The following is a 144,179-nucleotide window of genomic DNA, read 5'->3' as shown; positions in this document are numbered from 1 at the left end:
GGTCACACGGGAGCTGGGCACTGGGAGCAGGGCTTGCCAGGGAACCCCAGAACCAGAGCAGAGCCTGGCAGCCACATCCCAGCTCCTCTGAGATCTGGTGGGAGCTGCTCTGTCTCTGGTGGGGTGGATTTTAGTCACAGGCTTAGCTATTCCCTCCAGCTAAGGGTTAGCAGCCCACAGGGGAGATGGGTGTGCCCCTATCTGAAAGAAACAGCCTTGGAGGCAAGGGGCAGAGCCCAGGGGTGGCACTGACACACATCAAAACAACATTCCTCCTAGTTACTTTCCTTGTCAAGAACATGCTGAAATGAACTTGTCAAAATTATTAAATTTGAGAGGCAAGCGTAATCCAAAATTTGATAGCTACAAACAAGTGATATCAGCAGGAGTGTACACTTGGTGGGACTACACTAGACATTTGCATTTTACTGGTGAAATAAACATCCACCTCTGCAAATCACTGTAGTACTTGCTGTAATTTGACTTGCCAGGAGCCACTGAGTTTAAGGCAGAAGTCTGCCTGCAGAGTCAGGTTTGCTCCAGCCTCAGCAGCACTGGTCCTGTGAGGGCTTGGGAAAGGGTCTTCAGTCTCCTTTGCTCTCCACCCCGTATCCATGGCAAGACAAGAAAATTTTATTTTAGATTTGCAAAATATTCACTGTTTGTGATCTACTATGGTGAGCTGTCACTGTCTGGGTGTGACTCAGAACATGGATTAAAGTAAAATAGTTGCCAGAGGAACAGAGGTAGGTGCTGTGAGACAGTCCACAGGTATGCCCTGGCAGTGGCATCCTTGCAGGATGCTCCATGCTGATATCAGAGGCTCCCAGGCCAGGGAATGCACAGGGGTCAGTTGGTGTCATGACTTTGGACAAAGCCATGGCTGCTGCACACAGGCAAGGTGCAGAGTGATGCAGAAGGACCCTGTTGTGCACTCCAGCAGCAGCAGCCATGCTGAGAAGCCCCTGAGCCTCTTTGCCACCACGTGGGGCTTTCATCCCCAGCAAGTGAGGGACAGCTGTGCACGGCCTGCTCACTTCAACACACATCTAACCTGTAAGCACCTGGTGACCTTCCAGCCAGCTCTTCATATGTAACAGCTACAACGCAACAAACTATGAGCACAGTGACTGAAAAGTCCTTCTTTTTCCCCCTTTCCTTCTGTGTTTATGTTTCCCCAAACATGCAGTGCAGCCATTTCCACTGAACTGCATTTCAGACATTATTTGAGTTCCAGAGCAGTAGCTCAGCTTGCTTGAGTCACTAATGCAACCTCAGGTGTGGAGATTAAGCCAGAGGCCATTTTTATCACATTCTTGAAAGAAAAGACTGCTCTTTCTGCACTGCAAAACAACGTCAGGGTCTGCACTGTGTTCTTGATTTGCAACAGCAATGTGCAGGCTGCATCGCTGGATGGATCCTTCAGACAGGGTGCTTTCATCCTGACTTGGGCACAACCCCAGTGAGGCAGATCCAGCTTCTTACTCATCCAGAGGGACAAAATGCACAACCACCAGTGGCAAAAGCTGCTCTCCTCAGCAGCTCCTGCCTGGAATCCTCCTGTTGAAGGGAAAGCTCCTCTCCAGGAGGAAGCCCCGGGGTGGAGGTCTGACCTTGGACCCTCGATCATAACACTCCAGGTTATTCCAAGCCAGCCCCCAGCTGCTGCCCACTGGAGGGAGGTGACAGCAGGACAAGAGCCTAAAAAGGTGTAAACCAGGCCAGAGGACCTTGTAGAAGGTGTTCGTTCAGCTCTGGTTCTGTCCAGGGAAATTACTGCTCTCATTTGCCTCTGAGGACAAAATACCTGTATCTGTATCCTTCACCTCCAAGCATTACAATTTGCCCAAAAACTATAGTTGAATTGATCTATCGTCTATATTGTGTTTGGGCACAAACCAGTGCAGAAGACCAGATTTGCCACTGGCATAGTTTGATTTTCATACCTTTTTAATTTTTCTTGCAGTTGTATCCAAATGGCAGCAAAGATGGACCTCTTCCATGTCCTCATTTTCCAAACACAAAACTCATAGCAAAGCAGATTATGTATGTTTTTCTCCCTTTCAGTGCAAGATCCTCTCTTCTTCTCTGCTCCCATCAGCTACCAGAAAATATCCTCAGAACTCTGATGGAAAGACAAGACACGTGAGATAGTATATTATTCTGAATGGAGTTTCAGGAGCAACTAAAGTTTTGAGCTCATCTGCTGCTGTCTCTCTAGCTTGATTCAGAATCTAATTTGTCCAAAATTTCAACCGTGATGAACTTTCCCAAAACAGAAGCAGCAAGCTGCTTCCCACCATCACATACTTGGCCTGTATCCCGCCTATCCATATGCAGCAGATGTAAATATAATTTACTGGCACAAGCAGCTTTCTGCACATGGCATCTTTCTAAGTCTTCTTTAGTATCCATGTGAAGAAATAAATGATTTTATTGATGCATTCAGAGGCCCCAATAATGCTTCATAATGACCTATAAATGGAAGTCTTTCTTAATATGCATCGATCAATAACTCACATAATTACGTCTCGTATCGTTTTGCTGAATTGTTAACAATTCTAACCAAAGTTGTAATGATTCCTTACAGACAACATAAGTCTTCCAGGAGTCACATTTTCCTGCTTTTTATATATTGTAGACCTGCACAGATACAGATTTAGTGCAGGCACCAGTTGCATCAGCTAATTTGGGACATGGCCTCTTCTCTGGTGTGCCCAGTCACTGCAAGCAAAGCTTGCAAAGTTTCCTGCCACATTACGAGATGCCTTGGAGAACAGATTGGAGCAAATACAGACAATTACTTTTTTTCTATCATGCTGAAATAAAGTGGTTAGTAAGATGGTGCTTTAATCAGGGAGAAGACAGCTAAAAAGTCAGAATGAAATATTTTCAGTGGTGACAACCTGTCTGGTGGCAATGGGAAATCCTGCATGTCAGCACATTCGTTCTTGGCTAAATCCTTGCTCACTGGATGTGACTCAAAGGAAATGCTGGGCTTCAGTTTCTTCATCAGCAAAATGGGGATAATATTTCCACTTATGCAAGTCACTTTAAGTGGAAAGCACTGTATTCATGCAAGATAGCTTTATCGTGCCAGTACACCACAGAGTTTTTCACTTTCTGCCTGGAACATTTCATAAAAATCCCTCTACATATGGAACAGAACAAGTATTACAGACTTCCAAAAATGTGATTTTTAGGGAGCTGACAGTGCCACTTACATTTGTGCACTTTTGTGTTGCAAATACAGTCATGTTTGGCAATGAAATTCACAATCATCTGGCAGTTTTTATGAAAAAAGCTGACCATACTGCTCCAGGTTTTGCCAGCCTTGTCACAATCCCCCTATGCACCAGCCCTGGCTGCAGCCCTGGCTGCTGCCTGGGCAGCAGGATGTGACTGGCAGGCTCTTAATCAAACCCCCAGCTTCGCATGTGGATTTTGGAGCAGACACACATTGTTTATCACTTTAAATTCCCCTCAGCAAGACCGTTGCTGCAGTATCAATTGTCATTCCCTCACTCACCTTTAGCGGATGGAGGAAAAAGATGCTCTAGCACCTTGTTGCTTTGCTTTACAAAAGTGGTGAGACCTGGGGCTTCAGGCAAGCTGCAGACACTGCCCTTCAGTGGCCCCGCAGTCCCTCTGCACACACTGAGCCCCCATCCACCACGAGGGGTGGTTTGCTGCTCCTGGCCCAGCACTGTGCTGCCTAGGAGGCACAGTTCTGCTTAGCAACTCACTGCCCCCTTCCCACTGCAGGGCTTTATTAATGTCAGGAGACTTATAAATGCCTAAATAGTTCAACTTTGTTCTTTCCTTCATCTATGAGCTAGGAACAAGACTGTAGACAAGTACCATACATGACACAGCTATCAAAGAAAGAAGAATTATATTTTAATTACTGTATTTATCTCAGAGAACACTGCGATTGGTTTTTCTGATGAAAATAAATGCAATGAAAGACTAACGGACTTTTGCTAGCAGAACCATTAAACCCTCTCTGCAAATATGGTCCAGATATCTGGGGTGCAATTAGGACAGCAGCACTGAGTGCTTCTCTGGGTAAGTGTACGGATGCACTCTAACCTGAATGTAATTCTGCTCAAAGGCCAAGGCAGAGCAATGCTATTTGTGTTGTAATGATTTAGTAGAAATGGGCACCATTATATTTCTAATGACTTTTGGTCAACGAGCACCTTGGACTTTCAGTGCCTGATTGCTTTTAGCAACTCTTTCACAGAAGATACACCATCACAGCAAATGCAGAGCTCACGTGTGTTGAAGTCAGACCCAAACAAAGCAGTGGGAATCAAGACAATAGGATACAAGATGTGAGAGCTTTTGCAGCAAACTGCAAAATTCAGACATCACTATTAGGCATTACTTGTAAAAACAGACCTGAACAAATAATTCAAAATGAATAATTTATTTGATTAATTTTGTCTCTCCTAGCTTGGGGAAAATATATAAGCCAATCACACCATCTTGAATTTATTATTCAAATATATTCAGTGACTTTCTTTTCACTATTTTTTTTTTTACTATATGGATTAATCAGAATATTTAAAATTAAATATACACAGTTTTTTTGTGATTGGCCAGACATGCCACATGACACTACTTTTCTTCTGGGAGCAAGTGAGTATGCCAGCACTTCTGGAGTAATCCTTATGCATGCAAAATTGAAAATTCAGTTTTGACAAATATTTGCATGTGCATCTTTGGAATTCACTTGCTGCCAAGAAAACTGTCAGTAAAATTCAGCACCTCTTAAATTTGTAAAATGTGAGAACTAAAACATGCATTTTAACATTTGCATTTATTTTTTTTTCTCTGTTTCATCTGGAAGTTTTAGAACATTGTGTTTTCCCTGAATGGATGCAGCATTGCCTACCAGGACTGAGTTACAGTTTTGAGCCACTCCATATCACTTGACTCAGCCAATGGTCTTTTACCCTAAAAGCCTGTAGTTTTCTAAATGGGCAAATGCTACATGCATCACGTGCAAGGACTTCAAAAGTCAGGGTGGTTTTGCCTTGACAGATATGTGCATTATTCTTGTATCAAATAACCCCTCAATTATTGAATGACTCTAGTTCTATTTTTAGGAAGAAGCAGATTTTGAGAGCAACTCATTAAAAGTCTAAACTATGATGCTAGGATAAAACATAGGTGAAGGGGAAAGTTATTCCACCATAGAAAACTTCCATCTCAGCTTTTTAATTAGAGAAGAGCACCTGCTAAAGGAGCCCTCACCTGTCTGGTGTGTTATTTTGTGCAATCCCCCACTCTGAGGGCAGAGCTTCAGCTAGGGATTCCAGAGACCATCTTTTACTACCTCAGCCTTCAGCTCCATGTTTCTGAAATCATGCTCCTGTGTACGTTTGCCTGAGAACCAGTACAACTATCTACAGGATTTATGTGTTAATATATCCCTTGGTCTGTCTTTAAAACAGCTTCCATATGTTCACATGCAGGGACATGAAAAAAATTTAGGGTTCGTCTAATCTTCAATTACATCTGACCCACTGGTGACTTGGGATGGGGGTGAAACTGAATATATCCCCGATCACATTTGGCAAAAGTATTTGGGTGGAAACTCTGCCCATAGAGAGATATTTTTAAAGTCATCTGTAGCAATCAAAAGCAGAGCTTGACATACTGATATCCTGGCTCTGCAGACTGCTCCCACTCGAGGCCCCCTGTCCTGTTCTGCTGAGGGGAGCCAGTCCTGCCCAGCCAAAGGAGCAGCCAGCATACTTTGGGACACCATCAAACAGCAACAAAACCCAGCCCAGAGAGCAGGAGGGTTATCTGGTGGCAAAGACAAACAGGAGGACAGCAGCTAGCTCTTTTAGGCCAGCAAGGACCACAAGTGCAACTATAAAACTATGGCAGGTAATAAGGTATTAACTCATTGAACAAACAGAGCTGATGCTCCAGTTACCATGCAAGATGATTTAAATAGTTTAATTTACACTTCACAGCAAGCCTTTCCTACTGCAAATCAATAAATTTGCATAGGTTCTCAAAATAATCAGCAACATGCTCCTGCATATATTTTTTAAATAGGTATAAAATTCCTTAATGAAAGCCAGAATCCCATCATAAACTCAGTTTTTAGTTCACTTGCTAGTTGCATTGATGAGAGAATATGAATATATTAAGGGTTGGAGCTAAGCAGCAGCTTTGCGGCTCATTTCTGCAGACAGCAGGACTGCAGGTTCCCATGGATGCAGGTGTACAACCCCCTCCTACCACCCCACAGTGGTGAGGCAAAGCCTCCCGAAAACTCCTGTCCTGAGCAGAGGAAGAAATTTAGCTGAGATATCCTCTGTGTACACCTCTGTGCAGGAGACAGGAATGTGGAGGGGGGCCAGAGAGATGGACAGAGGTCAAGTTCCAACAGGAGGAGCCTTAAACCAGATCCGGACATATGTGATTTCTTGTTTTTCCATGTAATTTCTTATTCCTTGTTCTCCTCCTTACCTTTGGTCTGGCTTGGATCAGAAGTAGAAACTCCAGAATGCCACCAGCGAGGCTGTGGTGGCAGCAGAGGTGTGCACAGCTCCTGAGAAGGCCTGTTCCCATCGGGGTATCAATGTGATACGGCCAGTTAAAGGTTAAAAACATATGACAGAGGCATCCTGGCACTCAGGGTCCCCCCTGAGCCAAGGCAAACTTCAGATGTTGTTGAATTATCCCCTTAAATGTCCAGGACAGCTGAAGACAAGGCTTTGCACTTGCACAGGCTCTTCTGCTGCCCACTCATTTTGGTGCCCCCCCCCCCGTACGCAGCCACAACAAGGCTGTGGGACTTGAGGGACTGGCACAAACTAGTGAGGAGATCTTACAACTTTACTGGATCCTGAGAAAACACTGTACTGGTGGGTCAGTGGGGCATGAATGGGCTGGTCCCTGGGCAGGCTGCAGCAGCAGGGCCAGCTTTCAGCACTGGCTGTGTGCAGGCATGGTGAAGCTGGGGTTCTGACTTACCAGTCTAGTCTTTCTGTACTCAGCTGTATAAAACAAAAACAAAACACCCCCCCAAAACAAACAAACAAACAAAAAAACCCACAAAAACAAACAAAATAAAAAACCCACCAAAAAAAGCCAAACCACCACCCCCCTCCCCCTGCCAAAAAAAGAAAAAAAACCAACAAAATGAAAAATCAAGATTAGAAAAAACTGAGAGGGAATATTTCTGTGCTTGTAGCTGTGCAATGACTAAGGGCTTTCAAGTTAACTTTTAAGCAGATGTTTTTACTCCTCTGCTAAAACAAAAAGCAAGGTTTTTAAACAGAGAAAAAAATGAGGGCAGAGGATGGAAAAAAATATGGGTACTCCTGCCAAATGCAAGACAAGTGTAGGCAGGAGCTTTGACGGTTTCACTGCTGAAACAGGAGTGCTGTCTTGCTCCTCAGGGCCAGGGGAGCTTAGCGGTTTCCCTGGGAGCTGGAGCAGGACTCAGATGACCATCATCTCTCCCCATTGCCTAGAACAGGACAATTTGTTACCGGCCTCAAATCCTGGAGCAGATGGGATTTGAGCAGAGAGGTGCTGAGCACCACTGCAGCAGTGCTGTCTTTTCTGGAATAGAGTTGCTGCAATTCCCATTAGCCTGTGCCTCATGGGACTTGCCAGAGAGAAGGGCTGTGTGTGGATGGTCATGAAGGCACTTCTGAAGAACAGCTCAACCCTTCTTCCAGTTCCCTGCAGTCCCAACACAGCCCCACACAGAACCTGAGGGGCAGTGTCTCCTCACTCAGACCACTGCTGCTGTCCCTCATGGTTGCAGCTAATTGGTGGATATGGAAAAGGGTCCCCTGTTACGGTCATGTTTCCTGTCAAGGTACTAGCCTGCTGTCCCTCATTTCTTTGCACGTCTCATATTTAATTTGTTTTTTATTTGATTGGATTTTTTTTTTTAATATTTATTACTCATGGCAGAATGTTGGGTTGTAGTGTGTCAAACTTGCCAAAACTTCAAGCAGAGAAAATGATAAAAAGTATCTTGAAAATCATATTTGCCCCTTAATAATTTAATTCTGTAGAAAGGGAAATCAAAGCATCACAAATTGATTGCTGTGAAACAAATTACAATTATTTCCACACATCCAAATAAATTTACTAATTTTAGGCATCTGACTTGAGGCATTAGACACAATATGCAAATGCACATGTTGAAATGATGGCCATGTCTCTAGAGCTGCTCACTTATTTCTCTGTTCTTACTGGATGCTCCACAGTTTCAGACTGCTATTGAGACAGGCAGTAAATTAGCTTCTCTTAAGCATTACATGTTAAAAGTATTAGAAAGCATGTCTGAAAAGTACAGCTGACAGTCTTAGCAACCTTTGGCTTATCCTTTCTAGAAATGCAGACTAATGTCCACTGTCACATCCCCCAAATCTGCTTCCAATTGGGTCATACTGGTCAAGCCTAACTGAAGCCCTCTGCCCTGCTCTACCTTGTAGAAAGGGAGTGCCTGTGACATGAAATGTCCCCCCTGAATACAAGTTTTCCACATACATTTTACGACGTGTACTTGTTCAGCTGTCACACGGCTTCACATAAGAGAAGTCATCTGATATTGTTACTGACATACTAGTCTAGTGTGGCTTTTAATATTAGGCTTTTTATAACTCACCGGGATGGCAGAGCAATCTCAGGTAATCAAAATAAATGAAGACAGCCTGAATAATGCATTTGTTAAATCTAAATAACATACAGTGGACACATTTTAAAGCGTTCTCCAGGAAAATGTGACTCAGGTGCAATATTGATTGAGAAGAAAAAGACAGGTGTTTTCAGTTCTTATATTATGGATGCAGAGAGGACTTTGATAATGTAACAATCATCTTTTGTTACTTTGCTGCAGTCCAATACAGCTAGAATCAATTTTTCATTGTACTCATTTACTGGAAAAAGGGATAATGGCAAGGACAACACAGCTTTAATAGAAAGAATAAGTCATGATTTAATTCAGATGTTGCACTACAGCTACAAGTTGAAAGATATATTTATATATACCAACACATACAAAGGAGCCTGCATGCTTTTGAATAGAAGTCATGGCTCTGCATTTCTATTTATTGATAGTTAGGTGGAATGATGCAGCATTATTGTCCTGACAGCAATAAGAAGCAAGAACCTTTTAAAGTGCAAAAAGATAGCTGTAGGATTATGAGCAATCTTTATAGAAAAGCAAAATAAAGGGCAATAGCAAAAGGGCACGTTTGGGTCTTCATTAATATTTGTATTTAAGTAAAAATGACAAGCAGAAAAACCCAAAGAAAGGCTAAGTTCACAATCAATGTAATGCTTTTCTGCACAATTGAGATATTTCTCAAAGATCTCAGGCATTTTTGATAAATTTTGTTCCTACGGAAAGTACTCAGAATGATGATAAAATAATGATTTCTTTTTTTTCCCTAGCAAAATAGATTGCTTCATGACTTCTTGAATGAAACACAAATCTAAGAGTGATAGTGTTTGGGGCTGGATTAGTCTCCTGGGGTTGCAGCCAGTGTATGAAATTTCATAGCTTTTCCAAGGAGTTCAATAGTGCTCTTCTCTGTAGTGAGACACTGCTGAATGACCCCTGAAAAAACTCCCCACAGAATGTGCTTATAAACGACCACCAAAAGCTGCCAGGAATTAATTGAGCTTGGTATAGCATAGAAATATTCTGCATGGCATGTTTCTGAACAGCACTCATTATGCCAGCCTAAATCTGAATTTCAGCAGACTTTGGAGGAAATCAGGATCCAAAGTCAAGCTTTAGAGTTGCTTTCTAACTCTCTAATAGACCTGCTCTTGAAATTCAGACTCTCCTTTTAATGAGCATCTTCTACAGAAAAGCAGACAAAAGGAACAAAAACCTTCCCTGGAATCTGAGGCTTTTCTCTAAAAAGAGTCTGGTCTAGTCCTAACTCATTGCAAACTGAGCCCACATTCCTCTCTGAGGAGCAAAGAGAAAAACTGAAGAGTAAAACAAACCAAAAAAATAATAATAAAAAAAATCTGAGAAAAAATTTACTCCTTCCCCAGCAGCAGGAACTTCTCACAAGCATTTCCCAGTCTCCTCTTAAGCTGATGGATCAGGCTCAGATGCATCTCAGCTGAAGTGGCTCAGAAAGGCATTTCCAGTCTCCAGAGGACATCTGGGATTTACACCAGTGACCCTGCATGGATTTTACACAGTCTCTGAGACACTGGGAAGCCATGGGTAAGTCCTTTTTCCCCCTGCCAAATGAGGCACATGCTGGGTTATTAGCAGGCACGGTGCAGGGAGCTGCAGGGCTCTGGTCACTGGAAGACCAGGGCATTTCTGCAGGATACTGCAAACAGAAACGCTCTGTGGAGTGTAAAAGGTGCATCAGGAGAGCTTGGCAGAGTCACAGATGTCCTGCCATGCAGAAGCAGAGACACCCCACTCAGCATAGCTTGATACTAGGGGTCAACTGGGGCACTGCACTGCAAATATCTGGGATCCCAAATTCATTGAGGGCGTCCTTAGACCATAGTGAGTTTGTCCTGAGACTGCTAAGACTTACAAGTGATCGTAAAGAAAACATGATTTTCTTTATGCTGTCATTTCTCAGCCAGTGAGCTGAGACTTCAGACTTTCCTTTCCAAGTCACAGGACAGGTGCTGTGTGAAACCTTCACCTCTTGGATTCACTTTCACCCAGCTAGTCTGACCATACAAGAAAACTGGAATGGCAAGATCCTAAGGAGAAAATGAAAGCTTTGAGCTGAGCACCACTGGCTGCAGCTCTGCTGATTCCAGAGGGAGCTTAGGATAACACTATGAGCCTTGCCCCAGCCTTTGCCTGTGCTGCCATGGAAAGAGGAGTTATTAAATTAGGTTTTCTCTGGGCTGAGAAGGGATCAGTATGTCAACAGTCCAATACAAAGGGCAAAAATGCAGTCTCAGTGCCTACCCCTGAACCCAACAAGGTCTTCAGCTCTGTTCCTATAGCAATCCACGTTGCTAGACAATGAAGAATTGTGGCTACCACCTTTTCCTTAGTCACTCTTCACATACACTATTCAAGGTCCTGAGGCATTTGGAAGAATGAGCTCTTGCTCACTGCCTATCCTCAGCTACAGTAACACCTGACAATGGTGAATGACTTTTTATATACGTGATATAATCCTTTTAAGGAAAAAGAAAAACCCACTCTTCATCTTTATTAGATGGGAATTTCCAGCATTCTCCATTTCCCCATCTTTGCAGATAAAGATGCCCTTATGGGTTAATTTTACCTCCTCTTCACTCCCTTTTCCTCTTCCTCCCCTTTTTTTTTTTTCAATTCTGTCTCCATTTTCTTTCTTCCTGTTAAAGAAGAAATCATTATTTCTTAATACTGATGCCTACTACTTAGATTTAGATGTTCCAGGTAGGAATTCCCTGTAAAAACAGATCTTTTTTTGGGGAGGAGTGGACATCTGTGTTAGTACTCACCAAATCACATGAACTCAAGTTACATTTTTCTCTTAGACTTGTCTCAGTATAGAAGAAACATTGACCCAGCTCCAATCTAGCAAGCACCTGAGCATGGCAAAAGACATGCCCTTCCAAATGCCACTCGGAGCTCTCAAATGACTCTTTATGCCCCACATCACTGGAGTTAATTTTAAGAAGAAACTTAACTCTGCAATAGGAAGATGGGGTAAAATCCTAAATGCCAGATTTTCATACCTTGGTTCTGTGCCATTGTGTATGCAGTCAGGTCTGAAGCATGTTAGCAGGCACACTTCCGGGCTCCAAAGGATCCAAGATTGAAACACCTATATATGTAAGGAAGCCAATTTCCTGGAAGAAGATAAAACTGATACAAAGCACACAAAGGACCCCAGTATCAGGGAGAATGTCACCAGCAGTGCAATACATTAAAAATCATTGCAACAAATCAAGTTCCTAAGCGTGACTTTCCCTTTCACACGGAGAATGGACTGATTTGTTCCCCAAACAATGGAAAACTTCGTGGAGTCTCTGGAACAGATTGCTCTTTTTGCCTCCATTACTCACAGATCAGCTTGCCACATTCAGCACAAAGGCAAGGGCTAAAACTCGTCTTATTTGATGTCCACAATTTATGAAAAAATAATCTAGCTCATAGGAAATGAGGCGCTTCAAGAATTTTCTAAAGTGAAAACAATTCACTATCAGCATGGAGTCAGTTTCAATATGACTCATCTGATCTGTGCACCACTATGTTATGCTACCTTGCTCCACCTAGGAATAATTGTGAAGACTTTACTGGAATTTTTTACCACTAGGAAAAATGCACTGAACCTGTGCTGCATAGCTGTGCTTTGACTTGAGTCACAGATGGCAGTAGGACACTGCCATTGCATTTTGTGGGCATGGGAGGGGCTGTTGTTTTACACATTACCAGCACTTCAGTGACACTCAACAGTGGTCCTGTGTCCTGAGAGGCAAGCAAGATTTCTGCACATACAGCGTTTCATTCCATCCATGTCATACCCATTTTTGCTAATTTTTTGTCTGCCACCACTCGGTAAAGCATCATCTAAGCATGTAAAAGTAAAGGAAACATATTGTATGTAACCCATTCAGAACTGTCAACATCTAACACTAATGCTTTCTGACTAACAGCTTTAGGAACCGTTCAGAAGGTCAGCAAATGGCTGAGAGCTATCTGAAACTCCAAGAGAAATATCTCCAAAGCCTAGCATGCACACATCCCACCGGGATCCACATCTGACTCCCACCCACCATGGAACCTACAGCCACACAGTGTAAACATGGCAGGGCCTGCTCTGCAAGGAGAGCCCGCATCAGCTGCTCTGTGCAGATTCTCCCACACCAAAAGGAATTTGTTTTCACAGCACCATCCAAAGTGGGAGATTTCAGGCTCCCAAATACCAACCCAGTCTGCACATTGTTTCAATAGCACTGGAGAGACTAAAGGAAGATCACCCATACGACATTGCCAATTGCCCTTTCCCCAAATGATTTTAGTGAAATTTTGTGCCTAGGAAAAGTTGTACATATAAAGAGATCATTCTTCAACCTGCATAGGAAAAAGGGATAGAAAAATGGGATGTTCACTTTGATTAGAAGAATAAGTCTTTCAGAGAGAAATTCTGAAGCTCTTAGCATAATCCTAGCAAAAATTCCATGGTAATCCATGTTTTTATTCAGAAGAACACTTTCATTGTTAATACTGATTTTGCTTTTATCTGATTTATACTCAGTGATTGTAACACAGACATAGTTTTTGCATGTGAAAGAGTAAGAAAGGAGAGAGTGCTATAGTCTACAGAGGAAGACATGAGGATGGGTGAATGTTTGCCTTGGTAAATAGTATTAGAAGTAATTATTTTTAAAAGTATTCAGGTGCACCTCATTTTGTTTCTATGTAACTAAAATGGGAGCAACTGATTTGCAACCTGGGATTTGAAAAAGCTGATAAAAAGCCAAAGAATAATTTTTGATGAAGTACTTGTTCAACAGCTGCAGCATCATCCAGTAGCTATTGGGCAAGTGCCAGGCTACCTGCTCAGTGTCTGGAGATTGATAACTGTTCAGAATTTGATGAATGATAGATTGAGAAAGTAGACAAACAGACCTAGGGATGATAACCTTAAAATAAAAAAAGTGCAAGCTTTCAGTTAATTAAGACTGTGATCATCAGTCTCCTGCATTACTTATTTGTTATTTTAAGGTTTCTCTGCAAAAAAAAAAAAAAAAAAAATTAAAAAAAAAAAAATAAAAAAAAAAATGTTCTGAAGGCATCCTGGCAAGTGCCCACTGATAGTTTTCTTGAAAAGAATTTGAATCCAAAGGACTAAAGTCTCAGCACCTTTCAATTTTCCTCCTGGAGAGCACCAGCACTATTTCATTAAACAAGCTGCTTGAATTTGCCAGTATTAACTCATTCTTTGCTACCTTAATCTTTTTGTTTTCAGTATTGTCAAATAACATAGATGTAGAGTGAGATGTAGGATTCTAAAAGCCAGTTTCCTCTGTTACAGAAAGTATTATCCCTGGGGTCAAGGATTGTCTGAATCAATAACACACCAATCTCAGTAGCCCCATTTAAATGGTGAGTCAGTTCACATAATCCAGCCACATGTCAGATGAAAAAGAATGGTTTAGCAAACACTTCGCCGTCATCTGGTTTTAGAACTTAGTAGTAAATTATTGGATATCAGTCTACTGTTGCAACTATATATCTTTACACAATAGCAATTTTTCTTGGAGTTTTCTACTGCTCAGCTGCTTATTCAGTATTTTTATACACCCTATATTTATTTTCAAATACCATTTTAAAATTCTCACTGGAATTTTTCCATCTACAGAAGTTTTAAGGGACTAAGTTCACAAGAGCATTTCTCAGGCAACGAAAGCTGATACAAAGAGTTTTGCTGTTCCACTTATTCAGAGCACAAAATGACATCTCTGATCCAGTTCTAATTTACAAACAGCTTTTTTCTGCACTGCATTCAACTGGGCTGTCCTAGACATGCATGCTTCTGTTGGGAGTTTTAATACATACACTGGTTAAATTAAACAGAATTAATATATTAACTACTTTTCATCAGTTAGAAAAATAACCTTACTGTGTAATTACACTTCCTCAACACAAGAGCAGCTGGACAAGACTGGCCACAGGGGCACAAGGAGGAGTTGGAGGCCCAGCAGCACTCCATGGAAGAATACCCGGGAACTGTTAGGAGGGGACCTTGCACTGGAGAAATCCCCCCCCAAAACATCCTGCCCTCTAGCAGGGAAAAAGGGGCCAAGTGCACCCAGGCACCCCCACCAGGCACAAACCTGAATGGGCCACAGTCCCTGCCCCAGCTCTTGGACATGGCCACACCTACATATGCCCACAGACAGTCACTTAAAGAAGCTTTATTGCTGCTCAAGGGATGGGTATGTTAAAATTAGTAGTAGGTGGGGACGGAAACATAAACCAGGATATTTTACAGATAAACCTTTTTTCTAGAGAAAAGGCCAAACTCTCCCTAGTGGGCTAGGAGTCTTCTATGCAAAACAAACAAACAAATCACAAAAAACCCACAAAAAATGTCTAAAGCAGAACAAAAAATTCCCTGATATCATGAAAGAGACATTATCTAAAGCTACTTGTATAACTTCCTCTTTCATGTTTTCTTTGGGATTACACAATAAAGATTGCCAATACTTCATTTAGATATTTGTTGATTACACAAACCCAAGAAAGCAGTTGGTGAACAGAATGACAATAACAAACACTTTTTTCAGAACATTCTGTGTGTAGTATGGTTTTTAAGATTTCCTCAGTGATCACTCTGAGAAATACATGTGAATTTCATTAACATTACCAATGCTCTAGGACAAAAAACCTTACACTTGCACCAGTGCAATTCTGAGTCAATAGTCTCGGCCAACACAAACATTTCAGATTTGGCCTTAGGCATCCAGTGTGCTGTACCTGCATTGCTGGCAAACAGCAGGCAGGAAAGCAAGTTCAGGGCAGAGCAGCACCAGCACCCATGCTCACGGCTGGGAGCATTTGCTGCTTCCAAGGAGCAAACAGTTGCAGAGGGAGTCAATTCTCTCCCATGGCACATTTTGTGTCAGGGCAGGCTTTCAATAGGTACCATATACATGGCAGCACACTTTCTGCTTACCTTGTGTGCTGTAGGAAAATCAAATTGCTTCTTAGAATTGAACAAATTTAGCCAGTCACCACAGAGGGGCTTTAAATGAAGGACAAACACAAATCAATGCTGGCTCTCAAAATGTGTATTGTAGCACACACCATAGACACTGGGCATCTGAAGATGTGCTGCTTTTTACAGGGATTGTCTTTGCAGTTTCATGGGAAAGAGCAAGCTAAATTAACACTGGGCTTTTTTCTACATAGCTGATTTTACAGGAATGTGAAACGTCAGGGGAAGCAGTCAATGCTTAAGTTACTGCTTCCCTGCTGAAACTTGCCAGCAATGAAATATACTGTGGCACCCTGTCTCAAGCAGAGGGATACAAAAGCTGATATTAAATACAATGCAGGGTCTGATTAATATTAGGTGAAACCTGGCACAAATATCAAACCATGAGATTTTTCAAAGTTGCACAGGGGAGACAAAATTTGCTAGGAATGATGTGTCTTTGGCATGGATATCTGTGAGAGTGTGTTGCACTTGCACTCCAGGTAGGTCACTGCTTCCCTGATTTCCTGCTCATTTTCAGCATCTGTAAATCCTAGAGATTAGGAGCTGCCTAGTAAAGCTATGCTCTTACCTCTCAATTGGCTGCTGTGGAAACAGCAATTACAAGTTAAATTTCATCATGCTTAAAAATAATCCTCTTTTTCCCTCTGATCTAAAGTTACCAGTCTTAAAAGAAGGCAGCAGACAATTAGAAATGAAGGAAAGCAAAGCTTCAGGCTGGGACTTATATACAAACTTCACTCCTGCTCAGGAGTTGCTTCTTGGCTCCAAAGGCATCAATATCAACTTTGCTGGTGGCAAGGGCAGATTCACAGCTGACCTTCAAGAGTCTTCTCTCCATAACTCTCACATGGATATAGACCACCATAATGGCCAGAAACTCTCAACAAAGCAGTGAATTTCTGGAAAAAAATTAAAAATGAATGTCTCCATTGTGCTCCTGGTACAGCAGCCAAAAGAACAGAGCCACCTGAAGGATGGGCAGCTTGCCCAAGGGACCAAAGAGCTGAACTGCTCCAAACCAAAGCAGCCCTCAGACAGTTCTGTATGGCCTGCTGCATAATCTTTGGGTTTGGTTTTAAAGTTAATCTAATTTAAAAAGCCAAACTAAATCTCTCCCTTCTCCCAGTTCAGGCAGCAAAATGAAGGGCACAAATGAGATCACTGCCTTGGCCTCTGGTGTCAGCAGGCTGAGGAGGCTCAATTATGGCTTGAGATCTTGCAATTCTCTTCTGCTCTTCCAGACACTTTTCTTTCCTAAAACACAAAAAAACCCAACTTGTAAATAGCATCAAAGAACAAAACCATTTTAAACCATAATTTATAGTTACATTTTGGTAAGTTAATGTATGCCCATTCCTTTGTTAATAGTATTTTCATCTTTTATCATTCAAGTTTTTGAAAATAAAATAGTAATTACTTTTCTCAAAAATATTTCTGTATGGAGCAGTCTCACAAAATATAGGGCTTCAGGCAGATATTCTGCATTCATCACGAAGAAATTTGAAGACAGGGAGAATTTCATATATTTGGAATCAGATCATTGAAGGTGACTCTTGTTGGGAGCTTTTAGATGGAACTGCCTATTGTTGTTTAATGTTTTCTGCCTGAATCTTTAAAAGATCACTTTAGAAAAAAAAATGTGCATTACAGTTATACCTTACTAATTTTTAAGGAAGAGAACACAGGTGCTCTTTGGACTGGTCCCAAAGAACAAAAGAAAATTGAGAACAAAAAACCAAAAATCACTTCAGAAGAAAATCATTTCAGCTTTTGAGAAGTATGAGTGGTGGTAAGATTGCCATCTTATATTTAAAATAACGAATTACAAATCCTGATCTTTAACACCTTGGCAGCCAAACTGAGAACTAATATCATCAGTGGGAATCCAAGCAGAAAGAATAAGTGCTTAGACCAAGGTAACAAAAGCAGAATGAGGAATGAAGCCTCGGGATTTTATGTTGGGTGCTAGATTGCAAGTCAGCTATTTGGAATGGTATTTTCTTTTTCCCCTCTGTGCTAAAAAACTTCTGTGTACAATGTAGAGTCATGGCATTCCTAATGGCTGGATTACTTATAGATTTTTCAGTATGAGAATTTTGCTTCCTTGTTCTTATTCCTAAGGCATGTTTAAATATTATAGACTCAAAATTTAACTTTAAAACAAAATACGAAGTTGTCTCAGTCCTTATAATTTCACTTCTTTACTAGATTGTTTCATTTGCAAGTTTGCCCTGTAAAAGACAAAATGGCACTAAAAATTATGAACAATTCCACATGGTATAAATTATTGAATAAAATCTCCCAGCTTTATCAATAACAAGAACCAGTTTGAAGAACAGTACAGGAAGTGTATAAAATTCTCTCTTTACTGACTGTGTGGCACCACAATGTCCTATTGCTTTTCAGAAGTACCCACATAATTTAATCTCCACATCACTGAGAAAAAGACATAATCTGATGTTTGCTTACTTGTGCATCCTGGCTTGTTGACACTTCTCTAGCAAGTCAAAACCAAGGATGAGCACATTTCACATGTGAGTTTCATGCTCTGCAAGGAATGAAAGGTCAAAGGGTAGCAGGCAAAAGCTATTTGCCATTCAGTTCTAATTTCCTTCATAAATTATTAAACAATCCCTTATGCATTTCCATCTTTGATAGTCTTGTGGTATAAAGTGTAAGTCAATGGATAAGCTAATTGCAATAAGCAGAAGTGGTATTTAATGCACTGGACACTTTCAACAGCAAAGTAGTTCTAATTAGTGTTTCTAACTGATGTGACAGCAGTTTACAGAGCACCAAAATAGTTCCTCATTTGTCAAGTGGGTCCGAAGCTTATGGCAGCTTTCTGATCATCTCCCTTGCCGCAGGACCTGAAAGCACCTTCAAAAAGCTTTCTCTCATTGATCTTTAGTCAGATGCTGACTGAAAGGCACACAGCTTTGCCAGAAAGAAGATAGATAGGTAGATGCTGTACCAGCATGAAAATGTCACTTACTTAATGAAAAAGGGTACCTGCTCCTAGCCCCTCTGTATGCATGTATATGCACACACAAACATACACAAACCCAAACCCAGAGAGGCGGCAAAAAGAGGCATTTCTATTAAGTTAAGCATTTGATATGTGTGTGTAAAGTACAGTCTGCCTAAACTCACCACATCACATTATGTAAGGCATATCCTTATATAAACACAAATTACATTGCACAGTCCATGACTGAAATGCAGAGATTTTTAAAATTTCATTCATGAAGACCTTCCCTCTAGATTTTTCATTGTTAGGCAAGCAGTGCATCAAGTGAACTACATCATTAATTTCAAAATATCACAGTTTACTTTCCTTGCCTATGGTTTCTTCTACTGTATCAATAGTTCAGCTATCATGCTGTTCTCTGAGGGTTGAGGTAGTAAATGATGGCATGTCAGGTAAAGAGCAAGTATTTGCTGAAAACAGTGTCAAGAAAATTCAGAAGAGTTTTTTCTTTGTTGCACTTGTTTTACAGCCATCATTAAATTAAATATTGTGGTTAGTTATGGGATAAACTATGACATTTTTCTACATAGCTCAGACAACATTTAAAAGGGCCCATAAAAGCATTTATGGGACTTTAAAAATAGTTTTTAAATTCACTGCCAATCAGGTTTGTCAAAATCCACTCTTTACTGAAACACGTGCACTACATAGCAGGAACTGTGCTGATCTGTTACAAGCAGCATTATTTGATGGTACCATGTGTGTACCACAACCCTTCTCGGATGCTGGAGATGCAGCACTCCCCTGTGATGAGTGTTCCAAACATCTCCCAGTTTCTCAAAATGAAGGGGATACACGAAGAACTGTAACAGAACAGCCAAGTGGTACACACATCCAGGCTGCCCATCTCTGTAGTGCCTACAGTGCTGGCTTCTGACCAGGTACCTTGGGTTCCAGGGTTGTTCTGGCCATCAAGTCTCTGGTGCATCCTTGCCCTGTGTGTTCCACCAGAAGCCCTTTTTCGCTAGGTCTCTTGGGAACAGTGCTGAAAAGCCAGCAGATATTTCAGGAGTGCTAAGCAGAACCTCCACCAGTCCATTAAGGGGGACTTAGAACTACTTTTGGCTCCGTGCCTTATTGAGGGATAGCCTATTCCACTGTTCAGCCTATGTACTTCCTTAAAATAAAAGCTAAATTGAAAATGCATTACTTGCACCATATAGGGGTCAAGCCAGTAAGAAAGGAATACTAATGGAAAAAGATTTTATGGTTATTCTTTTCCTTGAGAAAAAAAAAAAGATCTTCACTACACATTTCATAACCAGATTGAATCTTGAAAGGGCAACAACTCCTTCTAGAGACAGGAGACTTAGTATCTAGAAATGGAGAACTAAAGAAACAAAAAACTCCCTGCATTTTATTTCAGCATGCCCAGTAGTTTTATTCCAGCATTTTTTCAGTCCCAAAGGCATGGTGGAATAAGGAGCTATTTGGCTGATGTCAACACTCCTTTCTCTCCCAAGGCTTATACCCAGCCTGAAAAAAAAAAAAAAAAAAAAGAAACAAAAAACCCAAACAAAATCCATTGCTACAATGAAGGGCTTTGAAACAAGCAGAATAGACATACAAGGATGACCAGCTGAGAATTAGGCCCACTGCTCCAGGAGGTGATCACTCCCTCCCTCTAAAGTCTATCTCAGTAGATATTCCATAGTTTTTAAATTCTCAGTTTGACCATCTGAAGCAACAGTGTCCTTTCAAGTCAATCATGGAGGCTGCTACTCCCAAATCTCTCCCCTTGCAGGAGACCACAGTTCATAAAAGCGTCGTGTGGAAGGCGATATCACTTCATGCAGCACAGGCAATTAGGAATATGGAAGGGACTGGGTCAAAACACAAGTCAGAAATAATAGAGAGGATGCACTAATTGGAGAAGGTTTTTTTTTGTTTGTTTGTTTGTTTGTTTTTTTGTTGTTTTTTTTTTTTTTTTAGGGCTTCCATGTCAAATTAGTCAAATGTCTTAGGCACTTACCGAGTGGGTGAGCCATGAATGCTGTGTGCCTGCCCAGCACAGAGCTGCCTGCAGCCTCCCATCTCACTACCTGCATTTCCTTTTCTCTGCTTCTTGGCCTCAGAACTCTGCCTCTCCTGCAGTGCCTGTCCGCATCAGCCGGGTCACCTTTCAAAGCAGATGACCTGGTTCACAAACAGTTACAGTATTTGACTAAGGCACTCCTTGAGCCAAATCTCAGGTACTGAACCCCACTGGCTTTACAGTTTGACTTCTCTGCAGTGCAAGGGAGGCAGTACATCCTAAAATTCATATTGCTGCAAAATCTGCCCGTCCTCTGAATGTTCTATAAGAGACAAAATCAGTGAAATACTTCAATGAATGACAGCCCAATAGCCAAATTACAAGGCAAAACCCTGGTCTGAGCCAAGTGAGCATGGAAACACCTAAACCACAGCACAAGTTCCTGGGAGAGGCAGAAGAGCTAGAGGTGCAGTCTGTGGTTTACCATTACAGAATTTGCATTTGCAGTGGTTTGCTCTAATTTAAGGCATTTTCACGCTGGCTTTCAGGCTAGGCAGAGGATTATAAGTGTCCCTTCTTCCCTTTGAAATTCTCATACCAATTTTCTAAAAATGATCCAGAATACTATGCAGCTTTTTTTACATTAAAAAACATTGCTGGAAAACTTGCTTTTGCATGGAAGTGCACTCTCTGCTGCTTCTGCTTTGAAAAGCAGATAGATTATGGGTGATGGAAGGGGAGAGGCTGTTTCAGTTCCCACTGCTCTTGCTTATTATTTCCCAAAAGGTTTTGCATCACACAGGACAGAAGCAGGCAAAGCATCATTGTTTTACCTTAGTTTACAATACTGTCTTGGAGAGACCCCTGTGTCATGGGGTCACTCATAGAAGCACTTCTACACAACTTTTGTCTTGCATGCTTTGAAAACTGTTACCCTGTTTAGGTCTCTGACCTCTCCTCCAAGTCCCTGTCTTAATTACTGCTCTTGTATTTTCATTTCTGTTATTTGATCCACTTACTGGCTTTTTTCTCTGATGCCATTTTGTGTTGCCCTAGCAAGCCTTCCTATCCTTTTATCAACTAATGTCCTATACTTTCACACTAATTTTTAACTAAACAATAGCTCTCCAGTTTCTTTTGCAGGTCTAGAACTGCTATGAATATTAATAGCTTCTTGCAAGCTCTATTTGTGGGAGAGTGCTGGTCTTTGATCTGTGGCTTTTCCTTGAATACACTAGCATCTCTGCAATTGGGTTTTGGGTTGCTTTTATGTTTTCCTACCAGATTCCTTTCTTCGTTTCCATCTTTTGCTTTTATTGCAGAGTTGGAAGCTGTGGAGGACCTTTAAGCATTTTTCTTTATTAAGTAAGCCCTCTCATACTGGCACAGTCTATGGCGATTTCAGCCCTCATTGTGGACTGAAATGGATTTCTGTACATTCCCAAAGCCATCAAGACATTCAGGTGGGAGCATGTAATTTGTTTTGTACTGTAGAATTCCTGCCATGCCTATATGTATTTAGACCACAGGCAAACCAATAAAGTTGTCATAGAAACAAAGCATTTCATGAATAAATCAATTCATAACAAACTTGTAAACTTCGAAGAATCCACTGTGCTTTAACAACACATCTATTATATAGAAACACTAATCATGTTTGTAATGAATAACGTACATATCCTACACGTGTCCATTTTTTTAGTCCTGTTGGGCATCTTATAAATATTAAGTCTTTCCTGTATGTTGTGCATGTCTCCACAGCAAGAAAAGACAGAAGTGGATGCTTGCATGATAATGTATCAGCAGGAATTTTTCTATTTCTTTTTTGATGTGTGAGGCAGAGGTTCAGTAAACTCTGAATGCCTTTTTTACATACCAGTGAGGATTGAAAGTATCAGTGCAGTAATTCTTTTTCTAGTCACAGACAACTTAATAGGAATTTATCCACTCTTCATATAATTATAAAAAAGCCCAGACAATGAGAGCCTGATAAAAGAAGCAGATAATATTGCTGAGAGCTGATAATACAAGCATAAGTTCACAAGCTGAGAAAATCCTACCTTTTACTCCAGTTTGGTCTCAGTGAAATACATGCATCTGTGGTGGAAATGCTGCTAGAATCGATCATAATTCAGTATCAAAACTTCACTTTGCACATCATACTTTCACTAGCACATAGGTGAGATGGGTGCCAAATACTACCTGACCCAGCACTCTGTTTGCCTTCGTGGGAATGGCAAGCCAAACAGGATAGAGATTTTTTGGAGTCTCAGTCTAGCAGTCCCCTGATTTCAAGTGAATTGTCAGGCAGTGAGGTAGTACCTTGCTGTGAGTTGCACATGTGCTTGAACTCTCAGCTACCAATGCAAAGCCAATGGAGAGATTTTCAAGTATGCCTGTGAGAAACATGCCTACAAACAGGGTGAAGGAAAAAGAGGCACGCAGTGCAGGGGAATAAAAGAAATAACACATTATTAAAGAAAAATGGTTAGCATTCAAATTCAGAGGCTGGGTGTCTAACCAGTGATAGACAGACATGATTAAAACATGGTCCATACAAGGACAGCCTTATGGGGCCCATCCATAGAGGCTCCCAAAGGCCAGGGAAGGTCCCTCCCCAGCACCAGACCCTATTTTCAGTTTCTGCAAAGGAAGGGCCAAGCTGAGGTTTCTGTTACAGTGAAACACCTTTCTGCCTTCTCCATGCAATAGCAGTTGTGGAAAAAGATATGGAGAATAGTCTTAAGTATCTATCCCAGAAAACATGTGCATGAATAACAAATTGCTAACGTTAATTGGTAGCAAGACATGTTACATGTGGTACATGAATCTGCCAGACTTAAGGTGGAGTCTCACTCTACTGATCCCAGTAATTAAGCAGTAGGTTATTAGTTTAATATTGCTCTATAATCCATTAATATTATGTAAACTTAATCGCAAATACCCTTAACTGTATACCTACATCTCACTTCAAGGAGTTATTCTGAAACAGCAAGGGAAACAACTTGGAGAAATATATTTTATAACTACAAGTTCAAAAATGTCTCCTTTCTTTGGAAGACATTTAAGTGCTTTTTCTAGTTCTCTAGAATATTCATTATTTGCCTTGCAGTTAAAAAATTTCAAGTATTTATTTTATTATATCTTGGATATTCACAGGAGACAAAGAAGCATTCTAAAAAGAAAACTTCACAACACATTTAGGTGGCCCATTTCTCTGCAGAGTTTTCCCCTATTCACAATTGGAAGGCTGCAAATAAAGAACTTGGCTCACAGGCATATGCTGCAGGATGGGCAATATTTGTGTCGCCTCTGCACAAGACCAAAGCTCTCACTAAGGTTTTGCTGTCCAGGAATATGCTATAGGAATAACAGCTCAAAAGCAAAAGTCATCTGCTTTCAAATTCACAGAGCCTTCTCTTAACTATATATTTTACAGATATGTTATTTTCATAGAACAATACATTACCCAGTAATTAGGTTCATTTATGGAATCAAATCAAGGCTGTCTACATTTCTGCTGGGTAATGTTCTTCACAAACAATCCCCTCTCCTGACTCCTCTGATTATTTTATGATTCCTCTTGCTTCTTGTCAGTACAGATTAAAGGTAACACATACAGCTGGGAACAAACATAATTTTCCAGCAATAGCATTTTGTTTTCCTTAATAATTAACAAGTGCTGCTGACTAACCTTCCAGTATAAAATCTGCACCTTATCGAAAGGGAGCGGACACAGGTTAGAACAGCTCACTTGGGATATCAAAATAAGAAGTGTGATTAAAGCATTAAAGATTTAGAGGTTGACATTAAGGGATGAAAGGTGGAATTACTGTAAATATAAAACTGTTCAGCATTAAATGGAATGTGTTACACTTGAAACAGTCTTTCAAAGTGCTAACATTTCAGCATTAATTATTAATAGAAACTGACAGCTCATTTTTAATTTGAGCCTAATGACAAGGTTCCTTAAGAGATAAATACAACACACGGCTCAGAGGGTTTGTGGATCTTTTGAAAGGCTCTCCAGGTTGCTTAGATCTTAATCTGAAAATTCCTCATAAAATAACATTCTGTCCACAGAAGTAAAAGAAAAACCCCAACAATTCAGTGAGTACCAGCCCTCTCTTTGGGGATACCTGCCCCACATCAGCAGAGTGCCACTGGCAGCACTCCCCCACTCTGCTACACATCCAGATGAGCATGGAAAAAGTCTCAAGGGTGCACCACCAGCCTTTCATCACCCCCTTTCCCACCAGATGAGCTTTGGAAAATGTGTATTTAGCTTTCTGAGTGCTTTTCTTATCAGACCACAAACATCATGTTCACCCATTGCTAATCACTTAATGTCTTTAGAGCAGTTACCCATCTCCATTCCCTATTTGTCATAATTTTGAGTTATGTCACCAAAAAATGAGTTTTAGGACCCAGTTCTGATCCCAGCCCAGTCTCCATCACTCAGGAGTAAAGTCACTGCTATCAGGAGGACAAGAAATACACCAAAACCAAGGAGGACAGACATACACAAAAAAGAAAGTACAGGATCACAGGTGAGGCCAGGCAGAAGGACTTTTGCTAAAAACTGCTGTTTCTGCATCACCTCCATTGGTCCAAATAAACTTTTGAAGTGTCAGCTATAAATCAAAATACCATTATTATACTTCTGCTATTGAAACTTGAATTATGATATCCAATGAAAAAAATGCATTTTAGACCTGAAATAGGATCTATTCAACAATACCTATATTACACAAAGAACATTAAATCTTCTGTTACTAGAAATATTTGTAGTAGCACTCAGCTGCTCCTTTGGGACACCACAACTCTCCTAGATGCGTGAAGTTCTAAATAATCCGTCGGAATGAGGGTCAAACTTTGCTTGTTAGCTTTGGCAGGTGCAAAGGCTCATGAGTGACAGTGCACTTCCTTCCAGCCATGCAAACAAACTGCAGCAAGGAGCCTAAGTGAAGATATATTGCCATTGCATTCCTACAGGGGAGGTGGGAAATGGGGGAGATGGAAAGAAAGTGGATGGGGCAAGCAGTGGGCAAACTAAAAAGAAAGAAAACAAACACCCTATGTTTTAGGATGCAGCTGAGAAAAATTTCAGAAGAAAGCAGAAGGAACATGCTGATAGTTTTATCTGCTCTTACTGACACACTCACAATTCCTCAGGGGCTGGAAAGAAACGAGGCAGTTTGCAAGCTGGGCTTTCACTGTGCACAGGCCTGTCTCACAATATGATAGGAATTAACTTGTGTCTACAAAAAGGCAATATTTGGCAAAGAAGGGCACTGAGGCCATGAGGCTGTCAAATTAAAGGACATTCAGAGAAGAAAAGCACTCATATACTGGCTTAATTCAAGCATCAGGATAAAGGAAGGGTAAATAAGGGTAATAAAGAGGGAGTAAGAGAAATCATTGCCTGAGAATGCACTATGATTTCACTGCAAAGCCTGCTGATGTAAATATTTTTGGGTTTGGCTTTTCTGTTTACTCTGTGCTTTTGTTTTGCTTCAAAGGCATTTATGCTAGAAGTAGCACGTTAGGAGGATCAAAGTTACAAGATGACTTTTGGGAAAAACCTTTATATAAAACACTCAGAATTTGACTTTTGGTGCTATCTCAGAGTTAGCATTCACTGAGTTGCTTTTTGGCACACACAGTTCCTATAGCTTATAGGAAATTTGATGAAATCAGATGTGCTCCCTATTAGTGTTAAACAATCTAACTCTACCTGCTCATGGTAATGTCCAAGTATTGGATCTGGACTAATTAAAAATGACATTTGGAAAGCAAGTATTTTTGGTTTTGTTAAGCTGCCTTAAAGAGATTTTGCATGATCTCTGTCAATAACTAAACACCTGTATTCTGGAGAGTGGAAAAGCTGAGCTAAGAAACGCTTTTCAGTTTATATACAAAATAAAATTGCTAAATTCACCTAAATGAACCATTTAAAGCAAATTGCTTTCCCAGTACTACTCAGGACTATTTGCCATTTATGAGTTGTTAGAGAAGTATGAAATATACCTAATGAAATACACAGCCATACAAAAGTCAAGGCTTTTTTTATAAGTCATTCTTTAATGAAAGATGAGGCATTTTCTTGTAAAAATGTTGCCAGTGTGTATATTTCTAAAGCATATTAAGAAATGTACAATCAGAAGCAGCATGCTGTTCTACCTTCTGCTCATTTCCTTGAAAAAGTTCCTGTCACAAATAGAAATGGTATCTGAAAAGACCCAGCGAGTGCATCTTTTCTAGGAAAAAGAAAAGATTTCCTCTTCATTTGAAGATTTGATTCCAGGGATGACAAGGCAGTTTGCAATTTCAGCATGTCTCCCGATTTTTATAAAAGAGAGGAACAACAGCTTCAAAGGCCCAGCTCCCAAGTATGAAACCCTTTTTTAAATTCATTTCTTGACTCCTAAGTATCTGCTTTAATAAGCTGGTGTCAATGCGTACATTACTCTTGTACATATGAGGGTCACATATAGGTCTGATTTTTGTCCTGACAGCCTCATCCCATTCCAGCCTCCCCAGAGCCTTCTGGGGTCCCCCCCATCATGTTTTACAAGCACACACACCCCAATCACAAACCTAAACTGCAGGATTCCTGCATCCCAGCAAAGGCAGCTCCCCTACAAAAGAACACCCATGTTCTGTGCCATGTTTGGAGGCTGCTCGTACAACAGCATGTGTCAGTATTTTCACGAGCTACAAGACAGGATTTAATCTGTAGTTGGGCCAGAACAGATGCACACCACACAGAAAAAGCTGTAATATACTACCTACACATACTTCTTTGAGGGTACACAGCCTGCTTCTGCACCAAGTATACACATCCCATTTTATGACATTTCAAATAAGGGCAGCAAGTGTTGATATTGCACATATCTTAGTGCATCAGAGTCCTGTGACATCCTCTTGAGGGCTTTTAAACTAGCAATGTATGCTGTACATGATCTGCCTTGCATGCAGACTAGAAAGGTTCCATATTTCTCACCTCTCCTTCCCTCTTCCTGATCTCACAACCACCTCAACTGAACATCTATAGTAAACAATAAGGTGACTTCAAACAGAAAAAAGAGATCATGAACTTTACTCTCAGTGATTGCAACAAACCTTGGCTGGCAGAGACTTGAGCTCCTTCCTGACTTCGCCACCATATAGGACAGATTACCACTAGCAATTCTCATGTACACTTAAAGGATAATGCCTCATGCCAGCATTTTAGAAGAAAGCAGCAGCTCTAAGCTCATGAACCAAAATGAACCAAAATATTTTATTTTCCTAACAATATAGTCATCAATACTGAAAACAAATGTGAAGGGTCATTCTAAAAACACAAAACATTGTGTCAAGATTTCTTATTATTTTTCAGTGAGATCCTCTCCTGTGGGTGTTGGTGGGGTTTTTATTTTTTTGTTTTGGTTTTTTTTTTGTTTGGTTGGTTGGTTTTTTTGTTTTGTTTTGGGTTTTTTGGGGTTTTTTTGTTGGTTTTTTTTTCCTGTGTCTGCAGTGGGTTTCCAAAAGAGGTAAAAGGTTCTCAGTAACTATCTCCTGGCTTTCACCCCACAGTCCCCACTCAAGGCCAACCCTTCAGCCAGCACAAACCTGAGCTACAGCCCCTGCTGTCACTGGAGCTTTTCTGCTGTGATGCAGATGGGGCTTTGGCTCCTGCAGTTCTGGTGTACATGATAGCCCTCTCCAGGGCTACATGATGCTTGATGGAGGCAGCATTAATGCAAACACGACTCCTTGCTCTTTGAAAGGCAGACATCTCCTACAACCTGACATCAACAATTTATGCACCTGAAGGAACCATGCTGAAATGGCACCAGGAAATTTGTTTATTATTGTTTCATCTTGTCAAGACTGGAAGATGAGAAGGTGTGCATTTTTGAAGTGGCATACAAAGGGTGGAGTAGTGGGAGTTTAGGAGGCTCTGCCAAGGAAGAAGAATGCAAGCTGCATGTTTGGAGCACTTGGCAATAGGCCCTGCAAGTCTCTAGGAAGCAGCGAGACATGGGGAGGGAGGAGATGAAACCAAAGCAAACAAGACAAGTCTGAGCCCTGGAGATAGGCAGGGAGGGGCAGCAGGCACTAGCCTGGGAGAAAAGGCAAGAAGCTAAGTTAGTCTGCAGTGTTGAAGGACAAGGGAGCATCAGTGGGAGATGTCTTGGAGACAGCTGAAGCTGAAGAGCTGAAATTTGGGGGGGAAAAAAAAAATTGCAATATGACCTATCAAATAGGTGCAGAGGTTAAATCACATAAGAGGAGCTGGTAAGGGAGAGAAATGGTCTTGTAAACCACAAGAATCAATAAAACAGAGTTTAGGAGGAAAAATGCTGCTCATAGCAATGCTGACTGAAAAAAAAAAATTGAATGGGACAATGAAAACCAAGGTAAAACAAAGTAAATGTGAATCCCTGCATAAATTGAAAAGCCTCATACATATCTTCTCGGAGAAACAGGACAAAAGCCAGCCCAGCCGGTGTAAACTGGCACAGCTCCACTGAAAGCCAAGGCTACCTTTTCCTATCAGTCAGCCTCAGTGATGCCTTTAGACTTCTCTAGGCTCCTTGTGCACTGTCCCCCAGTACATTATTAACTATATCACATATATGCAGGCATACAAGGCTAACAGAGTGGTCTTACCACCAACCTTAAGAAGTGCCATAAATTGTATTTGAGATAGGTAGTAGAAGTGGTATAAAAATATGAATATTGACTTTTATCCATTACTGGCAGACACTCCCATAAAGAAAAAAACTAAGGAGGCTTACTGTGTAATTGTTCAGCACAATGATTTACTGTGCAATTCTGGAAAGCTTATCATGTAACTCATTGTGAAACTCCCTGATTTACTGTGAACACAGCAGAGCTTATCACAATGTTTCTGTGGGAAAGACTTGGCACCAGCTTGGGATAGGGTTTCACAGACCATTAATGATGACTGACAGGTTCATTTCAAATGAGTTATAAAAGTTCACTGTACAAAATCATCATGCTTTGTGATAGTCAGATATTTTAACTTCTGTGCTGTATAAATACTCCTCAACACCAAGAAACGAATGAACAAGCACATATGAGACTGGCTTGGTTTACATTTCTCTCATGTTTTATATATTATCATTAGTGTCAACCTTCACCTTTTCATGGTCTGTACATGAAAAATGAAAACACTTTTTCTTCAGATTGGACTGGATGAGATATGTACAACCCTTCAACCCAATTATGAAAAGTTAAATGCTCTCAGCTTGGGTAAAATATTTTCAGAATCATAAATCTGTATTTTTGAAGGCTGAGAGACATGTCTATAAAATACTAAGTGTGTGTCTGACATGTCAGATAAAGCCCAGCATAAAAATAATGTAAATGCCACTTAGCCAAATGTTCATCTGGTTTCCTTTTTGCTTGACTGGGCACATTAAACTTGAACAAACAGGATAAACATGTGATTTTTGTGGAATTCCTATGCTTGAGGCAGTCCTGACAAAACTGGAAGCAGGTATTGACTGCTGCAGGTAAGTGGGAAGGTACTGTCAGGTTTATGTGGCTCTGAACCTGTGCCATTCTAGAACCACACAGAAATCCCTAGTATGCCTTTCTGCACAAAGGCCTGAAAAGGAATGGATGAAAATACCACTTCAATTACATGGACAATCTGTTGAAAGTTAAACGCAAAACTGAAGAGGTCACCCAGCAGGTACCACCAGTTCAGGCCAATCCACTGTCAAATCTTGCATACAGCAGAAAACTGACTACTTGTTGAAGCCCTTTGCACAGGCCAACAGCAATTTTAAACATCCACTTCTCCCTTCCCCATTCTGTAACCTGGGCTTTACAAAAGATCAAGGCTTCATCTCACGTGGCGACACTACAAATTGCACATTATTCTACAGTGGAAAAGCTCATGCATTAATCTTTTTAAGATGAGCAAAGGGAAGATAAGGAAATGCTCAATGCCCTGTTTATTTACAACAGCCCAGTGCATGTCACTGTATAGCACAGCCAGGTGATCTTTCCTTGTATTCTTCAAACAGGTGGATGCTAAGATTTGCTTTCCTTATACTGGACAAAAGCCAAACCTGTTGCAGTCATTCAGAGGCATTCAGTGCACACTGCACTGTAAAGATGCCCAGCTCAGTCCCCAGTGCATCAGGGCAGGCTACCTTTCCCACTCCTGTCAGAGCTCAGAGCAGCCTTATAGGAAGCAAAATACAACCCTGAGAACAAATCAAATGTCCCCAACAAGATGGGCCTGTGCAAATCTCCCACTCTTAAACCCTGTTCAGTGCTGATATGAAAAAGATACAAGTGTGGCTCTGCTGCCCTAGCTGTGATCATTCATATTCAGTCAGGTCTGGACTTGGTAAATGGATAGAGGCTGTAAAACTGCAGCTGAAAATGGCAGCTTGGATACATCTCAAACTACTCTGCGCTTCTGGAGAAGGGTTTGTTTAGGTAGCCCCACTAACAGCCCACAGCTCTTTAGGCAGTGGGATAAGAGGAAGAGCAAAAGCATGCTGGTGCCCATGGAGACTCATACAACTCCAGGACCATGGCAAAGAGCAGGCTTCCTTTACAAACAAGCTGAATTTCACTACTAAGGTGTTTTTGGATCACACTGTGTTAGCCATGACCACAAGAGGAGGTTTAAAGCAATCTGTTTCTAAAAGAACCCACCCAGTTTTCATTGTTCCTGTTGCAAAAAAGCATTTAAACACATTTTGCACTGTTACAAGTAAAGAACACTGAGCCAGCATAGCCACAGAACTGCCTCAGCTTTCTTTTTTCAATGAATCAGTGATTTACTTCCATTACTTATACTGGAAAACAGCAGGATTTCCAACTCCTGTAATTAATTTTCAATACTGTAGAAGACTGAGCACCTGATTCACTGACTACAAAGGGGACCAGAGCACATGTTTCAGTTTAAGCGTGTGACAAACTGATTCAGGTAATCAGGACCAAGGAAGTGTGCAGTGGTATCTGCTGTAGGTGCTTCCACAGCATCATTTTCCTCCTCATCTGCTAACATGAATCAGTGCTATCTTGCCACTGGACTGGCTGACCTATTAAAAATGTATCTGGACATACAGCTGTACCCTGTGATATACAGTTAGCACTGTTCCGTCAGATTGATTTAGAGAAAGGAATATGCTTATCTGGAAAGGTAAAAATCACAAGGCAGAAAAGGAACAGCTGGCAAGTCTTAAAGACAAAGGGGAGGCTCTCTTCAGACACTTTTCTTGTATAATTTATGCTGTAGACATTTTACTCTGTCTAATTGCCCCATTTCAATCTAATGTCAGTTAATCAATGACTTCTGCATAGCATGGAGGTGAACCCTGGATGAAGAACAAATGCATAAATTTGGTCTGCCTTTTTGCAGGCTCTACTTACAGTGCCTCATCTTTTGCATTTGCTTTCTGGAATTGAAATTTCTTCTCTTTTGACTCATCCCCAGCAAACACCCACGCTCTCCCTCTTTTGAGTCACAGTGTTTTTGTATTTTTAAATCATGATTACACTTCTGTAAAATGTAGATTTCTGAAGTACCTCACCACTGTTTTTTACTATTGTTGTTTAATTATTCTGTTATTTTTATTTGGAAGGTCTGCTTCTCAAACCTCTCCAGGTGGTAAAATCCCAGATATATCATGAAACAAACATTGTGACTTTTTGCCTTGCTTCTAAAGTCTTGATTTCATGCCTTTCTTTCCCTTACTCAATATATTCAAGTGTACTTTTAAAACAAGAACATATTATCCCAAGTACTTGGAGGGACCCACAGATTTTTTAATCTTCCAGGCTAATCTATGTAGAGTAGTTGGAAACAAAAAACATTCAGAGATTATGCCAATCAAACCCCACATGCAAAGGATCTGATTTGGCAGGTGCTCCAGTCTACAACTTTGTGGGATGAAGCCCATATTCTTCTATTACCTCCACACTAATACTACCTTTAAACAGACACACATCCAAATACACTTGTAGATATCCTGGAGGAGAACCCTGCACCTAGCCCAGAGAAGCAGACTCTTCCTTCTCCTTCAAACTTGCCCTATCAGAATCTGGTAAAATAAATAGAGAATGTTTTGTATTTTTTTAAGGAAAACTGGAAAACCTGCCCAAGCAGTAGCTTAACTGAGTGTAAGGCATGAAACCTGTAGGTAGTTATCCTCTGTCCTGCTGGAGGCCAGATATCCATGTATGGAGTTGGACAAAAACATAGGAAAAACCATTGAAGTGACACTGTTTTCCATGTTTTTTTCTAAATGGTGGAGAAATGCAACATGAGGTGCTTTATTCCATTTCTTTAAATGGCCTACATGTGTAAGCTGTTCTGCTAAATGCATGAAACAGTGCCCCAGGTTTCTTAACAGCTGGATGCTTATTGAGGAGGTATTTTGGAGAATTTTAACTTGATCCATTCCACCGCAAATACCTGTAGTTCTTCTCTTGAAACAATCCATGCAATTTGGATCAACTCATTGTCTAACACTGTCCCAGAAAAAGCAAACTAAGACAAACCCTCCAGCTTCTCTCACCTCCCAACCACCACCACCACCCCAAATCTTTTACCATTGCCTGTACAAAACACTCGGATGCCAGGAGGTTTGTGTTTTGATTTACAAAATTCTTGAACAATAGCTTGGGTTTGCACAGAATAGGCAGACACAAGATCAGGCAGGGGAGCAAGCCCTGATTACCACAGAAAGCCACTGGCTGCACAGGAGACCAAAGGACAGCACAACCTCAGCTCCAGCTGTGTTGGCTCAGCTTCCCCCAGCTGCATCCCGGCAGGAGCTGCATCCCCTGTCCCCATGTCTCTGAGGAAAAGTCTGGAACACTAGATCTGAAAAGCTATTGCAGAACAATTGCTCCAAGATATCAAACCTAGCTACTTTTTTCATACTCCTGAGAAATCTTGCCTTTCTAATATGAAATAGGTTATAGAGACATGGGGCAGGGCAGGTTCATCCAGGTTAAGTAAACTTTATTACAGTATTTACTTACCTCAACTAACCCACATCTTCTCCCAGCACGACAGGGAGGCAGGACCAGGCACTAAACAGCTGGTGGGGAGAGCAGGGGAGCTTCAACTACAAGTTCCAACATCAGGCACGTTCATAGCAATGGCACAGGCCTGGGGGCTGAGCTTAGGGGAGAATCTGTAGGTCAGGGTCAAACCAGATACGCAGATTGCCAGCCAGGTCCACGCTGGCAGGACAGCTCCGTCACCAAGCCTGGGGGCCCATACACAGGCCAGAGTCCACACTAGCAGGGTGCCACACCAGGAGCTGGAGACCTGCAGCCCTACAGCACAGTTAAGAAACAGGGGGATGCAAAGGATGCTTAAATCCTGAGTCCTGGGAGGGGCTGGGATGCCCCATGTGGGGCTGGTCAGGGGCATTAATACCTATCAATGCCTCAAGGCAGCTGACACCTCATTTATTGTTCAATTAATTTCTGTGCACATTTATAGCAAAGTGGGGGGTTAGATTGCATTATACCATGTGCTTAAAAAAAAAAAAAAATACAAAACCCCACCTAAGCAAACCCCCATACCCTGGCAAAAATATTGAGAGAGAACTCTGTTAAAAATAGAAGCTGAGATATGGAGCCTCAGAAGGGATATGAAGTTTTATTCAATATTTCCTAGTTGAACCCAACATTCTGCTCAGGGAGCTACAGTAGTGCACAATCAAAACCTTCTCTTATTTACCACAATATTCTACTGTATTGTGTCACATTGTTGCTGGTACAGAAATTATTTAATATCATTTTTAGTTGTAAATTACAGCTCAAAAAATTTCCATTTGTTTTATTCAATACACATTGAACTGTTATGTTAATTGTTCCAAAATAGGTGGAATTTGTCATCAAAGAACAGATCAAGATCCCACTAACTTAAAACAGCCTTTTTCTTCTGCCTGAAAAGAGTAGGACTACCTGGGGATATTTTTTTCCTTTGCCAAAGGAGAGAATCAGACCGATGAGAGTTGGCTCATCAGGAAGATGTATAATGTATTTTATCTTCAGTTTTTGAGAAAACCCTGTGTCAGAAACGTGTATTGTAGGTGGAATAAATTCACTGCTGTATAAAATTAGAAATCATTCTGAGATCACATGTAAAACAAACATGGTCAACAATGAGGCTTTTTTGTTTTAAAAGCTTTTTGATTTGTGGTAATATTCCTCTTCTAATACACTATCATTAGTATTTTATTGATCTCAAAGTTCTTGGTATTTCAAAGGCTCTGATTAAAATTTTCTCCAAATATAAGAAAAAAATCTATTGTACCAATTATATGAGCAATCTGAAGTCTGTAGTGTGTGCCGCTTTACAGGACAAAACAGTAGCAAAAGGAAATAAAAGCCAGTGTCAATCTTCAGTGAAATTAACACAATTTAAAGCTGCTCCAGGCAAAACAATGAAATCTGTAATTTATCAGCACTGGATAACATCACCAGGAGAATTATTTAATGATTAACTACAGTGGGCTGGAGCCCGAGGTGAGGCGTGTTGGCTTATGGCTTCTCTTGGAGTGTGCTCTGCCTCAGAGCTGAAACACTGGCCATTGCCACTGGAGAATAAACCCCAGCAGGGCTGTCCTGCTGCCTGGGACATGACCAGGGCAAGGGGAATATGGAGACAACCCCTTCACCAGCTTTGCAAGTGTAGGAGTGCTCTGGACTGACTGTGAAAGCACCGATGCATTGGAACAGCTTTAAATGCAAAACCAATAAAACCACTCACCATAGGAAGGCCAGAAGCTGCTCTGTCACTGATGCAGATTTTATCGTTGCCCCTTGTAGAAACAAGATTTCACACCAAGTATTTTTTGCTACAAAGAACTGAAAAGGGGAAGGAGCTTCATGTTAGTGTTTAATATTGTAGCTTAAGTACTGGCAAATTACATTTCTGCGCTTCATGGAAGCAATCTGCTTCTGTGACTAAACAGATTTTTGTGTCAGAGCCTAATGATGGGGCTCAGAGTGACCAGGGGAAGCCATGGGGAGAGGCGCCACATATATCAGCCTCCCATGGATCACAGACAGCATGCCAGAATGGGGGACCAACAACCGGTCTCTACCCTAGAAATAAGGAAAAGGGGACTAACAAGATAATGAAATCACAGAGAGGCCAAACTGATGTAACCAAGAGCAAACAGCCTTGTGAACGACCTAACCTGGTTTGTGAGCACACATGCACCTCTCCTCCTTGCACTTAGCAGGGTTGCTCGGCTTTGGTGACCACTGCAGAGTGTTCCCCACCCAGCCTCTCCCTGCCCATTTCACAGCACCAGCATGGGCAGGCTGAGCCAGCCCAGCAGTGCAGGGTGCCTGTGGCCAGCTCCCTGCAGGGTCACCCATGTCCTGCCCACCCCAGCACAGCCTTGCTGCTGCCCTGGAGCACATTGGCCTCAGGTTCACATGGAGGGCACAGCTCAGCTTAGCACAAAGCAGAGAGGTCCATCCCAGCAGTGCCACCCAGCATCTTCTCCTGGGGGCAGACACAGGATCCCTACACACCTGAAAGTGATGAATTCCAAGCAGTTTTGGGGAAAGTCAAAGAGCTGTTGGCTTTTCCATGTGGCTGAACAGTTCCCAGGTAAAGTCTGAGCTCCAGACTTGTCCTTGGCCCTGCCACTGTTGCTTTGGCTCTTGCCCAGGGTTGCTGGCTCGGTCCTGACACCTCCCAGCTCTAGGATGGGGATTCTGGTTGTAGGTGCGTGAAAGAGTCCACCAGGATGGAGCAGAAAGCTTTGGAGCAAGTGTATTTCCTCTCCTGGGAGCAGCCCTCTGCCTGCGAAGCTACGCCTCTGCATGGCTTTCTATGGCTGATGAGCAAGGAAGACACCTAATTCCTTTTATTATATTTTGTAGCCTGAAGACAGTGAAAGTGTTGAGACAGAAATATTCTAGATCAACTTCTCCATCATGGTAATCAAATAGTGCATGGGCTGTTGATTTAATAATGCATTTTTGCTATAGAGATGCTAAGAGTGTGTAAAGTATCTTCATTTTTAAGTATTATAGTCATTGCAATCCATTGGGACATTAGCTATGTGTTACCTTGGTCATTTTGTGTCTGGGTTCTTTCAAATTTGTCATTTTTATGCACTCTCCAAAATGTCTTCAGACTGGCAGATCCTTTTTCATTGTAACTTCTGGGATGAACATCAACAAAGTTCTCATTGCTACAATTAACAAAAGTAAGGCTGAGTCTCCAAAAGATGATTGTCAGTAATATCTACACACAGATTGTACTATTCCCCCTCTAAGTCTTGCTGCTGATTAACAGGGTGGGTTTTTTCCTGAAGAATATGTTGTTTTTCTAGTTTGCTATTAGCCTCCACAAATGGCTGTGTGATGCGGTTTTGTGTCTCCAAGCCTACAGTAAATGAGTAAATTTTGTAGAATTTTCTTTTGCTCTTGAATTTTTCAACATGCACATGGGATAAGAATGTAACAAGACTCCAATAGAATTTTATAATTGGATCAAAACACAGTTCACCCACATATGAGCTGGATTGGTTGTGATAGATGTCAGGAGAAATTCCAAGGCAATACTAAAATTCTTTTATTCCATAACTGCCAAATAAAATAGTACTAAAAGCCCGTGAGCAAAAGCCTCCTGGTTTGGCTGGGTTTAAATAGGAAAAGAGTAATCAGATAGTGGATGAGGCATCGGTAAAATCAAATTATGTGAAGCCAAATGATACAATTGTACTACCACCCTCCCTACCTCCATTTCTGTTTCAGTTCTGAACACATTAATCACGGCTAGATCATTTGCACCTTGAATCCAAACCAGGTATGCTATCCCATCTTTGGGAATAACCAAAGGCTGAAACGCCTATCAGCATGTGTAATATCTCCTTGCAGCTCCTCTGGCTGCTATTAAGACCTCGTCAGATCTGGTCAGCCACCCAGATGGGAGTGGCTGGCCAGAGTGTGCATGTCTTTCTGCTTATTTACACGAAAGCTGAAATACTGACTTGTCTGCTTCCAAGAGGAGGCAGTGATGTTTCCTCAAGGGTTTACAGGCTGCTGCCTGGCCCCACCCGTCCGGGCTGAAGGATCCTAGCGGCCTCCACTGCAAAGGTGAAGGTCCCAGGAGCCCCGTCCATCATTCCTGCCCCTTGGCCGGCCGGGCTGTTGCCTAACCCAGAGCTGCTGCCTGCCCGGGAGCCTCCTGGCACCGGAGCTCAGCCTCTTTTCTCCGCGCCGTGTGTGCCCAGCCCTTGCAGCGCTAGGCACTGTGAGCCGTCCCACACAGTGCCGAGTGTGCTGAGCCGGGAGCTCAGGTGGGCGAGCCCCAGGTAACAGCCCCCCTTCCCACGGAGCCCCGATAACAGCCCCCCTTCCCACGGAGCCCCCGATAACAGCCCCCCCTTCCCACGGAGCCCCGATAACAGCCCCCCTTCCCACAGAGCCCCCTAAAACAGCCCCCCTTCCCACAGAGCCCCGATAACAGCCCCCCTTCCCACGGAGCCCCCGATAACAGCCCCCCTTCCCACGGAGCCCCCGATAACAGCCCCCCCTTCCCACGGAGCCCCGATAACAGCCCCCCTTCCCACAGAGCCCCCTAAAACAGCCCCCCTTCCCACAGAGCCCCGATAACAGCCCCCCTTCCCACGGAGCCCCCGATAACAGCCCCCCTTCCCACGGAGCCCCCGATAACAGCCCCCCCTTCCCACGGAGCCCCGATAACAGCCCCCCTTCCCACGGAGCCCCGATAACAGCCCCCCTTCCCACGGAGCCCCCGATAACAGCCCCCCTTCCCACGGAGCCCCGATAACAGCCCCTCTTCCCACGGAGCCCCGATAACAGCCCCCCTTCCCACGGAGCCCCGATAACAGCCCCCCTTCCCACGGAGCCCCGATAACAGCCCCTCTTCCCACGGAGCCCCCGATAACAGCCCCCCTTCCCACGGAGCCCCGATAACAGCCCCCCTTCCCACGGAGCCCCCGATAACAGCCCCTCTTCCCACGGAGCCCCGATAACAGCCCCCCTTCCCACAGCGGGAGCTGCGCGCTGAGCTGCCTTCCCGGGCGCCGCAGGACCCAGCTCCGAGACACTGAACTCGGCTCCAAAGGCATGAGTGCTGTAAGACAGTCACTGCCAAAATGCTCCCATTTCTTCACGAAACCCACGGAGAAGCTGCGCTGGAGCGCTGCACCCCTCCGAGAGCAGCCCCGGGCGGCGCGGCAGCAGGGCCGCCACGAGCTCACCCTGCCCCGGCCGCCGGCACCTGCCGCCCCTCGGGCGACGGCCTCACCCCGACCTGCTCCCCGGGGGGACACAACTAAAGCAGGGAGGGCGAAGCAACCGCCAGCCCTCCCCAAGCCCCGGTGCAGCCCTCCATTGTTGTGTGCAGTGCCTAGATTGTATGTCAGCAATGCAACATAATTAATTAGATTTAGATTAGATGAGAATACGTTAGACACAGTGAGACGCTACCTTCCTGCCTGTCCATCCCTGGAAGAACTGGGCACAGTTTCTTTCCTTATGCATATTCCCTTAATAATATATTTGTCACAAGGATTCTTCCTACACCCATCTGGCATATAGATATTTTTCCAAATTTGTCATTTTTTATGTTCCAAAACCTATTTTACTTCAGATGCTTTCATAATGAAGCAGCAAAAGCCTGCCATAGCTTGATATATGGAGCAGAAATCACATCTGTGCCAGGCTGTTTTCTAATCAGATAAAGCACTGAATACCTGCAGTGCTTTTTCTTCTGGCCTTTGAATAGATGTACCTGAGTGACTTCCAGTGCTCGTCTAGCTTTGCATTTACAATTACGACAAAATACCATTCCTACTTCTAGATTTCAGCTAATTTCAGTGCTTTTAAAGCAAAAGAAAAAGAACCATTAGAATTGTCTAGTGGTCTCCCGCACAATGCAAGCCATGGAAAGTCATTCTGCAACTTGGGCATCAGCCCAAACACTCGTGCTTGAATTAGAGTATACTTTTCAGAAGGACATTTGCCCTCATTTCTCCTTCTATTGCTGTCAATCACACCATATAATTTAGATATCTGCTACTGGTGAGGAGTGAAATGGGCAACAGAGTGGGGACTTCAGTGGGTTTGTTCTCACCAAATTTGGGCTCCAGACAGAAGGAAAAATAGAGGCGTGATGTCCCATTTTCACCAGCAGCTTAAGTCTGTGGTACAAGGAACTTCACTTAACAGAGTCAGAGGAAGATGCTTCTACTTTTCTCTGAGCCTTCACCTGCCCTGCTGTGGCCTGGTCCCTCACCGCTGCCTGGCTCCTTTGCATGCACTCAAACCACAGGCAGGATGGATTCTGCAGGAGATAATTTCATCTGAAGCCACATTAACTCCCCAGACACACAGTCTGCTTCTCGTGGTACATCCCAGGAGAGGCTTCGTTGGCACAGCAGAGACAGGAAGGCTGATGGTTTGTGGCACTCCCCTATGCCAAATCCCAGGAGAGACTTCCTCCTACTTTGAATTTCCTCTGTTCATATAAAGCAAAAGGACAATCTGAGCCATTGCTCTCAGTATACTTCAAAACACAGTTTGAAGTGTGAATTTTTCAATATTTGAAGCATTGGCTTTTATGATTTATTTATTGATATTCCAGGACAAGCATCACAGAGTGAGGCTGGCACCTACTCCAAATATAACAACAATCATTGAATGAATAGCAATATTTTCATAGACATTTTGTCCATTACCATGCAGAAAAATTTTGTCTCTGTATGGTAACACAAAGATATCAAGACGATAAGATCAAGCATGTCGGAGAAACACTAAAAAAACCCGACTCTGAACCACAACAGTTCATATTGTTTCATTTCTGACAACAGCATGTGCTTTATGAACAGAGCCTGGCTTTATAGTGGGTGTGACTCAGGCATAGGAGGTGTGCAGGGTTTGCTGTCTTTTATCCCTTGAGTCCACCTTGCAATATTGCTGGTATCCGTGTGTAACAGATAGTGTTGTGCACTGGGCTGGAAGATAATAAATAGATGTGAGCTGATGATTTACAGGAGGGTGCTTGGAACTCCTTGAACCGCTGGGGAAGGGAAACTGTGCTGGTACAAGGTTGTGCTGTCAACCTCGCAATAGTTTTTCCTCTCTCCCGAGGGCAATTTCTCCAAGATGTAACTTGCTTCCTGCCTCATCATCTGGAAATTCACAAATCAGAGGAATTGTGGTTAATTACTAAAATGGCTGATCCATAGATCCTTAGCTGTCAGAGCCTGGGGGGAGGGGTTTAATTGTTGTTTTCCTCTGAAAAGATTTCTCCTAAAGTGATGAAATAACTCACATTAATGAAGATTGCAAAATAGAAGACTTTTGTGATTATTTCCAGTTGTTGCAAGAATTGCTTATTTAAAATGCATTGCTTTTTTAAGTGAAGAAACTGAAATTTCTCCAAACATCCAGAATAAATTTAGCCCTAAAACATTCATAACGAAGGATGAATGCATATCCAGGCTACGACTGCATGTGATCTCTGATCATACAGTAGTTAAGTTATACAATCACAGTGATTTATGGTACTAAACTGTGGAGCCTCATATCTGCAGGGGTGTGGGTAAAGGGGTGGAACTCTCATCAATCAAATGACTATACTTGTTCAGCATTTGGATAATTAAGGCAGACAGTAAAAAAGCATGAAATAATATTTTAAAAATGAAATCAGAATATCTATTTGCATAGTGTTATTAAGCAATACACTGCTGAGACACCTTTTCAAAAAGCTTGCCTAGAAATCCACTTATTATCTTGTAGTACTTGATATATATGTTCTTCAAATTCACACTGAGGGTATTTGTAGAGTTGTTATACAATACACATACTGTCCCCGATTTAAAAAAACAGGATTACAAACAAAGGCCATCTTTTCAGTTTATTCCAAGACATAAACAAAACAAAAAGGAAAGAAAATTAATAAGCACAAGCAATTTTGAAGTACACAATTCTGAAATTTCACTCATCCTATTGACAGTGCTTTTCTTTCAATTCACCAATCCCAGGTAGTCAGACATAATGAGGGGCTAGCACAGGGGAAATGTATTAATCAAACAATGTTCAAAAAAAAAAAGTTTAATTAACTGCATATTTTGTAAAAGCCACATTTCATTACTGTTTGTTAGGAAGATGGAAGCATGCACTGGAAACACTAATTCTAATTATTACTTGAAGTGGGAGTTTTTGGCAGAAGGTCAAGGAATAATAGAAGAATGTGTGAATCTGTGCTACAGCATAGCAGTAAGACTAATCATTTGAATACAGCCAGTTGCTTTTTCTTGGACTGTCTGTGTGCTGTTCAATGTTCTGGATGAATCTAACACAATCAGCCTGTTCTCTGGTGTATATCCACTTCCTGCTGACTCAGGGCAGCTTGCCTCTTCTGCCATTTATTAAAATGAAACATTCCTATTAAAACACCATTTTTCAGAGAGATGACCAAATAGATATTAGTAATGACATTATTAAAACTATTTTGTTTAAAATGAACTGTCACAATTGTGTGTTGCAAAGCAACACAAACAAATCTATTTCATTTAGTGAGAGATGGTTTTGAAAAGCTGGATTTCTTTCTTTCTATTAGAAGGTATTGCAGAGAGGATGTGATATGTGCTCCAGGAAACCTCCAGCTTTTATAGCTATTAGAAAGGAGGAATATTGTTTCTACTACTCTCTATAGCAAATAATGTATAATTCATGGATTTCATTAACAGGCAAATATGATCCATGGTCTCCAATGTTAATATCTCCTAATAATCTATTAATGATTTTAAAAGTAAAGGGTAATAGAAACATTTTGTATGAGCAACATTTACTCGTGGCTGTGTTTTCCTCTTAATTGTATAGTATAAGCATGTATAGAATTATAACAGAAACAATGGGAATTAATTAAGCTATGATTCTCAAGTAAATATTTATTGAATATAAGGTCACATGGCCAATAATTTGAGATTTGCTTGTGAAAGCCCTATTTTCATCAGATGACCTGCCTTAGAAAAACTGTGTTAGGGAATGGAAAGGTACTTGTTCTATAACTAGTGCTTGAAATGACTCCTAGATTTGGAAATAGGACTTGTATTGAGATTTCAGCTCCCCCATCAAACATGGATGGGACAAAAAACTAAGAAATTTAACATACCATCTCAAAGATTTGGATTTTTTCAGTTGTCTTTGTAGCAGTGAATAGATGAGAGTTCATGGGTGAGCAACCTTGTTTAATGTTTCAGGATCACTACTCTCCACTTCCATGCTCTATCTGAAACGTTAGAGCTGTCAGTCCGAAAAAATGTCAAAACCCACTTCTTGCTTTGTCAGAGCAAACATATAGCAATGGCAGACAGATAAATCCTGATTTTGGGGGTTTTTTCTATTCTGAGCATTTGCTGCTTGCAAGTTTACATGTTTTGTCTCCAGCTTTCTGCAGCACAACCTCCCCAACTGATATCCCAGCCCATTGCTGAGCCCCTCACCTTTCCCTCTCCCTCTCCACAGGAGGATCTGCCAAGATAGTGATTCACTTCTGTATCAGAAACCACACAAAGAGAAACAGTGCAAGACATGGCCACATCTGCTCTTTGTTAAAAAACACATTTAAAGTAATGATGCTGTAGGAAACAATAAACCAATTTAATCAACTAATGGAAAGAAACATCCTGTCAAGGACAGTTTTGATGATTTTCATTTTATAACCCATAAGCACTGGACAGTATTTTAGACCAGGGTTGAGGACTTTTTCTCTGAGTCTGAAGAGTTTGTCTGAGGATAAGGAGAAAAAAATAGCATGTCAATCTCCACAGCATCTCTCTATATTTCTAATAAAAATGTTCCTCAGATCACATAAATATGAGAAGAATGATGGACTTCTAAACATTTACTAATACATAAATATAGGGTTTTCTTAAAAAACAAATGCATATATGATGTAAAAGCCCTTTATTGTACCAGCTACTCACTTCTTAGAATGCTGATTTCTCTGAGAAATAAAATAAAAAAAAAAGTAAGGTTGGGAAACACAGACAGGACTTTGAATCAGCACCTTAACTCACCCCTTTGTGGGTGACTCTGTGGCATGCAGATCCTGACTGTACGCTTGTGCCAGTATGATGATCTTTTCAGGCTAACTGTGACTGAAAAGTCAGTCCCTTATCCCCATTCTTATATGTTATACCTCTATTATATCTTCCTTCCCTCTGAGGCATGGAAGAAAACTTATGTGCTGATAACCCTTCCAGAAATGAGAATTGCCTGAAAGCTACTGCACTGTGAATTTGGGAAGCTGGGTGGTGGGTCCACCGTGAGAGAGGAGGTTCAGAAAACAGTTCATCTGCTATTTATATTGACCCATATGTGTAGAAAAAAGATTTTTTTTTTCTTTAGTAGAGGCTACCTGTCAGCATAAACAATCACAATTGAATTCACAATGAAAATACACCAATTTTGCACAACAAAAAAGCCTGTTGGTACATAGACTTCACAGTTCGTTATGAATCTCCTTAATTAAATGAATGTAACAAGTTGATTAGACTTGAGAAGCTCTGAGAAAAGTCAGATCCATTTATACTCAAAAGTAGGACTCAGAAATAAATTATTCACAGTTGATTAGACTAAGACAAGCATTTCTCAAACATTTCTCAATACTTCAGAAAAAGCGACATATTGAACTCTATTTTACTGTGAGGCTCAAAATGGCAATTAACAGTCCTAAGCTGCATATAAAACCCAGTATGAACCACGTTTACAAGAACATTGTGTGTGAATCAAATTACTTTATCTTTGGTTTGAAGAACTTCGAAATAATTGCCAATAAGTATTCATGTATAGGACCAGTTTTTTGAAACAAGTTATTTTAATTACTACTGGTGTCAGGAGTACATGTAGGCGATTTTATTAGACTTAATGTGTTTAGTGAAACTCCCTGAACTGTAGCTGGTTTATTTCTGTAGAGGATGAAATCTTTAATATAACTTTATTATTCTTATTTTTTAATATTGTATTTATTTCTAAATGAAATCCCAGCATTTTATGCTTTTGTTGTGTTCACAGAGAATACCAGGATGAAGCACATCAATGTATTTAGCCTCCAGAACATCTGAACATCATGTAGGTATGGCTCTCTATAGACCCCACTTTTAAAATACATTCCTTTCAAGCTGCAGGTATTTAGAGCCTTTTCCATTTGCACCCACACCTGGACCCCAACACAATGATGAGCAAAAGCTCTTCCATGAAAGAATGTGAATAGGAAAAAAAATAGAGAAGAAAGCTCCCTAAAATACGAACATCCTGGTACTGAAAAATGATAGAAATCCTTGATGATTTTCATTTAGCAGCCCTTTCACTTCTAGCAACATTTTTCTCAAACATGGAGTTCCTTGAACTTTCCACATCCAAATTACTAAGAAAATTAACAAACAAATTATATCAGCAACTCTATCAGTAAATAATGCTAAGCAGGCAATTCCAAGATATCCATACAGGGGAATGATCAAATCTTAGGATATGTCTACCAGCCTTTCAAGTGACATGACTTGTGGATTTTCTTGCTTTTTTCTTTTCCTTACCAACTGAGGCCATACACCCAGGCCATTTCCAACACTGCAGTGACAGTAAAGCTGCCCAGAGCAGCTGCACAGCTCAGGACACTCCACTGCATCTGCCACGGCTGTGGGATGGGCAAAGCCACAGTCTGCCTGGCACAGAAACATGCACTGAGGGGTCAGACACACAGAAACATGCACTGAGGGGTCACACAAACAGAAACATGCATTGAGAGGTCACAGGCACAACACCACTGCCTCCTCCCTCCTCCAGGAGCAGACTCAGCCAGCTCTACACCAACAGGAGGGTTGAAGCAGTAAGGCAATAAAGGTAAAACAATGTTGCACTTCACCATCATCCATATTTTTCATCACCCAATTCCAAAGGTATTATCTTGAACATGTCAGGTCCACGCGAAGGTTTACAGACGTCTGCAAACCTTCATACTTCAAGGAACACAGCAGTTATGCACTTTGCTGGTGTGATATAAATTAGCAGTTTCCCACTCTTCATTGCCACAATAAATCGACACAGAAAGAACTGTTGGTATATACAACAACATCAAGGAGCCTGGAATAGAAATAGTGAATTGCAGTTATAAAAATAAATTCCTATAAAGAAGAGAGAAGAAAAAGGAGACGAATGTTCTAATCTTACCTTCATCATAATCTTATTAGCATTTCTCAGTGAGTAGTTCAAGTATCAGTCTATACTCTTATGAATCTGTCTCATAAATATGTCAAGTGCAAAGTATAGTTATTTTAATAGTCTGTGTTGGTGGGCCATCATGGATTTAATTAAGAGACAACTAGTGTATGAAATATGACACAAAAGCACCAAACTAAATGCAGAAATGTTTTACTGCAGATTTGAATCAGGGACACAGAAGTAATGATGATCTGGCCTTACAAACCTACCTACATTTAATTAATGCAGACCAGCACAGACCTGTTCATATAGAGAAAAAAAAAAAAAAAAAAAGAGGCATTAAAAATAATGATTGAAGCTATACTATGTTATTTATAAAGACATTTGCATTATCTCCAACAGCATTATGTTAATCATAAATGTGTGTTGGTTTGTGGCTCTTAAATTAATTTTTGAAATCCAGAAATGCACCTCCAATAAGAATTAGTAAAATACTACTTTCAGCTATCCATTTTTCCAAAATGAAGCCTTTATTAAGCTTCCTGCCTTCCTTTGAAGGGTCTCAGAATGCTCAAATCAATCTGTTACAAAATTGCCAATATCCTTCTAAGGTTGCAATGAAAAGTGTTATTTTCCACCCAAATCTGATCTTTCTCCATCTTTCTCCATCTTTCCCCATCAATTCAAAAAATGAGGGCATGCTCAGCACTGTGAGTATGCAGGATTAGATGTTTGAGCACTGCACAATCCTTCCTGCTATCATTTTGGTGCACTGCTTTGACTTGATAGGAGATTTGGCAAGATACACTGGTTTTAAGAAGCAGTGCAAGAGCATACATTTTCACGTTTAAATTCCTTAAATTCCTACTTAAGAGTTTAACAGTGTTTTAGAAAGAAAGAATCCAATAATTCCATGAAACCATTCCAGTATCTTGAACTGATCTTGCAAAATCATTGACTGCCAAGAACATCGGTTGCAGTGAAGTTGAAAGCAAGGCTTAGTATTGATTTTTAAGGGCACAGAAGCAGACTCTGACAATAAACAGTTAAGAATATGCCTGTCTGACTGTAAGAATTGATACCTGGGTTAACTACAGGAACCATATTTATACATGATTTTCATGTCTAAGACTTTGCTTTTTATTAACCTGATCCAACAGGTACTAACTATTTCATGTTAACTTTTATCAATTCAAGTGGCTTCCAGTCATTTAGAATAGAATAACCTTTAATTGGTTGGTTGGTCTAACAGGCAGTTAAAGTATTCAGAGATTTTATTAACCTTTTATTACTAAAGGAGAAGAAAGAAGACCATAGCCAGAAAGCATCATTAAGTGAACTTAGTCCTTATTTTCAGAAAACTCAGAGCTGTGGACTCTAGGTGCTCTCCAAACACCATAATTTGGACTGCCAGAACTGTAATAAAAACTGTAAATTGACAGAAAAAAAAAATGAAAGTGCTTGGAAGAAATAAATTCGTAACTACTTTTATTTTTTGGTGAAGAAAACATCAAAGGTTTGCAACTCAGCCTGGAAGGCAAAAACAGATAAAAGGATAGACCCTATAGTTTCAAAATATCTTTCTCTTTAATGAACAGTTGAAAATATCCGTAAATCTCTTCCAGTATCACTTTATTTAAAAAGCAGTCAAGTCTTTTGTGCCTGACATGTTTATAGTAAATCTATTATCATCTGTTGTGTTTGCATAAATTTTCCAAAAGTTCATCCTGTCTTGGCTGTCTTTCAGTATTCATTAGTATTGAAGTAATTTTTGGAGTAAATGAAGGGGGAAAATGACCAGAAACTGAGATATTGCATAGAAAGAATGAGACTTCATATAACTAACAAGAACAAACAGAGCTTTATTCAGCTAAATTCACAGAAATTTGTTTTTTATTGAACTAACCTGTATGTCAGCCTGCAATAAATAACCACAATCAGAATGAAATTCTAAATAATATATCATAAGGTAGTAATATAGTCCCAAATAGGTATTTATATGGACACCTAACTAATCAAATGGCTCTTGTGACAGGTCTGCTGTTAGCTGTCACCTGGATTTAGCATACCTTTACACCTTCCTCTGATAGTAAGAATTACAGTGCAGAAACACAATGTGAGTCACAATCTTTCACCTTCTTCCTCAATTAAGAAGACAAATATAACAAAAATGAAGAAAATAACACTGAAAACGAATGCCATGGGGCAACAGCTTGAAACATGGGGCTGACTGAAACTCCTGTCTGAGGGGAGGCACTGCAGAGCTGAGGGCCCCTGCCTTCTCATGGGACAGAGGATTTGGGTGCTTCCAGCCTCCAGAGTGTGTCCTGGCTCAGCCATCCCCTCCATCCAGGATGTTCCCCAGCGTGTCCTGGCTTAACTGTCAGCTCCATATGGGATGTTTCTCAGTGTGTCCTGGCTCAGCCATCCCCTCCATCCAGGATGTTCCCCAGCACCCACAGCCCACCTGTTTCCTCTCCCAGCCTCAGCACTGGGGTGTCCCTATGGCCCTGTCTTGCAGTGCTTGGCTGTGCCACGGATATTTGTAGGAGGCAGCAAGAGCATGGCCCCCTTCCCATCAGGGAGGAAGGAACAAACACAGAGCTTTCAACTTCTCAACAAACACCACCAAATTCAAGAGTTTCCTCTCAGGAATAATTAGAGGCACTTCGGGTGGCATTGTAACTGGAGAATCTAAACCATTTTTAGGTTCCTTGTAGCACAAAGTAGTGACTTGATGGAAAGGGCTGAAAATCAAGGGCATAATTTTGCTGAGTTATCAAGTAACAAAGAGATGAGTAGGTAAGAAATAGCTGTATTGCTTCACTGCAACCAAAGAAACAAGGGAACCCAGAGCTTTCCAGTCTAGACTCCCATGGAATCAAACCTGAAAGTGCGCAGGAAGAATTTTACCCTGGTCTACACTCTACACAATGTGTTCATTAGATTTTAAAATAACAGGGCACTATATCTCTCCGCCTCAGGGGACAGTTTCTTGTGATTTCCATTAAAAGTCTTGTCGACACCAGGGTTTGTTCAATGAAGTGTGAACATAACAATGGTTTTATGGAGTTTTACAAAGTAACTTGCATTTACAGAAAGCTCCTCACACCTCTGTATCAAAAACAATTTGCAGAATTAAATATTTAGCAAACAAGTTTGAGATCTGCAGTGATTAAATTAGTGAGATAATTAGCAAGATATTTAAGGTTAATGTTTACAAGTAGGTTAATTATATCCTTTCCCAAATCTCTGTTTTCATTTCGTTTGACACATGTTGAAATAACAGAGAAAGTGAGGCCACGCTTGCAGAGGTGGCAGGCAAGGCAGCCTGTGTCACCAAAGGTGACTAAATACACACATCTGAGGGAACTTTTCTCCAATATACAGTCTTCGAGCCTTGTGTTCTTTATGTCCCAGCAATGCTCTTTATGCCCCATCTTTTAGGATCTGAATTCCTTTGAATAACACTTTAGATCTGTATAAAGAAACATTTTCTACAGGACTTATGTGATTTCGTAGCTTCAAGGCTTCATTTAGCTCTCTGATGTTAATTACAAAAGTCACAGCATTTAGTTTACATGAACAGCTCCTGTGTACAAGACTGCAGACCCAAGGCAATGTAGAGAGCTGAAATTCCCTCTGATTGGATGTCGATGAGGTTACTTTATGTTCATTGTAATGAAATTAAGAACAGAATCTGCTACAATGATCAGCAGGATGGTTGTAGAGAATTGAGAAAGGAATAATGAGCTTCAATAAAGTTTCAAAAAACTATTTAGCAGCTATTTGTGCAGAGGCAACAGGACATGCTATCTGTATTAACTTACATAAAGCTATTCTGATGTCAAGTCACTGTGGCCATGGACTCTGAGAAACCAGGGAGCACATCCATGCTTGCAGTGCTCCCCGGTCCCAAGCTCAGCTACGAGCTGATGCTGTTGAAGGGAGAGGTGCTGAAGCTTTCCAGTAGCAGAAGAAAGATTTTTCAAGCATCTGACCACTGTTTCCTCTTCTTCCTGACTGAGACTGTACATTTGTTGTCTTCTCAGCACACCAGAGCCCAGGACCAAAATCCCACAGATGGGGATGAGCCTCAAAATTTCCACCTCTGAAACAAGGGAAGTCAAGACCCAGATATTGTCAAACATTACAACATTTGATATTCAGATCTTACTTAGACAGCACGTGTGATTTGTAACCATTACATCTGCCCCAGCACATTTTGCAAAGTTTCCTCCTTGGTAAACACACACTGTGTAGTCTGCTGAAGCCCTTTCCAGTTCAGCCGTCCTCCTCCAGCCACTGGCAGCTTCAGAAAAAGTTCATTTTTCATTCATTGCCGATTTTTGCTTCTTCCATCTGGAAAGACAGTTGCCTTTCCCATAGAGTCAGGGCTGCTGGGGGGCCTGTTCTCATGAGCCGTGGGATCCTGTCCTGCCCCAGTCCCTTGGAGTGAGCACTGCTGGTTGTTTCTTCACAGTCAGGGGGGCTCCTGGAGAGGCTGTGCTACTTCTCATTCTAACACTACCCCAGTGCTCCCATCCTCTGGAATCAGGCCCATTCCCCAGGAAGAGGATGGGTACTTTCTGGCTGTTAACTGACACCTGCTCTCCCTCATGTGGACTCATGGCCCAGCTTTCCCTTGGGAGAAGCACAGGCCAGGCTGCCAGGCCCAGCCTGCCCAGCTCCTCCATCCCTCCCCTCGACTGTGGGGTCATAAAGCTGTCACCAGGAAAGCAAAGCACACTCGCCACGCCCCAGGGCAGGAGGGAAGCCAGGACTGTGGGGGACAGCTGGATAAAATGGTTTGTCTAAAACTTTCTCCAGCTACCATTTTCCTGAGCAAAAGGATGGATCTGGAAATCTTATCCCTGTCTAAGGAGGGTGTACTTTTCTATACCTCTGCAACTATAGGAATCAGCCTTCTGAGCGAAAGGAGTCATCTTTTAAACTAGAGTGAGACACAGCAGCTTGTTCTTGGGTTCTGCATTCTAAGAAACTCACTGCACTGTGTTTAAACTTAAACTGTTTTCTGAATTTTTTTTAAGCTGCAAAATTTGACTCAATGTTGTTCTGTTTGGTTTTAATTTTTATTTTTTGTTTTATTCTAGTATGGTGCTGTTATTTGATATATTATTTGATCATTTTGCCATACCATTACAAAACATTTAACGTGCCCATGCCTGCTGGACACTGCTGATAAGGAGGCTCACAAGACAGGAGCTGGTGCAAATCAGTCTCTGTCCTTTTGAAAAATTAGTTGAAGTAATTTTACATTTTTACTTTCCCAAAGAGACACGGCAGCCATTTCTCTTCCTTTCTTATGTACTTTTCAAACCACCGCAATGTAAACATATACTTCCCTATCCTACATCCCTACAACCAGAGACAAGCCCTCCCATGTAGTATTTCAGGCGCAAGCACAGAGGTGGGGATGCTCTGGGCTCTGCTCTCTTCTGTGCATTTGCACAAGTGACTGCTGTGAGTATACATACAAGTAGGGCAACTGATTTTTGAAAGGCAGTTAGATACCCAACCAGTAATTGTGTGCACAATTACTGTGATTACACATGTAATCATGGTCATTGTGCTTTTAAATGATGCATGTGCTATTCTAAAAATTCACTGCTGTATTACTAAAATTAATGGGAGCTTTGCCATCAATTTAAACTGATGGAGGATCAAACACTATGCATTGTGGCAATATCCAAGAAATATCCAAGAGCAAATGCAATTTTTGCAACGCAAATGCTAAATTCTCAGTATATTGAAATGGTAAAAGAGGGATAGAGACATAGTTTTTTAGCATATGTGAGTATATATTCATTATGCATTCATTAATAAATTATCATTTTTGAATAGAGTTCTGGATTTGATTCAAACTACACTGACATTAAGAGAAAACCAGGGCTCTGGATCAAGGCTTCTTCCCCTAATGTTTCCAATTAGCTCAGGTTATAGAGCTGTGCGTGCATCTGTTCATGACAAAATCTTTGGCTTTTGACTGCCTTGTCTTTCAAGAGTTAAACAGGATTTTGCAGTGAAGATGCTGTGCAGTACAGTAGGTATAGTGATATGTAGTATTTCACATCTAGTCTTTGTCCGTGTTCTAACAATGTGCATTAAATGTGTTACTATTGTCTCTTTTTCCGATTAGTTTACAGCCCTGTAGTTCCAGCTGTTTTATTCTGAAACTCTAAAACCCTGTCACTGGGGAGTTCTGTGTAATTGCCCATAATATGCACCACATTATCCATTTCAGGAACTGTGCTGAAAGACAGCAGCAATAAGGGGTTTTCTAAAGGCAGTCTGGTTTACACTAATGGATCTAACAGGAAGGAAATGCAATTTGAAAGAAGCTGATGCATATGTTCTATTGTTGAATATAATGTTTGATTTAATTATTAACTGTCTGTGATGGAAAGTCAGATCCTGCTCAGTTCTGCTTGCAGTTTGGTACTCTGCTACCAGTAAAAACAGATGAGATTCAGTCTTAGGATTTAAGAGTTCTTTGTAAAGTACTGACATTTAATTGTGCTTTTATAAAATATCAGCTGAGGAACTTCAATTGCACACTTCTTCCATGCAGACTGGCTTCTTTTATCAAGCTAAATATATAATATAGAAGCCAACTCTCTTTCATTTTCCCTTGCATAAATCAGAAGATTCTCAAAGTTAACAATCTGCCATAATTATTTAAATAAATATGATCCAAATTGAGTTCATATTCACTGCTGTTCATGACCTATTCATTTTTATTTTATTTTACTTTCATGTCATACACATAGCACTGCAGTCAATCTACTGTATCACTGAGGATGTTCACAATGGACCCAAGTGAATATTTAGGAAGGAGTTAAAATGTGCTGGCATGACTATACCTATCCTTCTTTTATCAGGGACGGAGGATTTGGCAGCTCGTTTCACTCCAATTCTATAATTGGTGTTTTGTGATGTCTAGTAAATTGTTGCATTGTGTTACAAAGGTCCCTAATTCCATGGGTGGGTGTTAACATGCTGTAAGGAATGAATTCATTATGGAGAACTCTTACCTGAAATTCCATTATCCTTTCCTCACCATGGTGACTCCTATCAAACTCATTCATATAACGTAATCTGGAAAGAAATAGGTACTGATGCTAAACAGCTGTATTTTCAGAGGAACTTAAAGGTAAAAAAATCTCAGCTCTTCTGCATGATTCAGACAAAAACAGTAGTTTAACACCACTAGTAACAAAATAATTGAGAAACATAGTTTCAGTTTTGTATTTTGTATCTGTCTGGTGAGATTGTTATCTTTGAACTATCTTAAACAGATGCCGAACTGCTGCTGAAATTAAACAATAGTAATGATATTTGGAGTGCATCCAGAACGCAGCTTTTGTTAAACATACCTTTCTACAAGTAGTGCACACAGCATTAGCTCTGTGGGATGCACCTTACTTTGCAAGCTCCAAAGAGATTGGTTACTTTTGTCAGGAGGGTAATAGAAAGAAATTAAATTCCTAGGAAATAGACTACCATGTCTCAGATTCCTAATTGATTTTGACAGTCTAAGAAAAAGTAGAGACCCTGTCCCTGACATATTTGCATTCTTGGTGTCAGTCAGTAAGAGGCAAAGAGTATGAAAGAGCCATTAGAGCAAAATTCATGTAACATTTATCTGGAGAGTTTTGCTTGTAATCTGTTTTCTGTTGTAAGGAGATGAGAAGATTTTCTGAAAATCTCAAATATTTTGAATATTTTGTTTTAGAGAAATACCTAAGAGCTTAGGTCAAAATATATCCAGACAGCTTTAGCCCATGGCTCTCATCAGAGCAGATTTCTCCTGGATCTTTCCTGGGTCAAGAACACCATGAAACCAATCTTTCCTAGGCTGTTTCAGGACACCTGAAAAGGACTCCTTCTGAAAAGTCCTGCCAGAAACCAACAAATGCCAAAGTGTGCAGCCTCTTTTAAATAGTTAACAACAAACCCGCAAAACAGGTATGAGTTGAGGTCAGCTCTCGTTTTGCCTAAAGTTTTCCCTTAGTTTCACTGTCATTCCTACTCCCAATTAAAAGTTTATTGAAGCACTTTGCATACTCTAGTGTATTGAAGAAGCAATTGTTGGAGTGAAAAGGAAAACTGTCAGTTCTGAAAATAGCTTGGACTACTCATGTGTCATTATCAGCGTATGCTGAAATACCCAGAAAAACGTGGCTCACACTGCGGATTGCATCAGATACCGACACATGTATAAGCAACTCTCTCCCCAGTTTCTCCTCCTGAGGCTCATTTTTACAAAACACATGGTTAGAACTAAGCTGTGGTTTCTGCCATTGGAGTAAACTACAGTGGAGCAGAGCACAAAGGAAATTTACTCCCCATGCGTGTGTAGGATCTGCCTGTAGAGCTCAGTGTGAGAATTAACGGCAGACACGTGTAACCAGCACACTGCAGGGGAGAGGGGAAACAGCCTGCTTCATTCTCTTGAATCCCATGACCAGACCTCAAGTAAAAAGTCTGTATGTGCTGAGTGTCAGATCATTTGCAGATGACAAATGTGAGGTTGTTCTGCTGGTCCTGGGAGCTCATCCTCCTATCTCAGTCACGCCAGAACCCATCTGGCCTGAGCATCCCCAATGCATCCCCAAGACACCTGTGTGACCAATCCACCCACTCATTCCCTTCTTCCCTTCTCAACATGCAGCACCCTGCACTGCTCATGTTTTGTCTCCATCCCAAAGTACTGCTCTGTGTTTGCTGGCTTAAGTGTGTCCAAGAGGGGGATTGAAAAGGGTCTCAGTAGCTACACAGAACAGCAATGGAATAAGGGTGAGATCATACTCATAGGGAGACAGAACTGAACCCACGCAGGTGTTTCTCCATGTCTGCTGTGACTCCTCAAGACAGCAAAACAGGTGAGTTCGCTGCATGCTAATCAGGAAAAAACCATCTGAAATATGCATCTGCACATGAGCATCTGTGCAGAGTTTCTCCAAACCAGTTCTCAAGTGCATTTTCTCCCTGTATGGGCCTCTTTTGTACTTTTTTGTGCCAAGAGGCTTATTTAGTATAGGTGGAGAGACCCCTATCCACCAGTCATCAGGGAGTGCTATTAATATGCAACATCTTGAATGCATGAGCTGAATGACAAGCTGGCAGTGTTTGAGAATGTGTGGTCCAAGTTTATGTCTCTCCCTGAAGAGGCGAAAAGCCCCTTCCCAAACTCTCTGCCAAACTGTGCAAGAGATGAAAGAAAGGAGAATGGGCAACCTATTTTTTTGCTTCTCTCTTCCTAATACCTTGACACTATTGTTTCCTACCCCTGGCCACAGTTATTGTGAATGGCTGATTTCAAATAGTTTGCTACTGACTTTCAAGGTTGTAGCAGAACAGGACAGCAGAGTTGTTAATTTTTTTTTTAATGCTTCTGGCAGAAATCAGAAGCATTCATTAGACTTTTTATACATGAATTGTCATTCTCTATCCTCTGTCTGAAACATCCCAACAAAAGTGAGTTACATTGAGGTCCTGAGTTTTAGGCATTTTTGCACTTTGCTTTTGGTCACACAGTGTCACCATGCAAGGCTGAACTCAGTGAGTTTTTAAGCCTGGAAAAACTTGCTGAGTGTTTTAAATGCCTGAGTAGCAAGAAAGGATACCAGCATGTCTCATTATGGATTTGCTACAGTTCGATCTAGGAAGAATAAATGGGTGTTTCTTATTCTTCTCACCAAGAAGATGGGAAAAGATCCAGAGGGAAGAGGAGGAATCAGACAGTCACCATCCCTAGCTGCTAAATCAGCCTGTGGCTGTTCCCAGACATTCCATGGGGCTCAGAAGCTGGACTCTGCTAGTGCAATTTAGCTGCACCTACTGAGATGTTCACCTAGGTCCTCCTGCACAAAAAATGTGCTAGAAGCTGTAATGAGGTAACATAACAGAACCATGCTGTGGTTTGTTTGCAGCACTGGTGCCTTAAACACGTACCTTCGGCCTTCACCAGCTGTTCAGCTTTGGGGTGATCAGAAGGAATTAAAGAAACAAAGGCCCGCAGATTAAAAATTTGCTTCTGAGTCTTCTGATAGAATTACCAGAAGTACCCAGACATGTCCACATGTATGCATTGTTTAGGAGCAATGTCTGCTGTGCACACAGAACTGAAACAAGCCCACCCCAGAGATCTTTCCTCAGTACAGTCACTCCCACTGAGTTCATGTGGTCCATAAAGAAGCCGGTTTTACAATTCTCCACGGCAGTGTGAGGTTAGGACCTGGTTTTGCTGTACTGGATCCCAGCTGGTTGGGGCCTCCCAAGCCATGAGTTTCAGACCAGCATCCCTCTATCAGTATCTTTGCTAGAGCCTGGCCTGATCAGCACACAGCTCCACCCCAGCCTCCATGCAGAGCAATAACGGGAACAGCAAACTGGGCTTTTCAGACACCAGCTGTTTCCCTGGCATCGCTGCCTCCCTCTCTGCATGTGCCTTTGTCATTCCCTGAATCTCTGCCCACTGCACAACTCTTGGAATCAGTTAAAATGACTTTCGGGATGTTTTCCTCTTGCCTTAAAGGACTCATGTGCTTTGTTTTTCCCTCAGTCACAGCAGAACATAGAAAATGGTCTACACGGAAAATGCGAAAGATGGTTTCTATGTAAATTGAAGGTAATGTCAGCCAAATTAATTTGTTCATTCAATGTCTATAAATAATTTTGTATTCCGCATTTACAAGTATATGTTATTTCTTATGGGGAATCTATTTTCTCCATATTCAATTCAATTTTTAAGAGCTCCAACCATTTTTCACCATTCCATAAAGCAGGTTCATTTACAAATTATGCTTACCAATCACAAGAGAAATGGCATCTTTTATTCCTTATTATGAAACTGAAGTTCTATCCCTTTTTTGGGGAAGATTATGTAGTATCTTACCAAAAATTCTTTTTGATTCAGGAAAGTAGGGAAGGTCAGACAAATGCTACTAAAGGAGTAAAATTACTAGCTACAATTATCAGCTTGAGAAAAAACAGCCACAGTTTGTAAAGTGATACGGAACAAGTACAAATACATCCTTTTATAATGTTATGACCTTCCTTAAAATCAATTCATGCAGATTTGTTAAAATTTAGGAGTGTTATTAAGAATCCCATAAAATAGACAATCTATTAATGCAGAAGGAGCTAGCAACACTGATACTTTAAATCTAGGAAATACGGATTTTATCAGCTTGCCCTCAGAAAGAGTGAAGAGATTTTCCAAGATAAGAGATATCTGAGTAATTTAAACTTTCAGGCTGACATATTTCTGTTGTTGAGTGCATGTAACCTCCCCAAGATCACAGACAGGTGCTAGGCACAGGTCTTCCACACAAGAGAAAATCAAAGCTTTGAATCATACATTCAAGGGCTTCTCACTGAGAGAGAAGTGAAATAATTTTAAACAAAGTTCTAGGTATTGAGTAAACACCACTGTAGCAGCATGGCAGGATGGTGAAACACTGCTACCTTCTCGAAGCGTCTCCTTCAGAAGCCGCTCAGCTGAAACAATCATTTCAAGTCCATGCACACACACACCCCACAGACAGCTCAGCTAAGGAAAGACAGGAAGGGCCTTCTGTATGATGAATTCCAGCGAAGGTTTATTACATTCACCACGCCAAAGGGATCAGGGACAAAAGACCAAGATCAAAGGCGTGCACAAGGTTACGTATGGGGTCAGGAGCCAATGGTCTGAGGGCATGGGGCGGTACGAGGGCAGGGCAAAGGGCAGTGCCCTACAGGGGACATGGGGGCAGGCCACCAGGGATACCACAACCAATGGGGAAACAGGGAAAGGAGAAACCTCGAGAACTAGGGACATACGAGGAAAGCAAAACTGAAGTAGATCAAGGTAGTGTTGCAGGCCATCATGGGCGAAGTATTTTCTTTTAGCCTAGGTGGGGAAACTCTATGATATATTCTTCTAGGGCAAACTGGGTGATTCCCCGAGGGGTTCAAAGGTTTCCACACACAGAGCAACACTATGCATAGTGCTGTGTCTGGGATGAGGGCAATTCCAGCTGTGCCAGAGCAGGTGTGCGAGTGTCTCCACAAACAGATGGATGAGCCACCATGTTGGCTCAGAGGCTGGTGGGCAGCACCAACCTCTGCCCACTCGAGAGGCCATGCCTGCAACATCAAGCATCCTTTCTCCAGGAACACTGTGATGTTTCCCAGCTACAACCCCTCTGTGTTGGGCCAATGTCCTTACAAACAACCCGGTCCTTCTGTGAGCCACAGTGGCTTTACACCACCAGGCAACAGTGGAGAGAAAACATCTTCTCAGAGTTAAAATGCAGCATCTCAGCCTCCTGCTCAACTGCCCCCCTGCAAATACTACACACATCTAGGCTACGGGATATTTTAATGACACCAGATAGACTCCACTTACCCTGCTGAGGGTATCCTCTGATGCCACTACAGTGGTGAACAACTTCCCCCTACACTGTCAGCAAGAAAGATGTACATTTCTTCAAAATAGTAGAGATCTGAAAATAAAAGGATATTGATTTAGGCCATCTTGTCAATCACAGGAAAGAACAGTCCAATGGGTATAGCATAAAGGGAGTTTGTAACAAAATGTGCTTTTTTTTCTGAAGACCAGCAGATACACATGGTTTTAATGTTGATTGGATGGACTATAAACTTCCAAGCGTTTCCTCTGAGACAAAGTATTTTGCTGGAGACAAGCAAGACCAAGAGATTTTCCACTGGACCAAAAAAAATAAAATAAATAAAAAAAGCAACCAACAACTTCATTAGCACCTTATAAGGGCAGCAGCAGGAAAATCTGAGCAACGTGCTATGCAGCTGAACTGAGCTTGGCAAGCATCTGGTACTTTTCACCTTGTTCAGATTCCTCAGCCACTGCTGGCACTCATTTATTGCCCAGGTTTCTGTTACTTAGTTGTCTTCAGATGCTACTGATACAAAAGCCTCCACCATTTGGATCTTGCTGAGTTCCCCCTCATTCACAGCAGGAAGGATGCTGCCAGACATGGGCATGCTGCTCCACTCTGCTGAGTAACCCTAGATCCTATGGCCAGCAGGCATTTGCTATTAAAATGCACAGGGAGGCAGCCCAGGGTCTCAGGCACAGGCCTGCACAGACCAACCCATGGCATGGACAGAACACAGCCTTAATATTAAACACAGCTTCAAAGCTGCAAAAATATTAACAGACACCAAAAAATAGAAGCAGAAAGGTCCTTTAATAGCCCTATGCTGCTCTTGCCATGAGCTTAAGCGCTTAGTGAGGAAGTGACCTTTACAAAATTATTGTTTATGATCTCTCCATGTGTGCCAGTATAGGCACAAAGAGTATTCCAATTTATTTAAAAGGTTACATATCAAACCTGAATATGCAGTACAACTGTGTTATCATACTGTATGGCTTTTACACAGGAAATCCAGTCCTTGAGTATGACTTCTAGGCACTGGGGCCAGATTCTCTCACTATTCAAACTAGAGATGAAGAAGCAATACATAACAAAATAATTTATTCATACTACAATTCTTGTTTTTAAATTATCTAAAAAATCACTCAGAAAATTCCCCAAATAATTCCTGGTTTTAAATTACTCACAAATTTCTTTCAGCAATCAGTATTTTAGCTTGCAAAATATTTGAACATGGAATTCAATGTACTCAATACCCTGGCAAGCCAAGGCTGGTCATGCTGAAAAATTTGGTTGTCTCAGTTTCAGAACCTGATTCAATTTCTTTTGAGTTGTGTTACCCTCTTATGGTACATTATGCATTATAAACAATCTCCCCTGCTGCTTGTTGGAGGCACTGGCTGTGCCTGTTGAGGGAGACTGACCCAGCACTGCCTGTTACCTGCCCTCAAGCTGGCTCCAGTATTTAGCTGGGAAACCACTTCCCTGCTCCGAGGGAGTAGCCGAGTGTGTGTATTTCCTTGCTCCACCAGTAAGAAAGTGCCCTGAATCAGCCTTAGGGAATGTGCCATTCAGTTGCCAAGGTAAAAGATGAAATCAGGATACATTTAGTCCAGCAAAATAAGTGGTTACACTCCTGCACACAACAATGGATGAACTCACAAAATAAAAGCTAAACTGAAATTTACCAGTGCATTCCTAGACTCCAGTTATTGATCAGGACCCCTCCTCCCTGCAAGATTAGTAGCACAAGGGGCTGCTAAGGCCAGGTGCAAACCTCTCCCAGGCTGTTCCCCCTGAGCAGCCATTTCCCCTTGTTCAGGTGGGTGAGTTCACCTTCCTGGGCAGGCCTGGGGGGTCCTGTGGTCACCTCCACACCTGCCAGCAGCTTCTCCTCTGAGCCTCCCCATGCACCACAGCTCTGGCCAGAACTGATCCCACCACAGCCATGGAGGGGTCAAGCATCCTTCCTGCTTCTCCTTGTTTCTAGGAACACAAAAGTACCTGTGCCAAGCAGGCCCACACCCCATCCTCTCCACTCACCTGCTGGTGTTGGTCTCTCCTCCTGATCTAGAAGACTTGCTAAACTGTCATTTTTGTTGTGTTCCTTAGTAAGAATATTATTTTCAGCTTCAGTTCTTCCTGCAAGTCAGCCGGCTCTAGATAATGTTTAAACTGGATACACCATGAGAACAGTTTTATACAAACAGCTTATTAGATCTAGGACTTCTTATGTGAAGTCAGCTTCTAATTGAAACCACACATCCCATTTTGGAGCTCCAATGACAGTCATTGCATGTATACCACTTTTTCTAAGCTACCCCAAACTATCAGCCATTGCAATCTATCATGATTCTTGTCTTCAATGGTTAAAAATCCAAACAACCACTTCCTTAAAATTATTCTGTTTGGACATAGTCACTGAACTTGGCCGTGATCATGGCCTGACAGCACAAATGAGGAGAAATTGGCCTCTAAGATTCACTTCATGCTTAAGTACAAGGTTCAATATGTTTTTTAAAAAATCCTCAAATGGAAATTGGAAATTTGCACAGTCTTATTTTCTTGTACATTCTAATTTGTTTCTGCTTCTTGATGACTCCTGTAATTCAAAAAGTAAAGGTTTGCCAAGGTGTTCCATCCTTCCTGAAGGCCTTCAAGTATGCAGTCCCACAGAACAGGTCACAGATAGCAGGCAGCATGAGGTAAAATCCAAATCTCACAAATATACCGCTGAAAATTTTCTGCAAGTATTGAAATATCTAATTGAAATTTTGCTTTTGCAAATATTCATGAAAGTTAATTTCAAGTGCATGTATGCTCATAGAGAGCAAATTCACAGTCATAGACATGATCAATTTGCAGTTAATTTCTGAATTTAAATGAATATTCATAGACATTTTCAACTATTCGTTTAACTTCAATACAGACTCATCAGCACTCATTTGCACCTAGTTTTTATTAGTGCAAATCAGAACTAAAAACACTGAAATCACAAGTGGAGCACGTCTGAAAAATCCTTAAAAATCACAATTAAAACAGCCTTTCTTATCTTCAGAATGAAATAAATCTAGCTTTCTTTTTCTAGCTTCCTTTTCTATCAAAATTTGAGGATGATTTGTTAACTTTTGAAGTAATTGTTCTGCTGTCAGCTAAAGCTATTTATATGCTTTGATACTAAACATTCCTTTACATAATGGTGTCTCTTCCTCCCAATTCCTTAAAAATTACTTATCTGCAATACTTTTTTCCACACTTCCTTGGATTCAGTTTAAATGAAGTTTATGAAACTCTCATGAAATTGTCTATTTCAGGCTGATATCAAATGCTACCAAGTTGAATATTAAAAATTCCTCCACTTATGAAAAAAAATTGACAATATCAAGAAAAAGGAGGATTATCTTTTAGACAGTAAACTTAAGCAATGGGATGTCAATGAACTATTGAAGCATTTTCCTAAAGAGCAGCAATAGTCACACCTAAGTTACTTACATGCTTTGTGTTCTCACGTGACTGAAGAACTAGTGGGATATGATAATACAGTAAAATTGCATTGTTTGAAAAGCTTTAGTCATGGAACTTTTTTTTCACATCTTATGATTTATTCTTTCTCAGTTTGAAAAGAACTCAGCAGTTTCTCATTTTATTTGTCTCCAAATTTATCTGGAAATGCTAGGATGACCCCTGAAGCTGTTTAGAAAGATGAGACTATATTAAAGGTCATATTTTCAAAGATATTCTAGGTGAGTTAGAAGCGTAAAGGTCTATTCTCCTATAGGATTCAAAATGTCCTAGTCACTTCTAAAAGGGTATAAATCTGTGACTGTTTGACTCTTTTGACTGTCTCTCTAACATGACTTGATCAGGGCAATGCACAATGACATACACTGAGTTGCATCACAAGCACTAACAAATTTCATTACAGCTAATTACGTTTGTGCTTTATGATATCAAACATATGCCTTTTCAGAAAATCCAACAATGAGCCTGATGCCCATCATTCTTGATGACTAACCAATCCTTTCTTCCTCCTTTCCCCTTCAAAGATGAAGAAGAGATGTAGAACAACATCTCGTAAGAATATCATGACACTTTCTGGATGTCACAAATGCAATATTTGCATTTATTGTTTGCATTTATATGGAGCTAATTACTTCTCTGCAAAAGAATTTTCCGGGAAGTATTTTCAACAAATAACAAATCTTAAAAAAGAAAGAAAAAGAAAAAAGGATTCCCCCTCCCCTTTTATTTTTGAACCATTTTTCTTAGATTATCCTAACATCTAAAATCAATATTTTTCTCTCTACTTATTTTCTTGAGAATCCAGCTTCTGGGCATGTTTTATACACGGCAAAGTGAAAGGCTTAGCTTTGAAGTCACAGAAAACTCACTGGCCAAGTGTATCAACAATTCATGGAAGTACATGTGAAGGCATGGAGCAGAGAACTGGTACAGATCAGAGAAACTACCTGAGCTGCTGTATCAGTTCAGCTTCATTTATTAAAAGGAATTGACAAGATGCTCTGTATTGGAGTCTTGGATATATTACTTACACAACAACAGGTCAAACTTTATGAGAAATTTCTGTTGCTGCCTTTTGAGGATGCAAAGGTCTTACTGCAGGAGGATCATTTAACTCCCCTGAGATAAGACATTCTTGTTCCATCCTCTTCACCTTTATTTCTTAGATGATATTCACTCTTGTGCCATAATCAGTAATTATCTACAGTTCTGAAAATACAAACGAAACATGACATTTCCTTAAATCCTTTCCTATTATTAGAATACCAAGACAGTCAATGCTAATTGATTAGCTAAGACATGTCTTAGTGAAGGAAACTAGTTTAATACAGGTTTTAATTTCAATTGCAGAATTCGGCAGTATTCTTTCCCATTCAGCAGAAAGAATTTTCATCCTTGTCCTCTTTGCTTTCTCATTCACCCCACAGTCATTTATTCAACTCTGGTTGTTAAGATTGCAGTAGCTGTTAGTCTACGTGAAGAAACTGTTACAGGCACACCAAATAGATGATACGCAAATATACCATTGTGATTCATATGTTTCTTTAGGATAATTTATATTTTAATGAATTTGGTCATTGGGAATTGAAGTACTTTAGATTCAGAAATAGAGCTTGTTGAAAACCTTTCACTGAAATACATAAATTTCAAGCAGGTTTTTAGCCAGCTCAAATCACTGTTGAGATCCTTTATTTAGTGAATCAACACTTCAATAAATAAGACAGAGATACAACTTTTGTATAATAATCCATAATTTGATATATGAGAGGTAGGGATAGCAGAGAAAGCCATGCCTACTGGGACAAGCTATTTCTGAGGTACAATGCAGTTATAAACCACAATCTGAAAATTACTCTAAAATCACTTTGCCATTGTTTTGTTGCAGGAGTAGCTTCTTTCAGGAGATAATTTAAAGTAATTTGCAAGATGCCATCAAGATTGAATAGACAAGTTCTAGTCATAATTGGTAAACACAGGAGTGGCTCACGTGTTGGACACAGGCAGGAATAGCCTAAGTGGAATGCTCATAAGGTGGAAGTGGTCAGTGTTGCAGCCTGGTGTCACCAGAGCTGATCTGAGGAAGATCGCCCATACCAAAACTATGCCCATACCAAAACTATGCCCATACCAAAACTATGCCCATACCAAAACTCCCACAGATCTGAAAGAACTGTAAAACGAGCATAGTTCTTACATTAGCATGCAACACAGAATTTTGGTGGGGAAATCCAGAACTCAGGTTGGTGAGGAGAATTCCGGCACTAATGAAACTACTTTGGGAAGGGGTGTAAGCCTTACCCACCCTGGGTGTGTACAATGACTAGTCAGTGCATTCTGAATTCATACTGAAGCTTTAAGGCATTCACTGTCCCTGCAAAAAAAACCACTGAATTTGAATTTTACCTAGGCTGGATACAGTTCAACATCTGCAAAATCTAGATTTCCATTGGCAACACTCAGCTACAGAAAATCTACGCTTTTAAAGAAGCCCCTTGCACAACAGACATTTTGGAGCTCTGGCTCATTAGCTGTGGATTACTGAGCTCACTGCTGCTGGAAAGCCTGTGCTGTCATGGTCAAGCCAGAGCCGTCCGTGGTGGCCGCTGTTGGGTCTTTAAATAGATTACTTCAGTTTGGATGGAAAGAACATGCAGATTTAAGATCACAATCAGGAGGATAGGGAAAGACAGAATGAGATTAAGAGAGATATCACTAAAAAACCTCACACGCTGAAAACAATGGCAGTAAAATCACAATGACAGAACAATCATTTATGTCATACCAGTTTGAGAGAACATCGATTTAAAAGGTGTAATCAGATCCATTTATTGCAAGGACTAAAAAAATATGGAAATTGTGAAAGTGAATACAAATACATCCTTTGCTGTATTTTAAACCAGTAGCATAGCTTTACCCAATTAGAATGAAATCCATCTTATAAGAAATATCTAATTAGATATGGTAAACTTATTTTATTTTAAAAGAAAGACATTGATGACTCCTAATTATACATATACATGTTCTCTAAGTAAATTACTCATTGTCTAAGTCATTACGCCCAACATGTGCTTATACAACAGTGGCATCTAGTGGCCAGCGGCCAGGCTCTGCTCCAGCTGGAAGAGGGAGACGGTCAAAAGCAGGAGTAATAATAAACACCACCGGGTTTTTTGTTTGTTTAATAGATCGCATTATTTCAGATAACGAAATACTTCATGGATTATTATGCTCATGTTAGTTACAGGCCTTTTAGCATCCTAGCAGAAGGCACGAACCGATTGATATTTGGACACTGGGAGAGGAAAGGGAAAGCCCATCCACTGCCAGTCCAATGGAAGGTGGGGCTGTGCCAGGTGTTTCTGCCATGGTAGCAACATCGACACATGTAGTCTCTTTCTGTACCCCCAGACTTGCTCCCTGTAGTCCATTTGGTCCAGGTTTGACACTCAAATTAAGACAATTTTTGCCGTCAGCGGGGCGTTGAGCAGGGAGCTGATGCGGCATGTCCGGGCTGCCGCGCAGCCCGGCCGGCCCCAGAGCCGCAGCGCTCCGGCAGCGCCGGCAACAGGAGCGCCCAGCCGGCCGCGGCACCGCCGGGACAACCGGGGCCACTCGTGCTCTCAAACACACACCTCCTCGCACCCAGCTGCTCTGCTCCATGCCCCACACCTCCACTGTAGTCAGGAAAGTCCTTTGCAAGCCCCTTTGCTTCCTGTTAGCCACCCAATGGCGCACCGGGGAGAATACAGCAGCATGTGCTGCCTCTGCTTGCGGCACTAGAGATAAAACACCCAGTGGAAGAAATAATTACATTTTACAGACCTGCATCCTGGAAGTATTTGTAATTAATGAGAAACAGAAAAAAATGATGTGATGACAACATGCCCTAAAAGCAATGCATCACCATGGCCCTGAATAACCTACCATCAGCTGAGTGCTGCATTTACCAGTAAATCTTATTTTATGAAAAATAAGAATTTCATATGCTAGAACTAGCTGGAAGTTCTGGATAAAAACACTGTGAGTATACACTCCTGCTATAGATGTCTATCACAGTGAAAGCCGTGTTTTAAAAAGTACATGCCTCTAAGTTCCAATACTGATCTTATTGGTCACACGCGCAAACCCAAATAGTATTTCTCAGCTCCTCATTGCAACAGGCTACTCCTATTCCCAGAAAAGCCTTGGGGCTTGATACCAGAAGTTCTGACAAATCAGACGTCATCTAATTGTCAGATTGGCAAGCTGTGATCTTGGTTATCTGTGATAACCAAATAAAATTCAGATTCCACCGCAATTCACAGGAATGCAATACTATTTCTGAGAGTCTACAAATTCAAATGTATCCCTGGAAGACTTGAGCCTTTATTTCTTGACAAATAAATATCATAATTGAGGTCATTAATTAAATTTGGAAGGTCTTTTTTTGTGTTCTTGGAAAAAAATCACAATATATTAAAAACAGATTTTCAGCATCATCCACTTATCACAACCAGTATTGTCTTATATTTAATTTCTCCTGATCAATGACATTATGGAAAGACAGAAAATCTTGTAGAAATCAGCTGCTTTGTCGAATTTTTTTGGAGGTAAAAGACAAGTCAAGAATTTCACGCACCAAACCTGATCTCTAACCAGTCTGGGATTTTCCCAATTCCCTGCTGCTGGGTCCCACTTACCCGGCCTTTTCTCTCAATCCAGCCATCCTGCGAAGGGCTGCACTAAGTCAGCATTCTTCGACTGGATTGTTCCAGTGATCAATAGAGAAAGGACAATGATTTATTTATAAAGCAGCAATGCAGCACTGCAAGAATTAGTTCTCTTCTGGAAATGTTTCGCATTTTACACATTTCCTACATCAAAGAATGCACAATAAACTTCAGCATGAATAGCAGTGCAAACCACATTTTAACTGTACTCCTTAATTTGCTTCTTTTTGGGAAGTACTGTGTGGTTTTGTTGTACAGCTGTTAGGGTTTTGGGGGCGGGGGGGCGCGGAGGGGTGTATTATTATTTATTATTGTGCATTGATTTAACAAGGAACAGGTAATAGCCATATCAATTTTCTCACAGTGAGATGTACTGGTAAAAAAACAATTTTAAAACTAAACAGAAATGACTGATCTATTGGCTAGTATGAGCCAGTCTATTACACATAGATTATAGAGCTGATATATATAAATAACTTAAGCGAGATCTGTATTTTAGATATGCTTCAACTAACAGAGGCGGTGTTGTTAAAAGCAAAACGGCCACATCAGTAGTATAACATACCCCAGAAACCAATACTTTGCATAGGAAATGGGATATATGTCTCTGAGTTCCTTATTATGTTGATTATTACATTTGGGAGAAATAACATTGAGTATTATTATGGCAGTTTGAGAAATAACAATGTATCTGAATCTGCAAAAAAATACAGCTCGTAACAATCTGGGCACACACTCAGCGTTTCAGAAAAAGCAAATGTGATAGAAAGTATGTTTCACATCTTCAAGAAGAGATTCTTTCCCCCCCCCTCGCCCCCCCCTTTTTTTGGGTTGTATGTTTCTTCATAATCATCATTTTGCAATATAATGTCAGAATGAAGCACAAAAGAGAAATTTTTTTCCAACAATTGGAATTGCCATGGCAACACCCCAGATCTCAGATAAAGTTTGGTCTTGTACTGATAGTCACATTAGCATTTGTTTTTGTGCTAAGCGCAATACTGCATGTGAAAAGCACCTCAATCTCTCTAGTTACGTATAAGAAGATGCAATTTGATTATTTCAGAAATGTGAAATATAAAATTTTGACAGCTCCATAGAAAACTTCACCCTTAAAATCACGTTTGAAATGACACAAATCATCAGAAGAAAATTAGATATGGTTATCAATATTAAAAGCAGTTGTTTGCATCTCTTGTCTCACTTATGCTGAATCTGAGTAACTGTCCACTGTCCCCTTTCCAGCAGCTCTTAACTTTCCCAAACATATTCATCTTGAGTCTTGGAATTCACATACATACATAAAGAAACTGATGAATTTAAGCAACATCTCCTAAAGAATCAAAGGAGACTATTTTTACCAGACATATTTATAATTGCCTTACACTATTGCAAAAAAATCAGTTGACGATAAAGACAGACTTTTCTGACACACAAAAATCCTATCCAAACTATAAGGAAACTAAAAACCTTGAAATTACAAATATTCTGTGCTGGCAAATATATATCTATAAAACATATACACATCAAAACATTTAGCATGTATTCAGGAGGCTTTTGTTCTGTATCATTACTCTGCAAGTTTGTAGAATAACCTACCAGAAGCAATATACAGAGGGAAAACCATGACCATTAGAGCTGAAACCTGATTCCTCTCCAAGCAGAAAACAAAACCAGGATATACTTTCTATCATGGTAGCATACAGTTCAGATTTCAATCACTGATTTTTTCAAATACTTTAGAGCCAAATGCTGTGTTTTAAAAAAAACATGATGGAAATATCTAGGAGACAACCATCATTGTTCCCAAATAAACGGCCTTCAACTAGACAGACTGCCAAACCACTTACTATGAATTTTAACACTTCTGATGACAAAATAAATAGTAGAGAATGCAAGATGAGACTGAAATTCTGTTGCAAAAATAAGATTTGAGTGTAAGTCATTGGGCAAACATCATGAACAATATAAAACAAAGCAATTCAAGTATGTGGTCTTGGTATACTCAAGCAGGTACCACACACTCTGTAATAAATACAATAAGGAATGTACTACACTGTTTCCAGCTGGAGGGAGAGTAACTCAAATGCAAGATCTGTGTCTCCTTTCTCTTTAAGGGACAGATAGGTAAACAACATTGGCAAGGAAAGGATCTTTCAGGAGCCTGACATTAAATAAAGCAGTAATGGCTGTCACTGGAAAGTTCCTAAATTCCAGTATTTTATGAGTATACAGAGTCTGCCTGAAATACATGCTGGTGTTTGAAGTGTTACTATTCTCCTGTTCATATTACAGATACAACTTCATGGATCCAGGATGACAAGCTTAACTCCTCAAAAACCTGACAATCTCCACACAGTATTTAAGGGCAGAATTAGCTAATGACCAAAGAAAGCACTCTCCCAAGCAAAATGTTTACTCTGTACAGGTAAAAACTGAGACTTTTTTGAAGACATAGGCATGCTTTGAATCAGCTTTTCCATATTTGACATTGTTAGGCATTCCCTGTGATGTGAGGCAAAAAATAAGTTGAGCTATGAAAACTCAGTTTTTTGGAGATCATAAGCGGAAACTGAAAATTGGGAGGGAGATGGGAAGACAGCAGTAAGATTACATCACTAAGCATCTGGTTTTTTCACACATTTCCTTGCCGCCCTACAATATTTCTAGTAGCTCCTCTTTGAAGGTAATAACACATAGGTAGCTGTGTCGCTGGCAGCTCTATCTGCAAGCATGCAGTTGTGATTTGCTTATGCAGTGTTGTATTTAATAGCCATTTGAAAGCATTACTGAAATATCCCACTGCACATTACGATGACTCTTGTACCAGTAACTAAAGATGTAGTCCCCAGGAAGTGCCATTTGTGTCAGTGGAGCACAGCTGCTCTGGAGGAAAAAGCCTGGGGCACCTGCAGCAGCCATAGGGAAGCAAAGGGAACCAGCATCTTTGGTCTGATTTGAAACAGGATTCACCTCCTTTAAAGTATTTGCAAACACCTTGCACAACATTTTTAGAGTCTTCATTTTTTCTATCCTTAATTTTTTATTTCTTCAGGTGTTTAGATTATTTTGCTAATCTTTCTCGATGCAAGTATATTTACTCCTTTTTAAAAAGTCTATCAGTTCTTTTTTTAGCATCCAGTATGTGCATACATAGAAGTTACACATTGAAAAACATATGCCCCTTTTCAACTTGTTCTTGAGCGCTAACAGAGGAAAACCAGAAACCTCTGAAATGTCTTTCTTCCTATGAAAAAAAAGTTAGTTTTCATTTTCTTTCCATTTTAGAAAAACATTCTGAAATGACAACTGGAAGCAGTAGTTTCTGAAACCATTTCAAAGAGGTTTACAACAGCCACTGTATACAGTTATAATTATTTCTGTCGAGAGGCACAAAAAGAAAAAAATTAAAACTCAGGAGAATTCCAAACTCCTCACCTCTTCCTAAAAATCAGGACTACGTTTCTGATGACTTCTTATTTAGTAGGCTGGGTTAGGAATCTGCTTCTCATGCTGTCAAAGTTGTGCGTTGTGATATGGAACAGGTCACTCAATCTATATCTGCTGCTCTCCTTCTCCCTTCCTTAGCTGTCTAATTTATACAGTGAAATATCAGGACAGACTACAACCCTGCTGCCGACACAGCACATAGAAAAACGAGGCATGATCTTTTAAATATAGTATTCATTATAACACTGGCACTGGAAACACGTTACTCTTTTACAATGCAAATAAGCACATCTTAGTTATGGAGGTTACATATACAGATGTCACAAAAGCACATTTAAAGACAGATAAATATATGAAAAAACCCAGAAGAATCTGAATGAAGATTAAATTTCATGGGGTAGAACTCTGATCAGGAAGGACATTTTCTGCACAGTGCATAATGGAGGGCACAGTGTATTCATTTATATTCCTCAAATGTGTACATTTTCAGTGTGTACAGTTTCAGTAATTAGAAATGAAATTTGGATGTTAAGAGTTTACATAAATAAGAAAAACTATCAAGATGCCTTTTTCCTGTGGGTTTTTTTTCTTTTTATCTGCTTTATAATTGTTTAATTTCCTTTATACAATCTCGAGATATTAAAGTCCAAATCACCTAGTTATATCACTGGCAAAATAAGTCATATGTCATGCTCAATTTTAGAGTCATTAGCTATCTGTAGACACTGTCTTATACAGTGGAGTTAAAAAACCTAAAGAGAGAAAGACAGAATATATCTGAGGGTAAAAAGCCTTTGTGGGTGTTGATGGGAGTATATGGAAGAAACCAGCAAGAACAGTGGATAATGGAAGATTGCTAGTTCAGGTAGTGGGCTTATCTATATGACAAATTGATGAAGAATGAGGAGGAAAACTATGTTGATTTAATGCTGGCAATTTGAAGCATAGGCTGCACAGCTGTTTCAGACAGAAATACTAAGATAAATTCAGAAGCAACCCCTGCTCTGACAGATTAATAAAAGACCAGGAATTATTTGAGCTTCTTAGAGGAAGGGATCGCTAAAGAGCCCTTCAAATACCCAAGATATTGCACATAAGAATAGAAGAGCAGCTCATCCAGCCCTTGCCTGCCCTGTTATCAAGAACATGCTTTAAACTGAGAATCAAGCTTTTCTAGCAGACATGAAAAAATACATATTAGAAGTGTAAAAGTAAATAACGAAGTGAACACCTGCTACTGACACAGTTTTAGGAAAAAAAAAGTCATTAGTAGAGCCTTCAAATAGGATACCTAAAAAAAGGCTTACCTAACATGATTTTTTTAAAAACCTACATTGGGTCTTCTGTTTCAACTCGTTTCTTAAAATCATGACTAGCAATAGGAACATTTATCCAGGTAAAGTGAAGATACAGACTTTTACTCTTCAAAAGTCAGACAAACCAACTCCATGTAAACATTTTCAACAGTGCTTTAAACACACCTGTGAACACTGAGCCCTCCATTCTCTGGTCAAATACAAATGGGTTCCTTCCCCTGGTTCTGCCAGGAGTGTACTAAGTGTCCTGCATGCTCACTGCTGGCAATGCAAGTCTACACAGTCATTTAAAACATACTTTAGTGCATTTTAGTTAACAGACAGCCATGCTTCTTAGCTGGCTTGCTGAAAGTTTGATTAACTGGCATTATTGTCCAGTTCAAGACAACCCAGCACCATCAGAAAGGTTACACTGCATCAGCAGCTTTCCACTGCTCTGATCCAGAACCCTTTGGAAAAATTATATGGATGCATTCACAAACCAAAGGACCAGAACTGAGAGATAGCTTTAGGTTAGGGGAGAAGGTTCCTCTAGGAGAATACTTAGGAAGTGTTAAGACTGCAAGGTAGCATTAAAAACAGTTTAAAAACCCCCAAAAGTAAGTAGCTTTGGTATCCCTCCCCTCCTCCCTGAAAAGAAGGGAATACTTCAGTGTGATGGCTCACTAATGAATTATTCACAGAAAGGTAGGGCTTTCTTTCCCAGAGGTTACAGCAATGTCAAGTGAAAACATGTCAGTCTGCCAAGAAACACCAATGGTGTGGAATATTTCAGTAGAAGATGACACAATCACCCTGCTAATGATGTGAGCTCTTTTGCTGAGTGTATCTGAATTACATTCCTACAAAAGATGCCAGGCAATATCAATAATTTGATGTCAAATTTTGGGAAAATTTAGAGATTAACAAGCTCCTCTGAGCAAATTCTAAAGCCAGGTTTTATTTTTAATTTATCAGTATTGCCTGAGCTTATTATTCATCACACAGTTCACTTCCAGCACTCTCTATAGAGTATAAGCACTCTAAGCAATAATTTTAATACTAAAATGACCTATGTTGTAAAAATGCCCACCACCACCTCATCTCCATTCTGGGAAGAATTTCTCAAACTTCAGTTCAACAGACAGTCCTAAACTGTGGGGAAGACCACAGGTCACAAAATGCGACTTGCTCTCTGATATTTGGGTTAAGCCTATTTCTCCTGCACTCCCTGCAGGCATGGTAGAGAAAATGTGGTATTTAGGATGCTTTTTGTCAAGCTCTTGGTTCTGATTGTCAAGAAGAAAATTCCTTTGCAGGAAACCTATCGGGAAAAGATCTGATGTGGGTTTTTTCACCTCATTCACAACATCATTTAAATACAATTTAGAAATAAATTTAAATTTTCTAAACAGATTCCAACTCACAACTTAATTTATGCATAGTTCTAGTAAGAGGTCTAAAGCACTTACCTTACAGTACAAAATTTAAAATTCATCCAGTGGACTTGATTCTTATGGGAAAATCTTTGTAGACTCAAGTGTGTTCTTCACAATCTCTCATCCTCAAGAAGTAAGTTAAGATCACTTCACAGAGTTCGCTGCACTTGTAAGTCAGTGGGAGGGGAATCTCACAGAAACTCCATAATCTCTGTTCTGCACCTATATTAAGTTTTGGTGCATTGTACGAGAAAATTTTAGCCTACAACTGAAATTCATGTTTGTGCAAATCTCGATCTGCCCAGTATGCATGAAAATTAAGTTACAGGCAAGGAATTAAAAATAATTTCTAAACTATCCATGTTTAGACACTTTTTTAAAAAGTCTAATACTCCCTAAAGATCCAAATTGTACCGAAGTGTTCCAGCCCAAAGTTGGGGTAAACTGGCCCCTAAGAACAGTTGGTCTCTGAGGAGGTGTGTGTGTGTACTGCCTGCAGCACTGCCAATACTGGCAGTCCTGTGACAGCCGATGTCTATAACCAAAGCTGGAATCACTCAAGCATTTATTTACAGGTGCAGGAAGGATTTCCTTCAAAAGTTGTTCTCAAGCCTCAAGGAAGGACTAATGTACTTATAACCACTTGGATCATTATTCCTTCTCTCTAATCACTGCATATTTGCTGTCACATGGTCAGATATAAGACTATGAGCAAGTGTCTTTCTGGTCAAGGAGCTGCCAATGGCCATCCTTCACTCCATCAAACTGCTTGGATCTTAGTCACAATGAATTTATTAAACCTGTGGACTTGTTCCTACTATGCAACCTCCATTTCTCACCACAATCAGCACCAATGCCTCTAATGAAGATAGAATAACACATTTCATTACTTTTAGGGCAATACCTTTAATCTCTGAACAATGACTACATGTTGTTCTTAGTGGTTTGTTTCTGAAACTGCTTGCTTAAGGCTGAGTAATTTTATCATGTTTAATATCCACTGCAAGGTCTAGCTCTGCTTGACTTTACTCCTATCCTTCTCTAACTCTTTAGCATACATTTCCATGCCTGTCAGTCCTTTCCGCAATCTTTTTACATTCTGCTCATTTACTTTTAATTATGTGGCTATTAATCCAGTTATATTATTTCTACAATGGTTCTTTCTTTGTTCCAGGTATTAATGCCCAAGTGTTAAAGCTTTTGAATAAGGAAGTTCCAGACCTTTTCAACTTTAAGTTTCAGGGCTTCTTTGGTAGATTGATTCACATCTGCAGAGTATTGAGCTTTGAAATCCTCAGTTACACACAGATTTCTTTGCCTCTTGTCATTTGATTTTATCTGAATCACCCATCATCCATTCCTCAATCAGCTCATCTAGAATATCTTCTTTACTTAAATGAAACCTTATTGATGAAGTGAAAAAAACTGTCAGCTATCATTAGCAGAAATAACAGTACTATCAGCATTTGTTCTCCAAGCTATTCTGAACAAGTTAAATACTTCCATATGCAGGGCTGCCCACCCATATGGTCACAACTCCTAGTAGTACTTAAAAGCTTTAACCACGCACAGAATGTTAAAACATAAAATGCTTTAAAAAGGTCCCTTTTAGTATGCAAATTCAACCCTACAATATCCTACATACTCACAAAATAATAGAATTTTTCTATCATACTCTGATATTGAGGTGTTTTTGATTCAAACAATATAGCTACACTAAAGCCATTAATTTCTTTAATCTGCCTCATAAATTAATATGCAATTCTACCTTTTGTGATTACCACACTACATTTCTCACCTATTTTTCCTCTACACACTTGTAATCCATCTAACATAAAATCATTAATGTTGGAAAAAACCTCCAAGATCATCAAGCCCAACCTTTGACCTAATGTACCACGCCCACTGAAGCCTGTCTCAGCGCCATATCCCCTGACTTTCTGAACTGTATTTCTGCTCACCATCATCACTGCAAAGCACTTGAACTGACTTTTTCTGTTAATAGGAGATAGGTTGGGCAGTCCAAAAATCTGTCTTACCCTGTTTCTTGGCTTCAGACTCATTTTGCCCATCGTGCCAACCTCAGCCCACAGAGGCAGATTACCAGAGCTATTTCCTATTTTCAGCTTCTTCAGTATGCAGCAGTACGTACCATTACCTAGCTCTTGATCAACTACAAGATAATTTGTATCCATTCCACTCCGCATTGTGGTTACCCAAAAATTGACTGATTCATTTTTTAAATAGACTTTTTAAATTTTTAAAAATCATTTGCATTTCAGGCCATACTTTTACTGGAGACTCATTCCTCCAGCTTCTTTGCTGATTTGCACATTACTACATTACTTGGCTTTTTTGTACTACAAAAAATAATGCGCAAAAAAATATTTATTAACTAGATTATACTTTTAAATATATTGCATGACCAGGGGATTGTTGAATCCTTTTCTCATCTGGGTTTAAGTCATAACTACCATGTTATGTTTTGTTTTGCTTTTATTGTTTCCTTTCTCCTCCTTTCCTTATTCCTATCAGGCATGTTTCTTTGTTCCAGTGTGCATGTAAAATTAAAGCATCCTAAAACCAGTAGCATATTTTTATGGAAACCTTCAGCTTATTTGTTGTCTCGTGAATAATCTGAATTGGTTCTGCTAAAGCACAGGAATTAGGAATCTTCTTGGGGTATGCTCCTAAAAGCCCTCAAAAGGTAGACAGATATCAAAGGAGATTTGCTCCAATCTACTCAATGACTCTTTTTAACAGAGGGAATAGCTGAAGGCAAGTATGGCTGCAGCACTGTATCCAAAACACTTCTGTATTGCCTTATCAGCATAGGGCTTCAAACAGAATCTATACAGCTTATAGGAAATTATATGAGATATTTTTGGCAGAGTGGGAGCCAAATATAATTCTTTCAAGTCTTGTATCATTCCTCCTGGTAGCTTGGAGGGCTTTCTGAAACACACGGATACAAATTCACATGAAGGCACTCCTGAAGTACTCAAGTCTGCTAAAGAGCTGGAGTAATTCCCAGCTGGTTCAAAACCAGATAAGTTTACCACTGAGACCCTTCCCCCTAGACTCAGCTGTTGAGTCTGGCCTCAACAGAGTTCGCCCATCTAAGAGATAGTCTCAAAGGTGCTAGAATGGGTAAACTGGAATTTCTCTTCAGCAGAACCAAAGGTGCTTTCAGAGATGTTGCACATGGAAAATGTACCCTTTCCAATAGTTGTGCTCTGCTCATTTCTTTTTTCCGCATGTGTATCACATGAGAACAAGAAAAATCTAAAATTCTAGTCTGTTTCAATAGCCTCATATACTGTTTGGATATTTGAACAATTTGGTAGCATAAAACATTAAGTCAGTTTGAAGAGAAATTTTTACAGAACACCAGAACAACGATTATAGTATATTTGGCCACAGGCTGAGAAATGCAATCTAGCAGATGGTCATTTGCTGTCTTAAGTGATATGCATGTAGAAAATATTATTCTGTCAAGGCTTCAGAAGCTCAACAAAGCCAAAAACAGCATGCAACTTTGCTTCATGGACAAGAAAAGCACAATTAGATAATTAAGGCAGAAGGAACTGACCTCTCTGATTTCTAAACTTTTTCAGAGCTTGGCGTAGGTTAAGAGTAAAATATTGTACTACATGTCTCTTAAGTTCTCACATATTCCTTCCTATAGTCTTTCTTTCTGAAGTCTACAGCATCCTTCTAGCAATTGCTTATCAGAAAGATTAATAAAGAAGAGAAATTTAATGTATTTAAGCTTTCCTGTAATATGATAGGGATTTGATTCCTAGGAGTTGGGGAGGTACACCTACTCCCCCCCGCAGTTTCATCTTGTGTTACAGCTTTTCTGTTTCTCTCAGTGGTAAACAAGTACCCATGTTAACTACAGAGCTCACTGCAACTCACCAGAACAAAGTATTACAATGCTACAGTCTATCCACAAACCTCATTTTAAACAGAAGTTCTCTTGCAAATCTGCAGGGTCAACATCATCAGTGCATTGCTATCACATGATCTCTAAGTGAAAGATCTGTTGGATATGATAATGATCTAATTAATCCCATTGTTCCCCTTCCAAGACACAGACCAATCTGGTCTCTTTCATTTTCTTACAAAAGAGAAAACTGCAGGAAGCAAATGACTACTTGTGTTGCCACTGTAAATCACATCTGCTGGGATACTTCCTTCCCATCTGATCTAGCGCTCTCACAGCTGCCATCTGACCATACTGTCCAAAGTCACTCTATTCTCGGACTACACCATGGTAAAGTCTTGACATTTAAACTGTTTCCCCTGCTATTATCTTCTAGAATTTGGCAATAGTTCTTCTCAGTATCTGGAGACAAATACTTCTTTCTCAGTTTTCAAGACACAGAGCCTCCAAAATTGTACACAGTGCAAACACACTAAGATATGCTAAGAGGAAATGAAAAAAAACCCCCAATCTACAAAATTACTGCAGTCTGCTCCCCTGTGCCCTTGTGCTCATGCACACATTTGCCATATAGCATTCCCACCAGATACATCACATGCCTCAACTAATCCCAAGTATGTCATGCAGTGGTGTGGGAACAGATAGTAGCTGGTTTGTTGCTTTTTATGTGTTCTGAGCAATGGGAAATAAATACTCTGTCACTTTACTGTCCACCAGAAGCAATGGATATTTTTAAACCATGAAGAAATTTGGGGGGGGGGGGGGGGGGGGAGTTAAATTCAAAATTAGGGCACACAACTAGAACAGTTGTCTCCTATACTACCGGTTTTATATGTATATACTCTGACAGGAAAATTTTGAGGTTTCCTGAGAAGTTTTGCCTAAGGGGTAAGAGATCAAGGCACAGTGTTAAAAAACATTCAATCTTCTACAAATCTATCTCAGCTCTTTTTGAGATTTAGGCATCTCTTTTAACCGTGTTGAAACTATTCTGAGTTATTTAGCAGCTTTATAACAAATAAAGTTGGGAGAGGAAGAGCATGTCAAAGGGAGAAGAACCTTAGAGCAAGTGCCAAGTTTTCACACAAGGGCTTTTCAATATTACATATTAATCTTTGATAAGAAAACTATCCTAAAATATTCTAAACACAGCTGTTCACATTTTAAGCTTGACATCTTGTGTGTTGGGTAAGCTCAGTGTTCACAATGTTACTCCTTTGTATTTTTAAACTATTTGTAAGCCTGCTTCCCTGACCAATCATGTTGTCTGATAAGATAGATTGTTCTCTGGTCACTTCTGAGCCTCACCAGTTTCCAGATTTTTAAAACAACCTCCACTATTAACTAAAATGCATCATTTGCTTGCAAGGACTTAACTGCAAGCTCTTCATACACTGAGAACAGTTTTTTGCCTTATGGATTACCCAAAAAAAAAAAAAAAATCAGTTACAGTCTGTGAAAATGACAAGAACGCTATCCATGAAGTAAATTCAGAATTTATACGTGAAGAACTTCAGGTACCCTGTCAGGCTGTGTGGACTTTCCTCCAGCTCTGGCAGACTGTAATTGTTTACTTAACCTGGATATTGATTGTAGTTAGACTGCTGGCTCACTTCCTTCAGCTGCAATTCTCATTTTGGCAGTTTCACATACATCACTTAAAATTCCTCTCTGCAGCCAAGCTGTTCACATTCTTTTCTCTGGGTCATAATCTACTAAACATGACAATACTTTTATTTCTGCATTATGATGATGGGGTTTTTTAAAATTTTCTGCCCTTTGTAGAATAAAAAGTGGAAGCTTTTAGCAAGAATGACCTTGAATCACTGTCCTTTACAATTAGTATTATACAGTTTTATGGATAAGCCCAGATAAAAGTGAGAGATGCTCCAGCAGCATAGCTGCAGTATGAGTTTTCCGCATGTTTTAGAAATACCTATATACCTGTCACTTCCTATCAATTAGCATTAAATTGTTAATTAGGTTGTGTATTGTTCCAAATTTTATGTCAATATTTCAGATGTGAATTTGAGGACTAAAAAAAATCCCCTATATAATACTTTCTTAGTAGTCATCCTGATAGGAATAAACTAAGGCAAAAGGAACATAAATTTGCTATCTAAAAAAAATAAGTCTATTAGAACATCATGAATATGGAGTGTTGATTCAACCATGATGTGTCTTCTGTATTGGTTTGAATACTCTCACCTACTACAAACATACTTAGGCTCACCTGCTAAAAAGTTCTGAGGGTCACTGAAAGCATGTGTGAACATTAAAGATTGCTAAATACATCCAAAGCAATTCTGTCAAGGCTAATTAACCTTGAAATGGTGGCAAAACCTGTGCCTAAAAGGTCAAAAAATGATCACAAAATTTGCACAGTGTTTTCAGAGCTATTGCAGCTGAAATAAAGAATTCTTCAATTTAAATGGACTATAAACAGACACTTGTAAAGAAATAACATTCATATCAACCCCTGTCACTTTTTTTGGATTTATTTAACAAGTAGGACTACACCTGGTCATCGATAAATAGGATAACTGAGGTCCAGTATTAATCTGTTTCTCTTTACCTGGAGTTCCAAACTAGGCATGAGAAAAATTTAAAAATAGAGAGAACTCCAATTTCTGTAGCAAATTAATTCAATAAGCCTTTATATGTATGTAATGTATGAATATTTTTTGCACACTTTCTGACTAGGAGATACTTTAGTATTTCATGCCATACAGTACAGATTGCTAAATACACAGTTCCTCAAAATCAAGGACAGATGCATTTATTTGAAAGCAGGAAACCATTTTTTTCAGCAGAAAAGAAAATGCTATATTAGAACAGATTGACTCTATTTGACAACAATGCAAAGTATCACACTCCCTCACCCCCCCAAAAAGTCAATGCTTTTATATCTAATGAAGCTTGAGAACTGTTTTTAGATATTGTAAAATATATGAAACCCAATAGTGCTTCACCTGGAATATTTTCATGTCTAAAATTTGGCAGTAACATAACTTAAAAGGATAGCACATCTCCAGATATTGATCAGGGCTTTGCACAGCTGCAATGCCATAAAAATGATCTGCAGCTATAAAAAAGATAACATGATTATGAGTACACTACATTGTAATTTCCTTTGGGCAGTCAGAAAGGAAAAACAGTCTGATAGTCTCTGAGAAAAATAAGCTTGCAGGATATCCAGCATCTGACAGATGAATCATTTTACAATATTCCAATTAAAGAATCTTCCAAACTTAAATTTCCAACAACAACAACAAAAATAACACAAGAACTTAACAATTACCTTTCAACCACTAAACAAGAGGCAGATGAAAAGCTAAGCAGCTCACAATGTAGAGAGTTTCAATGTTCCAACTTCCTTGCCAGTTCAGGCATGGAACATAAATAGTTAACCTTATTCTGAGCCATTAAATGGAGCTTACTAAAAAGCTTGCTCTAATAAATGGTATGATATGAAGGTCAGCCCTTAATTCACCATCAAAATATCTTCTGGGTGTAAACATAATGACTTCTGCTTATGCACTACACAACCCTGACAAGAATGCTACTTGACAATCCATTTCAGACCTAGAAAAACGTTCTCATTTGCGTCAAGGTGCTGAATGTCAGCAGATTCACTAACACGCTTATTTGCACTGCAGTGGTGGAACAGAGTAAAATACCATGAGCCCTCCATACCCTGCTGCTGCCTGGCTAGGGAGATGGTGAAATAAAACAAGATTTAATCCTGTCCATATCACTGTGCAGTTGGTGAAACTTGACAAGTCAACATTAAGTATTCAAAGTGGTATTGTGGCCTAAAGGGATCACATGCAGCCTGCACATAAGAGAAAAGGAATAGCTTGGTTCTGCTTCGGTGTTTGTAAATTTAATTTGTTCAAGGAAAAGCAACTCTGGAAGGGATTACTAGCTAGGATCAACACTCTTACCAACGAGAAAGAGAAAATGCAAGTAGGAATAATACTGACATTTTTGTAATACAAAATAGCTTTTTGGGCTTATGTGAATAAATAAAATTTGGAGGCAATTGTAGCTCAACCCCAGCAAATGAGAATATTCCACTTAGTGTTCCTGAGTTGGAGGGCCTGGGACGCTTGAGTACTTAATGAAAATTGCATAGGAATTTTGAAAACACCATATTTTACAAAATGTTAAAATATATTTAGCCAAATATTGTCAAGTATTGTTACAGTGCAATACCTATTTCTTTAAATAAGTGGGGCAACAATATTCATGGAATAACAACATCTAATATACTGTCTCTTAATTATTGTCAAGATCTCATTCCACAGGTTCAGCAAAGGTTATCTGCAGTAAAATCCCTGGTGCCCAGGAAACATGGAGCCTGAGAATACACACACGGAAATGAAGAAAAAACGAGATCTATAGCAGTGCACTTCTGAAATAAAAGTACAAGAGAAACCTGTAAATCCCCTTTGCTAAGTGTAGCTCTGTATTTCCACCACCCGCAATATCATTGAAGAGAAAAATTATTCAACTATTTTAAGTCATGTCTGGTCCTACAGCAGGAAATGAGCACAAAATTCCTGAGTCTGTAAAATACTCTTTTTGCTAAACAATGCAGGGGAGAGGTGCTGGCAACCCGCTGGGGACTCAGCATGGGTGGGAAGGTGCCCTGAAGATGTATTTGTTTACTTGGGCCTTACAATAGAAATTAGGGACCACTGGGGTAGAGGGTGGGAAGGGCAGCTGAAAGTGATCACAGAACAGTCTCCTATTTTGTTTTAGCTGGGGTCCTTTTGATGATTAAACCTTCAAATGACTGGTAAATGCAATGCATATTTTTCTAAAGTGAAGGCCAATAAATACCTTTTCCTCACAGACTGATACTTCAAATATAAAGCACAGAGAGATAAGCACTGCCAGCAAGGAATCTAAAAATATGTCTTCTTAAGCTTGATTAATGAGCTAATAAAAAGCTATAATAAGAAAAAAAATCCAATTAAAGCAACTTGTGATATTTCTCTCAAATAGAAATAAAGAATCCAAGAGCACAGTAAAACTTTGAAAAATTAGTATGATTCAGACAAGAACCTTAGTATTCAAGCCTACGGTACATCAATTTTATACTTTCTTCGACTGGCTGTCCTTTATTTATCATCTCTGATGTGCACTGTCTGGAATTGTGATCCTTGATGAGCTTTATTTTGTTACTGCCTCACAAGTATATAATCTGAATTTAAATACAAACATATTAAAAGCTCAGGCATTATACAGGTTGTAGGTTATTCTATTCAGAAAACCTGCAGGCCTCCAGCAGAACATGTGGAAATAAGGGCAAAGCCAGGGGGAACTATATACTATTAGCCATATATAAAGTCAAAAAACCAGCTACGCTTCTCACTGATGGGCAAAAGACACAGTAGAAGATTTATATTGTAATAGTCACTTTTCATCAGTCTTTGGTACCAGGAGGTAATTAGAGGACACAGGAGCAGCGATGACACTGGACCCGTAAAAGACACAGAGGTAGGAAGAGCTGGAGATTAGACGCCCGATGAGAAGCCCCAGCACCACAAGGAGCCCCAGCACGGCCCTTGCAGCACCCGGAGGGGAGCAGCACCCCGCCGAGGGCCCGTGGCAGCCTGTGAGCAAGGCAGCACCCCAAGGAAACCGCGGGCTCCCCAGAGGCGCAGAGCTGAGAGGCACAGCAAAGAGCAGCAGGGCAGGGACAGCCTACACAGGGTCGGAAAGAAAAGAAGCCTGGGCATCTCGTACCAGGGTCAGTTGTTATTTTAATACTACAGAAACTGTTTATTTTCACTTACTGAAAGATCCCCAGCCATCAGCGAGTGTCCGATGCTCCAGGAGAGGCGCATCCCATCTCCCTCTGCCGGCGGCTCCCCGTGCGAGAGACGCCCTGAGCAATCGCCGCCGGCGCCTGAGGCGTGGAGCGGGCCGCTGCCCCCGGCTCCTCAGGAATTTTAGGGTATTTTTTAAACAACAATTAAAATCTTTAGTAAACACTCTCTAATTAGGCAGACATAGTCCTTGTCTCTTTGCACACACAGTTCAGTGAACATTTTGTGGTTTTTATTTTAATGCCTTTATTTCAAGTTGTGGTTCAAGACTTCGCTGAAAATGTTATTTCCTCATCAGCTGTCAGCAGTGTTTCACGAAGGAATACTTTTCAAAATACTTTCGTTTGATTTCGGGGTTTGCCTTTTCTAACTCGACAGCAAAGGAACCAAAATACACAAAGACAATGTTGTATCTGCCTGTTTAAGAACCCGCCCACGACTCCTGAAATTTACATTAACAACAAAGTTGACTGCAGCTGTTTCAGGCGGCGCCTGGAAAGATGTGCCCCGTTCCACACTGAGCAAACGCGGGCCTCGGCGTCGATCCCAGCCCCGCAGCGGAGTTCCCGAGGCGGCGCGGAGCCGGTGTCAGGGAAGCGCTGAAGCCCCGGCAGGTCAGAGCTGCCTTCCCCTGCCGCCGCCTCCCTGCTCGGCCCTGGCTCCTGCAACGGGGAGCGCCGGCCATTACTCCCAGTTGCATACTGCTAACTTCAAAATACCACAATTACGATGGTTTTACTTAAAAAAAAAAGGACAGCTTTGCTGCTTTTCAGTGTTTGGTCTCTCTCCCCCGCTGCTTTTCTGATGTAATGTGGTGTCACTTTGTTCTCACGAGCACATTTCTGACGCCAGGGTAGCGCCTGGCCTCGGCATCAGGACACACGCCTGACCCCACGGCCAAGGGGTCCAGCTACGAGCGACAGAGCGGCTGCCCAAGAGGAGCCGTATGAGAGGCAAGAGACAAAGCAGCAACGCGTGGGTTTTGCCGGCTGCCCCGGTGGCGGCACCTGGACGCCTACCAGGAGGGGAAAAAGGCCAACCCGGAGAGCGCAGGAAAGAAAGCCTGGGTACGTCCCTGCAGGGCCCGGGGGCTGCCGAGGGCAGAGCGGGCGGCTGCCCGGGAGCGCACGGAGGTCTCCGCACAGAGCCACTGCACACACTTTCCAGCGGCTCCGGCCAGCCGCAGCACCGTGAGCGCCTCGCCCGGTCCCCCGGCAACCCCGGGGGCGGCCCGGGCGGGGTCCCCCGCGCCGCCACGAACACGCCTGTGGGCGTTGAGCCGCCCCGTCCCGCCTCCGCAGAGGCCGCAGCCGCAGTCGCCCCCCGGCCGCTGTCCGGGCCTGCCGGCAGCCTCGGCACGTCCCGGCCCCGCTCTCTCCCAGCGCGGCCCTCCCGCCGCCGCCTCCGCTCCTGCGCGCCGGGCGCGCCCCCCGGGCCGGCCGCGGCCAGGGGCGGGCGGGGAGCCGCCAACTGCGGTCCCGCGGGCAGCGGCTGTGGCGGGGCCGCCGCCCGCGCTCGCAGGGCAGAATGGAGGCGGAGGGCCGAGTACCGGGGCCGCCGCTCCCCGCCGGCGGGGAAGGGCCCGGAGCCCACTCGCATCTCGCTGCGGGTGTCCTCGGCACGGCCCGGGGGCCGCTGCTCGCCGCCGCCGAGGTGCTGGCGCTGGACGATGAGGAAGACGACCTGGAGGTGTTCAGCAAGGTACGGCAGCGCCCTCCGCGCCCGGGGCAGTCGGGCGGGCTCCCGGTACTTTGCCCCAGCGGGCGCCGGGCGAGCCGGGGTGTCGCGGCGGGACGGGACGGGACGGGACGGGACGGCTCCGCCCCGGGCGGCGATCGCGGCCTCTGCCCGCCCGCCCCTCACACGCGCGGCGCTCCCCGGTGCCACCGGGGTTCCGTGACGGGCCGGGCTGATGGGCCGGCAGGGGCAGCGCTCGGCGGCGCCCGCAATCCCGGGTGACTCCTCGGGCACGAAACGTGGAGTTGCTGCTTCGGATCGGCGGTGCGAGTCATGACTGCGCTTACCTTAAATGTGCCATCTAATCTGGACTCGCTGTACCCTTACCATCACTTGTGTTCGTCAGGTGCCCTATATGTACCTGTAAATTAAATAAACAGTCGTGTTCAGTAATTGCAGTTGTATTTGAATGTAAATAAATGTTTCCAAGTTTCAGTTTGAGTTTTCTTTTAAAAGTTGAAGTCTCACACCTTCCCATAGAAGATTTGAAACGATAACATTTGAATTTTGATGAGTGGAATAAAATGAATGTAGCTGACAATGTGTTAGGGTCCACGTCCAGAGAACGCTCTGCCAGGTACATGCGTGCCAGTCTGGCTGATAATGCTGGTTTTAATTAAACCAGTGAAGGGGGGTATGGCTTCCACATGTACTGTTTCTCATTTAGTACCGATTTAGTACAGGTTAAGACAAGACTTAGCTCTTGTCTCCTCAGCAGTTAAAGAAGAGAGCATGTCGTGGATCTATTTGCACTGTAAAGGCAACATCTAAAATAAAAGTGCAATAGAGAGAGCTAGGGTGGAAAAACATATATGGGGCTAGGGTGTTGTTCACCATCTGAGACTCATGAGCTGCTGTGGTAGGATGTGTGCCACGGGAGAGAAATAGCAGATTTCCGATTTGAAAAAGTGACAGTGTATTTCTGTTCAGTAGGACAGATTGTCGTGGAGAGTAAATGTGGTTTTTGTGTTTCTGTAGGTGAGAAACACTGTTATGGTATGCATGAATACAACTATTGGAATAAGGACTGACTTCTTAGGAGCTATGTATTTAAACTCTGACTGTAATAGAATTCTTGAAACTTATGGCTTTTAAAGCCAGAAGGGACTCTTAGGTGATTTAAAAGTCTGTAACGTGTAAGAGATTAGGCTAAATTTCACCAAGTTACTTGTATTTTTCTGGAGCGTGACTAGGGTCAAGGTAGAATTATATTTTCTTGGAATGCACCAGTCCTTATTTGACATAAAAAAGATTAATGATTCACTGAACTTACATGCAAAAGCAATGCTGAAATACAATTTTAGCTGCTTATGCTCACTTTGCATCCATTTCCTTTTATGAGTGAAGTTCAGGCAGTTCTGCATGAAGGTATCTGCTTATCAACACAGTGTATTGATGCTTATGCTGCTTGCTTGTCAAGAGCAATTCTCCTTGGGAATGAAAAATAAAAACAAGTGGAGTTGATATAAGTTACTGCTGCTTTATGGCAAATATTGAGATCTTTAAAATTCTACCTGGATTTATTCCAAATATTTTTTACATATATGAAATCTTAATTGCTATTAATGCATGCTACATGATTAGTTACTCCCACAAACAAGAAAATGTGTCATGTTGTATGAAAATACAGCTTTCCTTCCAAAGCTTGGATACCTGCATGTAGTGGTTGTATGTATCAACTAAAAATTCATGGTTTGTTTTCAAGCACAATTTGAGATCTAATTTTTTGAGCTAATGAAAATCTGTGAAGTTGTTAGGGCTTCACACCCTATTTATTTATGTTTCATATAGCCAAAGGACTCTGACAGGCTAAATGTAGCTTACAACTAAGATTTGTAAAACCAATTTTTCCATAACATGCTGTTCCAGGACTACCTTTTTTTAATTGGCATCTTAATGGGGTTCCTCCTGCAGTGTCTGTAAGGCAGTGGTGTAGCCTTTGCAGGCCAAGTGGGACGGCAGCAGCCATGCAGAGCTCGCTGCCTGCCACTCTCGTCAGCTTCATCTTTCTCAGTCTAGGCACTGGAATGTGCCAGCTAAAAAAATGGTGAAAAATTAGATTCTTAAAAATTGTCAACCTCAATACCCTGAGTTATTACTCAGAATGTAAACGCTGGGCTTTTATTTTATGAAAATCCATAGACGTTTAACCTGATAGCGTTATAAACCATTGACCTGGTATCCTCTGACATATCTCAAATATTACAGACCAGCATCTTCAGCAGCTCTGATAAAGCATTTCATGATGTGGTGTGCGTTTCACTTTATCCTAGTTTCCACTGCCAGTGAAAAAGTTCTGAATTCTTTTCAGCAGAGACAAATTCTGGGAGCTGAGTTATGAGTCACACAGATGGAATGTTTTCAGCTTGATTTCTTCCCTTACCTTCAAAGTATAGAGTACTGTCTGTATCACAAATACCCATTCGGTTATCTTTTGCATTCCTTGATAACTGATATGTAACATTGACAAAGCTGTCAGCAGTTTGGTTAATACTTAAAATCTTTAGCACCTCTGCTTTCAAACTCTGTTTCACAGTGTTTGTCTGCATTTCATAATTACAGAAAATTTAATGATATTTCTGAAAAACATATATGTGCCACTTCAGAATTGCATAGAGACTAATTTTTCTTCAAGATTTTTCTTCAAGTTCATCAACGATTTGAGATAGAATAGTTCCTTGGCCAAAAAATTCACTTATAAATCAGGCTTCCTGAATCTCTTTGCTCTTTGAAGAACGCTCCAACAACCAAGCTATTCCTTTATAAGACAAACTCTGCCCCATGTCCTTTATCTCAAGACCTGTTTTTGGAACTGGCTTCAGATTATTGCAAGCTCTGGATCCTTTTTTTTTGGGGGGAGGGAGCACAGAGGTGACCTTGGGTCAAGGACCCGTGCTCTGGGAAGGAGCATTGTTTAGACAATCCCCCAGGCTTAGTGTCTTCTCCAAAGGGCTGCAGTCTCAGCTCTGTGCATAGCCTGTTTTGAAGCTGCTTTGGAGTGTAGGAGTGTTTTCTTCCCTTACATATTTTGGAGTGTTACTGACCAGTTGCAGTCAAATATGAGACTGAGATAGGGTAACTAAAAGTATTACAGAAAGGAGACCCAGAAACAGACCCTCATGCTATTAGGAGCTCATTGATTTTCTCTCACTTTGGTCTCTTGGGCAGTAAATCAAAAGTCATGAACCTGTTTTGTGGACTGGCACACAGCTCTGCCAGCTGTTCTGTCAGGAGGGAAGGGGCTTGGAAAGATAAGGGGTACTGCAGGTTGCTGGGGTAGGGGAGGTGTGGGAAAGGACATAATTTTCTGCAACAGGGCCTTGATGCTCTTTGCATGGATGAGGAGGAAGATTACACAACCCAAGAGCTAGAAGAATGTCTGTTTTTCCTGTGCTACAAAACTCCTGCCCTCATCTGTATGCACACAAAAACATAGTTCCAACCACAAAATTACAGCTGTATAGAAAATTAGCGTTTTGTTTTTTTTTTTACTGTGTTTCTGGGATGACATCAGACTTAGGTCACATGAACTTCAAGAATTACTGGAAGTAAACCTGAGCTATCATGAGAATAAAGACACAGATGCTTGTTTAAAACTCATGTGTATTCATTCCTGTACACGTGAACACTAGAGCTGTATTAAACAAAACCAAAGACTTGCCTATTCTGTGGATTTTTATTGCCCATATTTTGTTTCTCAAACCACATATTCATAAGCCCTTCCACATAAACATATACTTTCAGACACCTGCATGAATAGAGCAATTTTTAGTAGCAACCTAGAAGAAGGAATGAAACATTAAGACATTAATGCCCCATGGAAAATGAGAAAATATGAAACACATTTACCTTGATCCAATCTAGACCTTGCATTACTAGTCATTACTCCTCAAATTATATGGCCATTCAAGTCCCTTACATGCTCACATACATTTTTCTTTCCCTGGAAATTTCCCATTGCCTCAGCACTTTGAATTGCGTGGGCTGCTCTGAGCTAGCAGTCCTCATTCTTCATCTAGACCATGGGCAGCCAGTGCTAGCGGTCTCTGGGAGCAGTTCTTTTTATTCTGCATGACTCAGGATAGTGCTGGTTGTACAGAAATAGTGTGGAAACACACCGAGTAAAAGTCAAATGACTGACAGGTCCACAAGGAAGCCACTTTGTAATATTTAAAGTGTTGTCTTTAGTCTTCTGTGTTGCTTTTGTCTCCCTGTTCAAAGAACTGCATGTAAGTGATGGGAGGAGAACTGGTACATAAGCACTTTCTGGGCACAATTCCTGGTATATGTGGTCTCTTCCGTATTTGTGGGAGTGCATTGATAAATCCAAAGAAAAAGGACGAGATAAGGTGTTTCTTTCCAAAGGAAGTTTTGATCCAGTTGAATTCAAAGGCAAAACGCAATTCTCACCCAGTTCAGCAGCACTCCAGTGGGGTTCTCTTCATTCCTGTGAGATCAGCCTTGGGATGATGCTGTGACTCCAGTTAGTGTAGACTCATACTTTCCCAGTCCTGGCATTTGAGCAGTTTTCTCTTTAACTACATCCCTGTTTTCCTTCCTTCATCAACAAGGCACTGGAGAGGGCAGCTCTTCACCACTTGCAGTCAGTGTGCTCTAACTACCCTTTTAGAAAACTTCCAGAAAATAGAATAAAGTTAGTACGGAAATAATTCTTTGCATTGCGTATATTTAAAAAGCCGTATGCAGTATTTGATATTTAAAATATAATGATTTATTTCAATTTCTCTCTTCTTTCTAATGAATTATGAATTTGTTATGCTCTTTTATGGAGTTATTAAATTACATTTATTTTCATGGTAACTGTATCCTTCAAGATTCTAGATTAGTGGATCTTACCCAGATTTGTATCTAAGGAAGAAAATGAAATTTCGTGCCTGTTTCCAATTTCCACCTTGTTTCTTAGCAGTTGAGTGAGCACCATGGAATGCACTAGCAGAAGCAGTTGCTATGGGGACATATTCTTACTGAGTTGTGTGGAAGTGGTCAGTGGTATTAAAAAGTGATTTTTCGCTTCAGCAAAACAGTTGTTTAATTTTTTTTTTTAGAAATTAGGCAGCAAATTTGTACTGCATACTTATTTACTGTTTTCCTTTAAGGAAAAAAAGATTAATTTATGTACCTGTAATTGTTTTCCATTTCCATTTTTATTTTAAAATAAATGCAAACTGAAACATCCAATTCCAGTAAAAATTCTGATTTGGATTTTGCCTTGTTTGTTTTGAATCATCATTTTTTTGTCCATCCTGTTCAGGTAATTAGAGATAATTCAAACATCGTTAGTCCTCAGTAACTGGCTTCTAACAAACCCTACATAATTAATGGGTGCTTGGTTCATAACTAATTTTACTATTCATAGGCAAGTTCTCTTTCTAGCTATGCATAACATTCTTCTCAAATGGTAATATTTTGGTCTTTCATCTGTATTTGAATAAATCTCATTTCTTACATCCTCCCCAAAGCAAATACTGAGAAGGATAACAGATTTTCTGTGTGCTACATAATTCTTTCATCTGCTCCAAGTTTTATCTGTTCTGTCTGATTATTTTAAAGCTTGCCATTTTAGCATTGGTGACGTGTTTGCATACAAAGATTATTGATATGGATGTCCTCATGTCTTATCTGTAGGATACATCTCTGGCTGAGGTAAACTCATTCAGTCCTTCAGTGCCAATATCCCCCTCATCAATGATAAACCAGTATAAATTTGAGGATGGGCCAGAATTAAGAGATCTCTTCATTACAGTCGATGATCCTGAAAGCCACATTACAGCCATTGAAACATTTATTACATACAGAGTAGTCACGAAGGTAGGTATCTGTTCATGGTTTAATGGCCTACTTTGATAACAATTGGCATTTTCACTCTTCTTGCTCACCATTCTCTGGCATATTAATAAACTCAAACTTTATTTTTGCCATGAGTTGTAGACAACTAAAACTGCGTGAAACTGTGCTATTTAGTGGAAAAAAAATTCAGTGTGAGTCTGCATACACACGTGCTTAGATTCTTTATGTTGAGAAAATAGTTAATAGTTCTTCAATGGCAAAATGAGTGCTGTGAGGCAATAGCATTTTCTGTTGTGATCTTCAGGAGGAACAGGAAACAGCCAAAGGACTGATCCACTTTGAAGATGCTGTATTAGCACAAGTATTGATGACTTTTGGATCAGTTGCAGGCTACCAGTCTTACATCTTGCATGAACATTACCTCCTACAGTCTTTCGATTCCACTCTTTTCTAATTGCAGCCTCCATTAACACAGGGATGTTTGCTTCCCATGTACACTTGCATGCGATTTCTGGGGAAACAGCAGCAATTCTCTAATGAAAAAGTAGTATTAGGAAACAATTAAGTCTATTTTTAGTTGAATGCAAGTTATTTACAGGAAATAAGGAAGAAAATCAGCCTTGTGAGACCAGCCAGGTCTTCTGAGATTACCAGTAAATATTCTGCAGGCTCCATTTTGAGAATTGCACTGTTAATTTATTTTACTTTGAGTTCTTTTCAAAAGATTCATTTAAAAGCAAATTTTAAAATGGGAATTATTTGTCTTTAAATAAGAGGAGATATCAATTCGTCATAAAATATTTAATGAGGAGGAAGAGAGCTATCTTTGTTAGGTCGCTAGCAGTAATTTTCACTTTATGTCTGTTTCTGTAGCCGAGAGAATATTTTTTTCTTCAGGCAAGTATGAGAGGGCTGTAAGGTGGATTGCTTTTGATTTTTTAATCTCTTCTATCCTTTCTTATCATATTTAATTTGGAGTGCTGGTTTTTGATGATAAAGTAATAGCATTCCTCCCACATACCTTGAAAATTTTTTGTTCAACTCTCAGAAATGTTTAGATTAGAAAAGCATGTTTTGAGGTTTTTAGACTTTACTTGCATCACGTAATAAATCTCTGTGTAACAATGAATGCTAAATAGCACACGTTAATGAAAACATGGGCTCTTTGTGGCTTGCCTCCAGAAGACAGAGCAGTGGTAAAATAAATCTCACGGTCTGACAGTTCTGTAATCTGTAATAAGCATTTTTTGTAGGCATTAAAGATTTGTTGGCAAGTTCTTACAGGGGGTTGCAAAACTGGAATCGATGATGGGCCACAGAATCCATTAAGCAGTGCAGGAAGTGCTATTGCTGTGATATGCTGAAGTTTTCATGTTTTGAATGTGAGGATTATTGAGTAATGTCACCAGGTCCCAAGGACGTGTCAGCTCTTTGGGCTTTGTTCAGAGTGGTAAAAAATGGACTTTCCTCACTTGTAGATTACTAATCACTTTAAAACAAGTGCCCTAAAAGTAACGAACATAACTGTGATTGCTGAAAGAAAAATGCCACACTAAAGTAATTATTGCAATAATTTGGAAACATTGTGGTAAGATAATCATTATACGTCACTGCACAAAGTGCGGCTTGGTGCTCACTTTTTTTTTCTTTCCCCAATAGAACTTTGATGTCTTGCTGAAATAGTGTGTTGATCATTCAAGGAGTTTATCATTGTTCTTTAAAACAACAGCAGACCAGTAACAGGGACCAAATAAAATGTATGCATTCCCTCAAATACTCAGTTTTCTCCAAAATCTAAAACTTTTTTTTTCTGGTATTCTAACCTAAGCCTGTTTTTTCTGCTTTTGGTTTTCAGACAACCCGCGGTGAATTTGACTCCAGTGAATATGAAGTTCGAAGACGGTACCAGGATTTCCTTTGGTTGAAGAGCAAACTTGAAGAAGCACATCCAACACTGATTATTCCTGTTTGTTTGCTAAAACTTAAGTTATTTTTCTTTGTTTAAAAGATGGCTCCAGTTTTATACAGAGATGTTTGAGGTCTTTCTTCAGCTTCTGAAGTTTCACAAACATTAAACCAACCTATTTTCCTTAGCTTTATATGTATGTGACAAAAATCACATAAAGGTATTTTTTAGGTTTTTAATTGTGGCATTTGCAGTAATTTGCAATAACTCATGTCCTTTCGTAGTTGTACTTGTGTTCTTCTGCACTGTATATTACAAGAAAAATGCTATACCTTAGTTGAATATGATAACTTTATATAGCTTTTGGGTTATTGCATGGTGGAATTTACAAGGTATACTTATGATTTTTAGTAAGCAGAAGAACTGTTGTAATACTTGGAATATTATGCAAATCAATGTATTTCTTCTTTTTTTCTTTAGCCATTGCCTGAAAAATTCATAATGAAGGGAATGGTGGAACGATTTAGTGATGAATTCATTGAGACTCGAAGAAAAGCTTTACATAAATTTTTGAACCGTATTGCTGATCATCCAACTTTAACTTTTAATGAGGACTTCAAAATTTTTCTTACTGCACAAGCCTGGGTAAAATGACTTTGTTTTTATTTACAATTACATGAAACCATATGTCATGTTAGTAGGGTATATTAGGAGCCTCCCTGGTTCAGTATTAAGTATTGTCATCCCATGGCTTGTTACAGAAGTGGCAAAAGCAGGCAGGGATTTGTGGAATATTCGTAACCTGAGATAACCTTTTCTTCTGTGGTTTTGGTAATCATGCCATAAATATTGCTGTACCTTCCAAAGTTGCTTTTGTTACTGCATTTTGGATTTTTGTGGCAAGTTCATAGTATTTTAACTCTGTATGTTTTTTGGTACACATAAACGTTTCCAAGATTTGGAGAAAAATAGTGGTTTTAATCAATTATTGTTTTGGCATGGCACTGTCCTTTTTTTTTTAGGTTTTACTAATCTCATAAAAAAAAATGCAGGCTTTTCCCATTGCATTGTTGCGAAATGTCTCCAGTTGCGAACTGAAGTTTTGTACTCAGAAAAGCCTGCCTTTGAATTTCAGCAAAGGTTTTTCTCGCAATGTATTAAAAAAATAGATGGATTACTTCCTCCAATAGGAGCATTCTCTGCTTTCTCAAAGACTTATTTCTGCAATCATTACCTCTGCTTTCCTGTTCAAAAAGCTGAATTGTAAACTAGCTAACTCACCCTGAGGAGTGAAGGGGTGAAGGTTCTCTGCCATCTTTAACCATTCTTATGACACTGTTCTACATGGCATGCTTGTGTTTGCTCAGAAAGGCTTAGCTAATAAATGCACAAGACTGGGATGGATCTGACATTGGTCTAATAATGATAAGATTTATACAATAAGAAGACAGAGGTTTATATATGTGGTTTTGTTAAAAAAAAAAAAAACAGGAAAAAAAAGCACTTTATTTATTGTTTTCAGAGAATTAACAAAAGTTCCTGGAAGTAAAGAGAGCTTTTTCTGCCTTTAGGAACTGTCCTCACACAAGAAGCAGGGTCCTGGTTTGCTGAGCAGGATGGGACAGACCGTCAGAGCTGTAGCATCCTCAGTAAGAGGAGCGGTTAAAAATCGTCCTGAAATGTTTACAGAAATGAACAATTACATGGAAACATTTAGTCAGAAAATAAACTTACTAGATAAAATAGCACATAGGATTTACAAGGAAGAAAGGGGTAAGTAGAAAACATGTATCAGTTTCATTGATTTAAGAAATTAAAAAGTAAATTAGTTTTTATTGAAGCAGGTGAAATACTCCTTCCAGGAAGCAAGGAAAAAGGGAGATTTCTGTGTTTGTATTGTGTTTTTCTTTATGGTCATGTTTCTGACAGACCTTCAAGTTTGAGTAATTTTTTAATAGGAAGAGTTTTAACATGTCATTCAGCTAGTTATAAGGAACTTAGAAGAATATTTTAACCTGTGCTATTTGGAAAGCTGAATGACCTTTGGTTTTTAGCTTTCAAGGGAATGGGTAGTTTTCTGTTCAATCTCAGTGACATGAGGCTGTCTTGATTTCAGGCCTCTAAACTTCTCTTTGTTTAGTTTTGTTTTTTCCATTGACAAAAGTACATTTTAAATTTTTAATAGCTTTACTGTTGGCCATAATTTTTGTCATAGTAAACTGTGCCTACTGGAGTTTTTTCAAGAAGGATGACTTAATCTGAATTTCTTCCTTAAGTGAGAGCAGTTCACACATCTAGTTGGAATGCTAACTTACTGGCTTCCCTGAGATTCTGAGGTGATCCTGATCTCAGACTAGGCCTGTTCGGTGTCATTTCTACCGGGCAGCACTTGAAGTATTTACTTTCTATATAATATAATTTGAAGAGCTGCACTGTGTTAATAACTGAGTCCTTGACCTTTCTTGTGCAGTACCAGATCTCCGTGTGTCCTCACTGATTTGAAAGGGTATTATAAAAGAAAAATACATGTTGGTGAAGAGTTCTTATTGATATTGTTCCCTCCAGTGAAAGTAGCAGAGGTGTGTAGGTTCAAGGTGTCAGTGCCAAAATATTTCTTGGAAAAGCTTAAGAATTTTGACATGCTCCCAAATGTTGTAGGTTATATCTTCTTACTAGATTTTCCAAACAACACTTGTCAGAACATTTATGTGCAGGGCCCCACTATTGTGAACAGGAATTGTTGATAGCTGTGATACAGAGAACATTCCTGCTTGCAGTACCTTATCATGGGGTTCTTGATTACATCTTTCATAGAGGGGTTTTTCTTTTGTCCAAATAATCTCAAAGTAAATATTAGACTCTTTATGCCACTGCTTTCATCATTCTTAGGACATTTCTTCATTATAAATCTAGTCGTGACAAAAGTGCATTTTCAATGCATGACCAATGTGTTCAGTGTCCTCCTGTGAACTGCAGCTTGTCCGTGTTTAGCCCTACCAAATGGCACAGTGATATGTGGGCCTTCTCTCTTTGGAGAGACTGGATTATCACTTGGTCTAGAAACAGAAGTAACTAATAAGATATCCCTGTATTTAAATTAATAAAAACTACTGAAGGAGATACCTGCCAAGCAGGAGTGAACTTCAGTGTTTCTTCTGAAGATTTTGGGACATAACAAAGCTTGTAGTTTTAATAACTGAGACTGTATTTGGAACATTACTATTGCCAAGAAGCAGAGGAATTCAGGGAGAAAAAGTCAGCAAGTCCGACCAACTGCTGTGACTCCTGTTGCTCTGTATGAAAACAGTGTGGTGTAGTGCAGGTCATTGGTGTCTGAATACAGCGCTTCAGGTCTACCTGAGTATGTGTGTCATTGTGAAATGTGTGGGGCATTTTTGCTGGTAGATTTCTCAAAGCTACTTAATTACAATACATTAATTGATTAGTTTATTCATAAACAGTGAACTGGAGTTTACTTACCTTGGTCATTTGAGCAAATTTAAACACTAGCGTCAGTCTCTTGGCTGGCTCACGGTAAATACGAAGTTGCAATTAGTGTCACTGAGTCCTCTGTTAATGAAGAAAAGAGTAACACGTGTGTATGTTCCTTCTAAGAGTATTTTAATGAGATGAAGGAGTACGGCCCCATCCACACACTGTGGTCAGCGTCAGAAGAAGACCTAGCAGAGTCCCTGAAGGGCATTGCCGGCTGCATTGACCGCTGCTGCAGGGCCACGGAGAAGCGAATGGCAGGGCTCTCAGAGCACCTGCTGCCCCTTCTGCATGAGTATGTTCTCTACACTGAAATTCTCATGGTAAGGTTTCCTCAGGGGCTCTTCGTGGCTCCGTGTAACATTGGCTTAGTCCAGTGACAATGTCCAGGAGAGAATTTGAGGTTGCTGAAAATGATTTTACAGTGCCTGTAGTTACTCAGTACAAAGCACGCACAGCATATAATACCTGTCTGTTATCAGGGAATCCCATTGGTCCTGCTTCTCTTGCTGGTCAGGCAAGAGGTGCCCCTTTGAAATAGGAAGAGTTTGATAGTTTTGCCTGGCAGGCAGCCCTGGGTAGCTGTGCTAGGGTGTCTAGTTTTGCCATCTTCAGTGAGCTCTGCATTGTAGCAGTGAGGGTTTGGGGACAGCAGCTGAGGAAGACCTTCCTTGACACTGCCAGAATATGAACTCATTGAGTAACAGATTGTGTGTGGGAAAAGCTGAGAGGTTTTTCCCTTTCTAGTTGCTCTTGCTAAGTATGTTTTCTCTTTCTATAACAGCTGGGAACTTCCAGTCCCTGCACTATTATATAAGCATGTGTTAGTCTTTGCCATAAGCTACTGCTCTCAGTTCCCTTTTTGTATGTATTTTTCTTACACTCAGAGAGGATGTAAAAAATCAGACTCCAGAGTTGATACAGTCAGTGCTGGTGGATAATCAACATAATTAAGTAACTGAATTCACTATGTCATAATTCCCACTTTGCTGCCTACAGAAAGCAGAACATGTGTACAAACCCCTCTTTGTCTAGGTTTTGATCAATGCCAGCTGCAGAATCTGTTCTTGTGTTACTGTTGGGAGCCCAGCTCCTGATGTAGTTTCTGGGTAGGGGCTGCAAGAGTCTTACAGTCCACGGGTAGAGCAAGAGCCAAGTTAACTGAGCCTTTGGTGGCACTCTGCAGGGTATTTTCCCTTTCTCAATAAGGCTTAGCTACTGAGAGTTAGGAATTCCTGCTGCAATGACTGCTGTCTTTAAAGCAAGCTTCACAGAAAAAGGGGCCAGACAAAATCTCCTGTATTTCAGGGGCCTCATTATTTGCTGGTAGATGGAGGTCAGTACTGCTTTGCTTAAAGATCTGAAGAGATTACTGCCCTAGCAATTACAGGTCATCATCTTCTCCCCCACTTCCAACCTTATTTTTCAGAATTTGTATATCTGTTACCCATAAGCAATTGTAGTCTTCATGCTACTGAGGAGATGCTGCCCACCCATTGCCTTCTGTTTTGCAGCCTGACTCACCCTCATTCTTTCTCAAGTGTTCTGTTTTGCCCAGAGCCCAGAGAGATTTCTGGGGACAAGCCCCAAGATGACTACACGGCTCTTCCTGCACACCTTAGTGTTGCCCACTGCATTTTTTTTCTGCTTGTAGCTCTCTTGATGCAGCACTTGCAGCACAGTATTAGGCTGCCATGAGATCCTGTCCAGGGGAGAAATCTTCCTTCAGTGCCTCATTCCTCTTCCACATACATTCCTTTCCCTTCATTGACCATAGATTTTTTATTTTACTTACTGCTTATTTCCCTCTTGCACTTTGGAGAGGGTAATACTAGTCACTAAAATAAAAATACCCTGTGGAAGTTACCCAGTAGTAAGCCTTTCAGAGGTGTGTTTAACCCCGCATCGCAGGGACCTTAGTGCAGTGCTGGCAAGATCACATGCAAATGTGCAGAACAAAGTGTGATCAAAATAATACAATCTTTGTGTTTTCCAGTGTTGAGAGTTCAGCCTGTAACTGGGAAAAGAGTTGAATTCATACCTAAAGTATTTACATCTGGACCAACCCCTTCCTAACTGACCCACAGCACGAATCTGCTGTCCCTCAGGGTAGAAATTACAGCATTAATTAGTTATGGGTCCACATAGAATTATTTGTGGGTTTTGTGGCAAGGTACCATTAAGTATTATACAAAAACCTGTAAAAGTATAATAATATGTTTAAAAAATATAGTGCCTTTGTTTGCCTTTAGAAGTCAGCACTTGTCTATAGATGTAGCACGTTAATATTAAATTAATTGGTTTTATCTTGTAATTTAAAGTGTATGTGTGATAAATGTTGCCAAACAGTCATTGAAAGTTTTAAAAGAGGCAAAAGAAATAGGAAAAAAGAGAAAAAATTTGTATTATGAGGAAAAACTGTTCCAGACATTTGTTTTGCTTCTGTGCTTCCAGCTAAACATTTTCTGTATCTATCTAACCAAAAGATTCCAAGGTATTGATGAGCATTCGTCTATATTGCTAATCTATCACTCAGAAATACCCAAAGTCAGGTCTACCAATCTTTATAGTGCTTACCTGTTCAAAAAGAAACATTGAGAAATTATTTGAAAATTAAGCTCTTAAATTATTCTATCATGTTTGATAAAGTGTCAAGATTTCAGAGAGAACTCAGTCAAATTAGAGAGCTGGAGGAGGTAGAGCTGCTTGTGCCCTGTGCTGTTTCAACATGCCCTGTGCTAGAGGTGAATACTGAACATCTCTGTAGAAGAAGCAGTAAAACCAGTTGTGGCAAGGGAATGTAAAAGAAGGTTTTGAGATTTGTAATAATATATGTCCTGCTTCAGATTTTTTTTCAAAAAGACTAAAGCCTTGCAACACTCCTGCAAGATAAGCATACCTGAGTGTGCATTTACAGATGAGGAAGCTAGGACAAAGAGACATTTGTAAGGCTTCATTGAGATCTCAGAGCAAATGAGCATTAGAAATGGAAATTTAATCTGTAATACTGTTTCTGTTTTGTAGCTTAACAAGTAATATTCCTTTCCCTTTCTAATATTTTTTGACAATCTGCTAAAAACCCAATACTTAATAAGATAGTTTCAAAGGAGATAAAAATTACATATGCTGAAAATAAGCACATATATTAATGGTAGAAAAACTATCATTCCTATGATACCTTGATCTGCTTTTCCTGTTTGTTTTTTGTTTGTTTGTTTTTTTTTTCTGATTTGCCAGAACTCTATTTGGCACTTAGAAATTAATATTACAGGTTAAAGTTACAATTTCAATAATGCCTTGTATACCATTTCTAGTCATTCTACTTTATATTGTAAATTTTACTCAAAGAAGATACTTCTGTTCATGACACTCATGTTGCTGTTTTTAAATAAATACATAGTAAGTTAAGCTGATACTAAGTAAACTGCTGTAGCAGTTCTGCTCATACAACTGGCAATGACACTGTGTATGGCAGATTCTTGTGGCACTGGCTGTGGATTTAGTAAGATCATTGAAAAGATGCACCTGTAAGATAAAATACAGGTATGGAAAAATAAATCATAACAATTTTAGTTTTTTTTTTTTAATAAAAATATATCGTGTCAAAATTATAATATGGTATAATTCTGTGATCATGTTTATCAAATAGCCAAGTTGTTTGATGGTTTTCTGAAAGGGCTAAAATTTGGTGCAGTTAACTTCTTTTTTTTTTTTAATTTTTTTTTTTCCCTCTTCCATACTAAGGGTGTTTTGAAAAGGAGAGACCAAATTCAAGGCGAGCTGGATTCCAAAGTTGATGCTTTAGCCAATAAAAAAACAGAAAAGGATCTGGTGAGTATTTTCAGAAGGCCAGACTGTTCCAGGCGTTACTGTAACAGCAGGAGGTGTGGTGAGGCCACCTGCTGGGGCTGGGTGCTGTCTCCACACCTCCGATGGCTCTTTGTGCCAGGCAAAGCCATCGTGAGAAAAGCAGCACTTCAGTGGCTGGTCATGGGGGGCCACCCCTGGTCTTTGCCAACACAGACTGTACCACAGCTTAGTTGTAGCTTTTCTCTCTGCTTCCACACTTGGAGATAAAGGAATGTAACAGTTGCTGCAGTGCTCTTGTAGCTGCTGCTTCATTGATGTAGAGAGGTAGAGGAGGTGATTAGAATCAGCAAAGCTGTTCATTAAACTTATTTAAACTAAAATGTTCTGCATTCTGTTCTTTCAGGTTTCTGTTTTTTTCTAATTGGCACAGGGATATTATTTTTGCTTCCAGTATGAACCCTTTGTTCATTCTAGTGAAGTCAGACTGGAACTGGTACCCCATGGGGACAGGCATCCCCAAAACCAGCAGCAAAGCTCAGCAGCCAATTAAAAACAACTTCTGGGATGAGAACTCGCATTTTTTAGATTTTTGATATGCAGTGCAAGTAATGTAAAATGTAAAAATTACTAATAATTTTTTAGTACATCAAAGGAGAAAATCCTTAACATTTCAGACACTTTTTATTAGGCTTCTTGTAATTAGCTTCCATGTAAAGATGAGCTGTTTAGATACTTTATGGCACTTGAAATGCATATTTTCATTTGATTTTTTTGGCACAGAGATGAATAAATGAGAATATATTGCTGATCTCTGATATCTACAATGGCTATGGTATATTGTATAATAATTTGCCTCTGTGTATTCCAGTGGGACATTAAGTAAGTATCTCTGGTTTTGGGTTTTTTTTTTCCTGAAGCAGAAATTCTGTTTACTTACTGCCTTTGTGTTCTGTAATTTGTTTTTGTTTTTCTACTTTCTTTGCTGTTTCTCCTGTCCATTTTCCTTAGTTTAAAGCCTGAAGCTCTTATAAAATGCAGAGAGGATGGTGAGTTGGAGCAGCCCCCTAGGCTGGGAGTTGGGTAGCCGTGGCAGGTGCATTCAGTGACAAATTCAGCTCCATACAGCTTGTTTAGCAGCCAGACTTGTTTACTGTAGAAAAGACACCACAGCCTGGCAGGACGTGCCATCTTTTCAGGATGCATTTCTGTTAAAATCTGATGGAGTTCTCAGACAACATGCATGCACTCCCTTTTCCTGAACTGTTACAAATAAAAAAGGAATATTTTTATTTTAGCATAGTATTGATCATACCATGTTGATTTGATATTGACAATGGTTTACTCCATCTTGAGATGTTTGTACTGCTTCCAGGAGGATTTTGAAATCGGTTTGCCCAAACTTATTTTTTTCACTGTGTATATGTTTCCATATCTGCATTTACAGTTTGGTAAAGGCTTTGGACACTCTTGAATACCTGGGTGTTCAGATCTTTGCTTTATCTTTCCAAACCCTCTATTTCTTACTAATTTCAGAGAATCCTGTTTTTGAAAGCCTAGTTCTCCTTGCAGTCTCAGAAGAGAGTAAAACAGATGTCTGTTAGTCTAATCTGATAATAAAATCCTGTGTTCTCTAATTGAGTGGCAGCTGTATCCTGAAGACTTTTTCTTAATTAGAAGCTGAGGCCTTTTTCTAGTAAGGATAGTTTGGCAACAGAATGGTGTACTGTTATTTTTAACCATTCAAGTGACTTGAATATTTTCTTTGTAATTTTTTTAAATATGTTTTCATTTTTATTATGTGTTGAAATATTTTTATGACACTTCTAACCAGACATTTCATAACAAAAGGTGGTCATAACACAAGTATGCTGTTGGAACGGGTGTTAGGCACCAAGTCTGGGTGTATTTGCACATATCTTTTCCTAAGCAGAACTCCTGTAGCTTCTAATGATCTCATAGATGTCAGATTGAACTTGTCAGTGCAATCTAGTTGCCAGAAATTTTGCTGACAATGAGTGGCATGAACCCTAATCTCATTTGAAGTACATTTCCACCACAGATAAGGAGTCTCAGACTGTCATTAGAGCTGATAAAAGGCTGTGAGATATTTAGCATTGGTCATGGCAAACATCAAATGATTTAACAAATACAGGGTTGTACAGCAGAAGAATACAAAACATCCCTAAGGTCAGTGCAGATGAAATAGGCTGGAATTGCAAATTAAACATTATGGGACGTTAGAATCATTGGTTGGGGAAAAAAAAAAAACGTTTTCTTGAGCTGTGTTAGAAAGCTGCTTGTGGTGCTGCTACAAAAGCCAAAACCTTGGTTTCTACTCCAAAATCTGGTCCACAAAGGAGGCAGACTGGGATTTTGGATGCAGGCTCTTGACAGAGAGATTGGGCAGGACTTGGGTACCCTCCTTCTTATGTAGATATTTCTTACCTTCAGTGCTGTGGCTGTAAAGATGGTGGGATATGCTGCTCCATGACTACCACACTCCATCCTCAAGGTTACACAGCAATGCTAGTGCATCCCTCTATGGTTTGGGCATTTTTAACAGTTTTAGTCTTTGTCACTAGGGCTGATAATAATTCTGAAAAAAGGTTTGTATAAATGTGCTCTGACAGAGCGAGATAAGCATTAAATGCCAATTTAGGGATTCTAGTGTTCAGGCTTGAAACTGAGTAGTAAAGAGATGAGATGCTGAATCTGTTACATTCTGAATATATTTTGTGTTTTAACTCCAGGCTAAAAAGGGGTTAGCATCACCAAGCTGTAGGATTAATTCATGTAGCAGATAGAAATTCGTGCTGTTTTGCATAGTGAGATAGTGTAAAATGCTGTGTCACTTACCATGCAATTTGGATGTTAGGCCGGTTGTCTTTGGCTACAGTCACACAGTCCAAATCTGGTATTACTCTGCCCTAGCAATGCCTGGCTCCCACCTTCCTGTGCTCTGGTCCCATGTCTGATTAGTGCTGTGCTGGCCTCTGGCCATCACTGGTGGGAGATTTCATTTCTCACACTGGCTGCCTCAGTGAGATCAGTGTAAGAAAATGGGTTCAGAATCCTGTTTAATTTGCAGGATCAATTGTAACAATTTACACCTTGTAAATGAGGAACACACTAGGTTGATACTTTTGTTTAGTCCAAGACATTCTTCTTTTCATTTTTGCTGTTATGGTAGCTAAAGGGAGTAGCATTGATTTTTTTTTCAGTTTTGAAAAAGTAGACCTTGGACGTCTCTACTTGGTGACATGTGGCATAATGCTGCCTTTAGACTTCAAGTCCAACCGTTGTCTTAATACATACAACACATGGTTTCTTTGGGGCTTTAGAGTGGGCTGTTTAAATGGCATATCCAGGCAGAGTTGTATAACAGAGTCTACCTGTCCATATCATGCTCTGACTACGGTATGGAAGAAATTCATAGTTCCTAGGAAAGGCTAGACAAAAACAAACTGCAAAACAACTTACTTAAAATTACAAAGTTATAAAGGACGGGGGAGGGGGAAGCTGCTGCAGCCAGGACTTGTAAGTCAGACAAGTTCTTTATGTGTGTAGACTAGTGCATTCCCATATAGGAACTTTTTTTTTTTCAAAAGCAGAGAATGGATTCAACTGCCTTTCCTACTCTAAATCATCTTTAAAATGTCATCATTTTCAGTATTCTGTGTGCATTCATTTTTTGGTATTTGAAGGAAAGGCAATTAGCATGGAACATGGTCAAAATACCAAATCCAGTTGTCTGTAATTCCTTTAAAGGTAATTCCCCCACATTTAAACTTTGGATTAACCTTTTCATTTTGAATGCAGTGTTAGTAGTTGAAATTACCCTTGTCTGTAGCTTGATTAGTGGTCTGGCCAGATAACTGAACTTGGGATTTTCAGTAAAGTAGAAAAAAAATTTTTTTTATTTTGTTCCTCATTAATAATCAGTATTTTATTAATCTAGAAGTGTGGCAAAGAAAATAAGTGCAGAAATCAAATCTAACTAAAACTGTTTATTATTGACTGTGGATAACATTGATTCAGATGAAATTTTCAATGTTACTAGCTAATGAGTTCTTTGCTTCTTTAAGAGCTGAAGGGATCCAGGTTCCATGACTGTTTCAGGCAGTGTTTAACGATTCAGTTTGTGTCTGATAGCAGCATCTCTGCTGTTGCACTCGAATCACTGTTCTCCCCTGTGTGGTCCAAGCTGGAGGCTGTGCACCTAGAATTTCCATGTCTTGCTCTGAGTTCTGACCTTTCTGTGTTCTACTAGGAGTGTAAGCATTCCTTTAAAATCCTGGAAGTTAGTCCTGGAATCCTAAGCTTCCTATCAATGAAAACACCAGCTCTGCAGAAAGCAAAGGTAGCTATCCAACTTTACACAGGTTTGTGGTAGGAGGAAGAAACTATTTGCTTTATGGCAGAATTTAAGAGCCTGAGTTGGAGCCTGAGTGTCAATGGAAACAATTTGAGGAATTAAGTTTTCCTGCTTGAGGTTCTTTATTTTGGTGGTGTTTGTGCCTGCCCTCCCTCCTGCTGCAGACTGTGGCTCTGCAGTCCCATCTCTGCAGCAGATGATTTTGCACTGTAGCCACAGAGATGTGCCTCGTTCTGTGACCTGGTGCCAGCCAGAACAGACACAGCTGATTAGTAAATGATGATAGGTAACCAAATTACTGAAAAGACCAGAAAAACTCATGAAACGGGGCTGCTGTCCACTTACTCCCATTAGCTGGCAAGTCAGTTTGTGCATCTGCAGTAATTAGAAGCAAGTAATGTACAGTAGCCCTCAAGGTTCTGGGTCCTGGATTGCTGTGAAAGAGTTTCTTGTCTGTAGAAGTCCTTTCATTTCATTTCTTTCTCTGCTTCTGTATTTCTTTTTCTCTCATATGGTCACACACAGTTCCACAAGAAAAGATGGTAATGTGACAGGCAAGAAATCAGAAAGTTTGTGATTTTGATTTCTGCTGTCTTCTCCCCATTCTGTTTTCTCCTGTTATCAAAGATTCTGTCAGGATTTTCTCAGTTTTTCTGGCCAAATCTAATTTGTACAATTGATTCTGCTTCAGGAAAGCCCTCTATATATTTCTTTTTGGATGCATTAATTCAAGAGGTAGTGAAGAGATGCCAGAGTCTTTAACTTCTCAGTAAATAAAAATACCTCCAGGAACACTTTAATTTTGGTCTATATTTTCTGTTATTAATATTTCAGAAATTTTAGTGAGTTATTAATTAAGAATTAATTTTTAATTTATCCCTGAGGAAAGACTATATTTTTTTTAAGTTAAATACCAGCTTTGGTTCTGCAATTCTCTTCATCTCCACTACAGTCAGTTGATTTCAATAATTTCGGAAATGGTAATTTTCCTAATACTTTTTAATGTTTACAATTAATATTTAGTTCTCAGAAGAGATTGGGAAACTTGAAGACAAAGTTGAACGTGCCAATAATGCTCTGAAAGCAGATTGGGACAGGTGGAAGCAGAACATGCAGTGGGATATGAGATCAACATTCACTAATGTGGCTGAGAACAATCTCCGTTATTATGAAGAGGTAAAACTCTTTCTCACAAAAATGGGTTTTTTGCATTATTTCAGTGAAGAAGTCCATGGGTTCTCTGTGAAAGGAGTTTTTCTATTTTATTTAAAAATTTGGTAACTTGGGAATCAGTTTCTGTGGGAATAGTGAGGCAGTTATCCTTAATTTGACATAATTCAAACAGAATATATTTTATTGTGCGTAAGTCATTGATCCTGAGTTCATCATCGACAGAGGGCACTCTTGTTTTACTAACCACAACAACTTGGAGCATGATTTTCAGTTCAATGTCAGCTGCTATATTTCAGTTTGGAAACATTTTGCTGTGAGAGCATGAAGAAGCCCTCTGGAAGGCTCAGACCAGTATGAGGAAAACCTTTCAGTGTGATTCCATCAGATTTTTATTTTCAGCTCAAATGCCACAGGTAATTTTCTTGGTAAGAATTTCCAAGAATATATGCTAGGGAGGAGAATTTGAAAACATATAACAAAATCCATTAAGCATTCTTTGAAGTTTCCTCATGGGGAACACAATCTTGATTGAAAAGTGCATTTTGAAAATATCCCAGATGTCTTGAAGTTTTTAAAATAATTTCTCTGTACTTTTGGGAAAAAAAAACTGAAATGCACTGAGCCATCTATTAATCATAAATTAGTCATTTTCAGAGATATATTTTGGTATCTGTAACTTCAGTCCTGTAGTCTGAGCCTGTTAGCCAATGGCAGTGCTCTGATTTTACAAATCATTTTGTTAAAACATAATTGAAAAGACAGAGCTCTTGATCATCAAGTCTAATTAATTAACATGCAGTATGTGAGATGCATGGACATTGACAATCTGTTGTTACATATTAAGATCAAAATATTTTCAGAAATCAAGCAGCAAGCTTTTGGCATCCTCTAACATTGTCTTCATTTATTGATGGTCTCTGACTTCTATAGCAGCAATATGTATGTTAAAGCAATGCTGAATGTATTAGAATATTTTCTTCGTGAATGATTAGGTAAAATATAAAAATAATTATTTGGTTTTTTTCATGTCTAGAAATGCTTTTTGCTGAATTAGAAGTTTAATTCAGAACACCGAAATTCACATGGTACATTAAATTACTACTCTTAAGCCACAAACTGCAGAAAATTATTCTGCTGTCTCTGTAACTGCCAGAGATTCTTCTTAAATAGCCTCTGAAATACCAGGCAAATCAGTTTTTGCTGAGGCACAGTCTTTTGTTGGTGCTTTTCTTGAATATTGAAATATTCATTAAATGGTTTTGCTGTTACATCTTTGTAGATCTACATTTTAGAAAAACCATCTTACCTTACTACAGCAGTTGCAATAATAAGCAACACTGTGCTAACTGTATCACTCCTTGTTTGCAAAGTGAGCACTTACCAATTTCTTTCTGTTTTATCAGAAAATCATTATCTAATCCTGATATTCAGAAGAACTTGATAAGTTTAATATTTTGGTTGGGAGTTTTGACCTAAAATATGTTTATTTAAGACCTGTGCTTAATGGTGATGGTTAATTATTAGAGAAGTGATTACTGATTACTGTCAGAGGCCCGTGTATCTCAAACTACAAGTGTGTACTCCTGAAAGCTGCAGGAAAAGAAGCTCTGGCATCTGCTCCTGCTGTTTGGGAGTGAAGGAAGCTTCAGGAAGGGAATCTCAAAAACCTGAGAATCAGAATATTATTTTTATGGTTTCAGTAGGAAAGAGAATCCAACCTTAAATGTAATAGTTTGAGTCTGACTCATTAAACTCATGCACAAACACGGTGTCTGTTACAGTGTTTTTCACTTGTTCAATTATTACTTGCTTCATTAGCGTTCTTTTGCATGTTGGAAGTTACTCATTCAGACTTTTGATGCACCATTTGATGCTTACTAAGCCTTTTCTTGCTGTAACATTCCTCATGTTGTTTTCCTGCCTTTTCTCTTGCCCAAAGCATGTTCTGTGCATTTTCCTAGGCACCATGGGTGCTATGAATATGATTCAGTTGCCCAGTTCTTCTCTCCAGCTGCTATGAAAAATCATCTCCTGCTTTCTAACTTAGTGACTACCTGCTTCTCATCCTTTCCACAGCTTCCCCCACCCCTCCGTTTAACTATTCTTGCCTCTCCATGAGCAGTGTCCTGTTCTCTACAGCAGCATTTCACTGTTCTTCTCATTATTCCGTTTGCTGACTGCATTTCCCAGGCACACAACCAAAGAAGGAGTAATTTCTGTTCACGGTCTTTCTCTGCATCCCTTAAATTTTGGGAACCACAGAGTAATGAGAGACAGGCATTTTGTATTTTCTGATGGCTGCTGCTGTGGAGTGAAGTCCTTCCAAACTGTATAATGTCCAAGCCAGTGTGGTCAAAAACAACATAGCATCCTGTCAAAGTACACTAGAATTTCTAAAATGTCATTTCATATTTGTCACAGTTTGGGCAAAGAATATGACCTTACATTTGTTTAGGTTTTTCCTTAATTGTAGTTGCCTAAGGATTCTGCTGTCTTCTTGTCAATCATCACTTAGCTAGCATAAAAGAGGATCTCTTCCTTAAGCTGAATGAATGTTCACATTAATTAAGTGTTACTCTAAAGTGTTACCTGTAATTACATTTCTCCAGATTCACAAATTTGAGTTATTCCTGTAGTCTTCCAGTTCATTGGCTATCTGCATTTATTATAGTTGACTATGAAGTGTTCCTTTGTTTCTACAGCTGTTTTGTGTCTCTCAATGCTGTGGTAACAAAAAATGAATAAAAAAAGCCCAGTGTTGCAGATTTATGGGGTGCTCCTGTGCAGGCCTATGAAAACAAAAGCTTTCAAGTGATAATGTGCAAGCTTTGTTATAATATATTTAAAGTCATTTAGGAGCCAAGAATTACCATGATTGACCAATCATTTGGTATTCCTGTAGCTGGTCTCAGTAGTTCATACAGTTCTGTACTTCCTTTCTTCTGGAAAAGAGTTGAATACATCCTTAAGTCTCTCTGTATTTCACAAAGTCTTAAATCCAAAAATATATTGTACTAACAATCACAGTAAATGCATTGCTAAAATAAGGAGGACTTTCTGAAACAATACAAAAAGGTTTTAATTTTTAAAAGTTCATAAATTTACTCCTGTTTCTGAAGTAAACAGCATTGATTTAGCATATGTTAACACTGTAGCATTTATTTTATTCCTTTTCATGACACCATTGTCCAACAGCTTTGTCCAAAAGAGGTATTGGCCAAACAGCTGGAATCACAAACTGTCCACAGGGTGGAGCTTTCATCTGAGAAACCGATTGTCACCATGAATATTTTCATTAATTTAGAAGCAGATATTCTAAAGATGCAGCATTACTAAACCCAAAGCAGGATACAGAGTTAGTGGTGGTGCTGGCAGTGTTATTTAGCTGGCAGATTTGAGGTGTTGCTGCTGCAGACTAGCAGAACCAAACCAGGCACTGTTGAACTCTGGCTTCCAAGAGCAGAAGCAATTAAACATATGCTAAATTTCTCCTTTTTTTCTCATGTGTTTAGTATAGCTAGTATATATATACCAAAGAATTTTGGAAACCTATTCTTTTCAGGAAAACCACCAGAATAGGTGGCTAGGTTTTACAGCCCAACCCAAAGACTAGTTAGACATTGTAAATCCAGCAAATACACCAGAGTTTGGGTTTCCACTGCTTGTTGGGTACTCCAGGAAATGCCGACAGGTTGGTGTTTTTTCCTAATCTGGGGTGATAGTTTTGGCATTGAAAGAATGCGGGGGTTTTTTTGAGCATGGATGAACCTTTATTTTAAAGCATAGCATTTGATTTTATTTATCACATGTGAAATTAATGCTGTTAAACCCTTGCATCTTAATCAGATAATCAGTTGCCTTTGATATAGTCAGAGCCTTGTTGGTATTGATGCACCTTACTATTTTTTAAAAATATAAATAATTTCTTGATTTTCTTAAATATTTCAAGCACAATTTAGTTTATTTCTGTGACTTACATTGTTGTACAGGCATAAATTGATCCAAAAGATTCATTAGGGAAAAACAATACTTGTTCTCCATTACAGCAACTTCCCTCTAACTCCAAAGCCCTTATGTAGCTCTCAGTCTTGTAAAAGCTGTAGAAAAATAGCTGATATTTGTTATTTGCCCTAGCGGCCTCTGTATTTAAATGACTGCATTTAAGCACTCATTTGGTCATGTAGCAGAAAGTTGGCTGCTCCGGAGTGTTGATCACATCCTAACTTAGCCATGGCTGGGAGTTCAGCTACCAAACTTCATGAGATACTCAAAAGCTCCCCCATCTGAGCCTGTTTGTCCCTGTGCACGTCACTTCAAAGGAAGATCCATCTCATTCACTTCAGCCTTTACAAATTTTTTTAAAATAATTTTGGGAAGACCTTTTTTAGAGTGGGAATTACTAATTCTGTCCAGTCTAGTTTTTGTTTCCCTGCACACAGAAATCATGAAAATATTTTCTGTTTCTCTCAGACACAAACAGGACTTCATTTTCAGATTCCACTCCAAAAAATGCCATCATAAGTGCTACTTTTAAGGTATCAGCCACGGATAACTGGGAACTGGAACACACATGGCATGTGACACACTGCTTCTGCTAGCATCCTTACTACGTCTTTGATTTTTATATGTCCTTTTTCATTATATATGCAATCGTACTATATGAAAAACTTTTTTGCTTCTTTTTCTAAGAATGATGTTGCAGAATAGATACGTGTCCTCTAGCAGTAAGCAGAGTATTTTAAGTAAAGTAGCCTTATTTAAGTTCTTGCTATTTCATTTTGTGTATTTAGGCTTTTTTATGTTTTCCATTGGGCTTTTACGAGTAATTGGATTATGAATTTCAATCCTGTGCAAACACATTTAATTTCCTCAGTTTGGATTTTCTGGGGTTTTTTTTCCTTTCTGTCTCCTTTGTGAAAACTGGCTGATCCTCTATTTAGATCTCCATTTTCACCTCCCAGGAGAATGGAGTAAAATCATTCTGTAATAATGTTGAAGTATACATCACTAACAAAATGTCGTTCATGCTCTTCATGCTTCACAATATGAAAAGCTTGAGCCTAAGGCACAGAGACCTAGTTTTGTTTTGGTGTGGTTAATTATGAAATTTGTCAGCTGTAGCAGCACTGTGATGTCTGACTGAAATCAGCCGCCATTGCTCTTACATTTTGAAAAATGTGGTTTGGTTATATAAACAGGGATAAATTAAAAGCTGAATAACTCGTGTGAAAAAAATGCTTTGTATCTTTGTCTGGACAAGACTTCAGTAGATCATATCTATCTGGTTAAGCAATGTATTGTGGTTGCATTTTAACATGTGCAGCTTGGCTCAGTGTTGCAAAGATAACACAAAGCCATTTTACACTGCAGCCAGTGCTGATACATGTATTTTAATTCACATTACTGAAATTACAGAATAACAAAACATGGACTTATGTGGTAATTAAATTAAACTGTGGTTCAGAACAAAATCTGTCATTGCCAATGAAAGACTCTTCAAAAAAAAAGTGATGTTTTCTTGTAGCACACCTAGAAAAAGCTTAGAAAAACAGCTGTGCCTTGCAGCTTTCTGGGATCATAATCCAGGCTGGGCTCTAACAAACAGGAATTGATGAGTTTGAGTGCCACAGTGAAGACACATTGCTAGCAGCTGCCTCACTGACATTTCAAAACCAAGAGGCCATGTTCCAGCTTGAGCCTCTCAGACAGATTCAGCTGCCACAATGTCACATGAAGGAGGGGAGAATCCAATGATGAAACTTAAAGGCTTTATACAAAAGGTCAGAAAGACCTTTTAAATCAGAAATCAGTTTTCAGCACTTGCAGTTCACTGTTCAGGCTGGCAGTATCTTCACTGTTTCTCCCTAGTGTACCATTTCAAAATAATATTTCTCCAAAAAGTCAATGAAGAAAGCAAATTTCCACGTGAATCTTACCCTGTTAGTCCTGTCTTTTCCCAGTAATTCAAACCTTAGATGTACTCTGAACAACAGCATAATGTTGTTCTGTGCAATAGCAGCAGAAGGTATTTGGGGCTTTTGTCAGCAAGATCAGAAGAGAAAGACTGGGGCAGTAAATTCATGGTATCCATAGTCTAGGGGACAAAATGTGAATAACAGGAATTATCTCTACCGTGCCTGATAAAAGCCAAAAAACCTGTGCAAAAATAAGCTCATACTTTTTCTTTGTGATCTTTTAGCTCAGTAGGCTCTTTTAACTGCTCTCATTATCTTGCAGACCCACATGTTCTACTTTCTTATGTCTTCAGAGACAAAGCTACTGCTGACTTGTTTTTTCTTTTTCTTGTTACTTTTGTCACCCTTAATTTTATGGGTATCCCTGGTTCTGTATCCTTGTGTCATCATGGATTCCCCCAGCTCCAGTCATCATGTGTGTATTCTTTGTTTTTTCTTTGAGCTTATATTTAACATTATCAGATCCTCCCACTCATCTGCTTACACACAGACATGCAGTTATACCAGGACCGAGCTCTTCAGTGGAGTGTGATTAAATCTCCATATTTAATGGCAGAGTTTGGAAATCATTCACAAGAAATGTCTGATGGAGTTAGGTGGCTGCAAGTTCAAGCAGGGTCATTTCCATGTCTCCTAAGCAATGAGAGATGGATATGAGATGTTTCAATGAGCTGGGCTTAGCAAGTTGCTGTGGCTTGAATAGTTTATGGCAAAAGATTTCAGTTAGGAAATAACGTTGTTTTCAGGGCACTGATGTAATTCAGAGTTCAGGTAAATGAAGTATACTGTCCAGGTTTTTATTATGTATTTCCTGGGAAAATTCAGAAGACTTATTTATGGTGCATAATAAAGATTCTTCATGAAAAAAAAACTGTGTAGAGTAAGTAGTAAATCAACTGTATTGTCCAGAACAATAGATATGAATGTATAAGTCAAAAATTTGTAAGAACATTTCCATTTCAAGGGCTTTTTTTCAATAGCATCAGAACAGGGAAATTATTGCAGCAATTTGCCTGTCCTGTTCTACTAACAGGCTTGAAATAGTAGAAACCTGGTGTTTTGGATAACAAGCATCAACTCGCTACAGGTTACCTCATGATAGTCGCCATGGCTGTCAACACTAATTTATGATTTAGAATGGCTTGCCAAGCTGCCAACACTCATTTAAGCCAAAATGAACCAAAGTCATTTGGGGGTTTTATTTCTTTGGGGAGACTTTTTTTTTTTTTTCATTTTTTTACCTGCAGAATTGATGCTTCAAGTAAAAAAAAAAATAGTTTTTACAGTTGTAAATGCATTTTTCCGTAAGCCAATGTATACCACTTGTAAGGATAACAATTTCCCTTTTCCTAGCCCCTTCCTTTCTGGTTCTATTTCTTTTCCATTACTCTGGGGAAAAATGAATTCTCTCCTTATTTAGGAAAAAAAACCGGTTTAATTTAACTTGGAAGGAAAATTGGGTATACATTAGGAATCCACAGAGATTACAAGGGAATGGTGCCTGACAATGTGCTTTCTGTTTGGAAGAGATCTTTGCCTGTAACTAAAGGAAGAGACTAAAGAAGAGCATAATTAATGTTAGCATCTTCTATGCTACAACATACAATTACAGTGCTCACAGTGTGTGCTTGTCATTATGTAAAATTGACCTTTACAGCTCACTCAGCATGTTAGCTAACATTTTGCATATCACTGAGCTGCCTAGGAAACCGTATTTGGCTCTTACCATGGTCCTACAAAAGCAGCTTGTGACAATGTGTATGTATTCTGCCATTTTTTTAATTAGTTTTCTCCTTGGCTAACAGTTTACAGAAATCTCTCTGCTGTACTCATACGTATGTGTTTGGTTTTTTTTTAAGTGCCTTGCTACATGGGAGTCCTTCCTAGCATCTCAAACAGTGGATCTTCATGTGGACGAAGATTCTGAAGACAGGCCATGAGTAATATCTCTGCTGGATCTCTGCCTTTTCCATGCAGTTTCTCCCAACCAAAGTGCTTTATATGAGATCAGATACATTATTAAATTTAACTGTTAAAATCAGTGAAATACAGGAAACAGCTTATTTGAACACTCAGGTATTCTAGTCCTGAAATACATTTTGAAACATGCTTTATATTGCTTAGCTCTGGTTTTACATATTTTTATGTATTTGCATACAATTGTTTTCATAAATATTGTGTAATTTTGATATAAAGTATTTTAAATATGTAAAAATAGCTCAATTTTAATAAAACATTGAATAAGGAAAGTTTTCATTGGTCTGTGTCTTAGTCTTTTTTAGAAGTATTTTGCTATTTTAGCATGCTTCTTAGATTCTCTTTCTTGAATAATTTCTTGTGCTTGTAGAATTACATTATTTAGTCCTCAAGGACTAGGATTTTAGGATTATTTTAATAGATCTTGTTATTTGCCCAATGGCAACATAGGACATGCCAGACATGTTCTGTGAGATTAATGCTGCTCTAAATTGTTGATAATTTAGTTTTCAGTTTGCAGTATTTACATGTTTATTAGACATCTTTAACTTGACATTTTTTAAAGGATAAAGAAAAAAGTGACAGTTCATGAAACAGACTGTTTGCACAGTGATGCCATTAGGCACAGCACTGATCCTGCCAACACAAGAACTTCCATTTGGAGTTTGCAGGGTGAAACCTTCTGCTCCCATGGCTGACCCTCCTGTAATCCTTAACTTCTTTCCTCTTTAGATAGTCAGTATGGAAGAGAGCGGGTTAAGAAAATAAGAGGTTTGCATTAAAATGATCAGCTGATTCATTCATGCAATATGCATTAAAGTCTTCCAGTCACTGAATTATTCCACCCAAAAGGTCCTCCAGGCTGCAGCTGTAGTTTCTGCAGTTCTCCCTGGTGGTTAAGGTCTGAGCGAGCCACAGGTTTTACATGGAAAGAATGAGGTGCAGGAATCAGAGACAGCCTAACCAGGGCTCTGGCCTTGCAGAAGAGCAGAGCTTCAGCCATCACCTGAAACTTCTGTGGTGGCATTTTGTGAGCTTGCTCTGGTCAGTCACCTAATGACTGCAGGAGACAATTCCAGAGCACATGGCTGCTGCTCCTGGGTGGCTGTGCACCTAAGCTGGACAAGGATTTTGTGGCTCTGATGTTAAAAAATGCATATTGCAAGTAAGACCTGGAATACCAGCATAACCTTTCCAGCAATGTTAGGAAGAGTGCTCTCATGCTGCCCCCATGAAGTAGTAGTGAAAGCTCAGCTCTTTTTTTATTTTTCATCTATGAAGTGTCAGTTACAATGCTCCTGAAATCCTGAAGGGAGCATGGATCTCTCCCAGTGTGGACCACTCCCCATGCAGAGGTGAGTCTGTGCTGGGAGGGCAGTGCAGTGCTGTGCTGGAGGGCTGTATGTGCCTTGCAGGGTCTTCTCCAGCTGTGCTGTGCACTGTGCTACAGTGGGAAAAGAGCACAGTCCAGCTGTGTTCTCCCCTTCTTTGCTGGAGGCAGGGAAAACAATGTGGCTGGGCTGTGCTCTTTTCCCACTGTACCTTCCTGATGATTTTTTTTAACATGAGAGCTTCTATCAATGTGCTTAATAGTTTTAATGGCTTCCCCCCCCCCTCACCTTTTTTTTTTTTTAAATCTAAACTCATAGGATTTACCATGCTGAGTATCAATGAATTCCACAACACAATATGTAGGAAAAATCAATTAATTTTGTGGTTTCCTAAACCAGCTGCTCAACAACTTCAGGTAATGCCTTCTGCCTGTTTAATTGCGGGAAGAGATGAACAACTGTTTCCTATTTTTCTTCCCTATGCCACTCAAGAATTTACAGACCTCTAGTGTGTTTTCCAAGTACTGCCAGTTTTCCCACAGGAAAAGCTATAGTTTAATACCATATTGTACAAAAGGCACTTCACATCTGTTCTCATTGTTACTGCTTTTCTCTGAATTTTCTAGTTCCACTGCAACCAGTTTTCAAAATGCAGACACACCAGAAATGTACATGTTGTCATAATTATGCTTTGATTTTTGTCATCATATTCCTAATTTATTTTTTGAAGTACCACTGAATGCTGAGCTGCCATTCCACAGAACTGTCCACAGAGCTATTCTGAAGGTTACTGAATAATTTAATATCCATCGGTGTGTATATATAGGAGAATTGGCTTTTCCCCAGTGAGCATTTATTTGCATTTATTAATACTCAATTTAGCCTGCTGTTTTTAGCTCCTAATCTCTCTGTAGTGTTCTATAAACAGGGTTGCAAGAAGACAGATAGCAGTAACACTCTGAATACCAGATAAGCGGAGGTTCAAGGAATTGAGCTTGAACAGGCTTACTGGAAGGATAGAAATACTTGAGTGTAACCAAAAGTTACTACCATGCTGCTAATTTAGACACCTCTAAGGACATGTAATGTCTGGTTGGCTGAGATGGGGAGTGCCAATGTGTGTTGCATTGATTCTACCTGTATATTCTGCTGGACTAGAACATTGTTAGCTGAGACATCTGAAAATCAGAAGCACCATTGGACATTTTGCATTCTTGGTAAAAATGTTCATTATGTTCATGATATATTTTTAATTTCTTTTTCTCTTAGCTAGGCCAAAACTCATGGGGGAAAGACTTTAGCAGTCAGTTTTATAGAGACCTTCTTGTGACCATGTATTTATTTTCCTGATTTTTTAGTAACTCTATCATCATGTAAAAATAAGGTCTGTTGTTAAGTACAATCAAACATTGTCCTTTTTGTGTCATGCTAATACTTCTAAAACTTTCAATTTTAGAAAGTCTATTTCATATTTAGACTTATTTCCAAAGATTTTTTTTTATGGAGTCTTGCCTTCCTTAGCCTTATGATTAGAAATTGCTTAAACTATTTGACTACTGAAAATCAGTCTGCCTCTTACTGGATTTTCATGCTGCCTCTTTGTCTGTCGGTGGTTCATATCTAAGGTGGTTCACATCTAAACAATGCATCTCTCCCTCGTTAGACTTAAAACAAATACAAAGAAAAGAACATAAACATTCTCTGGTACCTAACAGGGGAGCTGCCACCAGAGCAAATTGCTGGCAGTAAAGGTGAAACAGATCTGGGTAAGAAACCAGTGGCCCTCAGCACTGAATGATTTTAAAGGGTTGCCTGATAACAGACTCTATCACTTTATAACTGATCTATGGCAACATGCATGTCCAGAGAAAAAATAAATAAATACAGGTTCTTCTTCTGGCCCCTGCTGCTGTCAGTCTATGCCTAAAATAGTGACCATTCAAAAAGATTTGTGCACTATGTAGTGAATTATTTTCATTTACCTGATAGCTGTGGGCAGGATTTTACTTCTAGTATCACTAAAATAAGGAAAATGCTGGCATAAATTAATCATGAAATCAACCTTCAATGAAGCAGGCCATGAGGAGTATCAAGTGGTTTTCTTTCATATGTCTAAGTAATATTTTAATATCACACATCAGCACTGCTATGGACACTATTTTGGACAAACAGTCCCTTGCAGCTTCATGAAGAACGGATGAGGGCAGAGGTGTGTGTAACAAGCTACTCTGATTTGTTTTAAATTTACTCAAAGAAAATGACTAAATAACCCTTTTCTAACAAATGGAGGAGCTCCTACCTGCCAGCTGGTGCAACTGACTTGAGTGAGTAGAAGATGAGATTGTAAAACCTTTGCAGAAAGCACCTGGACGGCAAAACACTCATAAAGCACTTCATAGCTTTGCAGCTTTTACTGTGTGGATCTGCTGTTAGCTGGCTGTATGTCACATAGCTGTCATCCTTACTCTGCCATCACTGTGGAGAGAGAGAGAAGCCTTATCTATGCAATCCCACAGAGGCTGCTAATTGAATACAGAGTGATGGAAAGAAGTCCTGGCAAAGCTGTTACTGAGCCCTGAAGGCTGGCAGGGTCTGTAAAGGAGCAGCAGCTCACTGGAGTTTCAGAATCACTATTGTTTTTTCATCTCTTTTCACTGCTTGACTCCTTAATAACACAGCACAAGAGTCCAAAGTTTCTATCTAATAAAAGGTTAAAGAGGGAAGTTTATGAGGCTCCTTTTGAACCTAGAAAATATTATATGAGTCTATGAAATAGAGTGGAAATTGACAGTAATTATATTATTAGGAGAAAAATTATTACAAGAATTCAGTACATCCTCTCCTGCTTTCGTCCACCAGCAATACCTTTTGCAATAAACAACCTGGCAGATACCCAGCTGATATAAAGGTAAATCTAAATCAAAGTTAAAAAAAGATTTGTAATTTGGTTTGAGAGAAACTACCTAAATGAGAATAGCTCTTCAGAGACTATGTGTTCATTCGCTGACAGGACAGGACAAATTTTATAAGCGAACTAATTGCGACAGCTTAACATTGTAAAGTAAGTTGTTCAATATTTATTGGTGCATTCCAGATGTTCCTTTATTCCTATGATTGCACCTGTTTTGTTACCATCTTGTTGTAGGAAAGAAAATTAATGGAAAAGTATAAAAGGGGAGGCACTAAAGCAGAAAAATTAACTTATTTCTAATCTGTGATGATGATTGTGCACTGTGATATGCAATTATTAAAAGAATTTTAAAATACTCTGCAAATACAGTTGTGCCTCCTTTTGTCACGTACAGGTACAGCAAATGAAGAAATACTCTTCTGCTACAGGCTGAACCTAGAACCTTTTATTTCTATTAGCCTTTTCTTCATGTGTGATTTTTGGCAGAAGCAGAGGGACTCAGTACAGATGATCATCAACCGTATCCAGAATATCTGATACAGAATGGCAGTACTTGGTCAACCTGGCAAGTCTCAGCCAGGTTCTTATAACCAAACTGAAAAAGCCTACCTGGTTACAATGCAGAGACGCCAAGAGATGATTTCCCCTGGCAAGTTTTACCTTTTTTTCCCATTTCCTTAAGGACTGTAAAGCCACCTCTGCCCCTGGTTCCTACTCACACACTGAGCACCTGGCCCAGGTTTAATGAGGACTTTTACAGCCGTGTTAGGACAGAGTGCACAGCGCCAGGGCTGAGGAGGTGGCACAGAGCAGAGTGTTCAGGGCTGGGAGCCAGGCACACACTGGGCAAGGGTAACTCCCTTTCTCCTGCCTACCCCACTGCTGAGACATCCCGAGGAGCAAAAGGAGGAACTGCACTTTGTCTCTTACTCAGACTCTGGGAAAGGATACAAAGATAACTGGCATCTGACACTTGGATTGCAATCTAGACATAGATTTCAGAATATAGAAAATTAGAAAATAGGACAGAAGGAAAAAAATACCTTGGATACAATTAGAAGGATATTTGCTTGCATGGTCTAATTTATATTTAGCTTAGTTTTAAACCCTACAGTATATGGCTTGCTACCTACACTGAATGTTTATGTGCAGTTTTTGAGGGTTGCCATGGGAGTTCTGGCTTCCATGCCTGGAAAGTCATCTGCAATTTGACAAAGCTCATCAATGCTATTGCTATATCTGTCATTTGCCCATAGAAGCATTTGTCTTCTGGAAGACCTTTATGGAAAAAAAGTACTATTTCACCTCTGCTTTGTAGTATGTCATCTCATTTATCAAAAGTATTTATTCCGAACAAATACACTGCAAGGTTTTGAAGATTTTCCTATGGAGTCCCTCTCCAGTAACACAGATCCAGATGTTAGATTGTTCTAAATCATTATTTGTGGTACAGCTATTTTATTAATATATTACTATTAATTTTAGTTTTTAAAGAGTGTAGGATCAGAGCAGAAATGGGTCTCAGAGTAATTCTAAGCATTCAGATGTATTTATATGGTGCCTCTTGGGTTTTTGGGTTTGTTCATTCATTCTGAGATACATGAACGTTCCCCATATGATTGCTGACCACACCATCACCATGCTGTCATCCAAGATCCATGGAAATGAAAGAAGAGACCAAAGACTGTCTCCCAGCTGTTCAACATTCAAATTATTAATAGTATTTGGGGAGAATTTGCTTATTGAAAAGAAACAGGAGCAGAAAACTATAATCGGTATCTTGACTTACTCCTATATTTGGCAGTGACCACAGTCTTTCTGCCACCTTTTTCTACAAGGTTGGAAAGTGATTTTTTGGGGGAGGGGGCAGCATTTTCCACTGTTTCATTTAAATTATCTCAGCTGTTCTTCAGCAGCAGCAACATGTTTAGAAGGGAAGCAATGAAGTCTTAATTATAGGGCAGTGTAACGGCTACAAATGCATATTCTATTGCTACATGTTCTTCAGAAGAACATAATCAATTCACACTGGTTTTGAATGATGTTTCATATTGCCATCTTGTAAACAGATCTTAAAATAGCCAGTTTATAAAGAAAGCTAAATCTCTATAATTATGAGAGATTTTCTTTTTTCTCAGTTAGTCCTAAAAGAAAAGGTGGAGGCTGGAGGTGCAGCAGCTTTGATTTTGAACCCCCCACTGAAGTAAAAGAATGCTAATAATTTGAAAGTGGTTTTGGTTTTGTTTTTGGGGTTTTTTTAAGAAAAATGTATAGCCATTAAACAACATACACAACTAAATGTCAGAGATAAACTTAAAATGGAGTTTCTGTAATGCCACATCACCATGACTTTGTTCATGTAGTGAACAATGACACATTGTTTTGGATTTCAGTATGAAACATGAAAACGAAGTTGACAGAATTCAGCCTTCTCAGAATTTTTTTATTCTGTAGTATTTTAATAAGTGGCCAGTGGCTTCTGATCCACACTGTGAGATCCTGTTGAAAGCTCAGATCTCTTGAGAATTAAAATGTAATCTTGGCTTTTAAACACGCCACCAACTGAGGTTGATAATGTACTATCAGTGAAAAACTTAACTAATATTTCATTACAGCAGATTTTGAGAAAAGCTGCAAATCCCTTGCCATGGAGATGGAACTATCCAGAATATACTTCATTCTTTGGGGTGAACTTTGAAGAAGCTGGGACCAGTGGATAAATCACAGTTGTAATAACTCTGTTTCAGTATCTATAGCAAGATAATTACCATTGTCTATTGAAATAAGGATCCTGAAAGAAACCCAAGGGAGTTACACCAGCTGTCTGCTCATCCCTTTTGCAGAAACATGTCCAGTGGATGCAGGGGCTGAACATTGGTGAACATGGAATAGTTCTAGCCACAAGCCAGTGGCACAAAGGTGCCATTGAAACAACTTGTGGTTGCTGAGGCAGAGCTCTGTTTTGGACTGTAAGTCACTCTCCTTTGCCACTTGCCAGCAAACTTGAGCAGAGCTGACAAAAAGCTGATCAACAAGCTGAGAGTTTCCATATTCCATGAGTGTCATGTGGTGTAGGAAGAGCTTCTCATCTTGGACTCCCGTGTCAAAATTTCTGATGAGGCTCCCTGTCCATCTTATCTAACATTTCCTTGCAAGGATATGTTCATAGTGTTTTAATGACCAGGGAAAGGAGGTGTGCCTATTTGGGGAATACTATGTAGTTTTAAACCATAAATTACTGTTCCAAAATGATCACTATTGGAACAAACTATACATTGCTTTGCCTTATCTCTGGAAGTTGCTTAGGACACGGTGATATCCCCACCCTGTGGCAGAGGGCAAGAAAAGCTTCTCAGTTTCTTCAGTCTTCAACAAAATACACGAAGTAGGAAGGAGAAAGGCTGTCAAGTCTCTTGGCCTTTTCTGTTTCTTAAGTTTTATCATGTACTTCTGCAGCATATGGGTATAACTAATTACATTTTCTGAGCAGATGTGCAAGAGATGGATTGATATGCCAAGTCTGGTAAATGTCCAATGAGGAGGCGACTGGTGTGCCCATGACAGATTTTGTAAATGAGACATTTACGGAAATGATGAACGTAAAATATTTCATTTTAATACGTTCCTCCTGAGGTTAAAAGAAGCCCAAGTCCATTGTCAATAGGGAAAAAATGTGTAACATGTCCCCATTTCTACTTTAGAAAAAAAAAATAATTTCAAATTCTGTTTGGAATATGATGGGGTTTTCCAGCTTCTTTCTTCTCTCCTATTTTCTCCTTACTGTTGTAAAAGAGGTCAATAGGAATGTATTTTGCAGAAAAACAAGGTTAAATTCCTCTCTCACACAAAAATAGGATTTTAAAAAAAATGGGGTTTTTGAATCTTAAAATGAATAGTCAATTCATAAGAGATAATGAGAATCTGTACACACTACATCTGAGCAGAAGAGCAAACCTGGAATTAACACTGTTGCCCCTTGATGCAGTATGTCAAAACAGATTTGACTGACCATTCAGATGTGATCAGTGGCACAGCAGCTAAATCTGCTGAATGTGTGCCCAAAGCATAATAAAAGCCTTATGGATTCTGACCTGAAGAAATACACAATCCTGTTGTCCTACTTCAGTATTAAGATGCTGAGAAAAGTAATTTTGCAAAATAAATAAGATATTTTTTGATATTAAAAATGCCATTTTTCTCCAAATATTACAGCCCTTTTGCAAATCAGTACCTCTGGTCATATAACTCCCTTAGCCAGATCTGGATATGTTCCCATCTGGCTGACTCTAGGGGGTCTTCTTTTGTTTCCCTCTTTTTGTTTTTAGACAGAGCTGAAGGAGGTTTGGGAAGTTTGTGTATTCTCTAAAGAGAAAGAACTAAAGAGGAAGAGTATTTTGCCTCTTGAAGTGACTCAGAGTTGTCACCCTTTTTATTTCCCCCTTTTAAGTATCTTCATTATTATTCACATATCTCAAACCTTTGTATTCACCTTCTCCAATTTTCAGGTGATTTTCCTTCATCGTTAATTTCTTTCTTCATTTCAAAATTCTTCATTTCCTTCTGACACCATGTAATACTTATTACATCAGTGCTAAAGCTGCATGAATAATTCATCAAATATTTTGCTTCTTTTCCTATTCAAGTATGGCCCATAATAATTCACTTGAAATATTCATTATTTGAAATGTGTCGCTGAATACTTTTTCAAATAATTCTTGGTCTGTGTTTTGCTCAGAGGTGCAACCAAAAACCCAAGTGGCAAAACCTCAAGTTTCATCCAGCCATCCTGTGATGGAAGCTCTCCTTCCTATGCGGTGTTTAGTGGACTTGCTGAAAATGTCCCTACTTGCACCTGGCTTCTTGAAAATGCTCCTCAATGTTCACTTCACAAGCTCTGCTACAGAAGAAAATACCCACCAAAAAAGGGAATATTTTTAGACTGCCTGGAAAGGAAGGACATGAGAGTCAATGGACTGTCATGCTCTCTTCATTCACTCACTGCCTTTGCTCCTCAGCACCATCAAACAGCATAGGTTACACCAAGTGACAAGTTTCTTAAAAGTAAGTATGATTCACATTCTTTCTCTGTGAGGGTGGTGAGGCCCTGGAACAGGTTGCCCAAAGAAGTTTTGGATGCCCCATTCCTGGAAGTGTTCCAGGCCTGGTTGGATGAGAAGCATGGTCTAGTGGAAGGTGTCCCTACCCATGCAAAGGAGCTGGAACTAGATGATGTTTAAGGTTTCTTCCAACCCAAACCATTCTACAGTTCTATGATTCTACACAGCCAAAGATAGCACTGATACCAAGAGCAGCAGCAGTGCTGGTGTTTCCCTTGCAGCACTGATCGTGGACTGAAGTCAGGCAAATCAGAGGCTTCATTTATATTCAGCTGTATATTCTTCAGACACCAGTGGCAGAAAGGGTGATCTGACCTATCTCTGTTTACACAGATGAGGGATACCACAGTTTGGGGAGTGAGGGGCTGAGCTTTCAGGAGTCTGTAACCTGGTGGGATTGGGAGGTCTCATTTCTACAACTCATAAGCAGGTGGCAGTACTTTCTTGGCTATTTTGGCTTCTTGATGGAAAACTGGTACCAGAAAGAAGAAAGTGACAACAAGTTTTAGTAGTTTATGGTTGTTTTCAGGCATTTGTATAAGCATCAATGTAAACACTGCAATCCATAGATTGGCAGCTTTCAAGGCAGAGGTATGTTTCAGTTTTGTTGAGAAGCATGACCACAGCAGTTTCTGCCCTGAAGTTGGAACTCCTACTTGCTGCCACAATGGAATTAATATTTATCTCTGCACAGGTATTTTTTCTACTTCCTGGGGTGCAAGCTACTTGTGCTTGTAGCAGAAACAAGTACTCATTGCAAACTCAGGGCTAGGCCCTATTAAATTGTTACCTATAAACTGCAGTAAAGCTGCTTACAAAATACTGTCAGATACGAAGTTAGTTCTCAACGACATTTCTCTTGCAGTGAGAAGGCTGCTTTTAAGTTAATTGCAAATTAAAAGTTCAATCATTTACTGCTTAATATTCCCAGTGTAGCACTAAATGAACATTAAGTGACATAATGGCTGTGGAGGTCCCTGACCAAATCGTCAAAGGAGAGATGGGGGCGATCTTTCAAAGCATCAGGACTCGGTCTGTGCTTATGTCAGTTTTCCAACCTCCTCCTTTCATTAGCAATGCTAAGCTGAGAGTGCTGACCCTCAGGGTTTGCTCCTCTGGAGCAACAAAACTGGAAGTGAAATGAGTGTGGCAGTCTGCTGCAGTCTGAGAGCTGCCAGCTGCACCTGTGCTCTGCAGAGGCTCTGCAAGTGCGTCCAGGGCAGCAGGGAGAGAAGCACTCAGAGGGAGAGACAACATGTATCTAAGGGAGCTGTGCTTTGAAGAGGACCAAGGGAAGGTAGTATGTTGCACACCAAAGCAAACAAACAAGTGTGACTAACTTAGAAGACAGAGGAAAACAAATATATATTTTCTTCTGCATTCCTAGTAAAACTTTGATACTTAGGTTCCGTATACAAAGAAGACCAAAAAGTACACAAATAGCACTGAGAAGTGCTATTCTGCAAATCACTGCCTATAAAGCTGTGACTTGTTGGAATAGTGTCCTTTTTTTCTGTTAGGCTTAGCTGTCACACACCATAACCAGATTCTGTGGATGAATGTGTATCCTGTAATTAATTATTACTTATTGTTTTTCTGTCTGACCCCTGGAGTTGGTTTTTGCAAACTGCAAATTGTCAGAATCTGACTCACACTCAGTGCTACTGGAAGTGGGAAAGATCAGAAGAATTCACTTAACAAATGTAGATGATAAAATAAAATGTCACATTTTATTACATACTTTCATTCCATCTGTCTGAGCAATTTTAAGTGCCAGATTTAAAGAAGTGCCAGCAGGCCATGTCTTTCAGGGATGCTTGCACATGGCTGCACTCACTTCTAGCATTTCCTTTCTATTAGGAGGATAATTTGGTGGCATGGTAAACTCCTAGAAGGGTGCAAGAGCACGTGTGTTTGCAGTGGGACGCTCGCTTGTGGTCCTGGGGAGTGCCCTGGTAATCACCACCTCCTCATTTCCCTCTCCCTAGCTCACAATTGGTTTTCATGGCACTGCTCTACCAGGGAAGCTGAATCATGGTTTCCATGCAGCTTTTGAAGGTCACCATCACTCACCTCCACACTGTTTGCTAGTAAGACATTACAAGAACATGCCTCTTGCTGTGGGCTTTCTATTGCTCAGAGATTTCTCTTGTTCACCTACCAAATATGGAGGCTTGGGAAAATTTCAGATTATGTTAGAAGTGTTTTAGTTTCCATCAGTGAGGCAGAGGAATGGTGGCAGTGATTAGTTATGAGGTTGGGGTGCCTTTCTTAGCAGCTCCCAGTGAGCAGCTCCCACCGGGCTGCTCCTACTTCATTCTGGTTTTTGCTGGGGACATCACCTGCCCTGCTTGCCAAGGCTGTCTGACCAGCCAGACACTCTCGGCCCACCCCATCCTCCTCAGCAAAGAAAGAAGTGAATCCGCACATCAGCCCAGAAGTCCCTTAAAGACTGTGTGTTTTAAAATTCTCTTCAAACTCAAAGCATCTCTGATGTATTTTTTGCTTCAAAAATGTGAAAAAAATGAACAGGAAAAAAAATTCCCAGAGGAAATAACAGTAGAGAGAAAAGATTGGGAAATGGAGCACAAGGAGGTAAAATAAAAAATGTAAAGAGTCCCCAATTAAAGAGTAGAGAGGAGAAGAGAAAAAAAGAGATAATGCATAAATAAGTAAATGGTACATACTACTTGTCCAGCTCCCACTCTCTGTGCCTGCTCAGTGGCACTCCAGCTCTAGTGCACAGAAATGGCAGTGCACAGGGAGGAGAGGTTTTTTTCTCCTTGATAAAATCTGACTTTCAACGGGGACGACGACACTATACAGGACAATCTGGTACTGCCCCAGTATTCATGTAAGTAATGTATGAACCAATGAGCTGTCAGCAGTACTTCTGTTGCCACATGCACCTCATGAAACAAAATTCTTATTCCATTCTTCACCCTTTGAGATTGCCTTCACCCTTTTCCTCCTTTGGTTCAGGTGGCTCCTGCTACAGTAATTCCATAAAATGCAATTCCACAAGTTAAAGCTATTTCCATTACAACGTCCACTCCCAGTTCCTTTGGACTAGACCATACTGTTTACTGTTGCAATGAACTCCTCCCCTTACCCCTGCTCTGGCTCGGATTTACCCAGAGGCTGCAGTCCCTCAGGGCTGTACCTGCCCCAAGTGCAGCCATTTTTGTGAGCCACAGGCTCTCCAGGGACACGCCTGCTGCCGCATGGATTGATTGATCCACAGCCACAGTGGCTGTGAGGGGCAGCTGTTCCAGCACAGCCCTGTCCATGGGCCTCCGTGCCCTCAGGAACAGACCTGCTCCAGCACGGCCTCACCCACAGCCCCTGTGCCCTCAGAAAGCCAACCTGCTCCACACAGCCTTGCCCCTGGCTGCAGGCCCTGCGGGGTGTTCCTGCTCTGCCGTGGGTTTATCCATGGCCACACGATTCCAGGGGCTCCAGCACGGCCTCATGAACAGCCACTGGTGCCTCCAGGTGTCCCTGCTGCAGCCCGGGCCTGTCCTCGGGCCCCGACGCCTTCAGGGGTGCGCCGGCTGTGGCACTGACACAGCCACGGCCACGGGCACTGCCAGACGGACCTGCCTGCTGTGGACTTCTCCGCGGGAGAAACACTCCCAGCTGGATCTGGGCCCCTGTGGACTCCCACAGGTCACAGTCCCTGTGGCTGGAGGCCACGCTGGAGCTGCAGCGTGTCCAGTGCAGCAGCACGGGAGCAGCGGCACTGCCCGGGCAGGTCCAGCCCAGGCCATGGCCAGCCTGGGATCAGAACGTCCCGCAGCGGGGGATCATAGGGCAGCACAGGCTGCAGCCAAAGCACAAAGCAGGCACTCAGGAGCCCGAGACTAATGCACGGAGAGGCCAGCGAGCCCCATGGCAAGCACAGGAGCCTGACAATTATTAGCCAAACAGCAATAACAGCTATAAATTCCATCTAGCACATTCCAATCCAACCTGTCATGATTCTGAACTCTCTGAGCCCCACAATGAGGAACAAAAAGGGCTGTTGTAGTTTTACGCTAGGTGTCAACTAAACACCCCACAGAGGTTCACTCACTACTCCCTGGAGGATGGGGGAGAAAATCAGAAAAGTGAGAAAACTCATGGGTTGAGATAAAAAAAAGTTTTATAAATAAAGAAAAAGCTACACATGCAGGCAAGAAAAGCAAAACAAGGAATGAATTCAGTACTTCCCATGGGCAGGCAGGTGTTCAGCCATCTCCAGGTAAGCAGTGCTTTATCACACATAATGGTGACGTGGGAAGACAAAACATCAGTACTCTGAATGTCCCCTCCTCCCTTATCTTTCCACAGGCTTCATGTGCTGGGCATGACTCTGTTTGGTTTGGGATAACCCTTGGGCCAGTTGGGGTCACCTGGGCAGGCTGTGTCCCCTCCCAGTTCTTGTGTAGCCCAGCCCACTCACTGATGAGATGAGGAACAGCAATGGCCTTGATGCTGTGTAATTGCTGCACAGCAATAGTTGACATAATACACCCCTGTGTTATCAATACTGCTTTCAGCACAAATCCAAAACACAGCCCCAGAGCAGCTACTGTGAAGAAAATTAACTATGCCCCACTCAAAACTAGCACAGCTGTCCTGTGTATCTAAGTCCCTTTGAGAAGTTCTCAACTTGTCAAAGCATGTAAAAAACCCGGCCATGTTTTAGACTAGAGAACAGACAGTTCTCTCTACATACACACATGCATTTCAGATGAAAAGACCTTGAAAGGTGCAAAATTTCAGTCTGCAGATCCTTACCACTGACTGAAAAAAAATTCTCCTATCACAAACAAGCAGCTTACTTGGAAATATAGGCAATTAGTTTTTATGTGATCTTCCAGGGAAATTTAAATTGCATTCTGAAATTGAAATTTACACTTATTTACAAGTGTTCACAATATCTTGCTTAAAAAAAAAAAAAAGGCATTACTTCAGCTCTTTTTAGGTGCATGTGTGGAGATAGGCATAATTGTGAAGGCATAACCAAACCTATTTATTCCTCTTGGGACTTAATTTTCTATATGGAATTAATTAGACTTGCACTTCCCAATATCTAGAAGTTAAACTTTCCTATCTGTGAACTGGAAAGCAAGATGGTAAATTGCCTTGGCTGCCTTTGAAGAACATAATGTATTTTTCAACCTTTCATTTAAAAGCCGGCAGTACAGTGGTAATGGTCAGAGGAGAAGATGCCAAGCATTTATCAAGTTAAGGATCATTTAAAAAATTACACCAGAAAATATGTATACTGGAGCCAAATATGTCACATATTTTAGCAACCATTAAGCACAGTTTTGCTGAAAGAAAAAACTGAATCTATTAAATATTCCATCTTTCCATACTAAATCTTTGTAAAGACCTTGGTTTCATTTTCTTGTTTAAAATTTTATCTTGATGCCTGATCCCTCCCTACACATAATACCAGAATAATGTAGATTATTAGGGGAGGTAACTGAAGTACTGGGATTCGAACGTGAAAACTTTGCTGACTCCAGGCTACTATTAGTTTTGCACCCTGCCTGTGAGCAAAGTATGGATTAGACTTGCAGAAATGCCCCCAACTGTGCTCATGCCTTGGAGAGGATTTAGACCAGACTGATTGTCCCAATAAACCCCCAGTCTGGTGAGAAGTCACACCAGTAATTTGCATCTTCATAAAAGAATCAGCAGAGCTGTTGCTTTGAAGTTCAATTATCCATGAGCATGTTTAAAGCAGAGTATTGGAAATGCATTGTGCTGTTTGCACAGCTGCAGAGAGCTGAATACACGGGATGTTTGCAGGTTTGCTACTGAACTTTCCACACACCCAGGGAAACTGGGAAGTCTGCAAAAGGCCTAAACCCATGGGAAGGCACTGAAGAGAAATGAAGCTCTAAAGAAAGTTTATAACTACATTTGTGGACATTGAGGATAAATTCAACTGACTGCTTAAGTGTTATGAGGTGCCAGCTGCAGCTCTGTAGTTAAGGCTGAATTGAGCTTTGAATTTACATCAGGGGTTCATGTTCCTTATTTCTCTGGATGATGTGGTTTCCTTTTTTTTACCCTGTCTCAAAATTTACAGTACTTGCTTTTTGAGAACATGATGGATTCCCTATTAAATAGAAAGTAAATCGAGCAGTTAAGGATTAAAATCAAACTGTAAAATAGGCCTCTTGTGAATTTAGATTTTGTTCAGAATACTACCTATTTTTCCACATTATCACTCCTAAAATTCAGTTATATAACACAAAAAGAGCTGAAAAACATGATGAAAATAATTAATCAATTTTATACTAGTACTGTGATCAACAGCTCATTTCTGCTTATAGGAATTATTACAATATCACAGCATATGCAGCCTATTATCCCTTCTTGCCAGCAGAGCCATGCATTGCCATTGCCCTTCAGGTTCCAGCTTTCCATGGCCCAGTACTTCCACTCAGAGGAGGGCAAGAGGCACCTTGGTCCAGCCATTCCACCCTGTGCCAGCTGAGAGCTCCTGCCCCCCTGGCTGCTCAGCTGCGGGTGACCCCACACGGATCTGTCACACTCCCTGCACTTCCCCCAGGGCTGGATGCTGGTCGGAAGTCTGGCACTTTAAAGCCTTGTCCCATGGACTTGCCTCAGCTCTCCATGTGGGGCCAAACAGTCCTAGGGGAAGCCTGGCACCACCTGTGGATCTCTTAGTTCTCTAGGACCTAAGAGATCACTTGAAAAAGCACCTGGAAAATGCACTGGCATTGGCCTGCTCACCTCAGTGAGAGAGATGCCACAGCTGAATGGGGTTTTAGAGAAACAACACAGCCCACGTTATTCACTAGGAAACGGGATGCACTGTGAGAAAAATTGATATTAAAAAGATTGACCTAGGTAAACTGCAGCTATTGCTGTCTGTGCAAGGCACTTGATATATGTATTATTTTATGCCCTTCATCCTTACATAACTGACATAATATTTCATGGGCCACTCTACTGCTTGCTACTACTCTGTCACATGTTGGCTGCTGGTCATTTTTGCTTCAAAAGAGACAGGCATGACACATAGTATTTATCTATGAGTGAGGAAAATGTTTTGGTATGACTTTCACATTTATTGCTAATGACTAATCAAAGTTCCAGCTCGGCATGAGAGGATCAGCATTTCTAATCTGCTGGCTGCCCATCTCTTAAAGCACCATCTAACATTAAGGATTCTGCAGCCTGGGACATTTGTTATGGGAAGGTGCTTCCTTGAAAACCTAAGAGAAACAGACAGATCTGCTCACAAGAAAAAAATATTACAGATGTCACGTTATCACAATTAAATGACTGCCTTTGAACACGCTTCTACTCCTAGAGCAAAGACAATTACAAAGGGAAATAAAGTGAGGAGGGTTTTTTGAAATGCGGTAAGTAAATAAGGAAATTTCATGTATGAAAATCCAGGGTGTTCTCTACAATTTCATGCACAGATGAATCTTTGCCCAAAGGAATGGAATACCTTAAGCTTACAACTGTACATGTAATTAACCATATCAAAATGATAACCCACAGGAATTCGATAGTTTGCCCCAAAACATAATCTCGTTGCATATTGTGGCAAACTGTATGATATACAACAAGCTTAAAATGTTACAGTCAGATCTCTCAGTTCACACGGCGTGTTCAGATAGCTCTGTCTTCACAAATGAAAAACCCCGGTGGAAGAGACAACAATTTATTTAGCTTATTAAAACATTAAAATACTACTGATTCTCGAAGAACTAAGTTTGGGGGTAATCAGATTTACTGCAGTTTATTACTTTTAATGTAGGAAATATTGGAAAAGCATCAGCCTGATGCAGTCAAAACCCATGAGTAAACTGCTAATCAATATAAAAATCAATCCAGGTTCTTTCCACAAGTGTAAATGAAGCAAGTGTAAATGTTATACAACTTAAATATCCCAAAAGTTTAACATTATGCCTGATTTCTGGCTACAGCTAGAGTGCTAGCCCTGAAACCGCACTTTCACTGAGTGCCCCACAGACTCTATACGCTGCTTTTCAGTAATTCGTGTTCCTGTAATCTGCACAATAATTCATTTATCTCTATTTAGCACTACATTAAATAATGAGAAAGAATTACATCTGGTAAAGAAAACAACATATAAGAAATTGCAGTGCATTACATTATGCCCTACCATGATTTATGTTATTCTCCTTAGCTGTTTATGATCCACACACTATTTTCTGTCTGCACAAACCATCTGCACAAAACTTGCACTATTGTTGCCGCCTAACGAAGCAATTTCACCTTGTGTAGGATATGGGGCTATAACTGCTCAAGTGTTTCAGGCCTGTGCTGGCCAGAAGGCCCCATGGGAAAGGCACAGCTGCAGGCTGGACAGTTGGAAGTCAGTTGAGGGGTGAGAGACAGGAGTGAGGAGAGTCAGCTGAGCAACAGTTGGAACTGACATTGTGATTGGCTGGATGGACGTGTGGACAGCGTATGAGCAGAAAGGTGATTGGCTGGAGGGATACGTAGACAGTGTATGAGCAGAACGGTGATTGGTTGGAGGAATGCGTGGATAGCATATGAGCAGAAAGGTGATTGGCTGGAGGGAGGCACGGCCACCATATGAGCAGAATGGTGATTGGATGGTAGAAGGCATGGATAGCAGCACTGCATCTGGGCCAGCCAATGGGTGCCTTCTTTCTGTTCAATTCTGTTAGGCCTTGGTTTGGTTTCAGTTATGTTGGGTAGAGATTAAAGGTATAAAAAGGGTGTGATTTCTACAATAAAGCCATCTCCTTTGGATGCATAAAGGGGTCTGTGTTATTTTGTTCCCTGTTGCTAGGACTTTGTATTTTATTACTGACAAAACCCACTTTGACAAAACAACTTAAACCACGGGTCTGTTTTAATAAAGAATCTGTATATTTAGTCAGGCTGAAAGCAGAAACAATGCCACATTCCTGATTTTCCCACTTTCAATCAGGACAGTTTAAAATGTAAATAATGCTAAATATCAAGGTAAGTCCCTAGTGAAAAAAACCCTCAGAGAATAAACTTTTGTCCCAAAACGTGCACATTGGGGATTGGCAGCTACAGAGAGCCCAGTTTCAAGTTCAGAAACTTCCAACTTGCAATCAGAAACTTTTCTAAACCATTCTTACTCGCAACAGCAGGTGATTTCTGCAATAAGTATTTTAGATCTTCCCAATAAGATGTCTAATGAACACTGTGGGGGCCACAATTCCTGCTGAAACAGTAATTTCCTGAGAAGTGCCTGTGCCAGGACTGCCCCAAGCCCCAAGGCGCAGCCCGAGGGTGTCCATTGAACAGCAGGCACTCCTTGCACTGCTGTGGCAGGACAAGGGGACAGCGGATGGCTGACAGCTTGAGTCGTAGCACATGTCTGCTTCCAAACCCAGCAGGAGCAAAGAGGAGGCAGAGGAAATCACTAGGGTAGAAAAATTAGCTCTCAGAAGCCCACAATGACATTTGTAGAATTAAAAATAAGTCTGTGATAACACCCACACGCACAGAAGGTGTACTGTGGACAGAGTTACAAGCAGTTATGAACAGTACACAGTTCGTACAAGTGTCAGCAATAACTATTAAAATAAATATTCACTAATATGTTGGAAATAGCTGTAAAAATTGTGCAAGGTGAATAACTGAGTAAGGGTAATTTTCCAATATCACTACTAGCAAATAAAGCTATTTCTAGTTCCAGTCCCCACAGAAAATAAATTGTTTCCTAACTCCTGAAGGGGAAAAGGAAGAAAAAGAAAATTATTCAGTTGGCAGCAATCCAGTACCAGAGAGAATTTACTGACACTGAATCAACAAAAACAAAACCTCTGCATGCTCTTTTTGGTTCCCCATCCACCTGACTTTCAGTGAGGTGATGTGTGGAGGAAAATTATATAGTTTAATTGGATATTATTATCTATAAGCTACTAGGTAGGTCCTGAGGTGTTTAGAAGTAACTGTAAAAGCATCTGCAGTAAAGAGCACGAAGAACATCATTCTTTGCTTATTTACTACTTGGAAATATTTTAAATCTTGTTTTTATTTCCGAGTGATCTCAGCCTGCAAATGTACAATGCACCATTATAACAGCTGCAGATGATAATAGAAATGAATTGCAAGTACGCTGTGCAGCACTGCAGTGAATCATCGATGAGTCCTGGAGAACTGTTCTTCCATTATTTTAAATGTGTACACATTACCAAATAAAATGAAAATATGTATTATTAACACTGTATTACAACACAGTGGGTAGGCTGCATAAAATCCAGAAAATTATAACCAGAAAAACTGTATCAAGTTAAAATATTTTAATAAAGTTTATAGAGTTAACTCATTGCCCGAAAAAATTACAAAAATGAGATATAGATACAGGATCTATCCTTAATCTCAGAACGAATTTCATTATATTAATTGCATTCCAGAAGAAACTCAGCTTTTGCATGATTTAGGTTTTTTCATATTTTAATCATCACAGGCTTCTCTGAATTAAATTGCATGTTCAATTGTTTGGACAAAGCATAAATTATCACAAATATATTAGAAAGTAATTTTAATAAAATCCTGCTAGGCTCTATAAATGAATGGTGGTAAGGACTGTAAAATTTCATTTTAAAATGAGCTCTTGAACATCAGAGAAACATTCTCATGCTTAAATGCAAGGACACAGATTTTTCTCTAACATGGGAATATTATTATGCAATGAAATGCTGGAAATGCCATAATATGTCATAAACACAATTTAATACTTTTTTTCCATTAGATGACTGCTTGCAGGCACAAAGATAAACTTATTACAGCAGAACCATTGGTGCTTTCAAAGTTAATACCTGATTGCATTTTCATTTCAAATTTGTTTATTCGGTAGTTTGTACTTTGATTAATTTGCCCTGGACCAAAACATGGTTCTCAAGAAACACTGGTAGGGCCTCATTTAACAAATTACATTTAAGTATGTATTCTTTAAATAGTGGAAAAAACATTTTCCATTTTCAGTGACTGGATCCTGATAGCTTGTGACAGCCACTAAGGATGCAAGGGAAACTGATAGGGTGTTCAACATCCACAGAGCAGGTTAAATATTTCCTTTTCAGCAGCTTCACAAGGGTTACCAACCTAGCCCTGAAAATCACCATCCCTGCCAAGAGGAGTCATTGCTTTGTTTTACCACCAAGAGAAACAACTGACACTGGGAAAACGTGAATGATCATCCATGCTGTAATGTGTGAGCAATCAGCGGAGGAAGAGTTCTCCATCCTCTGAAGGATCAGCCATCCTCCAGTAACTTCTCTTAGATGCCTGCTCAGTAGTTGTGGGATAAGTCACAGGCTTTTGGTTCCCACTGACTTCCCCAGGTTTCCACAGAGGTTAAAAACTCCAAACCTCCAACCCTCAGCATAAGATGCCAAAAAACAACTCAGCTCCCCAAACTTTTTCTTCTCTCTTCTTCCAAAAGATAATTGATTTAAACTGGAAGTTTCAAGCCAACACCAGAGGTATTGGAAAATTTTGTTGTTCTCTTTCTGGCTTATTCAAAGACAAGCAGGGGCAGAAAAATCACTAAATTGCTTGTGCTAAGTGCAACAGAACAATGTTTCCCAAACAGAACATTGCAAAGCTCTTTTCTGTGAACAGGGGAGATCTCCTAATGCACACTAGAGGCAAAATAAAGATTTCTTTCCTTCAGAAGCGATATTCCAATTTGGAACATAAGAGCTTTTAAAAATCCACAGACTATGACTTCAAGAAAGGGCTCTTCAGAACCCATGAATCTGCTACTTAAAATTCTCAAATGAACAGCACAGACTGTGCTTTTCACAGGCACACAAAATCTGCTGAACTCCCATCAGAAACTAAAGCATTTGACATTTGATTTCTACAGACTCTTTAGCAAATCCCCCAGCTCTGGTATATAAGCACCTTTTCCCGACCTAAAGAAACAACCTCCTGCAGACACTATTTGATGGCCTAGCAGGAGCTGGCTGGGCAGTCTCCACACTGTGGCCAGCACAAACACCTCAGAAGGAAGAAGCAAGACCACTCCATGCAGGAGAGCACTTCTTGCCATGTCTGTCCTCTAGCACATGGTGGAAAGGGGAATTCAAGGCCTGTCTTCTCCACCACCCTGCTGGAAGGAGGTATAATCCCTGCTTTCATACTTTTCATTCCTGGGAATCTTTCCAGGCTAATCTGTTCTGCACGGACTGTTTGGGTCGCATCTGCCCCTGCTAACAAAGTGATGAGGCACTCACTGCTTTCAGCTCCTGCTGGCTGTGTCCAATGAGCTCAGCAAGAGCTTGAGAGAAATCCAAAACCTCAAGCTGAGCTCCTCAGCATGTCTGGAAGCCCTTCACTGTGTCTGTCCCACTGTAATGTATTTCCACAGCCCAGCATCCTATGCAATCATACTTCACTGGATACAGCCAAAAAAATGAAGCTTTTCAAGCTGACCCTTATAGGATCATTCCAGCATCAGCTCATAACTGCCAGCATATTAAGCCCAAATCCAAGTTTTTAGCCTAATATTAGACTGCTTCATCCAGACGCAAGCACATTCAAGTAGATATGGGCAGTTAATACCTTTGAAAAAATACTAACTTTTGAAAGTTAAAATGCATTTGAAAACTTTGGTCCAAAGACAGAAAAAATTAAAACTGCTACCAACAGTCAGCTGTAACTCACCTAAGTTAACTCTACTACCATCTCTTCAGCCCTAAATTCAAGCTTACAGTAACCAAAAAGAGATCTATCAGTATAAAAATAGCTATATAAGTAAGATTAGGCACTTTTAGAAGTAACGTAACTTCTTATAAGCGTTTAGAGAACTTTTTTGAATTTCCAAAATAATAAAGAACAACCCCATACAAAACACAAATCAGAATGGGATTTCTCTGTGAAGAATGACTTTCAAAGCACAGGCATCTCATTCTTTTATGAGCTGCTTTCCGTGAACATCCTGCTTTAAACACACTTTCCCTATTTCCAACATGTATTCCCCATCTATCCCCTTGTTCTTTCACACTTTATAATAACATTTCATGTATTTACCTCACTGTTCTTCAGTGAATTCTATTTTCTACAGTAAGACACATACCAAGGTGTGAGAAGTTTCAGCCACCAATCTCATCCACAGACTTTGGCCAAACCCTGAGAGGCATCGCTGAGTGGCCTAGAGGATATGCAAGCATGAAACTTAGTAAACTATTGATGCCTTTTAGAATTAACCTATGTCTCTTCCTGCCTATAGACAGACCTTTCCTTGTAATATTTCTCTTATGGTTCTTCTTCCTGCTTTATGAAACTCTTCCCAAACAAGATAAATGCAAGGCAAATTTCACGCTCAAAAACCAGCCTGGACACAGTTTATGCACCTGTCATCCTTGTGAAAGCTTTCCAGGGACTTTGGCAACAATATCCCCTAAGCTAGTGAGGCCAGGCCCCCAGCCAGCACTGTGTTGCTGGGTGTTGTGTGGCTGGCCAAGGGCTTGCCTTTTCAGCCAAAACCATTTTGCCCAGTGACCATCTAGAACTGGTGGGTTTAGTGGTGGACAACAACACTACACCAAACTGAAGTAGAGGAAGCAAAAACTCTATCATTCTGTTTGTGGCACTAAGTAAATTAAGCCAGGCAGAATATACCTGGCGCTTAGCCAGAATACAAAATGTACTACAGATTTTCTCATCCAAATGACTAAGATCTTGGATGACAAATCAGGCTAAACTCCTTTTAGCAAAGGAAATAAGACAGCTACAAACATATCTGCAACTAAGGTGACCTTTAAAGCAAAAGTTTCGAAAAACAGGGGAAGAGAAAGACTGGCTCAGATCTTTTTGCTGTTGTCTATAACATCCTGCTTCTTTGTTACTAGCTGGGGGGACATGGAGACCAGGAGAGGAGAGAAACAGAAAACAGGAGCAGCGCTCAGTATCTAACAGCTGCTTCTTTGCTGCTGAAAAGGGCAAGTTTACAGAGGAGTAGAGTCCCCAAGGCAATAAACACTTTTTAATTAGAGTCAGGGGAGAGCAGCCAAAGGAGCAGGCCCTTTGTTATCAGAACTAATGCATAAGGATCAAACTGGCCGGTTTTCCTGAAAAACAAGTCAAACCGTGTTCTGCTTACCTGGGTGACACCACATTGGTCAATGTCCAGCCAACCAAAATCCCCTGCTCATTTTAAACATCTGCTTAAGCAAGCATATATTTCAGGTTTTTTCAACTGTTTTAGGGTTGTGTTGGGTGAAAGAAATCTGAACTCAGGAAAATAAAACAACTCTTAAATGGTATTTGTGTTTTGAGAAAATACAGCTGTGCCTCTTCTGTGTAGCCTTTGTCATAAGAGTATCCAGTAAATCAACAGAACATAGAAATGGATTCTTTTTTAAATTTTAAAGAAAATTCAATGTCTATCCTGTAATTTTACTGTCTGCCTCCAATTCTCATTCGTTTACTCATGTGCCAACTCAAGCCAAGATTTTCCATTGGCAGGATCTTGCATTTCCACTTCCCAATCTTTGGTTCATTAGGCTAACTCTGAGGTCAGGTACTAAAAGGTGCAGAAGACAACTATTACAGGGAGAAAAATTCTTTAGTTCCTTTAAACTGAACTTTCACTTCTCCGGAGTCTCCTAAGTGCTTCAGGAATATCTGTGAGCTGGGCAGGTGTGGCAGGGAGCACATGACTGTACTGGGATGAAAGAATGATCTCTTACCATGACGTTGCCTTTAGATACCACAGTGACCAAATGCTTTTAACAGATGATGAATGTGAATCCTCCTATAGCACCTTCTCATAGCTACAGGATCCTATGAAGTTGAGTACCTTATCCAATAAATGGAGCCCTATGTTATTACTCAAAATGCACTCCCATGGCTGTAGAACTTTTTCCTGATGTTCCCTCACTCTCTGCCTGACAGATCTTTCTTCTAGACCTCTCCAGAAATAAATGAGTAGCAAGAAACATTAGAACTCTGATAGCTGAAGTCAAACTGCACCCAAATTGTCAGTTTGGTTGTCTAGAAGCCTCTAATCACTGCTGTAATTAGAAACTGTAATGCAATTACCAACAGTCAAAATTCCTACTGGTCAGGCCATAAATTGACTGATATGGTTATATTTTTTTGTAGGAGCATGGGTATGTGATAAGGGAATGATAGATCCCGTAGTCATCACCCCCAGCTGCTGTTTTTTATCTAGCTGATATCAGGAAGTCCTGCCTGCAAAACCGTGTTTAGCAAAACTCCACTTGATTGCTCATAGTGATCATGATGAGCTCCATTCAGGGAACAGTGGGTCAGAAAACAAACCCCTGTTACATAACTATAATCTATAAATACAGTCAATTTATACTTTTGTACACTGATAATATACTGCAATTTCCTGCATAGGATGGCACAGCAAAAGGCTCAGTCTCACAGAAAAAGCAGAAATCTATTTGCATTTTTCTGAGTTTAGATTGTTTCTTCAGTAAAATGTTTGGAAAGCTCCCTTTTTGGCAGAGATTTTTTTCTGGTAATTTTTCATCTGATGTGCTTATCATGTTTAATTCAGTCATCAACTGAGTACCATAGACCCACTCACCCACTCTGTCTTCCCCAGTGAGGAGGGGAGGAGAACCTTAAAAAGGTAAAAACTGTGGGTTGAGATAAGAACAACTTAATAGTTAAGTAAAAATGCCCAAAACAAAACAAAAACACCCCCCAAAACCCCCAAACATACATAATAACAACAAGCAGAAGAATGGAGATGAAAAAAGAGATGACTAAACCAAAAGAAACACAAGTGACCCACAATAGAATAGTTCCCCACCATCTGACCAATGCCCAGCCCATCCCCAAGCAGTGATCAGCAGCTCTTGGCCAACTCCTCCCAGTTTATTCACTGAGCAGGACGTTCTCTGGTGTGGAATATCCCTCTGCCCAACTCAGGTCAGCTGTACCGGCTGTGCTCCCTCCCAGCCTCTTGTGCACCTGTTTGCTGGCAGAGCATGGGAAACTGAAAAAGCCTTCATTTAGAGTAAGCACTACTTAGCAACAACTAAACCATCATGTGACACCAGCAGTGTTCTCATACTCAATCCAAAATACAGTTACTAGGAAGAAAATTAACACTCTACCAGCTGGAACCAGGATTCAGTAAGCAACTTTTCCCCTTTAGGATCTTGATATCTAAATATCTCTTTAAATATTTAGATAAATTTCTTGCTCCTTTTAAATTTAATAAATTAATTAATTTCATTTTCATGCCTCCCCCTTTCACAGAAACCTCAATTTTAAGCCTTCAGCAGAATAAAAGATGTGCATATATCCTGGCTGCTCCTTCATGTTCATGGCCCGGCTGGAGCATCCCTGTGCTATAGCCACCATTCCAGGTTTGCAAATACTGTGCTCAGCAATGGAATCCAAGAGTCACAAGGACACTGCTCCCCAGGCCAGAAGGTCTCTCCCTGCTGTTGGAAAGGGCTACATTTATCCTTGCCTGTACCTCTGCACTGAAACCAGCACTTACAACCAACAATACAGCACCTGGCAGAATTTCAGTTCCACCATTGCCACAGGGAGCCAGGAGCCCAGGTGTTGAAAAGTGCAAAGAGTATGTATTTGTCTATGACATACTCTAAGAAGTTATAAACTGCAAACCAACAGCAAACAATGAGGAAGATGAAATGCTTAAACACTGCTGAAGTGTAAAGCTCAGCAGAGAGAAATGGCATTGAAGGGAAATGGAAAATGTTTGACGTCAGGTTAATGTATGCTACCATCTGGAAATAAGAGCAATAAAAAAACAACATGGAAGAGTGAATAAGTTTAAAAACTAATCAAGAAAAAGAAACTGGCATATAAAAAAAACAAGATGTCATCTGTTACAGAGCTCATACTCAGGGAATAAGGAAAACTGATAAGATGCTGTCCTGGAAAAGGGTTTTTCCAGGACATCTGGAAGTTTCTGGGAGGCACAGCTGATAAATTCTCATGATAATTCTAGTCTCCATCTGACAGGTGAAAGAGCCTTCCCATATTCCAGGGCTAACCACTGACTATGTGAGCTTGCAGCCTCTTGTAACAACCAAGTCTGTAAGGAAGAACAATACCAGTGGAACAATACAAATGTGCAAACACTCAGCAGCAGTTAAGACCACGCCATGGCTTCCCACAGCACGCTGTCCTGCTGAGGACATTTGCTATCCTTTCACCCCAGTAGAAGGAAGCACAGCTGTGTGTCTCAGCTCTGGCTACAGATCAGCAGTGACAGGGGAAGGTGCAGCTCTCCTGTGTCCTCCTCAAAACTAGTGCAAAAGCTCTGTTTGCTGATGGCCTGTGAGCAAAAGCTGGAGTAGTGGCAAGAGCAGAGGAAAGATGTACAGGAGAGGAGGTACAACTGGAGGTGCAGCAGACGGCCTGCATCTGAGGTCTAATTCAAACCAGCTCGGCGTGGGGTATGGGCTGCCTCTCAAAGCAGGAGGATACAATGTGGCTGTCCAATTTGCAAATGATAAAAAGATACAAAACCAGCACCCCCCTCCCCAACTCCCACCTGGAGATAAACAAACCAGAATCAACAAGAGCACTATCTAGGTCTCTCCTGACCAATTTTCTTTCCTGGCATGTTGCAGAAGGTATGATACACACAGTCCTGAACATGTTGGCTTTCCCATTAGTTTCTGACTGGTCACAAATACAGGCCGTATTTGTGCCTATAAATGTAACTGTCAGACCACTCCCCGTGGGATCTGTTGTGTCAATAATTAATCTAGTATGATTTATTTGCTTTAGCTGCTGTGTAGGACATTCTTATTCACTGGCTATAAAGTCATTGCAAGTTGTAGCCTTTGAAATCTCACTTGTATTCAGAGTTCTCTCTAGCTGAAATTATCTCATTCACATTTGTTACCAAATTTTCATCACCACCCTTCATTTTTCTTCTGAAACTCTCATTTTCTGCTGTTGCTCTCCTCCTATTTAAATAATTGGTACCACACCAGATTTTTCTATTTTTATATTCATACCTGAATCTGAAAAAAGCAATTTTATGTTGGCAAAGCCTAAGTCCAATCCACTTGCTGGTTATTACACAGTGTGATACAGCAGTATGTGACATCTACTAGAAATACAAATGCCAGAAGGGGAGTCAGAAAGTGAAGACTGGGCACAGAGCCATGTAGCAAAAGGCAGTAATGCAGGTAAAAAGCTAATGAGTAAAAGTAAAAGCTAATGAGTATGAAGAAGAAAGCCATAGTACTGTTTTCTTTTATGTTAACATGTATGCTTCTCGACAATCTTCCTTCCAATTGAAACCATAACCACAGTGCAGTGAGTGGGACATTTGAAAATCAAAACATATGTGATGAAGTAAGTCATAAAGACTCCCAGATGAGCAAACTCCTGTGATATCTTCCACCACAGTGTTTAAGATTTGTAGCTCTTCCATTGAGCCCGCAGAAGTGACTCTTCCCCTCAACAATAAGAAGCTTTTCGTTTCAGGTTTATAGCAGTATACAGGTAGAAGTGAGTTTACAATGCCAAATTTCAAAAGAAATTACATCCATCAGAGAGATTTTTTTAAGCCCTATATGCAGGTCACCAGACTCCTGAAGAAAAAGTCAATTTTTAAAATTTTATTAAAATGCAGTATACATAGTGTTTTACCTTCAATATGCAGGGAAGCCAGGTCGTCCGGCAGAAAATAAAAGGCAGCAGCAGAGTGTCCAATGCCATGGGAATATCAACTTCTCAACCTGACAAAGAACTAAAATCAAACATCTCACAATTATCTGTTCCTCTAAGGAAAATGTTAATTGAATGAAACATACATATAAGCAGGCAGCATTCCCACAGGAGAGAGACCAGGATAACAGAATTCTGTCACATAATCAGCTGATATCAATTCTCCCTACTCATTTGGTTTCTTTCCTGAAAAGACACTGCGTGGGGAATCTCTCACCCTCCAACTGACAAGAAATAGTTTGTTTAGTCCTTCTATTTCTCCTCTATTGGTGTTCACTGGCTTTGAGAGAGACTCCACAAAATACACATAATACAAAACCAATGGCAGTCTATGTTTTTCTTTGTAAGATTATATGATCCAAGCCAGCATCCATACAATATTTCCTCTAAATTCTCAGGGGACAAGAAAAAAAAAAAAAAAAAAAAAAGGAAAAAAAAAAGAAAAAGAAAAAAAAAAAAAAGGGTATTAATCTTAAAGAAGATCTATCACCTTGTCTTGATAACACTGTAAACTGTTTCCAAAAGGCAAGGGTCTTATCTTCTTCCTGGTGTTTCCTACTAGGATTAGCTTCCAATCACCTCTTTAAAGAGAATGAAAGGGCATTTTCTTTTGTTTTGCTAAATAAGCACTTTATTCTCACCACATCAGACTTATTTTTAGGATATTTGAATAGAGTATCTTTGTCAGTTCCCACTTTATAAATAGAGGTTGCTAAGGAAGGAACAGGAGCTGCTTTTCCTTAAGCAACAGTAGCAAAAAAATATGAAACAGCAGAGGATTTCTTAGCAGAAACAGCAGACTAAAAGCAGCATTTTTTTCTACTGTGGTATTTCAAAAACATAGAAATGCCATCCCTTTAGTTTGTGTTTTACAGTTGTAGACATGTTCACTCCCTTTTTTTAGGATTATTTGCCTACTTCAGGGCAATCCTAGGAATTCACGGCTTAAGGATCTTGCATTCAGAACCACATTAAAGATTGCCACCATGACAACAAGTTCCCCGTACCTGCAGAACGTATGCATTTAGGTTTAACTTTGGTATGTAGGAAGAAATTTGTCAGAAAAAAGATTTGGTTTCTTATTTTTTGTTTATTTATTTTGTTGTGAACATTTACAAATGAGAACACTGGTGCCAAGAATTTGGTTTTGGGGACTCAAGTTCTTTACTGGGGCTTCTACACCCCTGTTTTAGAGGATGGATTCAGTAATTCTTCAGGAAGCTGACTGCCGCCTACTGTTCTGGCTGCAGTCACTAGGGGAAGATATTAAAAACAGCAGCCCTACTCTGGGGGAAAGAAAAAAAATAAAGGCTTGGGACTTGTCCACACGGGACGATTCAGGATGGTGTATCTGAATTAGCTGGAGATTTGTTGTGGTTTAGTTAGAATCAAATAAAATTGTTGGGTGTAAATTTTTGTTCAGAACTAAATAGTCCTAATTAAATTAGATTAACCTACTTCCAAATGTTTTACACAGCTAGTGACAACAAACCAGAGTAGAAGGCATGAAAGGGTATCTATCCAAAATGGTCTGCTGATGAAAACAGCCATGCTCCCCTTATGTCTTGTGAATATCGCATCTCACAGCAGGACGTAGTATCAAGAGCTGACAACTGGAACGGAAGAAATTGAGTTCAAGGACAGCACAGGCAAAGAACTGGATGTCAGTTCTCAGAAAACATGCAGCTGGAGCCTGGGCACAGGCTGGTTACAGGGCTTCCAGCTACAGCAATCACCAAACACCTGGATCATGGGACGGTTACAGGCAAGTGGAAGCTAAGCACCTTGGAAGGCTTAACAACACCTTGCTTACCTCCAGCTTGACCAGGAGAGCATCAGCAGACACAGGGGGCAGGTTTCATGCAGGAATGTGCCGCACTTCCTAGGACTCTCTATAGAGAAAGAACTATCTCCAGTACTGACCACGGAACCAAGTACCTAATCCTCTGTGTTGGAAGGGGATTGAGGATTCATGATGAGGCAAATATAGGCAGCTTAGTACAAGCAACAAACCTGTTAAGAGTCGTACCTTGGTCTGGCAACTTGGCAAGTGCTGAGCAAAAACCAGGCTTATACAGTCACATGAGGGCTTCAATTCCCACCCTGGCAGGGCTATTTCTGGGGTGTTCACAGTGTCCTCTTCCTCGAACATCAGGTCAAACCTGGAAATTCTAAGAAGCTTTATCAACCATTTCCACACAGGAGAGGATGACAAAAAGGCAACACTGTGTTATACTGGAAAGTCCCTAATGGCCAATAGCAAGTGTAAAGCTTTCACAACACTAGGCATGTGGCAGAAATTCAAGTGGCAGGGAGACTGTAAGTATTTGCTTTGCTTTCTTTTGTGGAAATCCCTGAAAACCAAAAGGCCTAGAAAATGGAGAAGACCAAAAGCTGAAGCCATACTAGGTCCTCCTTTAGCTTTCCCTTTGTCCAAGTGAGAACCAGGCAGCAGCTGGCTCCAGCTGCAGTCATGCTCGTAGTGCACTTCATGATCTGTCCAGTCTCTCGGAGGTGCTTGAGGGGAGAAAAAAACTTTCATGCTGGTGTACAGCAGGAAAATCCAGTATGCTGGGGCTGAGGCAGCTGTCAGAGGCAGAGCTGGGTAAAAATGCTCTTGATGTGCCTGGAAGGAGGTGCTGCAGGGCAGAGAGGTCTGGAGGTCTGCTCTCCCTTCCGCCTGCAAATGCTCCTGAGTGTCCCCAAGGCCAAGGCTATGCAGATGGCCAGGGATGTATTTGACCAAAACAGACTCAGTTTATCTGCTCCTAAAATGTAATGCACTCTGCTTTCTGATGGTAAGCCTCAGAAATACCAAAATTAGACTTCAGAAGAGTATAAAAAGCTCCCCACTAACATAATGTGCAAATGGACTGTTGTACTTACTGTGATCTTGGGCAGCAACAAAATTAGAAGGCAACAGCAAACAGCAAAGAAAATTGCAGCTAAAAAATACCAACATCATCCTCTTTTAAGATATATTGTTAAAATTAACATTTTTAAAAGCTGAAGGAATGTGAGCCCGGATGCTATCACCGTATGTCTTATGCAGTTCCTGATTATAAACGAACAGCAGAATCCATATAACAGAATCTAAAATGGTATGGATAGGAGCCCAGCTGGTGTCCCCATATGCCTTAGAAATTCCATTTTTAGGAACACAGCAGCATATAACATTAGGGATGCTTCTCAAACATCTCATTTATAAATAGAGCAGAGCTGTTTCACTGAAGTACACAGGGAAAAGGTCCACAAGAATAATAAAATCAGTTGCATTCAAA

General features: G+C 40.3%; 1 protein-coding gene and 2 long non-coding RNA genes across 4 annotated transcripts; 1 reads left to right on the top strand and 2 right to left on the bottom strand.

The window, feature by feature from the left end:
* Window positions 1-14,885: 14,885 nt before the first annotated feature.
* On the bottom strand, window positions 14,886-34,061 carry LOC136294923 (uncharacterized). Of its 2 annotated transcripts, XR_010722528.1 has the most exons (4): window positions 33,743-34,061; window positions 18,177-18,255; window positions 16,873-16,961; window positions 14,886-16,606 (listed from the first exon to the last, which is right to left on the bottom strand). It is a non-coding gene; the product is annotated as an uncharacterized lncRNA (long non-coding RNA). The 2 variants fall into 2 exon arrangements; XR_010722527.1 differs by having other exon boundaries at window positions 14,886-16,961.
* Window positions 34,062-47,611: 13,550 nt separating this feature from the next.
* On the bottom strand, window positions 47,612-82,655 carry LOC136294559 (uncharacterized). Its single transcript, XR_010722447.1, has 4 exons — window positions 82,531-82,655; window positions 58,353-58,449; window positions 52,990-53,053; window positions 47,612-50,045 (listed from the first exon to the last, which is right to left on the bottom strand). It is a non-coding gene; the product is annotated as an uncharacterized lncRNA (long non-coding RNA).
* A 1,401-nt stretch (window positions 82,656-84,056) lies between these two features.
* On the top strand, window positions 84,057-113,079 carry SNX7 (sorting nexin 7). Its single transcript, XM_066192385.1, has 9 exons — window positions 84,057-84,264; window positions 89,947-90,129; window positions 91,964-92,074; window positions 92,495-92,659; window positions 93,586-93,787; window positions 95,630-95,829; window positions 99,251-99,337; window positions 104,715-104,867; window positions 112,699-113,079. Exons 1-9 carry the CDS (start codon window positions 84,091-84,093, stop codon window positions 112,777-112,779), a joined length of 1,356 nt encoding a protein of 451 aa, XP_066048482.1. The 5' UTR covers window positions 84,057-84,090; the 3' UTR covers window positions 112,780-113,079.
* Window positions 113,080-144,179: the final 31,100 nt, after the last annotated feature.

Source organism: Chamaea fasciata, unplaced genomic scaffold, assembly GCF_029207755.1.
Source record: "Chamaea fasciata isolate MVZ Bird 193981 ecotype frontalis unplaced genomic scaffold, bChaFas1.0.hap1 SCAF_10, whole genome shotgun sequence".
Taxonomy (NCBI): Eukaryota; Metazoa; Chordata; class Aves; order Passeriformes; family Sylviidae; genus Chamaea; species Chamaea fasciata.
This window is presented reverse-complemented; position numbering and strand designations above follow the sequence as displayed.

Coding starts and splice junctions, on each gene's coding strand:
- SNX7 (XM_066192385.1), top strand. CDS start 84,091: ATGGAGGCGGAGGGCCGAGTACCGGGGCCGCCGCTCCCCGCCGGCGGG. Junction 84,265..89,946: donor ACCTGGAGGTGTTCAGCAAG/GTACGGCAGCGC, acceptor TCTTATCTGTAG/GATACATCTCTGGCTGAGGT. Junction 104,868..112,698: donor ATCTCCGTTATTATGAAGAG/GTAAAACTCTTT, acceptor TTTTTTTTTAAG/TGCCTTGCTACATGGGAGTC.